The 109,211-nt window shown below is 31.9% G+C and overlaps 4 protein-coding genes across 4 annotated transcripts; 3 read left to right on the plus strand and 1 right to left on the minus strand.

Annotated features, from left to right (window-relative positions):
* Positions 1-14,326: 14,326 nt before the first annotated feature.
* Positions 14,327-22,117, plus strand: LOC149905220 (putative inactive allantoicase). Its single transcript, XM_090106509.1, has 8 exons — positions 14,327-14,422; positions 16,531-16,729; positions 16,958-17,038; positions 17,303-17,463; positions 17,809-17,965; positions 18,715-18,861; positions 19,074-19,255; positions 21,432-22,117. Exons 1-8 carry the CDS (start codon positions 14,366-14,368, stop codon positions 21,564-21,566), a joined length of 1,119 nt encoding a protein of 372 aa, XP_089962635.1. The 5' UTR covers positions 14,327-14,365; the 3' UTR covers positions 21,567-22,117.
* A 16,274-nt stretch (positions 22,118-38,391) lies between these two features.
* On the minus strand, positions 38,392-84,865 carry LOC149905221 (cyclic GMP-AMP phosphodiesterase SMPDL3A-like). The gene is made up of 10 exons (XM_090106297.1): positions 84,715-84,865; positions 62,757-62,840; positions 46,926-46,994; positions 46,611-46,770; positions 45,828-46,030; positions 45,258-45,415; positions 43,015-43,183; positions 42,218-42,330; positions 40,311-40,498; positions 38,392-40,061 (listed from the first exon to the last, which is right to left on the minus strand). The coding sequence occupies exons 2-10, from the start codon at positions 62,824-62,826 to the stop codon at positions 39,839-39,841; spliced, it is 1,353 nt and encodes a 450-aa protein (XP_089962423.1). The 5' UTR covers positions 62,827-62,840; positions 84,715-84,865; the 3' UTR covers positions 38,392-39,838.
* On the plus strand, positions 70,985-72,341 carry LOC149905222 (uncharacterized). Its single transcript, XM_090106545.1, has one exon. The coding sequence runs from the start codon at positions 71,103-71,105 to the stop codon at positions 72,339-72,341; it is 1,239 nt and encodes a 412-aa protein (XP_089962671.1). The 5' UTR covers positions 70,985-71,102.
* A 2,508-nt stretch (positions 84,866-87,373) lies between the features above and the next one.
* On the plus strand, positions 87,374-88,899 carry LOC149905223 (centrosomal protein 20). The gene is made up of 2 exons (XM_090106242.1): positions 87,374-87,469; positions 88,561-88,899. Exons 1-2 carry the CDS (start codon positions 87,374-87,376, stop codon positions 88,897-88,899), a joined length of 435 nt encoding a protein of 144 aa, XP_089962368.1.
* The last annotated feature ends 20,312 nt before the right edge of the window (positions 88,900-109,211 follow it).

Here is a 109,211-nt window from a genome sequence, read left to right on the forward strand (position 1 = left end):
TCAATAAGTCTTTGAAATACTCTTCAAATACCCAGTCATTTGTTTACTGTCCATTGAAACGGTGTCAATTAATGTCTAATAATGAACAGCAATGCTTTCCGATTTAGAAGTAGATATTTTTATGTGTAAGTTGGATACATCCATCGTCATTTGTGAATTTCCAAAATAAAAATTCAATAGAATGTAAGTCAGTTTTTCTTTATTTGTATTTCCTTCCATGTTAAGTAACGTATAGGATATTTTTCAAACCTTTCTTTTCCCAGCAATGAAGGTACGATACGGTCACATTGCGGGTGTAAGAACAATATTTGTTTTCCCTTGTTCGCTATAAAAAGTATTTGTGAAGTTACAAACTATCTTCGGCACGGAATCGACGCAGTTGTATTTTTTTCTCTTGTCAAGTTCGTCGATATATTAAAGTTTGGTTGTGGTCATCCATCCCTAGGGGACGATAATTCAGTTAGGAAACTATGCGAAGATGTGACTTTTATACAAGTAAAAACATACATATTTTTGGAATGACCACATCGATATATAATTATACTAGCTTGCCGACTGTGCCTTCGACACCTTATCTATACTAATATTATAAAGCTGAAGAGTTTGTTTGTTTGTTTGTTTGTTTGAACGCGCTAATCTCGGGAGCTACTGGTCTGATTTGAAAAATTCTTTCGGTGTTAGATGGCCCATTTATCGAGGAAGGTTATAGGCTATATATCATCACGCTACAACCAACAGGAGTGGAGCCACGGGGGTGAAACCGCGCGGAGCAGCTAGTAAATTATAAATACACAAATATATTTTCTTCGCATACCTATTGTATGTGCAAAATTTGACCATAAACGAATATAGTACTAGAATATAACAAATAGAATACGATAATTAATAATATGGAGAACACAACAAACGATGAGTATTGGATAAACACGTATTTTCTTCAAATAAATTGTTATGTATCTATGATTTATTCTCACAAGCTCTCGATAAATGGAAATCCTTTGTTTTTCAATAAAACTGAAGCAAAATACAATTTTAAGAGAAATATTTTGTTTATCTCTGTTCTTAAACAAATAATTATATTGTAGGTTTAGTTCATTATGTTGCTTAAGAGATGATAATAGGTATATAAAACTGCTACATAATGGTTATAAACTAGAATACAAATGATAATATTTAGTAGAAACTCAAGTGAAAGTGTAATTAGAGTAAATATTTTTATCTATTTTCATAAAATTGTGTTTTTAAACCACCATTGCACTATCAAAACAATTTATTAAACGAATAAAGTCATTCACAGTTAAATAAAGAGTTAAATCATAAAATTAAACACTAGTATTCAAACGATTGCGCACAATACAAATGACAAATCATCATTTTGATTCACTTATTAATTAGCAGAAATTAGTAATAACGTTTCATACCATAGTATAAAAAGAACAAGTAAGTTATTATCGAACAAAGGTACATCGCGCCGTTTGTATGTACGCGGAGCGCCTGGCCCCGCCCCCGTTCATGTACGTATGCAAGCTTGACACACGCACACAACGCCGCTCGGTATCTTCTCATGGATCGTTCTCGTGAGGGCCGCACTTGGGCCGCACCATTGCTGTGAGCGGTCGGCGTTTGTTTATACAATTATTTAAAAAATCAATGTGACAAGTGACAACCCTGCGCCTCACGAGTTTTGGTACCGTGCGCTCCTAAACGCCAAGCGTTGGCCTACTTGTTCTCTTTATACTATGTTTCATACGTACACGGGTGGATTTAATGAAGTCATTAGGTGTGTGTTTAATGATCATTGTAAAGCATATTATTTGCAAAACAACATAATTAAGTGCACGGAAATTGGTTTTCTAACTGCCGAGGCTTGGATTGCTTTATTTATGAATTGTTATAATTAATTAGTTCTATTTTGCGTAATTGAAAGATTCGACTCTCGTGTATTCTCGAATAAAAATAATATATTATTGTTTATCAGAGAATGTAGGTATGGGTAAACATCCTTATTCTAAAACATCGTTATTCTAAAACACACAGGTTATTTATGATGTATTCTATAAATATTGTTTATAATGTATTCTATTAATACTGTTGCAGTGCATAATCCATTTGGTATTTGATTTTTTATTTTTATAATGAAATGGTAAAACAGGCAATTTGCTATTTAATTTATTTATAATTTTCGATTGTTTAAAGCCCTAATATTATGAGTACTATATTATCTTTAACCTATGACATAAATGAATAATATCTTCAGGTACCTTTCTAATAAATTATTAATAAATGTAATGTAATTTATTACTAAACTATTCCTAACATCTACTTGGTGAATAATATGTACTGCTCGAGATTAAATAAATAAAAACTAAAAATAACATATATAATTCACATATCGTGCAAAAATAAAGAAATATTGTGGGAATAAGTATGCTGATAAATCTAATTCATTTTTATTCCTCAAGAATATTTTCTAGAATTTTTGTATTCAATAGATAAATAATGAGGTTTCCGCTTGTGTTAACTTTTATAAGTAGGTATTATCCAAATTCTTTTGCGAACATTTAATTTTGTGTTCCTCAATTAAGCAGTAAAATTTTCCTGCTTTGAATACTTATTGTGAAAATAAGTGAATATTGTTGTATAAAAATAAAAACATTTTGTTTTATTAAAGGTTAATGATAAACTCAAAAACATGGTTACTTTCTTGGTTGTACCGTTAATCAAGCAGTTAAACAATGAATTATGAAACACATTTTTTTTAATTGATTAATTAATAAGCTCCGCTCCTGTTGGTTTCAGCGTAGCGTAATATATAGCCTATAGCCTTCCTCTGTATCTAACACCGAAAGAATTTTTAAAATCGGACCAGTAGTTCCTGAAATTAGTGCGTTCAAACAAACAAACAAACTCTTCAGATTTATAATAATATTAGTATAGATTATGATCTAAAACTACTGCAATAAGAATAGCTAAGTATCTTGTTTAACTGCTTTTAATATTATGAAAAGCAACATATTTCATAGACTATTTTACCACGCTATTTCATTATTCGCTCAGCACAAACTACGAATGAGAGTTATCTTGTATTTCTCACCATTCAATTTATGACCGTAATAATTTAATTCCGTGAATAATCCTACTAACTAATATAGTAAATGCGAGAGTTTGGTACCTACATGTTTTTTGTTACTCTTTCTCAAAAAACCTCCTGAACGGGTTTGTATGAAACTTTACAGTCTGTAATATAGAGTGGTATAGATCAGAATAACACATGAGCTATAGAAATAGTTGATATTTTCCGCGGGTTCTTGCGTGTGAAACGGCGTAGCATAGCTACTTGTTATTATTGACTAGCTGTGCTCCGCGGTTTTACCCGCAGTGCTCCGCTCCTGTTGGTCTTAGCGAGATGATATATAGCATATAGCCTTCTTCGATAAATGGGCTATCTAACACCGAAATAATTTTTCAAATCGTACCAGTAGTTCCCGAGATTAGCGCGTACAAACAAACAAACAAACTCTTCAGCTTTATAATATTAGTGTAGATTGATTATATTTTGACATAAATATTTAATCCATACGCTTGTTACTAGCTCAAGCACCCCTAGTACCACAGACAATTTAATAGTAGTACTGCTATTACAATCGTAGAATGTTCTACGTTCGTGCAATAGTGTCGCTATACGCTAGCCTAAGAGAATAAATTGAATAAATTCCCTGGATAGAGCTTCGGCATTTAATAGCTACATTTTGTTACAGTAAGCCGTCGTCCCAGGGCCCCAGCGGTGGGCAGGCGCTTGATAGCTCGTCTGTACTGACGTACGTTTTTCAATAGCTGGGTCCACACCGGCCGATCCAGTGATCCCGCGATCCGCGATCCAGGATCGCGGAGCATGGATCGTGGATCATGTTAGGCCGATCCACTTTAAAAACTTGCGATCCAAAATATGCGCTCCAAGTGATCCTAAGGCGATCCGTGATTCAGCCAGTCTAACTCTTGGACGATATGGAGTCACACGTACAACGGCGGCGTCTTGCCGTTGCAGCAGTAACTTTTATTATACTGAAATGTTTGCGCAAAAAATAAAAAAAAAGAAATCGACGGTTTTGGGTGAAACAACTTTACAAAAATCGATTGGAATCTGGGACTCAGCTGTAGGCAAAGTTAGTTTCAGATGAAGTGGAACACAATTTTGCAAGAATGAATGCTATTCAATTTGAGATATTCGACTTTCTGAGATGTCCATGGTGAGGTGGATCGCGCGATCCAACACAACCGTCCACACCGCGCGCATCACGCAACTGAGGCACCTTTGAAGCGGGTACAAAAACCGCCCGCTAACGGATCGCACGAGGTAGGGATCGCGCGCGGCAAAACGCGTGCATGGATCGCGCGCGACACGTCCACACCGCCCGCATCTTTGGATCGCGCGCCTGCCGCGCGCGATCGGATCGCGGTGGATCGGCCGGTGTGGACCCAGCTATTTAAACAGATAATTGAACTTGTACATTGTTACAGTTGCAATTATTATTTAATATGTTTCAGCGGCTACTGCTAAATCATAATCGTACACTAGGGATGTTCTGTGATAGTCCAAGCGATGTAGTAAGCGATATGAATTTTAAAAAGCTCTATCAAATGTTTTTATGAAGTTATAAAACTTGGAATTAAAATTGTAATAAAAAGTTTAATATTGTACCTATATCCATTGCCATAGCTAATTCAAATCACTAAACGTAAGTAGTGTTATCAAAAAAATTGTAATTATAAATAATAATAAAATATTTATGGACCGTATTTTTGTAAGTACCTAGGTACTTACTTCAGAAATATAATTTAGATAAAAGAAAGGATATTTTAAAAAACCTACATCACTCTCAAATACATTATAAATATTATGTTATGTGTGCTAAAATAACATCAGTCCGTCGGTCGCTCCATTTCACTTCTTGGTACTATACTTATTTATAACGTTCACACAAATCTCTAAAATCAAATTTGAATTCATTTTTACAAACAAGTTATACATAATATTATAGATATCTATCGTATATTTCAAACAATCTATACAAAAAAAAACAGTCAAAATCTTATCTTAAACTTATCAAGTATTGATCATAACACAATAGAAACAAAGCATCTTATTTAACATCATCTCTCTTATAATGAGTAGAATAACCTCATTCCATACCCCTCATGAAGATAGCAAATTGAATGAACTGATTCGAAGAAATTAGGAGAGATTTCCACTCGAAGAGGGGTTTATTTACAAATCAAATTTTTACGAAACGATGGGATCCTTTGTAACATCGTTAGGGTCAATTTAACTAGCTCTTAAAAAATCTTCAATGCTGAGCTGTGTTAATATGAATCTTTTATCTTAAATTTGAATTCGAGGAGAAGGTATTTGTGAATCACATTGAAGAAAATGTTGTATAAATTATGGTGCAATTTCTATGTGGCTGTTACTTTTTTTATACCTTCTTAATAATTCTTAAACATACGTCGTTATTCTATATTATAAATATAGTTAAATCATTTTCTCTTCAGTAACCTACACAAAAAATGTGACATATATTATAGGGTTCCTAAAGAAGTAAAGCATTTTCAGGAAATTGAGAGATGCCAAAAATCACAGGTGCGGTGCGGTGTAAGCAGATTGACGCCCAACGATTTAACAAATTGACATTTCGTCCAAATTGGGAGAAAATCCTGTGAATCTGACAATATATTTATATAAGTTACTCTTATGAACAAGTCAGGCGTTAAATAAATTCTCTTATATTTTATTATGTACAAAAATATAAGGGAGTGCCCCAAAAACACTGGAAACATTAGCTTTTTATTACCGTGAAAGGTAGGTAACCTTTTGGCAGAGATATAAAAACATGATATTTATTAAAGTAAAAACAAAAATTATTCCGAGTATTTATTGTTATGTTGGTACAAAATAAAACAAAACTAATTACTTTATTATTCAGAAACGGTAATTAGCACATTTTGGTCCTATAACAATATACAATAATAAATAATAATGAATATAATATGTATTTGATAAGAATAGAAAGTAATTATTATTGTTTTGTTTGTAGCCTGTAGGTATTAGAGAAAGAGAAAACATTTTCCAAAATATGCCAATGAACTTAAATAGTATATCCTATCTGTTAATGTCATAAGTGTATTCTGCTATAATATACTCAATGAGTACTATTTGGACAAAAAATGCTTTTAGTATCCCAGTTTTTATTGCATTTTTCAATGTAAGGAATAATTATACTTTACAAATTTGAACGAACATTGTAACATTAGTCAGGTTGTGCTAATTGAAGTACTTTTTAAAACTTGGGAGGAAAATGGAAAATGTTTGCACGAAAATATCTCGGCTCCGTATTTCACGGCGCCAGTTGTAAAAATATGACTCTAGCACCTTATAAACTTTATGCATTTAAAAATTTTATACTATATAATTTTCATCATGTCGGCAAGTAGAAATTTTAATGAAATTCTTCATTTCCCCATACTGTTCTTGATATTAAACTCAAACCCGATCTGATCTGAAATTCTAAGTGAAACCCGATTCTCCGAACTTGATATAGGTAAATATCTAGAAATTGTTACGTTGAAAGTATGCAAATATAGAATAATATTTTATTCTCTAAAAAGCATCAAAAATAATCAAAGCACTATTAAATATAAATGTACGAAAAACTACACATCATGATTTATTCAAGCCAATTTTGTTGAAAGTTTTTTCTTCTATAATATTTCAGTCTTCAGCCTTAGTACGTTACTTAAGAGCCCAGAGAGAGTGCTCCCTTTACGATTATCGAGCTCAAAATATTCCACTCAAATACAAAGACATGTGTAGATAATATTATTGTTTGTATAGGGTAGGATTTTTTGGCAGCGCAAGCAAAGAGGTAGGTAGGCCACCTGATGTTAAGTGGTCACCACCGCCCATAAACACTTGTAACATGACTGGTGATCTTACAGGTGCTTTAACGACCTTTTAATGACAAACACTTCCTTGGAGACGAGACTTGAATGTCGTTATTATTCGAGAGTTTGTGAAGCAAAATCTTACAACAATTTTAGCTGCTTCTTATAGATTGCAAAGCGAAATACATTGTAATGTACAACATTTTGTGGCATCATTCTTTTTCAAGTTGTGACTATTAAATGATTCTAATAATTATTTGAGTAAATAGTACTTCCAGCATGTAAAACTGAAACTTAATTTTAGGTATACACAAACTTTATAGAATCTATACCACCAATTTATTGCCTTGCATATAATATATCGAGAAAAATCTTCGTAACACAGACATGAAAAGTTTATACTTATAAATAATATAAAAAAATTATTTTAGTTCGTATTCAAATACATTGAATTCAGTCAATTGGGTCACATTGTTAGCAAAGCACGAGGTAATTTAATTTATCGTCAGTTAAATACAATATTGAGTCGTCGTCTAGAAGTCAAAGTTGGTTACTGCAGAGCTTGACGTACAAGTCGCCTTTTGAAGTTGAAAGGAGTTCAAATCTGAGATAGAGATAACTAACTTTTAAATGCGAAATGTGATAGTTGGATCTTCTATATCTGGTAATGTGATTCAAGAGCATTCTGATATCTGTTTTTATGGAGACGTTGATTTGTTATAAGGGATAAGAAATTGCCGCCATCTTCTATTCTATAAAGTATTTGAAGAATAAATAAATAAACAAAATGATTTTCTATGTCGATATTATGTTAGATTTCAATATAGGTGGTATTTTTTAATAATTCCTCATTAAACAATCAACATACCTTTTTTTGAGAATTCTTATCAAGGTTTTTGTTTGTTTTAAGTTTAATATTATGTGCATATTAAAACTTTTCAGATTAAAAAAACAATAAGCCCATTTAAACAAAACAAATTGTGATAATGTTAAGTTTAATATGCACATAATATTAAATTTATAACAATACAAACTTTGATAAGAATTCCCAAAAAATGTTTTTTAAGGGCATTTATTGTGTTTGAATCTACAAATAATATTATTCTTTTTGTACCATAAATATTAATTTAAAATTAATCTAAGATTTTTACATATTCTTGTCATAAAGTGGATAAGAAAACGGATAGACAATTCTTATTTAATTTGACCAATGTTTAGGGTCTTTTTAAGGATCATGGTTATGGACTATACTCGTGTTTATTGTATTTTATTAATGTATTTAGGTATATTTTATTGTATTTGATTAGTCTTGACTTATATTTTTTCTCAAAATCATAAAAAAACCTATAAGGTAGAGCGAAAACGAAGCGAAGGCGGGTCACATACATCTAACTTTTATTGTGCAAAATTAAAGCGAAGTGACAGCGAACCGTTATTAAAAATTATAACCCAACTTGCATCTTTTCTTAGCAGCTGCACGTCAACTTTCCATGAGACATCGTACAATAATTTATATACAGCGGGTAATAATTTATCATCGGGAAGACAGCGCGTAATGGAACCGCTGCATCGTGTGGAGATCAAAGTATTGTTTTGGTGCATTTCAAGGAGTTAATGTATTTTTTGTAAATGCATAAAAAATTGTATGGTCTAATCAAGTAAATAAAGAAGTATAGGTAAAGTTGTGTTGCTTACTCCTTCTATTAAGCTTGTGTTTCTTTAAATCTAGATCTGACGTATCTTGATATTTCAGCGATTATCGCTGGAAATACTATATTCTAGATTTTTCCTTCGGTGTGTAGGTATTCTAGGAATTTAATCTCTTTTGTCCATCAATTCACAAACTTTTATACAGTTTGCTAGAAGTAAAAAATATGCGAATGGACGCTTTAAACCAAATACATTCAACATTTAATACATTAAACACCTGCAATATAGATATTATAAAAAATTAAACCATAGCGAGTGAACATATTATAAGAAACAAGGAATCACAGAAGCGGTAGATGCAGACAGCGTGATCTAGTTTATTATGACATGATTGTTTATTAATATTTTAGCATTGTTCTATCAGCGAAACATAATAATATGTCCGTCTGCCATTTATCTGCGTCAAGTCTATGTATTAAATACCTACACTTATAATAGAGGACGCACAAAAAACTTAACGTACATTTATTTTGTTTCAGAAACATAAGAATTATTAAAAATTATTTGCAAAGTTTGGAAATGTAGATCGATGTGTGATTGTTTGTTACTAAAAATATGTAAAAATGTCTGAGCGGATATGAATTAATTTTGGTCAACAAGTTATTAGAAAATATTGTATTACTAACAAGTATTTTTCTTTTACCTGGGTACTGCGCGCGTGAAGCATAGCATAACAAGAAAGGACATTTCGTTGAATAAAATACTATTTATGCTATAAAAAATATACATTCATCAAAATGCACATATCTGTAAAGTTCACAGTAAAGAATGATTGACCTACTATGATTGGAACTAATCAATTCTCGAACTGGCGTATAGATACGCTGAGAAAATTATTTATTAATATTATCTTTGAGTGTCGAAACTTATACAAATACATAAAATACACTTTTTATAAATAAGCTACATACACAAGTAAAAGCATTAGTGTATACATAATATTATACATCATTCATAAAGTCGTTGGAGGAAGCCTATGCCAAAAGCCACGTTTGACTGCTAGAAATTTTATGATTAAAAAAATTTTATTTACAGCATATAGAATGTTTGTGATACTTTCATAATAAAATAACTTTATTTTTCTTATATAATATATATCTACACATGCGCATGGTAGAGTTCTACTCATATGCATGCTTATATTCTTGAGAACACACATACACATACCCGTAAGTATACTAGTGTGTGTATGTGTCCATGCAGTCTAAGTATGATTGTATCATACTCACAACATTACAGCGTGATAAATGAATTCATATAACATTAACTAATTGTTATAATAACAATAATTATCTACTTTAAAGAAGAAGAAATAACGGTGAATTTATAAATCAACACAGGAATTCTTAGGTTATTTTTACGGTTAGTGTTGTTTAGCAGTGAATAAAATCTATCATCAAAATGAATTTTTTTCATTATGGGCGGTAGGTATACCTCGAAAACATTTGTATATTAGGCATTTTTTTGAAAATTGGTTATCATTATAGTATCATCATAAAGAGAAATATCAAACTTATAACATTCCGTTGTTCCAGTAATTAAAAATGCAATTTATTATAAAAAATAAATAACAATATTCCCAAATCGAAACTCCACGTACGTTCTCGTAACGTAACTCAGTAAGAATTTATAATGTAATCCCTTAGAGTTTCCAGGGAGATGTAAATTAACGAAAACGGGTCATAGAAATGTTACAGAATTAATTAATTCACTGTATTAACACCTTTTGTGTTATTTGTTAAAATCGATGTGTGCTTAGTGAGATTAATCTATGTTTAAGAAATTATGATAATAACAATATCAAAGAGAATGTTCAAGACAATCTCTTTGACTTATTGATATTTTATTTAACCACCGAATTTCCTGTAATCTAACTTATTTATCTTAGTTACATTTATAAATCTTATCAGACAAAAATATTGTTATCACCACGGAGTTTCAAACTCTTCTTGATTAGTTAACATTCTTGCTTTCTACCGAAACTTACAACCACCTATAGAATCACGGTAGTAAATTCCCTAAATATATACTTTTAGTGAAATATAGAGTAGGTAATATAAAGTGATATAGTCTGAAATGATAACGTCCTATCGACCATTTTTTAGTCACATTTATTAAACGCCTTCCTGGAAGTTTTTCATTTTTAGCTACGAATATCCTGAAAATTTTGTATTACAACTCATCAATGAAATTCCAACAATTGTTAGAAAAATAAGCATTCGTACTACAAAATATTAAAAATTCAACGAACTCCAAAACGTTTAGTTCATTATCTATTACAAACTACATGATTAATATTTATAACTGCGTTTCGAATGTGACAACAAAAAAATTGGACTAATATTGAAATTTTTGAAAATATCATACGACCTTACTTGTTAACAGAACTCAATTACCTTTCAAGTCTTTAAACAGTATGTTTCGTAAATGTCGGTTAATTACATAGACGTTCAGAGACTTTAATTACTCGTTTGAATTTGTTTTTTATTTGTTTTAACTGTAGAATCATAAATAAGTAACATTTTAATGATATACTTTGTAAAAATCTTCAAGTCAAAGTCAAACTTGACCAGAGAAATCCATACTAATATTACCTATAAATGCGAAAGTAACTCTGTCTGTCTGTCTGTTACTCAATCACGCCTAAACTACTGAACCAATTTTCATGGAATTTGGTATGGAGATATTTTGATACCCGAAAAAGGACATAGGCTACTTTTTATCCTGTGAAAATGACGCAATCCCGGAAATCCCAGGGGAACGGGAACTATGCGGGTTTTTTTTCGACTGCGCGGGCGAAGGCGCGGGCGAAAACCTAGTGATGAATTATTAGAATATCCTTTATTTATTTAGTACTCTATGGCAGAGATAATATATTAATCGCTTAAACAAGTCAAAATACTATAATGTTTTTAATAATTATTAAATATTTGTATAGCTCTTTAAAATACTATAACTGTACACCGATCATTCCGTTGTTGTTGTTGTTAAGTAAAAAAAATTGTAATAATTTTAGCTATTACATTGTTATTTATTACCCGTTTTTTTTTTCTTGAACCAATAAAGAGTAAACATTTTCCTCGTTTTTAGGTACACTTATTAATAAAAAAAAATACTGTATATTCTAAAACACATAATATTCTGCTTCACTGTTCATTTAACTTATCAAATATTTAAAATCAAACGCAGAATGTATAATTTAACTTGTGCCAGCTATCGCGGTAATTAACTATAACTCAAATATAAACAAAGGTTATTGCAAAACTTGATATATCTGGATCCCTTTGGATTTAACCTTTCACCTTCATAATTATCGTTATCAGCTTTCTTATGTGATGTTTGTAATATGTATTTCGACAGTAACCTCGTTATAGTTATGTTTGTTATTATATTTTGTCGAATATTGTAATCTTTTGACAAAAAATTAAAGTCAAAACAATGACACAATTAACATGTTCTTTATGGGATAGAAGGTACTGACGGTGACTTATCATTTTATATAACTACGTATCCATTAAAACAAGTTTGTTTTCGTTGGTTTGTTTGAAATACAAAACACAAAATGATTGCTATTGAATTAATTTTTTAACACTTTTATTTTTGTTTATAATATACGTTATTTTAATATAAAACATACTTCGAATTTTTTACGTCCATCTCGCTTTAATTTACTTATAATACGTAGACCGTAACAGTTAATATAATTTTAACAAAAAATTATAGCATTTAATAATAATAATTGATCGTTAAAACATCTCTATAAAGCAACACGAAGCCCAGAATGTAAACGAACGCACTATTTTAATAAAACCATATTGAAATCAAAGTAAAACTCATGATAAATAACAAAATGGACGGCAAAAAAAGCAATTTATTTAAAGCCCCACTAAAATGGCAGCTAGTGTTGTGATCCCGAATTATTGATTTACCGAAGCATGCGGAAATAATTTTCAATTCAATATAAGTAAGTGCACTTTACTCATATGCGTTATTCACAGCTTCCAAAGGATTTGTCGCGTGTGATTTTTATTATTATAGTTTAAACTACACGTACAATGTATAGCTATACCACAGATTATGATTATCATACTATAATATACTATAAAATCAAACTCAAATTCAAACATCTATTCGTTAAATTAGACTTCTTCTAGAAGCACTTTTGAATTGTCATAACATAGTTTTACCAATTATTAGTTAGACCTTTCAAGACTTCGTTTAGATGTAGGTGAATCAACATCTTTGTCAGCTAGTGCAATAAAGAATCTGTTAGAAATGGATTTTTTATTAATCGCAGTAGCATATTATGTCTGGTAGATATGCATAAAAATATCTTACCTGAAAAAAAAATACCCCGAAGACATACAAAAAGACAAAAAATATCAGCCACGATTACAGTATGTGGAACTGCTTACTGCTGTTTTGTCCCTTCTGTTAACATGCATTTGATTAAATAGTCTAAAACTGCTATTTCTTTATTTACACAAATTAGGAAACTCTTTAAAATAAAATCTATCTACGAGTAGGTACTATATTAAAGTTTTGTAAAAATTGATGAATCTGTCCTTATATTTGGTGTATTAAAACTCTGCAAAGCATGCTTTTTTTGTTTTCTATTTTTGTTTACAAACAGAGATACCATTCAAACAATTACGAAAACACAAATAGATATTATTATCAACGCATCATCGCACACAAGCCTTTCTATTACTTGTTTAATGAATTTTTTTCAAGAATCATTCTCATTCATTAATTTTTTTTGCCGTAATTCAGTTAGTACGAACCTCAAGGTTTTATATTGTTTACAGTAAAAAGTTGTTGTTAGGATTCATGAATTGTTACTCGTCTAAATGCATTTCAGTATTATTTTCTTGATTTTAGAAGAATTGGAACATTATAGTTAAGAATTTACGTCACACAATCAACAAATTAACATATAATAAACATTAAATACATAAATTTTTATATTATTCAACTCCTTTTTATCACTTCAATTTGCAACGTTTTTAATGAGGTTTATAATTAATTTGGACATACCTACTGGTACGTGAAAATTAATCTGAAATTTATTATAAGGTTTTTAAAAAGTTATTTTATGACATGGCCGGACTTGACTTTGGAGCTAAATTTTATGGAGATTTTCTAGTTTTTTGTTCATTTTTTCACTATTTTAGCAAATCTTTTAAAACTTATCTTACTATAGATATTTCCTTCCAAATATATTTTGGGATACGAATATTACAATGATAATCATCGTTTACAGTAAATTTATTTAACTGCGCTATTATTATTATCTTTTAAAAATTATTATTTAATGTTGTTTCCAATTAATACGTTATAATGCTAAGTACTGAAAAAGAAACGCGTTACGCGAATATTAAATTCATCAGTTTGCACAGAACCATAAATAATACTTTTAGTTCCATTCATATTAAAATTAATCGAACCTCATTAAAATTATTATATTTTTTACACAAAAAAGGGGCTAAAATTAAAAAAAAAATACCCCGTAAATGCTAACCCAAGTGCACCCAAAAGAAATAATTTTACATAGATAGCTTAAGGCTGAATCAATTTGTGTTTAGATAAGCGAACCTAATCGTATTAATTTTTTACCATCAGTTACAAATAGTATATAAATGGAGTGAGTTTGTCACATTTAGATCATTACGTTGACTCACTTTGTCTAGTGAAGTTCAAAGATAAAGTCGATACAATGATCGATTCGAAGCCGCCGGCGTTTACGAATCTCAACGACTACGCTAAGGAAGATGTAAGTAAACAATTTTTTAACACTTTTGTTGTGAATGTTGACTTCATTTTATTGGGTACTTTATTAATTTTTGTACATTAATCATGTCAAACTTTGAGCGACATTTTTTCATAATAATGTAGTTGAATATTATTTAAATAGTATATATTATGGTTTTTATATTTAATTTTAGTAATCCTTTCTAATATAATTACATTTTTTCCTTGAAATTTTAGATTATTTCGTCTCAAACTCTCGTCTTCGTCTATGTAGGATAGAAATAAGAAGGATATTCCTCATTAAATAATTATTGTTATCTTATCCAATATTTTAATTATGTACCATCATTTTAAGAACATATAAAGTGAAAACATATAAATCTATAAATTCGTATGTATTCATTTCAAATACTATCTTCCAATGATTGCTATTTTCATTTAAATACTTATCATATAGAAAACAATTGGCAGTTTCTTATTACTTTTTAAATTACTTCAAAAATAGATAATTACTGCTTAAATAATTATTTATATTGACATAGATACAATTGTAAAATATTAATTAAATATCGTTAGATAAGGTAATGATTATTTATTCTAACGTATTATTTTCATATCCAAATATAGATACATTAATGAATGTCAGATAAAAATAAACATTATTTACACTAGTAATAACTGTCATAATCTATTTATAACACACACTAAATTTCCGCGCGCGGCTTAGCCCGCGTTTTCAAAGAAAAACCCGCATAGTCCCCATTCCTGTGGGATTTCCGGGATAAAAAGTAGCCTTTGTCTTATTCTGGGTCTTCAGTTACCTACATACCAAATTTCAGTTTAATCAGTTCAGTAGTATTTGCGCAAAATAATAACAAACATCCATCCATCCTCACAAAATTTTGCATTTATAACAATATAAGTAAGATTTTTGCTACGATAAAGTCTGTTGTTGACCTAAATTGCGTCTAGAATCTGCACCTGAATTCCCGTGGGTTTAAACTTTCGGTATGAAAGTAATTAGAAGTCAGGACTTCTAATTACTTTCATATTTTTTTTTTACTTTCATATTTCCCATTCCCCAATACTAAGCAGATGCAGGCATCTGCTTAGTATTGGGGAATGGGAAATCACATTCATTATCATTACGTATATATTATGTATAATTAATAGGTATTATGAAACGGTTAGTTTTACTAATTGATTTTATAATTATCAAATCGGCGTCTAAAAAACCTAATCGTTTTTTGATATGGTTTCGGGATATTACCTTAAGTTATTTTTGGAGCGTTAACCTTCTCTATCATAAGTGCAAATGTTTCTTAGATAGGTCAAATTTATATTTTTTATCAGCTTGTTAATCGGTTGTTTTGAATTTAATGGCGTTCTATGCAAATAATATTATGACAAATGCAGCATTATTGTAATTTAATTTAATTGTAACATGGGAATTGAAAGTTTGTCTCCAGTAAACCATTATTCTACTTATTGTGGTCCTGTAATGTTGTATTGATTCAGGAAACGGTTTACGGTAAATTAAAGCGATTATTAACATTTTACATAGTAGGATTGATTAGTTCACAAAAACTTTCCACAATATGGGTCACTGAATCCTAAAACAAACAAATCATATAACCAGTATATTTACGGGAGTGACAGGCAACTTATAGTTATTTTTTTAATGTCAATAAAAAACAGAGGGTTTACCATGATGTCTTATAGCAGTATTATTTCCAGTATGGAAAAGTGATGGCGCTAGACGACCTATATTATTAGCTGTCATTTTTTCACACTGGAAATAATATTGCTTTGAACCGGCTGCACCTACCTGCTGCAGGGGAAATTTTGGAATTGCACCCTTAATTGGCTCCTTAATTGTCATGTGTATATGCAAGTTGGAGCGATGTAGAGAACAGAAAAAATGCTCCGACAGCCGTCCAATCGAGATTGTTCCAATATTGGCCCTGCGGCAGGTAGATACGTGAGAAGCCGGCTTTAGCCTTTTTGACTTCATGGGTTCAACGGTGCTAGCTACAAACTGAGAATACTTCCGTATTCAATATTTTTGTGACAGTCTGTTTGGAAACTTGATTTTCTTACAGCACTCAAAGATTATATTATTATTCACAGGTCGGAGCCAAAGTGCTATTCGCTACCGACGATTTCTTCGCAATATGTGATAATATGTTACTAAGAACTGAACCTGAGTTCATAGCTGATAAGTACACGGAATATGGAAAGTACATGGATGGATGGGAGACACGACGAAAAAGGGTTGAGGGGCATGACTGGTGTATTATAAGACTTGCTACTATTTGCACTATTAAAGGTAAGTGTATTCATTTAAAATTGATTTTTAGGTTAAAAATTTTTGTTGGCAACTTTCACTTTATTATTCTTACACAATAGTTTTAAATAATTATATCAAGAGTGTTAAAGAAACATATTCGGTGTGAGAAAATTTAATAAATTCATTAAAAGTACCATGATAGCGCCAATAATATGTAAAAAATTATGATAAAAACAAATAAACGATAATTTTTGCAATTTTTTTCAGGTTTATTGGTAGACACGGCGTTTTTTGTTGGTAATTACGCACCAAAATATTCCATTCAAGCTGCAGTATTAAGACCTGATGGTAAGAAAAGTATTAAAAAAGTTAGTAGAGCAGTTTCTCTTGATATATAGAAATTAAATCCTTGATATAAAAAGTATTAAGTAAAAGGAGGTTTAAAAATTTTAAGAAAGTCAAAAATTTTGATTAGAACATTTGTCTTTAAACAATTGTAAATTGTAGGCACAAAACTTTAAATTATGAATTTATTATGATAATTTCACCCGATCCGTTTTACTCTCTAGTCTATAATAACTATGTTATACAACAAACACATTAAAATTTCAGATGAAGCAATAATACCAAAAAGGAACGCAAGTATAGGTACTGGAGCGACAGAAGACGATTTCAAACAAATAAATAAGCTACGTTCAGATGGATGGGAAGAAATAGTTCCCTTAACCGTGTTGCAGCCGGGTAATGAAGAGACTCGCAGAAACTATCAAAAGGTGTGTGGTAATTATACAGTTTATGTTAATGAATACTCTGAAATATTTGCATAGAATTTGCTCTATCAAGAGAGTTGCGTATGTTGAATTCTGTTGAACATCAACAGAATTCAATTTCTCTGTGCTCACTTAAAATGATTTTAAAAATGATGTTTTGGTGGCACAATTTATTTGTTCAAATGCTCGTTTTTTTAAGATTATTTCATTTTAAATGATTAACTTTTTACGTGAAGTAAAAGAAATAGGTTAAAAAATTAAGCCTCTCATGACGAAATGCTAGACACTATCAAGAAATAACCTTTCCTACATTTTTTTAACATAATATCTTTATTGAAATTTTAACAGGTTCTCAGTGATGAAGCCTGGACACACATACGGATAAATATATTCCCCGACGGTGGAATAGCAAGGCTCAGTGTATTCGGTGATGCCATGCCCCCAGTGCCGCCCCCAGACCAGTTAATAGACTTAATATCTATGCTCAATGGAGGAAAACTACTTGGTAAGTTGCTTTTACTATAGAAAACTAATATTTTTTCGAAGGACGAAACCGCCTTTAAATATACAGAAATGGACAGAATGTTAATGGGACCAACCATAAAGCACTAGCTTTCACAAAAAAGTTATCAATCGTTTCACCCAGTCCAAAGAGGCAATAGGCAAAAAATACTATCCAATTGAGAATCACCTCCTTATTCGAAGGCGGTTGAAAATAAGGAAAGACCAAGTTTCAAAAATTGGCTTCTGATTTTATCCAGTCGTTACAATAGTTAATAGTTTTAGGCATTTTGAGAATACAACAAGCGACTTTGCAAAACTTGTTCTGAATTTCTCGGAGGTCTGCAAGATCTGCACAAACTGGTATCGCATTCACAAATTCCATTTCAGGATGAACCAAACGAATAGCTGTAATTTCCCAGGAAACGAGCTAAAGCGCTCCTTTGTTAAACCTTCGAGATCTTTCTAAGGACTTTGCCGTAATTAAATACGCTTGCATTTCTTTAACCGTAATTGATGAGGTCTAACGATATCTTATTCTTGCGATTGTTCAAAATTTGTAGATCTTTTTTGAACAACATACTCAATAATTGTACTCTCTTTTGTGTACTCTACTATGCTGTAATCTGTCTTAGTGTCAATATTCTTTAAAATTTGATTTTGTTATAACTATGTACTAATTCATTCATAATTCAATATATGCGATTATTATAAAAAACGTATACAATTAAGAATGTATACCTTTTATTCCAGGGTTTTCAAACGGACAATTCAGTTCTCCGAAGAACCTAATTAAACCAGAAAAAAGTCAATCTATGGCTGATGGTTGGGAGACAGCTCGTAGACTGGATAGGCCTAAGGTTATTACTGCTTATGACAATGGAACTATCACTTCACCAGGTAAGGCTTAAAATTCTTATATCTAAAATATAGATAATACAATAAAAAAATATTGAAAAGTATTGTTTTAAAATTTTGTTTCTAGTTGCATTAAAGAAAATTATGATATTATATAAAAAGTATTAACTTTATTACATTTTATCAATGATATTATTTTATTCTTGAAATAACATAATTAATAAGGCTAATTATTTCAATCATCTTTTTTATAGGAGAAGAATACGCAGTCTTCAAACTAGGCTTTACTGGCAGAGTTAAAAAAATCTGTGCCGATACTACCCAGTTCAAAGGAAATTATCCCGATACTATTAGATTTGAGGGAGTAAATCTTGGCAATAAGGAATGGGAAGATTCTCAAGACATTCCCTGGAAGACTATCCTTGGTCCTGTTAAGGTATGTGACAAACCTTAACTTAACACAATTAAGTCCAATGTAATTGGATAAGAGACTTTTTTCATCATAGTTTAATCGTATCATTTTTAGCAATTCAATAATACAACACTTGCAGGTGACCAATCACCATTTAAACCAATTGAAATAATAATAATTAGTCCTTTTAACAACAAAATTATGTAATTTTATGGTGTGATCTTCGAAGTGATTCTCTGTAAAAAGAATTCAAAAAGTCAGTACCTTAAACTTCACATTTATCTCGTAAATACACAAACTATTAGAAAAACAATTCTAATTTCATGTTTGAGACAGAACTTTATCAAGTGAAAAATCAAGATCAATGAATCCGAGACTAAAACTCAATTCGGAATTGGTCATGCGATTTATTTGGTTAATTGTAATTATTCACTAGTCAAATTGGAAGCGTTATTAATGTCAGTGAGTCTAATTTATTGCCCATTCAAATGTTATTTTTAAAAACGTTGTTATTTGGCTTTTACTCGCTATGAAGTTTAACTGACTTAATTAGGCTGGCAGTATCAGGCATTTTTTGTGCAGTAGTATGCAGTACCTTAAATAGGCATGGAATTGAGTAATGTTCCAAACGATAATATTATTTATTTGCTATCGATATTACAAGATATTTTTAGGAGTGAAAGCCCTTACGAAATTTATCCTTAGACGTAAAAAGAGCGTGATCATAGACTTCTTCTTTTATTCCTATTTTGTCATGTTATTATATTGTATTAAATCAAACATTTCGTACACAGAACGAGTAACATATCGCAACAGGCTTTTAACCCTAGAACACTAACCTTATTTTTCACCGTTTAATACTAACCTTCGTCGCTTCGACTACGCTTTTTATTGGAGGGGATTAAGGGGTTTAATTAAAACAATATATTTGTAGTTATGTTTTTATTTTAAGGACAATGTATTAATCTACATATAAAAATATTAAAATACTTATATTACCATATTTTTTATTCAAACAGTCATCAAAATGAGATCATAGTTTACATGCTTTATGAAAGTTCTTAAAATTTTTGAAAAATTCGTACACATAATATATACCACTAAATTGCTCGAAATAAACTTTTAATTGTAAAAATAATATCTGAAAAAATAATAAAAAATATAATTTTGATAATAGCTTAGGATCTAAAACATTTGTGACACACATCAAGTTTGTGTTCCGCACACAATGATTTTTTGCACTTAGTGCACCTATTTTTAGTCTACCTTTGCTTTACGGTGGGACATATAGCATATTTATGTTTCTTTTATTTTGCTGTGGAGGGACATAAGCATCATTACTTTGCTCAGTCTCATTTATAACATTCATATTACTTCTTTCTGGCATGTTTAAAATTTATGTGATTGAGTCCCGCAGAGTATCAGTAATGTCATCAGTAATTATACCTGAAAAACATGGAAGAGGATCTAAAATATCTTGAAAAAACCGTACAGGCCCTCGTGTTATGTTTCTATGTTCCTTGAAGGCCTTCTGCTTTGTGACCTTGACTATTGTGGTGACCATATGTGTTTATCTTTCCCAAGAAGAATGGTACGTGATGGTCTTATAATCAAATCACTTGGGTCAGCTGAAGTGCTACGTTTTTCGTCTTCAATGTCACGTGGGCAGATGTATTACTACATGCCTCATAATCTTGATCTGGAAATTTCTCTTTATTTACAATAGAAACTTCATCATCACCCACACCATTTCATGCCTCATCAGCCTCAAAATGGTCTTCAGGCTCTCTCGCAGATGAATTTTCCTCATCGCTTTCGACTTCTAATAATAACACATGAATCGTATCTAAAAAATAAAATAATAGGCACCATTATAAAAGATAAAATAACGTAATTTTAACTTAACTAAATAGTACGAAAAGTTACGTTAATACTAACCTTCGTCGATGTGACGAGCCATGGTTGCTGGTACAGCGCGTGTGGACCTTCCACACACAAAGCACTACCGTCCATCGCAAGAGCAATGGGTCGGCTGAGATTAGCTGAAGTTAGAAAACCATACGGTCGCGCGCGTAAAAGTTATAGCGATTTTTTTGGTGACGCGTCGTCGAATCGACGAAGGGTAGTAATCTAGGGTTAATATAATTTTTCCAGCTTTTAGCTTCTAAAATAACTATTAATAACTAATATTTATTTTCAGCTATCCGCAAACAGGGAACATTGGTTCGACAGCGACACTGACGCCATCAACCATGTACGAGTCATCATCGCACCTGATGGTGGTATGAGCAGGGTCAGGATGTATGGTTTCGTGGAATCCAACGAAATTATGTAACTTAACAAACTACACCAAATTGTATTATTGAGACGTATTCATTTCAATGCAAACTAGTGTATGAAAAATTGGGAGAAATTATTTGTCAATATTCATCATAATAACTTATTTATATTTTCACAATCAAACTTTCGAAAATTTTTGATGTGAAACTTCTTTAGGCGCGTTGAGAGTAAAATTACCAGGTCGCGTCAAGCTCTACATTACCGTCACGTCATCGAGTAAGGCGACGATTTTGGTATCTATGAATCTTGCCAAAGAAGTTTCACTTCTGACACGTTTGCTTGGCACACACGTTTTTTATTCCAATATATTGTTAATAAAACATAAATTATATGTATATTGTATACAATAGCAAAACACCAAAGGATAAGATAATGTATTTAGTATAATTTATTGTTATTAATTTAAATACAAATTGTTTTATTATTATTTAATAATAGTGGCACTATTGATTTTTGTGCACTTTTGTGAAGTTATTATTTAACATTATTATGCACAGGTCAATGAACTATCTGAAGTATTATTAGCAATAAATGTTTAAGCAAGTCTTGGTGAATTTTTATTTCATTAGATTAATACATTTACCTATAATACATACTAGAAAACTATGATAAACGAATCGTAAAGATAGGAATACGCAATATAATATTACAAAGAAATTGCTCTACTAAATAGAAATGGCTCTACCTTAACAGAAAATAATAAAAATTAAGTAGTCAGTAATTTCAGAACAATAGAGTAAGAAATTTATTTAAATCCATGCACAAAAAATACGTACTACTCGAAAAATAAAATACAAAAAAGTAGTCAAATATTACGACGCCATACTTTAAAAAAATTCTAATTGATAACAATACAAAGCACATACATTTGAATGAAATAGAACTCTATTACAATAATAGCAGGGTCCATTAACGAATGGAATGTAAACAGAATGGCTTTGATTCACTCAAATGATGCAGCTAATAATTGCTTGGTAACTAATAGAGCATATAACATTGTAAATCTAATAGATTTGACGTATAATATAATCTCTTCCATCATATCTCATGCATTTCCTATTAGGCTTTAATTATAATTAGGCAAAATTTGATGAGTATTCAACAACACATATATGCAGTTGATTATAATGCCTTCTAAGCAGTTACTATACAATATGATCTTTTGCCGTTGATGTACTATGCTCAATGGAACTTTTAATTTACTGATAACGTAAAAAAAGACGTGTGTCACTCGGAGACTGCCGCGGTAAAGCTATTGCATAGCTTAAAAAGTATCACCGCTTTGCCGGTCGGAGTGGGGGATGTTAGGTTATTTCGATACGGAATTTTTACATTCGGTCGCCGCGCTCAAGGCCCGCGATAGAAGCTATGCAATAGCTTAAAATAGTTAAAAACCTAAAAGACTTAAAATATTTTTTATTACATTTATTCTTAAACTCTATGTTTACATAGCTAGCATATAATTATATCGCTCTACATACACACACACACACACACACACACTATATAAATGTAATAAAAATGTATGATATAAATAATAGACTACAGGCCCATGTTAAAAAAGTTATGGGTCATTTGAACCACAAGGTGACCTATCTAGAACGATATAAAAGCATAAAATAATAAGATTCACCACTATGCCATCACTTGTAAGCTGTCCAACTGAGTGCAGATGAGAATTGGAAAGTACAGGTAAGAGTGAGTACATTTATAGATAGGTCACCTGGTGGTTCAAATGACCCATAATTTTTTCAACATGGGCCTGTAGTCTATAATATTGTCTGCTATCTGTCTATTAAAAATTGTCCGTGCAAATCTCAGGAATTTCCACTAACATTATCTTTATCAGAGAAGAGGTTATAATACAACATTTAAAATTAAATTAAAATATTCCATGAAGTTCAAGATAATATTAACACATATTATGCTTAATTTTGTAGTGTTTATTCGTAATTTTAAATAATTAATATGAAATGATTCAATTAAAAAATATTAACTTCAAAAAGAAGAAGGTTCTCTATTAAACATAATCTCACGAAGTAATATTTGTCATTTAAATACACAATTTTCATAATAAAACCAGCAAAAAGTTTTTCACAGAATATTATGCAGTAGATATCTTAGAATATTTGGTGCTAAATACGAAATAACGAGTAACAAATTGTACTATGTAGGTACTTAGCTTATTTTAAAAACATCAATTCATGACAGTATTCTTATAGGTATATCTATCATATCTACTGTATTTTTTCAAAGTAATATAAAAATAAGTTAAGGTTAATTTGCTCTACAAATCTTTAGTTGTTAGATTACTACGAAAACTTACTGACAATAGGAGCTTCTACTTACCAATTACCAAGTTTATATTATATCATCATCATTACTAACACAATTTACTAGTTATTCATAATTCGACTCCTTAATTAGGGCACAAAACGGAGACGGACTCTAAGAAAATGCAATCTCTCAAATAACCTTTGAACCGATACTCCACGTTTAACCTCTAACAAACATATGCATTAATTAAAATAAACCACTATCACCAGTTATAACTGCTTCTAACTGCGATAGTAACAAAGTTATCTTATCGAATGAACACGCGTCCTAAGCGTTTTCAATGATACTTCGATTGAACATGAATTGTGTCACAAAAATCAGTTTTGTGTTAGTGTGAGGGACTTTTAAAGTAGTCATAATAATATTGATTACATGAAGTGTACGTGTAGGCGAGGAATAAGATGATAAGAGATTTTGATGACCTATAAATATTAACTTATTGATTGTATATTTTTACGAAATACGGAACGCACGGACGCAAATGCGCTTAAAAACTTGGAAATTAAGAACAGGTATAAACTGCAGTTATTCTATTTGAGCCATTAAACATTTATTTGTGTTTATTATGATGGCCTAATATCCATTCTCAAATTGTTAACCCTTCGAGTTTTTATCAGTATACATTACATGTAGAGCGCAGTCAATGTTTTTTTTTTTTTCATTTCTGGAATCTACTATCAGGAAGATGATAACCCATTAGAATTTATACTTTTATCCATGAACCAATAAACTACCTCTTAGTTATGATAGAATGTAGATTGTCAGTCCTTAGTTTATTGGTCTATGTTTTAATTAAAAATTATAATACGTACAATATATACATAAACATAATAATATACGGCGGGATATTTAATTCATCAATAAATTACTATTTCAACCAACCATTCAGTCATGTATATTGTATCAAATATGGATCTCAATTTCCTGCCGAATAATTCAAACAAATGATTGTATTACATTCCTGAACAATAAGCCTGTACTTGGAACTGTAAAATATTGTATAACAACATGAAATCGTGTGGCATCGTGATGTAATGAAGATATTATTAAAATATAGTGTTTTGTATTTTAACTCACATGTACTTCGTATTTTTTTTTTTTGGTTGGGAATATAGATCTATTTTCAAGAGATTGAAAACAGAAGTATTTTTGTTATATTTTTTTACGTAACCATTCTCTGCCTGCACCTCTTTAGGCGGCATACATTTTTATTTGTGTCCAAGAAATGCTAAAGTTAAAAAATACTTCTATTCATGTTTTGCACAGGATCTAAATCTTTATTTACTAATTCTTCTCTCAAAAGCAACATTTTTATCGACGCTCCTATAATATGTGTTATAGTTTTGTAGCAAAGGATGTTGCCTTCTCGATAAATGGATCATCGAACAACAAAATAACAAAGCAGCAATTCTTCACAAACCCTCTCAAATAACCAATCAAAATTGCCCATAATTTTTATTATATATTAGTATAGATTAAAAAACGTTATATATTCACATAGCTTTAATCATTGGAAGCACTTCACATTTTATGGAGCTAAGGCTCCCATAAAGCAAGCGTAATACCTTTCGCTTTATTGCGTCGTGAAATTCAGTTATCATTTCGCACCATTCGAAATTGTAATTGTAAAAAAGTATGTAATTTATTTTATTACAAAATAAAAAGCATTGTTATAAAAGGAAATGTCCTTAATTTCGCGGGAGAAATTACAATTTGACACCGTCCCATTTCGTTTGAAACGTGAACCTTCGTTTAATAAAAAAGAACATTTGGAATCGCATTTGGAAATATGACTTGGGCGTTGATTGTATTCATACGGAGAAAAGTTACAAAAAATTACTTAGAAAAGCAACCTTATGGTTTTCAAGCGATGTAGGTATTGCATGCAAGTTTGTGTAGAAATGTTTTGATGTGTAATAAGAGAAAGAAGTATTTTTATGTTGTTCACATCTGATGTTAGAGACAATATTTTTTATAGTAGATTATCTCAAAGACTATCTTGTTATTGATGAGCCAGTAGTGTTGTAATCAGTGTAACACTAAAAAGTGTCGCAGTGGAAAAATACTAAATAATATGTAATATTATTATGGTAATGAGCTTACTTCAGCTATCGATTATTTGAAATGAATAAATTTATGATAAAGCTTTAATATTTTGTGTAATCATCAGTTATGTACTGCCCACCAGAGACTAAAGAGCAGTAACAGCCCTTTTGTGATTTTTCGTTTTATTAGTGATTCTGAAAGCGGGTTTCTTAAGCTTTCTATTGAATTAACTTACTTATTTCTAAGACTATAAGAATGGTTTTTATTTAACAGTTTTCACTTACTGCAAACGAAAAAAATTAACAATTTGGCGTGATTTCCCAACTAAAATACAGTATAAATTATACTGCAGATTAAATTTTAAGGTTTCATAACTAAAATGCAGTAAGCAATATAATTTTACAGTTCTTTAGATAGTTTTATATTTCTGGAAAAAAAATTAAAAAAAAAATTAATACGCAGTAAAATTTACCGCCATACAAGCTATTTTTACTGCAAATTAAGAAAATACAATTTATTGTCACGAACTCCCAACTAAAATGCAGTAAAATCAAAGCTTGTCGCATTTTAGTTGTGAATACTTAACATTCTTTTATCATTATAAACTGACTAACACGCAGTAAAATACAGCATTACTGCAGATTAGTTTGGATAGCATAATGACACAGATATGATTATTCCTAGCTAAAGTGCAGTTAATGTTTTAAATACTGCAACTGTGAACTAGCTATTTTTCTTACTGCACTAGTAAATTGAACACTTTTTTCTTAAAAAACTAACTAAAATGCAGTATTTTTTTGACCTTACTGCATGTTAGTTGGGTTTCTTGACAAAATAACTGATCCAAACGCAGTAATAGGGCTTTTTGCTGCATTTTACTAAGTTTAAAATGGTATTTTTTACAAAAAAGGCTATGCAGTAATAGGCACCAAAAAGAATAAATGGCCATAATAAATTCAGTTATTAAGATATATTTTTTTTTATTGCTTTAACGTGTGAACCTATGCCTTTACAACCTTTCTGCATTCAAATTTTTTTGCTTATCATACTGTTGATTTTTTAAAATCAATTCTTAACTTTAAATGCGTTTTACTCGAAATCGTGATTTTGCTGTTACTGCACTTTAGTGTATGGTGGGCAGTGTAAGTGTACAGTACCTACACTTTTGCTTTTAAAAAAAATAGTGTTCTTTGCCATACATTGAGATCCTTCTTTTTTTTCGCAACCAGAAACATACAGCATAAATATCATTAACAAAATGGTTTTCCTTTCCATTTTGTAACTCTTTTTAAGAGAAAATCTTACTCTATTATTCTATTTTTGACAAATATTATTCAGGTTACGCATTGTGTTGTCAATATTAGCCAATTAATAGTCAAAACCAATGCCTCTTATCGTAGAATGATTTTAAAGGATTAATTAATTTACCTCTTGATAGATCGAGGGGTGAAATCGAGTGTGTCATTAATTGGACTATGTGCGTATGAATGTATGAATTTAACCCATTATTTTTGGGGTTCCGTGGTGAAATAAGATTTTTTTTTTTTGTAAATTAGTTTTATATAGGTAGCAATGCAATCCATACTAATATTATAAATGCGAAAGTAACTCTGTCTGTCTGTCTGTTACTCAATCACGCCTAAACCACTGAACCAATTTGCATGAAATTTGGTATGGAGATATTTTGATACCCGAGAAAAGACATAGGCTACCTTTTATTGCGAAATATGTACTACCACGGGCGAAGCCGGGGCGGACCACTAGTAAAAAATAAATACAAAAATAGTCAAAGCAGATTGCCAACATCACTATAAATAACTATTATTAATTAAAATTAAAAAATATATATTTTTATTTAAATCGAATTTAATACCTATATCTATAAACCCATTGCCACAATACTTTGGTAGCTCAATCATTTCTTATTAATTTATACACTAATTTTCAAATTTTCAAATGATAACCTGAAGTTTATGAAACCATGGTATGAAACCATAACCGTTACAAAGGATGAGTCTGTAATACTGTCCTTATTGGCTTATAATTAAGCCAACTAGAAACTTTAGTTTGCTATTAAATTTCCTATATTAGTTCGAAGCCAGGTGAAACGATATAGAGGCCACATAATTGTGATTTGCCGATCCCGTGTCAAACCCTTATCAAAAGCTTCCTAGATCACATAAGCCTCCCGTTTTAATGTACTATAATAAAATCATGTTATATTATATTGTTAATTAAAATTCTTATAATGCAGGCTAAAGAAGCCTCCCAACGAATTTAACAAATAATGCGACTATGACAACTAATCTTACAAACGTGGATATAATACGCTTATCCCCAATTATTGGATATTATCGACATTTTTTTAAGAATGTCCAAAATATCCTTATAGTGTAAGATTGTGAGTAGTAGATAGTGTTATAATCTAATATTGTTACTGGCGCGATTTTGTGATATTATACAATGTCTTTACATAAATATTATAAAAAAAGATATTTTCAGGCATGAGTAAATTCATAGCCATAAACAGTCAACATACGTTTTTAACATTGATAAAGAACAACATGGATCATTATCGATTTGTATCGTTACATTTCGTATCTTTAACCTTTAATTGTAAGAGTAACTTGACCGATATAACGTTCCAAATAGTGAGATGGGACGGTATAAAGTCATTTAATTTTATTTTGCTTTAATATTCTCTTTTTGGCTTTAGCCCCACGCATAAAATTATATTATCATATATATTTGAAGCATTTTTCCAACGTGATACTAACATTATTCTATTTCTAACGCAATATGACTACAAAGACTTTCTTACTCTGAACTAGGTAAATCAGACATTAAATCTTCAAATCCAGTTTCACACCCAGGACAATATAGTTAAATACCAGACTAAGAATTAACCAGCCATAATAAAATATTCATACTTTTAAATCGTGAAACTACGTCGACATTTTGAAAATGGCTCTTTTCACTGGTCGTTTCATTTAGCGCGAGTATTATCAATATTACGGTAACTTCAGAACAAAGCTCCTAATGAATGAACAAAAAATGTGCGAACAATGCGGTCGTTGAAGCAGAATTAATGCAGATATGTGGATACAGGGTTGATGTGTAAAAGAGAAAATGTATAGGTATCGATGTAGATTTATTTTAAGAGCCGGGATATTATATGGTACTTCAGCAATTATTGCAAATGTTATTAGAGAAAAAGTTAAAAGTGATGCGTCAAACTATCGTATATTTTGCAAATTAAAGATGAAATTGTAATTAAAAATCGATATTTATTTGTAAAATCAAAGCACGGGCCCTGTCACGCGTGATAACTGGCTATAGAGATATGCCTTTAAATGTCACAGAAAAAAAAATTGGTTCCTCATATACATTTTATTCTCGTACCATTTCACTTTTCAGATTTCAAATGCCTATAATATATTAAATAGGCGGATATCCACACAGCGAGCAGCCTCGCGAAGCATATTTTACTGCGCTAATAAAAGCTCGGTCCGTTTGGACGTGGCTCGGCTGAGGAAAATCATGCTCTCATACCATAGAGTTACTTGCTATGAAGTATATGGGTACGTTATATTATTATTATACTCAAATTAAAATATTTTTTTATATCAATGCTTATTTCAGTACCTAGTCACCTACCACATAAAAACATTTAACTTTGAACTTTCGCATCGCATAGCAATAAATATATTGTTCGAAATATTTCGCCTAAAGTTGAAATATAAATAACGAAACGATGACAAACTTAAAAGAAACAATATATTCAAGGTATCGGACGGCAAAAATTCAAAGACAATATTTTAAAATATCGTTTTATTGTAACGAGGTCGGCAAATGTTATTTTCTTTTAAGGAAAACGTTGTCTCAAGGGTGTAGAGGATATTCGAAAACTGAAATGGGTAGCTTTATTCTATTAAGGCTGCTGTTTGAATATAATACTGCTGTATTTGTTGGCACCAGCAATTGTCATGGTGTTGTTCTTATTATAACAATTTATATATTATGTTCCTATTCGTGATTTTTTATAATTAATTCGCTGTGTATTCAACAATTCTCTTTAACAACATTTGAATATTATAAAACATTATGTACTTTGCTTTAGTTTTGTATCTAATATTAAATTTAGAATGATGGAAAATAAATTCATGAAAAGTCATTTTTAATAAATAAATATTTTTTACTAATAAATACGTTTATAAACCCAGCTTCGAGATTACGAACATTCGAACTTTATTCTCATAATGGATTTGTGAGCATTTGTAGTTCATAAACTAGCCCCCTAAATTCACGTCACCTTGGCGTAATATCAAGCGAAAGAAACCCTTCAATAAACAATACGAACAATTGCGTACGTAATGGGGGAACAAAGCAGCGAGTCGTAAAGCGCCAAATGCCATAGCATCTTGCTGGCCATCCGGACGCCATTGGGCTACCTGCCAACTCGGACACACGGCTCTCTGTTACACCGTTGCGTAACTTGGAAAAAATTCGGATAAATCCAAGCATAACAATATTATCACTATTGGCTAGATGTACAAATGTGTACATTCATTACTATCATATAAGGTACGATTATTGATATTTTTAGCTTTGAATAATCGATTTTTCAATGGTCCTAAATTATGGCATGTATCTGCCTATGGATACTAATCATTAGAATGTTATAGTGTTTAATATAATAAAGAGTTATTATTTCTTATTTTTTTCAAATAGTTGGAGTGATAAGGCAAAGCCAATCTCTTACTCAATACTTCTACAATTATACTTCAGCACTTCGCAGTACGAAAACAAGTACTGATAATTATTTTTCAAGCTCTAGAAAACGGTCTCCTCTACCATATTTTGTTAATTCTTAGAAATTCGTACATGCTCTACATAATTATAAAATGAAATATATTCGCTACGGTGTGACTGTTCCATCATTTATCTCTTTGTAAGCGGCGGGGGTGTGAGTATAATATACTTTATGATCTGAGATTTTCTAGAGAAACTATTCGCATTAAATAACTACCCTTACCTTAGCACGGACATCTTTAAAGCTCTTCAGAAGATTTACAAAAGCCTGTATTTGACCTGAGGTGAAATATAAGATTTAGTACCTGATAATAACTGCCCTACTTTCATTTTATACGAACAGTATAACGCAACTTATATTTAATTATGTTTTGTGTTCGAAATGGTTTACTCTATACAATTAATATTTATTTAAAATTGTGCTATAAGTATCTTTGTTAAATTAAGAATATTTGAATACAAAATTCATATGAATTGGATTGAAATTTTATTGCTTCATCGCGTTCCTTTGTGTATTGTTCGCTCTTCAATTTGATTATAAAAAGCTTAAAATGGCATAAATAAAATTGGCTGTTTTTTGGTTTATTTCCTTTGTTCATGAATGTGATGTATTGGAAATAATACACTTATTGAACATAGAAATAAGTCTAGTAGAAAGATAAAGTAGTCACAAAAAATACAAAAACACAAAATGAATAATGTGTTGGAATATCAATAATAATTTTTTTATACGCAAACGCTATTCGTTACCATCTAGAAAATCCGTATTACACATAATAATATTTTAATAATGTTCTGCCACTTACAGATTATCATCAGATTATAAACAAATAAGTAATTTAGTACAAGTTGGTATACAAGAAGTGACAAATAATTGAGCCAAGGTAAGAATAATGGTGTGGAATAACATTAGCGATTTATCTAAAATTATACCGAAAGTTAGACTACATTCATCATTTGTCAAATTTTTTTCTAATTACATTTGCTTTGAATGTGTTATAGTAAGTAACACGTCGTAATACAATTTAATGTTGTATGGTGTTGCCAGTTATCTGATAAATATTACCCTCTTTGCATTTGGAGCTTGAAAATTAAATATTTGGATGTATGATAATTATACATCTTATTTTCTATATAATGTCTTGGTGACAAAGTTTTCGCAAGGCTTTGGCTACCGACATAATTCATGCCTTTACTGCATAGTAATAAATAGTGTAGAGCCAAGATAAAGAATTATTTGATTTTATTTTCAAGAAAGTTATTACGAAATTCCATAATGATTTTAGTATTTACATGCATAGTCCAAATCACGCTTCACATTCGAAAGCCCATTCAGAAATTAGTATTTGCACCACAAATGATGCCAGTTATTTGTAAATTCGCTCTCTAGTAGTTCAAAGTGAGTTATAAAGAGAAATACGAATGTACAATATTGCTAGGTGAAATTCCGGACCAAATTCATTCCCACTGTCATGTATCCAATCTAATTACGTAAATGTCACTGTCAAATCTGTGCCCGAAGTTCCGCGTTGATATAGCTTTCTATTAGCTTTCACATTTGCATGGAAAAAACATCCATATATTAATATGCAAAAGGTGCTTTTCTCTAACGACTTTTTGTGTCCTCCCCATGTATAGAGAAACATTCATATTGTTTTTTGTATGACAATACAGATAATATGTTGAATGTGTGTTTCATCGCGACATGTACTGTGGAACACAAATATATTACTTCCTGAAATTATTAGAATATCTATATCCAATTTCAACCACTTTCTGATCTTGAGAACGAGAAACAATAATTCAGTAATTAATGTTATAATTGATTGACTTCTCCGATGTTTGTATGAACTTATTGGCTACGCGCTTGTCCATGTTCTGCTTTAAAGCTTGTTTCAATTTCTGTTGAGTAAATATTATTTACATTTTATATTATTGTCATAACATTCGTTTTCCTAATCTTTATGTTCCACATAAAATCATGTAACTATCACAATTGTGAAAGAATTAAGAAATGCTCACCTGAAACGGTGGATCGTTTTAGGTGAAACGATTTAAAATACAAATTAAATTTTGGAGAAATAAATGCTCTATGTTTTTAGACTGTACAAATAAATAAACATTATACATTGCTAGATATACAGATATACAAAGTTAGACTCAAACATTTAGCCCAGAAAATCGCTCAACCTAAGTAAACCGCGCTAATGCATGCTATTAGATTTAAACCCGCCCCATTAAGATAAGGGGAAAATATTTTGATACGAGCCTTTTCCAAGTTTAAAAGAATGCTCCTTGGGGTGTCTCTTTGATCAAGATTGATGGTTCTTTGTTAGGGAATGACTTGCTTAGTTCTTACAAATGGCTAAGTGGCCTGCTTCTGATAGTATAAAACCGTACGAAATGGTTTTTTTTTTTGACGTAATCACTTACTTTTTTGTTTTAGTATCAGTGTAATTGAAAAGTGATCAGACCTCCAATCGAATACTGATTGTGTTTTAAGTATCATAATATTTCATTATCAATATCACATTTCACGTAGAATTATTGAATTGAATTAATATATTAGATATTATATAGTTATTAGAGTGAAGTCATTTTATTTAATCTCCACCCTAGATCGGATCCAGAGTATTTTGGATATATCGTTTTAGTACGTACTTTTACCCTCATAAAAACAATGACTTACCTGTGTTGATAAATAACAATTGTAGAGACGTGACATGATAGTTTTTCTTTTCGAGTGAAGGTAAAACTAAATCCATGAAATTAAGGCTTAAAGCGCACTAGTAAAATAGATTAAGCTCTACCATATTACTGTGCGATAATCATTTTATTTTAGTACAAATTGATAATTACAGGATTTGCTCAGAAGCGTCGGCGGTCGAGAGAGTCACGTACGATTTTCTAGCGTCAATATTTGTACAAAATAACACTGCTTCAAGTAAATGTACTCACTTTGTAATTAAAAAAAAGTTACTTATAAAACCAAGCGTATTAAAATTATTGTAAAATATTACGTTGTTAAAAAAACATAGAAAAACACACTTCATTATAATATTGTCATCGATTCTAGATAAGTGTACAAAGTTTGTATGAACCTTTCAGTTTAAAGTGGGACAAAATCGAGTTAAAGGAGGATAGATGGTTACATACATACATCTCGGTGACAATCAAACATACAGGTGAAGCTAATAAAAGCTTGTCAATACCGCTAGCTAAATTTGAACAAATATTTCGTTGCTGGCATTAAACTGTATATTGCCTTACGGCCCTGCATATAATATATCAAAGGCTTTTGTTCCTAAACCTTGTTAAAGCTATTTTATATAGACACGCAAAAATATGGAGAAGCAAACTCCCGAACACAAAGCCCACTCTTTACGCTACATCGAATTTTACCGCGCTACGTAAAAACTCGATCCCAATATATTACCTCATAAGATTTACATACAGAGTCCCAAAGTAATCATAAAATCCTATCCAAATCACTACCTTTATTCAAAACTTACGCCTCCAGAACGTTAACTTCGACTAACTTTAAGAATACCGTACAGAAAGGAGTCAGTCTATAAAATAATGTATTTCTTGCATCTTTTGTTATTTTATCCCTTGGAGTAATGTTATCGAAACTAGAGGTGAAACTTTGAAATGAGAAAATATATGATATAGTTTATTGAATAATATAATATGTAGCTTCTCGTTTCTTTTACGTTAATAGGGAAAATTTTGCCCATCCAACACCTTAGTTTTGTTTTAATATTAACTAGCGACCCGCCCCGGCTTCGCACGGGTGCAATGCTGATACTAAATACACTACAGAAAAACTGTGAACGTTGCATTGTATATAAAATCATAGCGGCCCGCTCCGGCTTCGCACGGGTATAAAATAGATAGCCGGGCGGCCGGCCGGTGCCGCCGCAAACGCTACGTCCCGCAATTTTTAAATCTGTAATATCTTCGAAAATATTCACTTAAATCATACGGTGTAAAGGACCATATAGATCTATATTAAATGAACAGTGTATTCAAGGTATTTAATTGGTTAAGGATTAATGCTGTATTGGTTAAAATCGCATCGAAAATTAGCCATTATTTGTCGTAAAAAGTAAATGACAAAAAAAAGTTATTGTGGGTTATCCATAAGAGATAGACATATACCATCGCGGACTTTTCTGTAGACCTTTTCAATGTGTATAATACTTAGTACATTATTTTGATAAATCTCGTAGGGTTCAGCCTGCGTTTGCAATGTAAGCGGAAAAAATGTAATTTTTTACGACATTACATTAGAAACCTCAAAAATAACAGTACTTCTCCACTATTTAATGGATGTTATTATACATATAAACCTTCCTCTTGAATCACTCTATCTATTAAAAAAAACCGCATCAAAATCCGTTGCGTAGTTTCAAAGATTTAAGCGTACAAAGGGACATAAGGACATAGGGACAGGGAAAGCGACTTTGTTTTATACTATGTAGTGATATTCTACGACTTTCCGAAAATAACTAGGTACGAGAAACATTATTTTACTCACATTTGTTTTGCTCTGGTTTTTGAAAGGGTTGCAAAATAATATAAATCCAAAAAGAATATATAATGATCATATCTTGCATTCGGTACGGCTTAAAAAATCACCATTTTGCTCACAATTTATTACTAGAAACTCAATAATATACCATTACTATTTATTGCTCTAATTTATTCAGCCACTACTCAGTTAATGTCACATTTTCGTCAAAAAACATACCATTAGTAACCGACACAATCATTCGTCTACATTATAAGTCAACCGTATTGAATTTTGACATGGAATATAGGGCATTCACACCTAAAAGATTAGTCACCGATTTGTCCATACAACAATAAAAAGCCTAGCCAGCCCCCGTACCATGATGCCTTTAAGTAGTATTATTACCATTGTGGAAAAATGACAGCGCTATATCGGTCGTCTAGCGCCGTCACTTTCCCACACTGGAAATAATATTGCTATAAGACGTCATGGTAGCCCTCCAATTCACGGTTCTAAACTTGATTCAATAACTGATAGTATGACATTCTACGAACAATATTGTTCACATTTTCGAAGGCACGTGGCAATTGCAAAACTTTGAATACTTTTAATTAAATATTGCGACACGTTTTATAAACTTTTTACACTTTTTATACAAATTTCTGACAAGGGTAAAAAGCCAAAAAGCTTTGCGTTTTTAAGACTAAAATAATTATTTACGCTACGTGTGGCGGGAACAGCGAACTGAATTTATAAATTCATTAGTATTCAATTTTGAGCGGGAGTTTTATTTGTATTTTTTTCATTTCCCTACTAAAATGGGACTTGATACATGAAATTTTATTTCAGGAAATAACATAATATTAATTAATAATTAATATTTTATCAAGTTTTAGAAAAAGGGTTAACTCTTAATTTTTTGTGTAAGGAAAAACACAGAAATAGTTGATACTATCTTGTCATACTTACATAATCAATTACCTTATTAAATTCTAACAATCTATAAATGCTTTTAAATTTTCTCTCTCCTATAATACACTATTTATTCAGATTTTTACGACAAAGATAAATTGATAGCACATTATTGTTACAACCCACAACTGAGACTCTATGAATTCGAGTTTCGATATTTCAACGATTTATAGGGTCTTATTCTATTAAAGCATAGTAAAAAAGATTAGTTGGCTAGTGTAGCGAGGAATGTGTTTGGAAATAACCAATCATATCGCTTCATTTAGTTTAAAGTTTGAAGCTTTTAGCGTTTGAAGTATGAAGTGTCGGTTATTTACAAACATATTCCTCGCTACACATCCTTGCACATTATTGGTGGTATTAATCACTATGTAAAAGATGCGATGCATCCTTTTTCTCGTACAAGTTGTTCTCATTTTTTCATCCAGTCTACCGTCAGCATATTCAGTTCTTGAAAATTTCCGAATAACTTAATAATATGTTGACGCGAAGCATGTTCCATCAAGGGAACGCGGATCGACTTTTGTGTTTAACATAAATTTGCATGACAAGATGTTCTATAGTCGCTTACTATGCACAACATGATACAGCCCTCAGGACATTGTACGTTACCCTCTTTGGGTACTCTTACCGCGTTATATTTCTTCTAACCACCACCACTTTATATAGGTAGGTACTGTTGGAAAAATAGGATAGAAGGCACGCTTTTTCTATAGGGTTCTTTGGAACGAAATCGTCCAAAGGTAATGTCACGACGCTAAAATTATGAAAACGACGCAAAATGTGTAAATAAACGCAAAAGGGCATGCTTATTTTTTTAATTTCCATGTGATTTTAAATATAGATCGGTTTTAAATATAGGTGATTATGTTTAAAGTTTTTGAAGGTTTATAATATTCTGCTATCTAAATATTATTTTTTTAATATACTTCTTAAGTTTTATAGATTAAGTAATCTTTTATTTATAGTAAGAAGTTCAAAAATTTCCGTCAATTTATGGCACTGTATGAGTAAATTAACTTTTACACTTTTTACAGCGTAATATTATATACTTCAGTAATGTTAGTATTTTTAAAAGTGTATTTAACTATATAAGTATATAGCTATAAAAACTATCTACTATCTACTCAGAAAACATCCATTGTTTTCTTACCTTATGTGCCTTCATGATGTAAACAGCGTGAATTTGCGTGAAATCCCCGAAGATTTTGTTTGGTCACGTTTGAGTAAAATGTCATATTTATATAAGAAAAGTACATAACTCGTAGAAAATAACATTATTTTCTTCGTATAAATAGATTAAATTGTTCGTGTTTTTATTATCACGCTTGCTTATTGAACTATTTTTTTCATGCTCAGTAACATGTCATGTTAAATAAATCGGCCAAGGACGTGTCGGACCGCTCACAAACCATATTGTAGCATTGAATATTATATGAGTAAATAATAAATTAATAAAATATATTTTTTTCGCTTTGAAGATACCACCAAAAAATTTTAAAAACTCCAGTTCACAGAAATATCTGTTATTTTTAACGCATGTTAATATTGACCTAAATAAAAGTATTTAAAATGTTGTATTTCGAGCCAGCGCTGGAATAATTCATCTTAAAATTTATCGAATTTAAAGCATATTGTTTAAAGTTCAAATAACAATAGTTATCAATAAACTATATGTGCCCCACGGTTTTACCCGCATTGCTCCGCTCCTATTGGTCTAAACGTGATGATATACAGCCTTTATTAAGGCTTTCACATGTCACAATATTAGTTACCATACTCCTCTGAAACGGCTCTACCGATTTTCATTAAATTTTTTGTGCAATTTACTATTTACATGCTACGAATTTGCCCTCTGTAGCATGATGAAAAAAGCTCTTACACTAGTGGAAACAACAAAAGTTGTAGATTTACTTTGTGATGAAAGTAATGTCTTTGAGAGCAAAGAAACCATTAATTTCCTTATAAAAAAATTAACCAACAAAATAACTTTTTAATTTCCCATTTACAAAATTTAATATTTTTGAGTATTTGTAGAAACAAATAAATAAATGTTTGAGATAATATAAAATGATATTATATCTACGGTCCAAAAGGTTTTTCAAAATATCGTTGGAAAATGAAAAAAAAAACACAATTTGTAGAATACAATCGTTTATTAACTAAACACCAAATTTTGACAACGGGAACACTGTTCTACATAAAATAATTTCAATGTATAGCTTCAAAGGTGCGAAATTATAAACATCTCCTTATATTATGGAATATTTTTTAAATATTTTAAAGCAAATTACAATTCTTATGTCCTAGTTGTTCCTCGTTTACAAATTCCAAAGTATCGATAATAATATAAGCTATTTACAATTTACTTTTAATTTTTATTCGTACAAAAATTAAACAATCCTTGAAATGTTATAAAATAAGGGTATTCATAGAATTATGCAAATTTTTGTTACGATTAATTAAATTGGTTATGTTAAAATTTTAACCTCGAGAGAAATATCATATTTAATTAATTTCTTGCTGACGAAATGAACACTTTTTTTCTTTCTTCAAATTCTTTCCATGAAATTAACATATTTGAAGTGAAACTTGTTTAGGCGCGATGAGAATAAAATTTCAATGTCACGTTACGGCAATACAGTCACGTCATGGAGTAACATGACGATTTTGGTATCTTTGAATCTTGAAAAAGTTTCACTTCTGACACGTGCGCTCGGCATACGTGCCAGAAGTGAAACTTTTTCGACATTCTCTTTTTTTAATTTAACATCAGCTATTTCGTTTTAGAAAGAGAATAACAATTACGAATTATTTACACTTATATCATTATCCTTAATGACGTTTACGCCATTACATAATAAGTTTTTATTTTTAAGTTTATCCTACTTAAAACTACATACAAGTCTGAATTATGTAATTTGCCTATTTCAATTTATAAAAATTGTTTATTGTAGACATAAATAAATAGTACATAAAAAAAAGTTTTAGACCTAGTTAAATGTAATACGCCTGAAAAGTTATACAAGTCAAGAATCGTAACATCTAAGATTAATCATATAAAATTGAGTAGTTAAAATATCTATAGAACAGTACAAAATACATGAAGAAAATGAGCAAGAAGTCAATTACATTAAAACTACTATTTGATACACATCGTAATAAATCAATAGGCCTCATCAATAAATAAATATTGAAACGTAAACAAGCTACACAATTATGACATGCGCAGACGAGGGATTTTAGTCCGCAGACCGTACCGTATAACCGCGGGCATGCAGGGAGTGGACCGGATAAAAGTACGGGAGAGTCCCCGAAAATAATAGAACGAGCCGAAGAAACGCACACGGCCGACTTTAGTCCGCATTGTAAACTCTGAATATTCGCTTCCATAGCGTGCTTTTTTCCGCACACCGTGTGCGTTGAGTACGCGGTAAACCCGCAGCGGTGTTTTATTCGCGGAGTGTACGCCACGGTCAAAAATCCTTCGTCTGCGCAGGCCAGTTAATATCACAAACAGTCTAAGATGAACATCCAAAACTCTTTCACATTCACTTATCGCTATCAAGTCTTTCACTATTTATTTACATAACTATAAAACTGGCTATAAAGGCTAGAAAGATGGCCACAAGCGGAGCGACGAGCGTAGCGGATCCGCCGGAGGCAGCGAGCGCGCTTGCAGTGGCCTCTACGCACTGTTGGTAGGCCACGTGCTCCAGGCAAGTGATCGCGCAATAGTGTTGGTGAGCGCAGGCGCCATCGCAATTATCTGCGTACTCGTATTTCACGTTGTAAGCTCGGAGATACCTACGGAAATAAATCAAGATTAATAGAGACTTTGAATCAAGTGAATCAGACTTGCGTTGATTGAGTTACTGAGAAATGTAATAAGGATTATTTCATATAAACAATTAACACATCTATTAAGAAATTCCAAGATACACATTATTTATAATTATGAAAGGACTACGTAAGTTATTTTTTAATAACATATTATGCAAGTTTATTGTGAAGTAGGATGTAGTGTTAATTTTTTAATGCCATAAAAAGTCAAACCTGCTAAAGAAAGTAGCATCATGTGGCGTATTAGTTCGCAACTTCTCAGCCAAGCCGTGAAGCGATTCCGCGGACACATCTCGAAGGCCATAGTACTGTGTGAGGTTATATTCCGCTACCCATTCCGCTCCTGAATCCGCTCGGTTTGCGGCCACAAGGTCCAAATAGAACTGCGTGTAATCTAACACCTGTTGAGGAAAAACATGTTTAAAGACCTGTTATAGCAACGTGTTGAAAAGTTTTAAAGTTGCAGGGTATATAAATGTTTCAGTTAGATTATGTTACATTTTTATATTTTAAATTTTTAATACATCTAGGTACTAAAGAAATTAATGTTTTGACGTGAAGTAATATTTTATCGGTAACATTTAATTTATCTAATATATCTCTGCTTACGTAATTTATAAAGTTAATTATTTACAAAAGGTAATGTTCCCATTCGTCTATGTCATCTTCAAAGTACATAAATGTCATAAACTCTCAAGTTGGATATATGCACATTGCACATTGCACACAGCGTGAAAATGTAATTGAAATCAATTTAGTAGTTTAGAAGCTTTAAGGATTATATAGTGGACAAACAACGTGACACATAATTTATAGACGTAATGATGTTATAAAGTTTAATATCATATTTTATGAAACTCAAATCATTTAACAGAAGCAGTCTATATAAACGATCCATTGTCATTCTTATTTCTAGTAAAAACTATAATTATAAAAAAGAAAGAACCCAATGGTAAAATATATTGAACATTAAAAAGACTAAGCTCTTAAACCGGAGCTTAATTCCTCTTGCTGTGCACAGCAATTTATCAGGATACACTTAAAATCTTCTTTCTTACATTTATAAATTACTGTATAGAATTTCACACTATTTTTTAACAAAATGGATCACCAGGCTTTACATATTTAAGAGTGATTTATAATTTTTACTATATTGTTTGGTACAATGTATCGTTCTAATTATTTTGATCAACAAATGAAAATTTATAGTGATTTCAAAATTAGAATAAGTTCCACGTAACAAATGGAAAAAAAGACAAATAAATTTCATAACTATCAATAGTATGATTTCTTATTAATATTCCTTTACTATCAATTTAACAGCTGATTTGAGATCTTTTCTAAAACGATTTAATCAAGTAGCCGTTCGTAGAGTTTCATTGTAGTGGCACTTCTTAATCGGGCATAAAAGCCCCCGTTTCAAGAGCCCGCTTGACTAGAACGATTAGGTAACCTTGAGTTTGTCTTTGTGACTTAATTTCAGACTAGTGTGCATTATAATTATTCTCTTTATGTCTAGGTCACAATCTAGTACGGTTAGAAGTTCTTACGATTTAACATGCATGTGTTTTCTTCCATTTCTTTGATTACTGGCCGCATCACTGCAACCAATAGTGGTTCTATCGCTGGCTAATCAAAGCTATATTGCACTTATAGTGCAGTCATAATTAAGAATACACGTACAAGTCTTGCCAAGGATTAATAACAAGCCTATTGGTCTTGCCTATCATTTCTTAAGTAGGTCGTTCTTTGTATTGTTGGAAACCTACCAACTACTATATTTTACCTATTATAATCAGTATTAAGTTCTTCTGTTACAGAGCGGAAATGGGGTATAAAGATCTGAAGAGGTGTACACAATAAGTAAAAATTATATTATGCTAAATTTCAAATAGACGAGAAACTCTACGCTCCAATATAATAAATACTCTGCACCAATCGCTAAAGGCACGGAAGCAATGTATACAGCTAAGGGTTATAAACTTTGTTTTCGTGACGTTGAAAACCGTTCTTGGCATATTGCATAGAGATCTTAAATAAAAGGTAATAACTAGAATTTGCGGTAGGCCACCTGTTTGTTCCATAAGAAAAGCTATAAGAAAACTTATTATATTGTATACCTTTCCGCTGTCGGTGTCAAACTTGTAAAGTCGTAGACCAGGGTTCGTTGAACCCCCTTGTTCACGATGGGGGCTGATAGACGGCGCTAAGAAAGCCCAGGATACGGGTTGTTCTATAAAATAAATTATTTATATATTTCAAAGTAACACAATTTGATAAATTGTAAAAAAAGACACTGCTAACGAGAATATCAAGCTTTCCTTAATCCGTTTCTACCTATACAAGGTGTCCCACTGTTGGTATACTAAGCTCAAAGGAGGTTATAGTTTTGCATACGCTGAGTACGTAAAAAATACTTAAAAAAATCCAGACGCATTTTTTTTTTCAAATAGATGAATTCTTAAAACTCTATGTGTACACCCATAACAAGCAACCCGCCCATTTTTGCCACTAGCACGTGAGCTATCGTTTAAGATTATGTTTTCATAGACAAAATGCTCACATTAGAGAAGCGGTATATGACGGTTGCGCGAAGCTAGAGAAGAAAACATGGATTTTCAGGAAAAAATTATCAAAAAAAATTTAACGTAATTTTGTTGTTTATGTATTTTTTACGTGATCAGTGTATGCAAAACTACAAGTTCCTTCGCGCTTAGTATACCAATAGCGGGACACCCTGTATATACTATTTGACGTTAATGTTTTAAAATCAGAAACTGTTTTAAAAAATGTTGCACAATTGCAAATATATGCAATGTCGAAGATCTGTAAACAATTATGTGTCAAATTGTCCGTGTATCTCACGCATACGTAAAATTCATCACATCACCATTTTCTTAACCTTTCGATATCTTACCTTTATCATAAATAACTCGGAAAGTATCAGCATGCAAATGGCCAAAGAACTGGCCAGCAATAATTCGCGCGTATCGCCGTACAGTACGAAGGTATTTCTCGTTGGCCTCAGCAGATATACTGTTGTATCTAGAATCTGAACCAGGCGCTGCATGCCCTACTATGTAGACCTGAGAAAAAAAAATGATTAAGATCTAAGGTAAACGAAGTGTTTTTTATTTGCATACAATGCATTGTATTTTTTTGCTAAAGTAGAATTGAAATGGATACTAATTCAACGGGTTTTATTCTGGACTACTTCAGTTGTTTGTAATTTTTAGTTATTTGTTTAATTAAAGTTAAATAAAAGTTAAATAAACTGTTTATAGACGTTTTTCAACTAGAATGAATACGGCATTATCATTAGAATATTCTAATGAAAAATTATACAATTGAAATCTATCTGAACCGTTTATATGCATATTATATTTATACATTGTTTTTCATACTATGTCCGGTAAAAAATGTTAGTTGCTCATATAAATAGTAGGCAGAAAATGAACAATAAGGTATAACAAGAATATGAAGAACTTATTATATTTTGTAAAATTGCGCAATTATTTTTTCTCTACATGCAATAATCTGCAGATTGCATCAATTATAAAACCAGGGTAAAAATAAAGCGAAGCAGCAGTTTTGATCCCTTCATCCAATTTCAAAGGCTATTAAAATAACGAGTTTCTAATGTTTTAATTACGAAAAACGATTTACCTTCGATTTTATACGACCTTTTACTTTCACTGCACAAGTGAGCCTTATTGTATAGAAAACTAGCGGTCCGCCCCGGCTTCGCCCGTGGTACATGTTTACGTTTTCTCTACATAAGAACCATCCTCGTACTTCAAGGAATATAATAAAAAAAGAATTATCGAAATCGGTTCAGCCGTTCTCGAGTTATGCGCTTACCAACACATTTTGCGATTCATTTTTATATATAAGATTACATATGTTTCGAGTTTTATAAGCTGAGTGAAACTAAAATATTTTATTTTTAACGTAGGGATTTAAAATCGTATTATCACAAACTTTATTGCAATTTAAAAAACATATCTATTTAAATGCTTCTTGATTCGTTTATAATAGACAAAAAGTATCATAACTTCCATTCCACACCAAGCTTTTCTTTTAAATTGTTAAAATTGATTACGATTATCGTTACAGTATCAATACAGAAGTCGACTCGAACTTCCAACTCGAAATTGATTCGCATAACTATGTTTATTGATACGTTGGAAAGGATTGATATTTCACCGTATAATTTATCCATTACGCTGGCCGGTATGAACCGTTTATGAATTTTAAAAGTATCAGAGATAAATCCGTCATATGCTGGATAATAAAGTCATTTATATGTATTTATAACGTTCAATGATACCAGATGATTGTTTAACGCTTAATCATTATGTTTTAAATTGCTTCCATTATAGTGTGAAATAAGGGCTTTGTTCCATGTGTATTGATGTTATGATACAGGTAATTTAAAATCGTTATCGCATCTACTTATGTCTCTCATCGATTGCTATTGCCATAGTTAGTAATATTAAACATAGTTATGTGAATCAATTTTGAATTGGAAGTTCTAGTTGACTTCTGTATTGATACTGTAACAATATAGAGGTAAGTATGTCATTATATATTTTATTTAAATTTGTTATTGAATTAATAATATTGGTACTGTGACTTTAGAACCATAAAATAACTTTCAACGCATCAACTTAGAAGTCTATCCAGTACACACAATACAATATGATATATTATAACATTTTCACAGTCGCGATACAAGAGAGCGATATTCATACAAAATCCATTCAAATCGTAACACGTCCGTCCGTTCGTTAGTTAACAGACAACCCTGACATTATTGTCACCCGATGAGCCGGCGTATAAAGCCTCTTTATGAATACGGTGTGTGTCATGAAGTCAACTTATGTATGGGACTGATGCAATTCACAGCTTTTTCACTGATGGACTTTCTTTACGATCAGCTGAACAGCCTTAGTATCTTGACAGATGTTCTATTGTCCTACTAATATTATAATTACGATAGTTGTCATGTTTGTTATTTTTCACGAAAAAGTTTCTCTGCGGATTTGTGTATTAATATACACAAATCGTGGAATGCTAGCAGGTTATACATCAAACCATCACATGAGCTATAGAAATAATTGATTTTGACTACATGCTATATAAATCAGAATTCCTTACCATTTCTTTGTTAGCGATAGATTTCTCAAGAACAGAATCCAGCCATTCCCACTGTCGGCGCGCGTGGACAGTATTCTGCTCACGGACCGTAAACAAATTTGTGTTTAGTGCCACAATCCGTAGCTTGCTTTGTGTCTGCTCTATTGTATAATAGCCCCCTGATAAAATAATCATTTAAACATTATTTTTAAATAAACCACAATCATAAATTATTATAAATGCTAATGAATGATGATTAACGATGAAATAAAGCTGTGCATTCCGTATTGTGTATAGTTACACGCAAATGTTTAATAATCGGTACAATTGTACAATTTTATGTCCGTTTAATTTGCTATTGTTTAAGTACGATTTTAAATTGTAATCCATATCTGGTTTAAATATGTTAAATGAAACGATGAATTTTGCTTCATGTACATTTCTTCAAAAAATGCAAACGCAATTTGAATAATGGAATTTAATAACAACATTCTACCAATTATTTTATCAGCTAATTTCTGGATAAATTACGGAATTTCTTTGTTTGTGACCTCCTAAAGCATGTATAATTTGAACCCTTAAAACTCATACCATTTTTTAATGTTTGCAAGGCTTCCAGAGGTAACCAATGGCTCCATAAATTAGTTAACGTTTCCGACGGCGCCGGGTCTGTATAGCCCAGTACTGGGAACACGAAGTGAGAGCTAAACGTCATTCGAAGTAACTCTGTCATGTTTCTGATTGCCTGGTACCTATCGACGTCTTTCCCACTATATCTGGAAGCTATTATGCCACTGTGAACAAACAAATTAAATGAGAAAAAACATCTAAACCACATTTATAGTTAATACATTTTATTCTTAATCTGTTCAGACACAAAAACCCTCACATGAACAAGTTAATTTCGCATTACAAAGAACCAGCTAAGCCAGATTCTCGTTAAGACTTAAGTCGAATTTAATTTAAACATTCTTCGTTGAAATGAGATAAATTTAATATTTTATTTTTTGCAGAAGGACGTTTTTAATATGCCTAAAAGCCTGAGAGTTTGTCAATAATTTCGGCTATAGATAACAGCTTATCTCAGTAGGAGAATAGAGGTATAATAATCATCATAAGTGTTCTTGGCTTGGTACAGTCAACAGTTGGCAAACGACCTGTGGGCTAAACATTCTAAGACGCGGTCAGTTTAATGGGTGTCTACTTACTGCTTCAGCTTAGCACTGTATTTTGCATGTAAAACATGCAGCTGGAGAACTGTCTTGTTGGCGTTTATTGTAGGTTAAACGTACACCGTCTTCAGTGAAATGCCTGAAGCCCACCTCCTTGTGGGCTTTGAAAGTAAGTTAAGAGAAGAAGAATAATATCACTTACCCAGTCCATAAAACAAACTCGACATTTTCAGAATGCCTCGTGCGCATATACCGGAGAGCAGATACGATCAGCTCCAAGGGGCTGTCGCAGGCATAGTCCCCAAAACGTCCCAGGGAACGGTGATGCCCTGAACTACCACGGTCATCCGTTCTGTGACAATCTGTACGAATAATAGGAGTTTTTAATATTGTAATTATAACCCAAATACAGCAAAGTCATTTTCTTTAATAGATTTTGTGAAGAATACCAATTATGAGAATTATCTTGAAGAAAAAATTGTAACTTTTCAAAATGTAAAGTTTTAAAATAACTTACGTTTTCTCGTGTCTCCTTGCGGTGAGTATAACGGATCGTAGTGGAAGTCTGTTATATGCCAGAAGTAACCTAGAACAATGAATTTAGTTTAATTATCAAGCAACTATGTGTTTATGTACTAATAACCTAAAGACGGCTGAACTCAAGGATTTTTGGTATGTTGGATTTGTCTACACCTAGATGAGGATATAAAAGGTAAAAATTTATTTCCTGAAAATAGAACATTATAAAAAAAGAGCTACTTACACTTAATTTTTAAGGCGCTCAATGCACTTAATATACAACATTCATTATTATAAAATATGTATAAGGTTAAGGCGGTAAGATAATTAGGTAATATTATCACATGTATTACGATGAGTGAGCCGCAGGCAGTTCTAGCCCATGAAATCCCTTAATCAACAATCCTAATGGGATTTGAGAGGTTGACGACTCGTAAGATGTGTTATCTGTTTGTTGTGTGAGAATTCAACCGCAATTTACGGCGCATTTTATTTTACTATTTTATATCTTTATTAGAATTATAAATGAAAAAGAAATGCAAAAATGTTTTGACTTGCAATTAGGCCAGTCCACATAAAGAGTGAACGTGGCTCTGAAAAAGAAATCGAGTAGAGCGCCATTTTCTGACCGAGGTGATTCGCGCGGAAAATCGCGCGGGGCAGTTGCATTATGCATTTGTTACAATGATCATGACAGTTAGTTGATCAGCGCTCTGTATTCTGACACTGAATTTTTTTTGTCTCTGCCGGGAATCGAATCCAGAACCAATCGGTTAAATTACGTTCACGCGTCAACTGTACCAGGGAGGTGGTCAGCGTGCACGCTTGCTTTTAGTTAAAGAACATGAATAAGAACCAAAAATTCTATATTATTTTCACAAGTACGATATAATTGCGTACTCTTAAAGGTCGGTCGTTATATTCCAACATTTCCCTCTCACAGTGGGCTAAAAAACGATTGATTAATGACATACCCACGGACTAATGAGCGTGAACGTTCAAAATATCTTTTGGGAATCGTTAAGCACACGCGGCTCGTACTTTTTGCTTCAAACATATTTTTTTTCCTTTGAATATATTTATGTTGAGATAGTAGTAGTAATTATACGTTTATTTTATGCAATAGCTAGAGAGAATCCCTATCTATATAATTAACAGAAATTCATTACAATACTTATGTTTAAAAAAAATCTGGATAGTTGATAGTACTCTCAAATCGCTTTCTTCTTTATCAGGACACTATACCATTTCAATACCATTTTGCTTATTAAATAAGAAAAAAAATCTGTGATAAACTTCACAAAATACATAGTACCTAGTCTATGAAATCAGTAGATACAGAATTTAATGATAGACACAAATAATTTGGAAAATCCAAAAGTGCACGCCTCATAATTTTTTTTAAATAATTATTTATTAATTATTATTTTTGTTTATTTAATAACAATTAAACCACATCGAATCAGACCCTGAAAAATGAAAGGGTTCTATTCCTGATCATACTCAAGCGTAAGAGAAAAAAAAAGACTCGATTAGTAAATTATTTCGGTCGCTATCGTGTTAACAAGAAAATCCTCCGCACATACAGACACACGGACGTCCAAGACAGAACTTTTTTAAACTGTTTTTTAACTAGTTTAAATAACAAAAATGACATCAAAAATATCATGAATGTTAAAAATAGTGTTTTTTCTTAATATGTGTGTGTATGTATTATCTTACAAGTGCAATGTATGATACATAAAGACATTTTAAGTTTGAAAAATCAGATGTTTTGCGCGAAGTGACAGTAGTACCCACCTCAACGCTTCGCTTATGAGGCGTGCAATAGATTTCTAACATTATTATACGCCAATAGTGGCTTTTACAAATCCGTCGGTGGTTTTGGTATAATAATTATTTACAATTAATTCCTATTATCCTAACAGTTTTAATTAATCCCGTCCCCTATGCCACAAACAGATTGACATCTCCCGCAGTAATTACTCTGTCTTTAACGCACTGAAATTTATGTTAGCCATTCAAATAATTTTCTATGTAATACTTTAATGTCATTTTAATGCAGGTTTACTTTAAATTTTAATAAGAATCAGAAACAAGGTTTTATGCAAATGCAAATGCTAAACTCCTGAAAGAACGTAAAAAGTTGTGAAAAACGAATAAGCTTTAGTAGAAAGAGTAATTTTGTAAAAATTATTGTCTTAACAATGATTTGATTCTTCAAACTTTCAATTCATTAAAATGTTATATTCATGTTGTACTCGCATTTTAATTTTTCAATCAAAGATGTAAGTAAATATACATTATTTCAATTCTTGAATCTAAAAATTTTAACTAAAAATAATTAATAATTCCTTTAAAATGCAATCTCAACTGAAAATGTTTTCCATCCTTGAGAAATTTAAACAGAGTCATTTTCTTATTAATAATTGCCTATGTTTTTATACTTACTTAAAACATAAAGCTGAAGAGTTCGTTTTTTGAAGGTGTTAATGTCAGGTTTGATATGAAAATAATTATTTCAGGGTAAGATAGCCCATTTCTCGAGGAAGGTTTATAGGCTTTAACGCTGTACCTATTTTTTTATGTCAATAAAGTTTTATTTTATTTTAACGCTAAAACCACTAACTAGAGCAGAGCAGCAATGAAGAATGCGGTCTAAGCCGCGGGAATAGCTAATGTACCAAAATATACCGTTACGCCCGTGTTCATATTACAACAATATAATGTACTCGCTATTCCCAAGTTCCATGTAAAAGGAGAGGAACCCATTGCCACGATAAGCTTAAATAATAAAGGCCAAGATTGATTTAACCATTACCATTTCTAAGAACAATCGTCAAGCCTTTACTTCGGAAATGCCCTTAGGCGCTTGGTTACGGTGGTGACCTTGAAACAAACAGGGTAACCAAACCACGCCCTTAAATGTTGAAAGTGATATAGACAATATTTCTACAAACCCGGAAGATACAATATAAAAGAAAGACCGATGCCCTTTTTCAATGAGCATTAAGCAGTGAATACAAGCTTTTATAATTAATTAATTTTGTGTTATTCGATAATCTCGGAATTCCCGCTTATATAACATATGTTGCGCAAAAACGTAAAGGGGTTATACGCAATCCTACCAGGGCCTCATAATCCTTAAGGCCTCTCGGATATTAATGAAACGGCAACTCACGATTGCACCTACCTACATGTACAGGGTTACCATCCATGATGTTTTATAACAGTTTTATAGAGATGGCGCTAGTCGCCCAATATAGCGCTGTCTTTTTTTTTCAAACTGGAAATAATACTGCTTTAACACACCACGGTACGGAGGCAGATGTTGCGGATATCGGGCAGTTTAATACAATACCTATATATAGTTTAATACACGAGTTTACCAGAGTGGCTCCCTGTGGCTTTAACCGTTTTTAGAAAATTGCTGTGCTTTATGTTTATTTATCGGGAATTCCGTAGATTTTGTTTTGATAAGATAATATATAAAAATATTGTTCAATCAATTTTCCGCATGTTTATACGTACGAATACATATTGGCACTTACCTACATTAGTAATACTATTTATTATTTGAAATATTAATGCATGAAAACTGTGTTGATATAAATTTGATGAATAATGTGCATTTATAATAAATTTTCTTCAATCGATGCGACGACATGTAAAATCGCGAGCCACAGCCAGTAACTACATCACAGTCTAGCCCTTTTTAATAAAAGCACATATCCATTTGGAATAACAAGGTGAATAAAAGATAGTACGATTTAAATAAACACACACAATAATGATGATTTATGGCACAAAAGTTCGCGCGCCAACAGGAAAAACTCAGCATCTAAAATGAATAATATTCACATCTCTCTTCCATGTGATTACGTGTCACAGAGCCACATTTAAATTTTGTTACGTGCTCGTAGTTTTAAGCTCATTTTCCCTTGTATAATATATTATGTTGAATACCATCAAGATGCTGTGCATTTTATGCATTACATGCCGTACGAAATTTTACCATAGTTGCTTTGTACCTCGATGGTTAAAAGCGATTAATGTATGTAGTTTTAATACCATTAAATTTGCTCTCACACATATTTAATTTGATTCTTACCAACAAATAACGGATATACCTACAGTTCAATATTAAGACCGAAGGTTTACCACTTCATATAACATGGTGAAATAATTTTGCATAAGAGCCATTATTCTGTAATGATATTTTTAAAGAAATCGTGAAAGAAAATATCATTAAAGAAAGACGTTTATGAAATAAATTTTCAATTTTTTAAACCATAAATTGCTTTTATGAAGAAATAGATTATTTATTTTTGTTCACGATCACCAACTCATCTTGCATCCAAAGTTATTTGAAATTTTGCTATTGCGTAAGACTGCTTACTCGGAAAGATTTAATATCCAAAACGGGAAGCATCCCTGAATAACTTTCTTTGGGGAGTTTCATGCAACAAATTAGAATGCAAATATATAATAATAATAATAATAAGGGCGTAGGGATGTGACGACCCCATCGCCCACGGTTGGAATATCTATTGTCTACGTGACAATAGATATTCCACCCGTGCAATCAGTCAACCCGCAGGACACCTTGTGGCGGGGTGTCGGGGAGTAGCGACCCCGCGGGAACCGAGTGCTCCCGGGGGAGGCCCCTGTCTTCATCTCCGGCTCGCCTTCACCGGCCGGTCGGAGTGAAGCCTGACGAGGACAGGACCCCCACCTCTGGCTTGCCTTAACCGGCCGGCCAGAGTGGAGTCGCGAGAGCTTTTAGCTCGAAGGGTGGATGCGAAGCGTAAGTGGCGAGTGGGCACGTGATGCTGGACCCTCAGGGAGCGCGTGATCGTAGTTTAAAGTCCAGGGACGCCTCTCCACCCTAGCTGCTCACAATATGTTGCCCCCTTGTCGCACTATTGCAGCGACTTATTTCGGGGGCCCATACAGTGAGAGGGCGAGTCACCACCTGCCAACATATTTTTACTTTCTTTTAGTAGAAAGGCAGGTGCCATAGTTTCCCATAGTCCTCAGTACCAGTCCATTTAGCATCCCAATCCATAGCCCAATCATTAAATTTCCATACCCTGCAATAGTCCTACATCGGCCGCGGACTGCCCAGGGCTGTATCTCTATAGTGCAGTCATGGGCAGGCTGCGGCTGGTGTCCCACAACACATTAAAATTCTCGAAAGGGCCTCTGCGTGTTGGATCCGTGTCCCCACGTAAGCCTTCCAAAGATCCGGGTACTGTCCTTCTGGTGGTACCCGAGTATTATGGAAATAATAATAATAATAAAACACTTTATTGTACAATGCACAGATATTAAATACAATTTCATACAGAAGGAATCTTCACCGTACAAATTGGCGGCCTTATCGCTTTGAAGCGATTTCTTCCAGGCAACCTTGGGATATAGGAAAATGAAAAGATTGAAAAGGTAGATAGTGCATTACAAGAAGTGAATACACATAAATATAATAGATATAGGTAAAGGTATAAAATTATAATACATATATATAATATAATTACATAATTATATAACAAAAGAAAGATTATATAACATAAGAGAAAAACGTGCAGAAGAGGATATATAAAATTTCAAGTAGAGAAAAAGGTAAAACAGAACAAATACAGAATGACTAAGAGGACAGATAATATTTTTTAATTACAGCTTTAAAACTATTCAGAGTTTGCGCTTGCTTTATTGCGGTTGGTAGGGAGTTCCACAATCTTACGGCTTGCACGGTAAAAGATGAATCATAAAATTTGGAAATGTGAGCAGGCATACAAAGCGTAAGATTGTTAGAGGAGCGCAAATTACACTCATGAGATGAGCCCATAAATACAAATCTCTTTTTTAAGTAGGAAGGAGTTCTGGGATCGAAGAGGATTGAGTATAGGAGGGACAGGAGATGCGTATTCCGGCGAAGGCGGATAGGAAGCCATCTGAGTTGTGAGCGGAAGTCTGAGATATGGTCGAACTTGCGAAGACCAAAAATAAATCTTATCGCAAAATTTTGAAGGCGTTCTAATTTGTTTAATTGCTCCTCAGTAAGGTCTAAGTAGCTTGCATCAGCATAGTCGAGGATAGGAAGAAGCAAAGATTGTGCAAGCAAAATTTTCGTGGATATGGGCAAAAAATTGCGCAAACGCCTTAGCATTGCAGCAACACCAAAAATCTTACGACTAACAAGTTTAATATGCTCTGTCCAGGACAGGGTTTGGTCGAGAGTAATACCAAGATTCTTGACAGTAGGACTGTAAGGTACTTGAACCCCCTCAATCAAAATCTTAGGTAAATCTGCAACAGACACCCTTGCGATGAAATACGGGCTGCCGATTATTATTGCTTGGGTTTTGCTAGGATTTATTTTCAGTCCATATTTATGAGTCCAGCTTACAATGCTACTAAGGTCTTCATTAATACATCTTATTTCTTGTTCTAGACTCTCAATATTAGAGTGCCTGTAAATCTGAAGATCGTCTGCATATAGATGGTAGAGAGAAGATATATTAGAAGTTATGGAATTTATGAATATACTGAAAAGGAGAGGTGACAACACGCCGCCTTGAGGAACGCCAGCAGTAACATCACACCAAGAAGAATACGTATTATCAACACGGATACACTGCCGACGTCCCTGCAAGTAGCTACGAAACCAATCCAACACTGCAGGAGATATATTAAGAGAACCAAGCACAGCTAACAAGATGTCAAAATCAACAGTGTTGAAAGCATTAGAGAAATCTAGAAGAGTGAGAATTGTTAGCTGTTTATTATCCATTGCAAGGCGAATATCATCTGTGACCTTGACAAGAGCAGTGACCGTGCTATGTCCAGCTCTGAAGCCAGATTGGAGAGGATCGAGGAGGGAGTTTCTCGTTAGAAAAGAGCACAGCTGCTGCTGCACCAATTTCTCGAGAATTTTAGAAAGGAAGGGGAGAATGGATATCGGGCGATAGTCGGAAAAGCAGGAAGGATTGTTCTTTTTAGGGAGAGGGATAATATGAGAATCCTTCCATACTTGAGGGAATCTAGCGGATGATATAGAGAAATTAAGGATATGTGAAATGATAGGAGTGACTATGTCAAGGATAGGTAAAATCATAGCTCGGCCAATACTGTCACAGCCCATCGCATTCGAAGCAATGGATAATATGTTCTTCTTAATATCACTGTCAGTGAAAGGTGCGAAATTGAACGGTGGAATATTGGGAGTCGGTAAAGAGGAAAGAAAGTTAATAGTATTAAGTTTGGTATTACTATCTAAAGGAGCAACGGAAGAAGTGAAATGTTTATTTAGTAAGTTAATATTAGTACTAAGCGGAACAGTATCATTAGATGACTTACCGACCCCAAGAGATTTAAGAAATTTCCAAGTATTTGCTGTGTTGCCGTTCTCAACAGATTTATGAATGTGGCGTCGTTGTGCATCTCTACACATCATATTGCAGCGATTGCGGAGGGTTTTATACTTCTCCCTATTGACGTCCGAGTTGTTAATTTTGAACCTGGCTTTGGCTAGGTTTTTCCTGTGAACTATAGATTTTAGTTCATTATCATATATCCCGAATACTCCGCCACGGAATACTTTAAAATACAGCGACTTATATTGAATTTATTTCTGCTTTGATAAAAAGTGTATCATAATCAATATAAATGTATTTCCCTTATTTTAACAACCTGCGAAATATGCTAATTTATGTACAAAGTAGGTACTTATATTAAATATAATTAATTAATAATAACAGTGTATTCATTTTGAATCGTTGAAAAATGTATATTTTAAAGCAAATATTCTTCGCCATATATTTTAAAAATGTCTAACCTGAAATGCCCAGTTATAAATTTGTAGAGGAAAAGCGAATCCAATTATTTCTCGCAGTGGCCACAAGACTGCGGGATGTTATGAATGTTCTATTAATCTAGTATTATGAGTCCTAGTTTTATTTGTATAGCATTTGCTCTGAAATCTTTAGCGCTTTTGAAATGCTCCGTGTCAAGGTATTATATTGAAATTCCACGAATCTCGCGTATAGATATTGTGGTTGTGGACTGCTTTGAAATAATTTTACTTAGCAATTTTGTTATTTGTTTTATTGAATATGTGAATAAAAAATTTCCCGTATAATAAGCAATACTAGGAACCTCATTACTTCAGGATTCATGAAATAGTAAAGGCAATACTGTTTTTCTAAGTCTAGACGTTTTTTTGTTCAGAGTTAAATAAAAACGGCTAATTAGATATTATAACAGGCAAGCAACTAAATCTAAATCATCAAGATCCTATTTACATTAGAAGAGTTTAGTTATTATTCTAATGTACAAATGCTTATCCACTGCTGTCCCAGCCAAAAATAATGAACCATAATCTCCAACATACCTTCTAAACTTCGAAAATTTTGAAATGTTCCAGGAAAAATTGTAATCTCTGCACAGATTGTAACAGATCTCGTTCTAATAAATTCAAATGTAATACGGAGCCATCTTAAATAACTGTAAGTGGTTTGAATATCTCGGGGATATAAATCAGAGCGAATATTAATGGTTCTTACCTTTGCGGAATAAAAGAATGGAACATAAGATTGATGTACCGGAATTTTGTTTTAGTAAATATTTTTGCGGTACCTAAAAGTTGTAATCATAATGGATTAGTTTTAACATTAAACTGAAATGTCTTCATATAAAACTCTAATTTATAATTTTATTTCATTTTAAGAAAAATAATTTACTTATTGTATCGCAAGAGCCGATTTCTATGCTGTCATTAAAACTATAATATTTTATATAGTTCTCTATAATCGCTAAAAGAATAGCTAGACTATCCCATTTTTTAACCGACTTCAAAAAAAAGGAGGAGGTTATCAAATCGGCCGGTATGTTCTTTTTTTTATGTATGTACACCGATTACTCCGAGGTTTCTGAACCGATTTACGTGATTCTTTTTTGTTCGATGCGGGATGGTGTCGAATTGGTCCCATAAAAATTTTATTCGGATAGGCCCAGTAGTTTTTATTTTATGAGCATTTTTGTCTGTATTTGTAAATGTTGCAAGTGCAAGTTTGAAGTCGGTTGTTTTTAACGCAGTTATCACGTCTTGTTCAACAGTGTAATGTGACTGCCTTCTTAGATATCGCCTTACGTTAGTCTAACATAACGAACGAATGTTATACTAACATGGCATAGTTGAGAATAGTATATTTTTTCACATAAAATATTATTGAAATACTTTAGAAATACCTTTTCCCTAGCAGAAATGCCTTATTAAACCCAGGGTAAGCGTGACTAACTTCACTTTAATGAATTGACCAATCGGCGATTATTCAAGGTAAGTTTCAAACATAATAATTATCACGATTCAAGCGGCGAAATTGCGTCATAAAATGTTACTCAAAGCATACTGTAAAGGTATTCATTAACTGGAAACGCTCATATGTGCTCGTTAATCAACTCGTTATTATGTGGTTAGCTTAAGTAAATGTGCGCGAAACACGACTCCGTTTCACATTTCTGACACCATTCACTCGATATTCAGTATCAGAATAGACCCGAATAATGTCTAGATTACCATTTGTTTTCGTACCTGACGTGATGTAATATATAACTTTCTATACATAAAGAACATGTACTGATTGATTGACTTACTTATCAACGCCGAATGGAAACCACTGAACTAATTGCACGAAATTGGATCGTAGGTTTATTTATGCCGTAATCGTCTAATAAGGATGGGCAAACCCTTCAGAGGGTTTAATGGGAGATTAAAATTGGTATCGTAATTTTTCAAGGGTCCTTATTAATTTGCTTGAGTTCTCTCTTTTGAAATGTTACGGGAAATGTTGTCTTAGATATTATATTATGAAAGGGAATGTAAATTTATGTATATGTTACCGGAAATGTATGAAATCAAGGAATTGCATACAAATCCTAGGAAATGTGTACAATTCCGATACCATTTAGGAAATGTATAAAATATTGTTTATTAAACTATTTAATGCATCTATCCTGATATATATCATGATATCCTAGGAAATGTATAATCTTCCTCGAAATTGTATATAATTCCAATATCGTATTAGGAAATGTATAAAGTAAATTATTTCTGTAATAAAACACGTTATTTTTTTATAATAGCACTTATTGAGACAATCGGGTAACAGTCTTACCGTCAAATAATAATATTATTATGTTCATATTATCTTACTAATTAACATTTCTTAAATCAACTTATATTCAATCAAATCAAATTTTCATTTGGTACGTAATCAGTCCCCTCGTCCCGCTGTCCCCGTGTATATGTCGCAGTCGGATTGTATAATCCGCCGTATTACAAACGGCCGGCATTTTGTAATATGCCGGTATTCGTCTTTTTCCAAAATTCTACAAAAAGACGGTCGCGAGCCGACGGAGCCCCAGGAACGTGGAGCTCCTATTTCTGTGTAGTTTTAAAAAACACGAACCTAACCTAACCCATCCCCATAACCAAACCAAAAATTTCTGATGACGAATTTTCGGCATATTACAAAATGCCGGCCGTTTGTAATACGGCGGATTATCCAATCCGACTGCGATATACATACCCCTCGTCCCGCGTACCTTCTAATATCTTAGATGTTTTACATTTCCAATTGCTATTTAGGAAATGTATAGATTAGGAAATCTAAAATCGCACGGAAATGTGTGAAATAAATTATTTTATACACATTTCCTAGGATGTGTGAAATAAATTATTTTATACACATTTCCTAGGATGTGTGAAATAAATTATTTTATACACATTTCCTAGGAAGGAAATGTGTATAAAATAATTTATTTCACACATTTCCGTGCGATTTTAGGAATTAAATACATTTCCTAGGAATTTTATACAATGACGGATTACATACATTTCCGTTAACATATACAACTGTTAACATTTTCTGCGTGACTTTAAGACTTTTAGATCACATTGTTTATTATAATATCATCCATATAAGTAAGTACTTACAAGGATTCATCCATTTTAACATACAAACGTTTTAACAGAAATATTTAAAACCGATCTTATCGTCAGTCGTCTAATTTCCATAGCTCTAGCATTGCCTTTAAAGTAAGTACTTAAAATAATTGAATGAATATAATATACTTAGTGAGTGCAATTTATCTACATTGATGAATTCCTTGTACCTTCGTGTTCACTCAGTGTTAGAAGAGGATCGATACCGTGATATCGCGCCTATTCGCTGAGGCAATTCGTTACAAATCAAATCATTTATTCAGTGCACGATACATGCCACAGGTGTATTGGTCTCACGTTATTTGCGAGATTGTTGCATGTTTCGTGTCCATTGACGATTGATAAGGGAAGCCTGTGGGATTGTTGCAAATAATTGATCAGTGGTATTGAAACAGTGATAATACTACGGACAGTAATTACTTGTTATTTAAAGTGGCATTATTATTTATTCAAAATGTTTTTTAGGGTAGATAACATGTAGATAACGTTTTAAGTAACTGAGCACATGTTATATTATTAGGTAAACATCAAAAATAGTTTTATTTTTATTTTTATAATATGTCTCGTGATCACTAGATGTTAGTAACAAATATGTGGAATCCGAAGCGCTTTTTCACTAATTATTTATAAATTAATTCTAACTGTATTTTACAACTTATATGTAAAACATAGACTACACCTAATAAAACAATACTTGTTTTACTGTTATCTAGAATATTACAATATTATTTTTAGTTTTTATTGATTACTAGCTGTGTTCCGCTCCTGGTGGTCTATATAATATAGCGTATACTAACTAACTATATACTAAACATGTCCCACATAGAAACCGGCAATTACCTTATGTACAAGACACATAAGAAAAGTCAAAGTCAGAATAGACGAAGTATCATCAATCAAGCCGAACCCTTCAACAAAAGGAGTAAGCTTGTGATTAGGGAATCTAAATTATCTACTGACGTATGGGCCAAGAATAAGCAATGAATCTTCGTGTAAGATATCGGAAATTGCCGTTTAGTTTTACGATTATTACGTTCACTATTTTATAGTTTGTACAGTTCTGTAGACATTTTAACTATATTTTATAAGTAGGTACCATATTAATTGTAAAGTTGATCAAACAGAATTAATTATCTTAAATCTTATAATATGCGTTTGAATTTTCAAAAGTAGTATTTGCTAGCGTAGTAATTGCTACGTCGTAGCCGCCGTAGTATTAATTAGCCGTAGGCTAGAAAAGCACAAATATAATATTTGCAACTAAAAATAAATATTATTGTTTATCAACTTTCATGTTCAAATGGGATACCCTACACTTAAAACGAATCCCTGTATCCATTTTCCGATTTCTTATATCATAATATCTAGTTCATATTTGTTTCATTCTCATAAAAATAAAATAAGCTCACTTATCTGGCTCCTCTTGTATATATTTAATTTTGAAAACAATTACCTAAGTCCATTAAAATTACGACGGGCAACTGTGTTTAAATTAGGATTTCATGCTTATTACTTTGCCTAAAACAACGAGGTAACAAGGTAATATATTTACTCCAGTTTATTTAATTGCACTTCAGTCCAACCTATGAGGCTATGAACATATTTCGGGCTCATTAAAAACTTTTAGTCTGACAAAAACAGCGCTTAGCCGTTTGCCAAAATACTGAAAACTTTACGTATAAACACTAAACTAACCCTCTTAAAGTTTATCCGGCTAACCCTATAAATTCAATTTCACAAATTCAAATATATTATAATTTTCAGACACAATTCGGTTTCAAACTCTTAGAAGCGTAGTGTTGAATTATTAAGACTAGCTAATGCATTAATTTGGTAGGAATGTTGCAATACTAAATGCAATGTCATTATCAATTCTATCTCGAAAAGGAAATTCATTCTGCAATAAGATCTTCATCTAATTCGGGAAAATGAAGAGCAAGTTTTTACTTTTTTTTAATACACAGTATATATTTTTATTCACGTCAAATATAATACCTATCTCTTACTTATGATTTTCTATTAATTTGGCATTTTCCTTGTACTATGTACGTTTAATAACATAAACTGCAAACATGTACAAGTTTAGAAAATAAAGATTTTTAACGGATTTTAAACACGATTTAATCATTATATTATTTTCGCGACGTTTCGAACACTTTACAGCGAGCGTGGTCACGGGCACACAGTCTGCAAAATCCGTTAAAAATCTTTTATTTCTACTGTACTCGCGTAAAATCTAACACTAGAAAATACCATGAACAAGTTGCTATCTGTACATTATAAACATTTTAAATATATTTATTTTAACATCATTCATAGCCAGCGTCTTTACGACTTTAATTATAGAAGCAATTTCATGATCAGTTAATTAGATTCAATCCAAACTGTTCCAAAAATAGATCATGTTATTATTATTACAACGAAGTCAATAATTCTGTTTCCTTAGTTCCAAGTCAATTGGAATACTCGCTAGAATATTAGAGCAGATTGATTAAAAATACATTACACCCAATCCATTCGAAGGTACCGCTCTTTAATAATTTTCATAGAAACTTGTTCTAGAAGGTGTAAGAGAATTCTTTTCACAGCTTGGTCAAGACGGTTGCCATGGAAACAGACTATTAATAGATAAGTGAGGCACTGTAAATAAGGGCAAAAGACGAAAGGTACAGCTTTTGTTGTGACCCGATTAAGCATTGGGGAATGACCTATTTTATTACCCTATTGCAACTAGTAGTAACCAAACATTATATTTTAATATTGCAAATATTAGTAAAAATATTATCTAGATCTCTTGTAAAAATTGTGTGCTCATTATAATGTGCCTATTAAAGTTTTATTACCAAGTAAGTAATAAATGATTTGACCTTGAAATAAAGGAAGCAAAATATTATTTAAATACAATTTCGTAACGCAATAGAACGAAGTCAAGAATACCATTTCCATAATGCCATATCTATATTTTGGAATATGAGTGTCTTTAGTGTGCTATTATTTTCATATTCCTTAAGAAAGTAGAACAATTATTATACCGTATACAGTTAGTATTATTGCACAAATCTCCAACAAAACACGAGATCCTTCAAGTCATATTTACATTGCAAATATTCAAACACTTATTGAGGAGGATTGAAGAGGTTTTGAAAGAACATTCGAGAGAAACTTCAAAATTAAAGACTGAAGAAAACTTAAGTACTTGTAGTATTTTCATCGAAGTTCTCGGTTTGATTGTGTGAAATAGCATTGCATTTTGTCAATTTGTTTTATTAGTAAGTATTGTTGCAATGTATAAAAATGGTTACACAATTTTCTCTAAAAGCTCTATATAAAACAATCTTCACGTAACGAAAAAAACGTAGACTAATGTTCTTCAGGTAAAAAGTGACATTCCTTCTAATATTATAAATGCGAAATTTCATACATTAATATTGCTTTTCTATGAATAAAAGTGAAACCCCTGTTGTATTAAAAAAACATATTATGTTATAAAAAAGTTATCATTTTTAGAATGTTGGAAGGTTGATGGCCGAAGGATCTTCTATTAGTCGTCTTGACTTTTTATGTCAAGCACTCTAAAAGTTATTATAATGTAAATTATTTATAGATTATAAGTAACATCAGTACAAAAATAAAGTTATTATTATATTAAAGTCTAACAATAATTTGAAACTTACCTACTCTTTAAATAGCTTTCAATCATAATAACATTGAATGTCGTTGATATAACACACTTACATTATTATTATCCTTTGCTATGTAGTGATACGAAATACATTTTAATATTAAATAATAATATTATTTTAATGAATACATTGGTCCATACTTGACAATTTTATAGAAAAAAAAAATAATATCATGCGGTATAAAATGAAGTACAAGTATTTACAATGATTTTAACAAAAGGAAAAACAATTACAACCTTGCTCAAGAGACGTTTGATCTAACACGTGTGGTGATGCTCCGGGCTATACATATTATGTACTTCTTATGTTTATTCTCCCTTCCTAATCTTTCGGAATGTTCCATTTTATTTATTGATGTCTATGTTCAGAACAAAGTGTTAAAAGTGTAGTTTGTGAAGGACCATTTATAACAAACTAGTGGTCCGCCCCGGCTTCGCCCGTGGTACATATTTCGCAATAAAAGGTAGCCTATGTCCTTTCTCGGGTATCAAAATATCTCAATATCAAATTTCATGCAAATTGGTTCAGTAGTTTAGGCGTGATTGAGTAACAGACAGACAGACAGAGTTACTTTCGCATTTATAATATTAGTATGGATAATAACGTACCTATTTATACACATAATAATAATTATTAGACCTTATTCATTCAGGAATAGGAACTGATAGCGGCAGTATTAAAAATAATATTTCTACCAATTCCTAATAATATTATATTCCCTATGAAATTCTTTTCATCCACCATTTATATTAAAACGTTTTCAATACAAAAGTGTACATATTATAGAGAATACAAAACCATGACATTATAGTTTTGTATTCTTTGTAATATGTATAGTATAGCTTATACTTTCGAGTAGACGCTTTGTTTCTAACAGACTTAATTACCGTCATTATTGTCTTTTGAAAGCTTTTAGATTGTATTGATTTTTTGTTTATTTATGAATATAGAAGCTGTTTGCCCTGGCTCTATCTGCGTAGACTGTTTTTAAACATTTTCAGTATTGTATCAGTTATTTTTAGATTTATGGAATTTAATGCAGTCTTTTGGAAGTATTGTAGCAAATACTTTGGTGACACCACATACACACTTATATTTATATTGATATATAACTGAGATAATAGAATACTAATAAACTTACCAATTTTAGCGTGAGTGCAAGTCAATAAGAGAACACATATGGACATCAATACGAGGCTGGCTGTCGACATTTTGAGGGTCGTATCTGAAAATAAAGAAAATGATTAAAAAATATGAACTTAATTCACATAGTGAGTTACATTGATGTGTGTAGGACAACCGAGGGTATATATTTTTCTTTAAGGCAGAAAAATATATTTAAACTTTTGACATTGTATAAAATATACCATTTTAATTTGTGATCTCCAATAAATAATACTTTCACTACATTATATCATTAGTTTTAAGATAACATTGTACTTAATTTTTTTCCACGTTAGTAAATAATCCGGAAATATTTATTTAGATATATAAATTTAAATATTTATTTGCATTAATCTAAATACCTGTTTTATTTGACGAATCATACAAAATAAATGCTATCCTTGAAAACATTTTATTTTGCGAGATAAAATAAACAAATTAAGACCATGTTGGCCGAGATGGAACAAATTATATTAATGTCTTGTAATAAATTTTCACGAAAGACACACCCTTTATACAAGATAAACCCAATTGTTTGTGTTGTTACAATAAATACAACAGAGCACCTAAGAAACGAATAATTCGTAATTCTAATATAATAAGTGCGAAAGCTCTGTTTGTGTGTCTCTTCTTCACGCCTCAACCACTGAACCGAATTGGATGAAATTTAATACATAAATAGCTTGAGGCCCGAGAGAGGACATATGATGGGTTTAATCTCGGAAATCCTACGGCAACGCGAACCAAGTGGGTTTTTCTGCGGGCGAAGCCGCTGGCGGAAAGCTAGTATGAAATAACATTTTCATTCACATTTCGATATTACTCTACTAGTAGGTACCGTTCCGGGAAGTATATTTATGTAATCCGCACATTTTCCCCGTAAAGAAATCCCACCGTTACAAAAAAACCCACAGTTACAAAAAACTATAGTTACGTAGCGTTTAACCACTGCGGAACAGCCCTTTTGTTCCAGACTTTCAGCCATTTAATATTTTTCAGCAAACAAAGCCTTTCATGGCTTGGCAGCGATTTAAGCCGCCAAATGGCCGTTTGTACCTTCATATTGTTTTGCCGATGCTTAACAAAATACGCTCTTGCTATTTTACTTGTTCAGTATGGTCTTATTGAGATTCCCTTATTTCTACAATATGTTTGCTATGCATGTAACAAGCATAGTTGGTACACTATGAAGAAACAAGAAATCCTATATCTCTACTTATTAAACCTTTAATTCGTATTATAATGATCATTTAAATCATCCATTTTAATACATTATCCTATTTAGGAAAGAAACAAAAAATATGTTTTTAGCAATATTCTAGATCCTAAAAGTCTCAACAAGGCCTCAACCCATTTAAGCTACCAACGAAAAATACATAAGTATTTTTCATAAATATACTCGAAATTCACAACCCTCCTTCTGGCGCAGTCGAGTAAACACTCGAAAAATGAGCCCACTTTTTGACACAAACATAGTGTACACAACAAACATACGAAAATATCTTTTATTCAATTTTTCCTTCCGTTTTTGACACCTCAATTGCGAATCTGTTGTATTCCCACTGCTGAATGCTGTGCAAGCCACATTTCAGGATTTTTTTCATATTGTTTTAAAAACATATAAGATTTTTCTTATTTTAAGCCCCATGTGATAGAGGGTGATACACAAAGATAATTCGATTCGTTTGTGTATCTTATTCAGAGCTTTATCTTTATGGAAATATCTTAACTAAATTTATTTCTAATAATACATATCTACACTACCCATCATTGGCATCGGCAAAAGCTTTTTTTCCATACATATGAAACGTAGTATCCACAAAGTTAATACGATTTGGGTCACGTCTTTGTTCTACGTAAGTGCACGTTAACAAAGTTCGTTACAAAGCAATTTAATTTTATCCAAAAATTTCGAACTCTATCTGAGCTTTATCGGCTTAATTCAAAAACCGCAAAGCTTCTATCAGAATGGCATAGATTCGCTACATTGTGTATGTTTGTGGCTTCTTTGTGTAAATATTTTGTTACGTTTACCAACTTCGAACGGGTTGTATGGGAAAAGTATCAGTTATCTAGCTTATAAAGTATTTTTGCAAATTCCACGTGCGCGTTTTTGGCAATCATTGTAATAGCAATTCAAGAATAAAACCAATAACTAACATTTTTATACATTTGTTAATTAATTATTAGGTACAATGAAGAGTGCTATTAACTAAATAAAGATTACCAACATCAAATTAATTCAACTAACTACCAAATCAATAATTTAAAACACTGCAAAAACACACTGAAAATTATCTATGAAATTCCCGTAAAAACGGCATCATAAAAAAGTAGAATGAGGTCTTTGAAAATATTATACTAATAGAAGCCTTAGTGTAAAATATGTGGTCGTGTCAAAGGTGTTACTTGTGAAGCCTTATTGAGGTAAACCACTACTTATAATATTTACACTGACACCATAAATATATGAACAATTGCACATTACTATTGTCCTACTAATATTATAAATGAGAAAGTTTGTGAGGACGGATACATGTAAGTTTGTAACTCTTTCACAAATCCTTAGAAGGATTTGGATGAAACTTTACAGCAACTAGAACAAGTACCTACGTATGCTGGTCATGTATTAAATAGATGCCTTACGATTCTGAAGAAAAATCAAAACACCTTTTAAAAATGTAGGTAAATATTTGTAGTTAGAAAAAAATAACTTAAAACACGCTTAAACTCATGAAATTATAAATTGTATTGTCACCGATTCTTAAACTGGATCAAAATCGTCTAAAGGTAGTAAATCGAGTACAAACATGTCCGTTACATAAAGGTACAGAAGAATCTAATAAAAGCGTGTTAAAAACAATTACTTAAGCGTTTTGCAAAAATCTCCAACAACAAGTAAATCAGTAAGCTATCGAGTTAATAGCCTTGAGTCGGCTTCAATTAGTTCCTACGAGACTCAATAAGACGAGTGTTCGTTATCGGGATCTAAATTCTAGGCTACCAGTTAAGTGTATTAGATGTGCTCCACATAGCTTTACATAACGGTAATTATTAGAATTGGCTTATATTACATGGTAATTTAATTTGGGATTCACTTTCTAGTGCATTGTTTCTTTAGACATATTTCTTGCTGAATTAAAGCTACGAAGTATTGCCATGATATAACATTTGACGCCGTATATTTGTGAATCGTGACATGATCGTGACTCATGCTAATGCAATGGAGTCAAAAAAATACAAAAATAGCTAGTGATATATTTTTTTATGAACCAAGCATACTTTCACTTATCTTTTGAGTAAATAAATATTTGATTTTCAGATAAAGCGTAATTTTATATTTTAATAGCTGCTCCAGCAAACGTTGCTCTCTCTTCAATAACTTTTAAAAATAGCTGAATTGGTGGAGCCGTTCTCGAGTTTTACGCTTAGCAACACATCGATATATTTTAATTCATATAGAAGATAGAAGTTTAATTATTAGTTTATATAATTTGTCGTTTTAAATACGAACATCTCGATAACAATGTACATTATCTTTATGTCTTAATATGGCTATTGCAAAGCTGCAAAATATATTAAAGCCTTGATGTGAAGTTCGCGTGCAGACACAGCTAAGGAAATTGCAAAACGTTTTGTACTTTTTAGAGTTAGGGGAGTCTACAATAACGCATTAGTGTAATTTGATTTAAACTAAATGTATACAGAGTTCTGAAAATATATTCATAGATTAAGCTATTTTCCTTTGTGCGTGAAAATTATCATTAATTTAGCTAACGTATTGTATCTTCTGTGAAGCACGAAACAAAATTAAATTAATTTGTAATTATAAGGTTATCCAATATTAAATCTAATGATTATTTAATGCCCATTAAAGTAGAGAATCCAAAGAAACATTTCATACATAAATATTTAATTTATTTAATGACGATTTCTTATACACGGAAATAATATCAAAATTAATAATCATTAACCTTTGATATTATTTTTATAAGCAGACACATACAGGTATGTTTTTTTAATTTCAGTTCTTTATTAATTTTCAGTCTAATCTAATTATTAATTTGGATTGCTATATTTTTAACTCTTTAAATAAAAATATAACCTAAAGCCTAGGGGTATATAATACGTCGCGGAAGAATTCTAACAAATACCCGCGGCCCCATCATTAAAGCGGCTCGACGGAACACAGTGGGGTTTTAGTATCCGACATAACCCACGGCTCCTTCCCCGGGGGCCGTGGGTATCATTGGAAGTTTTCTCCACTATAAAAAAAGGGGTATATAATACAGTTACGTAGCTCATCGACGAGCTATAACAATGTGTCCCGGCTTCGATAACAATCCATTATCATCAAGCAAATATTATTGGTTCAGTCGAAATGAGAATTTTCAAAATATGTCCCTTTTATATTGTTTGTGTAATTAAATAAGGTAGGGAAACACATCGGATTCATTTGTACATAATATCAAGTCACAGTTGAGCAATTTTTTTCATTAATATCAATCCTTTAAGTCCACACAAAAAATCTGTAATATGTATATCTGATAGGATATAATCTAGCGTGTAATCCAAGCAGATAAAAATCAAAGATTTTTCGATAGCTAACAACGGAAAAAAACGCTACTATACCTAAAACATCGTATTACAGGAAATGTTACATCAAAATGATGTAAAATTTACTTTATCCAATTTTCGGAAAAAGATTTCTTGGTAATGTTATGGTAATGTTATGCCTGGATTTTGTATACATGAATGATTTATTGTCGGTGTAGGTTATCTTATTTCTCTTCTATATTTGGGATTAAGCCTCTTATTATTATTACGAATCAGTCTCAAATTAAGCTCACATTTTAAAACGATGTTGTTAGCATGAAGAGATAATAAGTAGTGCTTAATCATATTATGTTCGACACTTCTTAACTTTATATTCCTAATGAGTATTGGTTCGATAAAATAAATTAAAAACATTCCATATATAATATGAACTGCTACCAAAAATAATCCACCACTTTTCAAGGCCTGCATATTTTGTTTAACATGCAGTAACAATAATCCGCCCAATGATGAAAGTAGTCAAGCCTGTGCTATATTTTCACCTGTTAAAGACATCTTGACCCAGCCGAGTGTCACGATGACACTCAGCCTGTGAAACACTCAAACAGCTGTGTGAATAAAATAATATTTTTGTACAGAAACCGTTAAAATTCAGTGGATATGAATATCGTATTGGATTTGGAAAAATTAACTCTATTACCATATTCATACAATGGTTATTTGAATACATAAATATTTGAAAATACAGTATTAATCATTTTATATATCTTTGTTTTATAAGTATATTTTATGTTCAATATAATATAAGAAATAACAACGTTCTATTTTAGGTATTTTTTTGGAAAAATTTTATTTTTTATCTAGTCGGTGGACACAACATTATAATTTTATCACTTTTTTTCTAAAACATTTGGCGGACATGGCTACAAAGCATATTTACATCGATAAAAAAGTAAGTAGGTAACTTTTAATTACTTTTTATTTTTTTCTTACTAAACAAAGACTTTTATAATATGTATTAAAACGGATGAAAAATGTCCAAACCTTAGTCCAAACAAATCATATTAGATTCAAAGCTTTTAGTCATAATCCCGATACTAAGTACAAACCGTTTGAAATATAATTTAATTAAAATTGCAAATTAAGTAATTATCCACATTTACGAACAATGTTTCAAGTTAATTACGAATTGGCTGCGAATAATTATAACTTAATTATTGTAGGAACAAAACATTAATGTAACACATTTTACTGATTGAATTTTAAGCGCTTCATTGCTTCGCAAAAGACAAACAAACTATAGTATAGCTAAAAAGTCTTATTTGGTTCCTAATAAGCTGCATATAAATATGTGGTCTAGTTTTATTTCTTACAATCTTAGATAAATTGAAAAAATACTCATACACGTTTCAGATAATATAAAAAGTATCAAAGCATCTTTTTAATACCAAATAAAAAGATGCGACCTATTTAAAGTTTTTATAAAAGCAGATTAACATAATTAGTGAGAGGAAATTATAGCAACTTTGCTTATGGTACTATAAAATTCTTTGAAACAGAAGTTGAAAGGCCGCAATGATAATAAAAGCTAATTTGAGTAAATGAAACCAAAATAGATCGTAAACAAAGAACATTAAAAAGCGACAAACCTTACAAAAAGTTGAAAGGTTAAATGGTCTTCCTTTTACGAGCTTTCAAATGCATTTTGTGAGGAAAGCTATTTTCGATAAACTTTTTAGTCGACCTATTATTGCATGGTGCACATTTAAAACTAATTTGTGTATTGTATTCTACCTTTACATTTGATTGGTAGATACTTTAGTATATATATTATGTGTATAATGTATTCTTCTTGTCTGTCATGTCTTATAAATCTGCAGAATTTGTTTAAATGTTATAACCTCAAGAACTACTTACTGGACGGTGGACCGATTTCCTAACTTTTGCCGTTGGATTGGTATGTGAACCTTGAATGATAAAGACTATAATATACGCACCACGGGTGAAGCCGGAAGAACCAATAGTACTAAACTAAAACCACACATAATATTATATACTATACTAGTGTAAGTAATAGTACTATGTCTAGTAGCTATAGTGGTATTTAAAGATACACACAAAGCAGTTGTAAATATCATATTATAGGCGTCTATATGGGATTGAGGGAAAAAACGGTTGAATAGCACTTCTTCAAGTCCCTCTTATGCGGTTCACTTAATCCTATATTTATTCTTGAACATTTAGGGTACACAAATAAGCCCGAGGCACCCGGCCTGCGGAAAACAAAGTCAGTGGCCCTTCTTGAATTCGTCGTATCATTTTTCTCTATAGAAAAAATACTATTATATTTTGTATCTATCTATCTCTACTGTATTCTATAGTATATCTTATATTATTTAGTTCTTTAAACGATATATTTTCTACTTATGAAGAAATATCTTCTTCTACTACTTACTAATTATCAAAATAGTAACGTCTATCATAAGTTATATTTTAAAAAATATCTTGTTCCATTCATTTTATAATAATTATTGAAATTATTAATTTAAAATTACGCAATGTGATTTGATTTTTAATGAAAAATATTTTGTGATTAATCTTAATTAAAGTAGATGCCAAAACTGGAAATATTTTTTCAATTAGTTTCGTTAATATTACGTAGACTCAAAAATCATAGTAATTTATGATTAAAATCATTATAATATTTAAAAGAGATAATATTTTTACTAGGTCACGAAGGTCATTATAATCACTAGGTAGTTACGCATCCACCCCAACCCTCTGTGTTAGGTTGAGCAATAGCTTTCCGCTGGCCTCAGCAAGACCACCGGAGAGTTCTTGCAATTTAACATAAGCATAGCAGTTATTGAAAAACATTTGTTTCGTAATAAGGTATCGATTGTATCATTGCATGTAATTCTGGCATTAACATTTGTGACTCCAAATCGTCCACTTGTTATAGTTAAGTAATAATTAAATAAGTTTAATTTTAATTTTATTTTATTTTTTTAAAAAAAGTCAAATCGCTCCCGCAAAGTTTAACTGGCGCAGCCGGTAGGATAGCCATATAAGGTCTGCATGTCTAGAGGTCTTCAAAATTAGCCCTAGAACATTGCTATAAAGGCCGTGCTATCCTAAAAGAACCGAAATATAAATTTGTTAAACGACCACGACGAGGACATGGGATCGACGATCGGTTGGTGAGTAAAACTTTTTGCCATCCTTTCTGATATATTCCTATATCCTTTTCACGAGAGTGTAATTTTGACTTTTAACTATTTTTAACTGTTATTTTGGGATTGAACGTCTCGCATTATAACGGATCTGGTTTTAATATGAAATTCTATTAAATCAGTAATTAGTTAGTTATACGTAAGAAATATCGTACTTAATTCTAAGAAATTGTCTTGCATAAAACTCTGCACAGACTAATTAACTATAGAGTGTAACTTAATTAAAAGTTTTAAATTAGAAAATTAAATGATTTTTGCATAAAGGAATATTAATATTAATTGATTTAATTGATCTCAAAATCGATCGTAATTCAATTAATAATTTTTATATTTTATATGTGATTTTATAATTACTTATTTCAAGTTTTAATTTTTATAGTGATTGATAACATATATTTTTTTTTGTGCTATATTTTAAGACTTTTTATTATATCGTGTTTTTAATTGATTTTTGTGTGTGTGATTTTTATAATTCGAAATTATTGTAATTGGTTAAAGACTTCAGAACTTTAATTACTCTGTACTTATTTAACATGGAAAGCGTAAACGTAATAACAATTCCGAGTGATATGTTAAAGCTTATTCCTCTTTTTGGTGGAGACAAAAGAATTTTGAATTTATTCTTTCGAAAATGTGAATATATAATTAATAAATTTAGAGGGCATGAAGAGCAGAATATTTACGTTTTACATGCCATAACTAGTAGATTAATAGGCGATGCCGCCGCGTTATTATCCGAGCGCGAAGATATTAATACTTGGCCGGCGCTAAAAGAATTACTGGAACAACATTTTGGCGATCCGCGCACTGAGGATTGCATAAAAATCTCTCTTGAGTCCTGTAAAATAAAATCCGGGGAAAGTTATCTTGAATTTTGCAATAGGATACAGAATATTAGATCGTTACTAATATCGAAGGTTAATTTATCGGTAGATACGGAAATTAAACGCGCGAAAATTGCGATTTATAATCATACAGCCCTGAACGTTTTCTTGTATAATTTGCCCGAAAACATGGTGCGAATTGTTAGACTAAAATCGCCTAATACATTAGAACAGGCTCTAGAAGTTGTGTTAGAAGAAGTTAATTTTCACGAACAATATCAGTCGCGCAATCGTACCCATAATAATACAACGGTGCCCCAATTTTTACAAAATCCTCAACAAAGATTTAATTTTGGGACACCAAATGTACCTCAAAAATTTGGTTTTAAATTCACACCCCAACAACCGTTTAATAAAAATCCACAATTTGGTTATAAGCCACCGTTTAATAAAAACCCACAGTTCGGGTATAGGCCTTCATTCCATCAAAATCCACAATTTGGTTATAAGCCAACATTAAATCAAAATCCACAATTTGGTTATAGACCAACATTAAATCAAAATCCACAATTTGGTTATAGGCCTACATTTAATCAAAACCCACAACTTGGTTATAGGCCCCCTCAAACTTTTGGTATGAAGCCACAGCATTTCGGTCAAGGACCTCCTCAAAATAACCGCTTTGAGTCTACTGACGTTTCCATGAGGACGGCACCCCCTCGACCGCAAATAACTCAGCAAGGTTTTAGACTGAATGAAACCGACATACATAATGACAATTTACTATATGACAATTATTACTATGACTATAATCCTTACGACTATACAAATTACGAATACGATGAGAATGATATTTATATACCCACTGACGATACTGAAGACATTAATGTGCCTCCGTCAGATGAAGAAAATTTTCAAACGGAAGCCTCTACAAAGGAGAAATCATAGAATTAAATTGCGATCCAAATCTGAAATTGCCACACATTTATATTCCTGAAATTAATTCCAAATTTATGATTGATACTGGGAGCACGCGATCATTCATCAGCCCCCGAATTGCGTATCAATATTTTCCGAATTTTATAAAATATGAACCCTTTAAAGTTATAAGCACCCATGCATCCAGTCAACATGACGAAGTTATAGAAATTCCGCTTTTTCCAACGTTAAATACCCCTGACGACCACAAATTTCATTTGTATGACGTAGACGAACGCTATGACGGACTTATTGGTAATGACCTACTAAAAAAAATAGACGCAATAATTGACCTGAAACATTTGCTACTGAGAACCAGGAACACAGACATCCCCATCATTAATAATAACTTAGATTATATTATCCACTTGCCACCCCGATGTGAACAGAAGGTAAAAATTCCTACCGACCTTCACTCAGGTGTTGCAGTAATCGACTTTAAAGAATTTAAACCCGGAGTAAGAATGCCCTCAGCACTAGTTAACTGTAATAATGGCTATGCGACAACAATAATCCAGAATAGCGTAGAATCACCCATGACTCTGAAAATTAACGAACCTCTTCAAACATCAGACCCTTCCGATTGTAACTTTGTACATAACGACAAACACAACGACAACGAAGATGACGAATTACTCAAAAATAATTTATCAAAGCTGAGACTTGACCACACTAGCGAAATAGAGCGTAATAAGATATTCGCCCTATGTCACGAATATAGGGACATATTTTATTGCGAACAAATCCCATTAAGTTTTACAAACGAAGTTAAACATAAAATTAATACCAAAAACGAAGACCCGATTTTTGTTAGACCGTATAGACAGGCTCCTGCGCAAGCAGATGAAATTAATAGACAAGTCGAAAAATTACTTCAAGACAATGTAATACGAGAATCACATTCCCCGTGGAATGCTCCAGTTCATTTAGTTCCGAAGAAGCGCGATGCTTCCGGATTAGTTAAATGGCGTATGGTAGTTGATTATCGAAGGCTTAATGACGTGACTGTTGACGACCGTTATCCACTTCCTAATATTACTGACTTACTGGACAAACTTGGTAAGAGCCTCTACTTCACTACACTTGATTTAGCAAGTGGTTATCATCAGATTGAGGTAGACGAGCGAGACATTAAGAAAACAGCCTTCAGCACTCAGTATGGACACTATGAATTCCTTAGAATGCCATTTGGCCTAAAAACAGCTCCTGCTACATTCCAGAGAGCAATGGACAATATATTAAGAGGGCTACAGGGAATACATTGCATGGTCTACTTGGATGACGTAATTGTATTCTCCTCTAGCTTAGATGAACATATATTAAAATTAAGAACCATTTTTGACCGACTCAGACAGACAAACTTAAAGGTACAACTAGACAAATCTGAATTTTTACGAAAAGAAGTAATTTACCTCGGACATACTATTACTAAAGACGGACTGAAACCTAATGACGATAAAATTACTGCGGTACTTAATTACCCGATACCCAAAACAACTACTGAGATCAAATCCTTCCTTGGTCTTATAGGATACTATAGACGGTTTATTAAAGATTTTGCACATGTAACGAAGCCCTTAACATCTTGCCTGAAAAAACGGAATAAAATCATTTTAGATAAAAATTACATAGACGCATTCAATAGATGTAAGGAACTCTTAACGAATGCACCACTTTTGCAATACCCAGACTTTGAAAAACCTTTTATCTTAACGACTGATGCGTCTAATGTTGCGTTAGGGGCAGTATTATCACAGGGCCCCATTGGAGGCGATAAACCCGTTGCATATGCAAGCCGCACCTTAAGTGACACCGAATCACGCTATAGCACCATAGAACGCGAGTGTCTAGCCATTGTTTGGGCTATTAAACATTTTAGGCCTTATCTTTATGGTAAGAAATTTATGATATATACAGATCACAAACCTTTATCATGGCTTAACTCTCAAAAGGATACAAGTAGTAAACTGACTCGTTGGCGACTTCGACTCCAAGACTATGATTATGAAATAGTTTATAAGAAAGGGAAGCAAAATCTAAACGCGGATGCTTTGTCTAGAATTAGGGTTAACGCTACGCATTCCGATAACGAAAACGAATCTATGGTTGTTAATATAGACGATAGAGACAATAGGCCAAGAACGCGTAACGACTCTAGTACAATTACTATATCAGAACGCGATTCTAGTGAAACGATATCTATTCCCGACTCTGAAACTCTATCGGTGATGAGTTCTCCTAGAACATGTGACTACCCAGTCAGGTCACCATCTGTAACGTCGAAATCGGATACAGTTCATTCAGCTAATATTGTAGAATCGTCCGGTATACCTATATTACATGAAGCAATAGACACAAAACCAAATCAAATTTTAGTATATACGTGGTTTAAGAACGAAATGCAAGTTCACGACCTTTCACGTGAAAAGCAAAAGGTTTTAGAAGTTTTCTTGCCTACTAATAACCAGGATCTAGTAAAACAATTTTTAAAAGAGTATATTAAACCAAAGGTTAAGTATTTCATTTATTTCGAAGATGATGAACATCGCAAACAGTTCACTAGCATTGTCATAGAATTATTTAGAAAGGATACAGTATTGTTATTTGAATGTACGGAGCGTGTAGTTTTTATAGAAGATGAGAAGGAACAAAAGGCTATTATAATAAAGCACCATCAAGGCAAAACGTGTCACCGCGGTATTAAAGAGACTCTAGCAAGTATACGTAGAAATTATTTTTGGCACAATATGCAGGAAACTATTTCAGCCCTTATTAATGCCTGTGAAACGTGTTGTAAAATGAAGTATGATCGTAATCCCTTTAAACCTATTTTACAATTAACTCAAACACAAGACGCGCCGTTCCAAGAAATATTTATTGATATTTTTCAGATAGAAGGAAATTATTACTTAACTATTATCGACGCATTTAGTAAGTTAGGTCAAGCCATTCCAATAGACAATAGATCAACGGCAGAGGTAGTGCGTGCACTCATGAAGTATTTTTCATTTTACGGCACTCCTAGAAAGATTAGTTCAGATCCCGGTAGTGAATTTAACAACGAGCTAATGAAAGAATTTTTGAATTTACATAAAATTGAGCTTCATATCGGCTCACCTAATAATCCTAATTCAATGGGATTAATTGAGCGTTTACATTCGACCATTAGTGAAATTTATAGATGTGCGAAATATGAAGAGAAATGCACGGATGCAGCATCAGTAATGATGTATTCAATTATTGCCTATAATAGTTCAATTCATTCAGTTACGGGCTTAACCCCTTTTGAAGTCGTATTTGGTCACACGGATTCAGGTAGCTTATTTAACGCTGATTTCGAGCAGCATTATATACAGCAATTGGTTAAGGACCATGCAAAACGTTTAAAGATTCTATATAAACATTTAGCAGAGAAAATGATCGAAACTAAGCAAAAGGTAAAGGATAGGAGAGGTGGTGAAGACCAAATCAGTCTCCCATCAGGAAAAATTATATTTGCGAAAGACGTTAATAAGCGAAAAAGCAAGGATAAGCCGCGATTCCATAAAGCTAAGGTTATAGGACAAGGTTCAAGGAACGTTATACCGATAGAGATTGGTAAACGGAAGACTAAGGTCCCTATTAAAAATGTAAAACGCCCTCCGCAGGTGGTGTTGGCTGATAGTGATGAGGTCCGCGCTGGCCCTTCAACTACAACTTCTTCAACATAACCCGGGAATTTATCCTGTGAAAGAAGGGCAAGCATATCTCCAAACAGACTATTGGACTATAATTAAGGTTTTAAATTTAGATAAGATAAATGATGACTTAAATTTTATTATTAGCAAATACAGTGAATTCGATAGTTTAATTAATAAGAATATTTCATACTTACACGATTTTCAAGTGGCAAAATATCACGCTGAATATATTCGCGACATAACGGTTCAGAAATACGAACAGTTAGTTCCACACAAACGCGTCAAAAGAGGTATCCTCAACCCTCTGGGTTCCTTAATTAAAATTATAACGGGAAATTTAGACTATAGTGACGCAATTAGATACGATAAACTTACAGCTAAACTTGAAAACGATCAGACTATCATTAGAAATAAAATTACCTTAATATCTAAAATGCTCGATAGTTTTATCAATTCTACTGAAGTCTTAAATCAAAATTCTAATATATTAGATAAGCGTTTAAAAATTGTAGAATCTATGATTAAGGAATTTGCATCTAAGGATAATCATTGGGTTTATACTACTTATGTTGTAAGCCTTTTAAATTTATTTGTTAGTAATTTTCGTTCTATTTTTATAAAATTAGGAGAAATAGAGACTGCTCTAGCATTTAGTAAAGTATCCATATTACATCAAAGTATTATTAATTCTACTGAACTGTTGCAACATTTAATTCTTATATCTCAAACTGAAAATTTAGTGTTTAAAGCGAGTGAGGCAAATTTAGTAAAACTAGAAGAAACTATTAATGTTAAATCGTATATTAAACAAAACCAGATTACGTTCATAATGGAGGTTCCAATTACAGATAATTATACTTATAACTATTACAAATTATACTCTATACCTATGTACCGTGAATCCGATAGTAAAACCTTTTCTATTTTTCCTAAATATCCTTACCTGTTGGCAAAGGGGATGAAATACTTACCGATTGTAAAACCGTGCCGATCGCTCGCTGCTGGAGAACAATTTCTATGCGATGAACAAAATCAAACGCCATATCCTGAAACTACTTGCATAGAACAACTGCTTAAATTTGAAGGAAATCCAATGCACTGCGAACAACAGCTAATCAATATAGAGAATGTAAGAATTCAAAGAATCACACCTATAAGTTGGATACTTTTCTCAAAATACAGAAATACTCTGACTCAAATTTGCAATGGTGATGTCAGCAAATATCCTGTCGTGGGCACATACATAATGACCATCGACGAACCATGTAGCATCGAGATCCAGAATATAACGATTCGCCCTCACCAAGTAATCACTGAGAATGATCCTGTAGAACCAACAAAAATTATAGTTTTGCCGCAATTACCTGTGAATAGAACTCCAATATTATCCAGTACACGTGTACTCAATATGCGAGGCATCAACTTGGACGAAGTTAAATATATGTCAACGATATTAAAGCAATCAGTGTTCAGTGATAGTGAAATGGTTAACAGTGAAAGAAATTTTAGATTCAGTGCTACTTTAGGCTATACGTCTCTATTTTTAATCTTTGTACTTGTAATTCTATTTTTACTTTACTTACTTCGTTATAAGATATTAAATGTAACATGTCTGCGAAATCATCGGATAGTTATTAAAAATGAACAAACCGATAATTTCGCACTTAAGGAGGGAGGAGTTACGCATCCACCCCAACCCTCTGTGTTAGGTTGAGCAATAGCTTTCCGCTGGCCTCAGCAAGACCACCGGAGAGTTCTTGCAATTTAACATAAGCATAGCAGTTATTGAAAAACATTTGTTTCGTAATAAGGTATCGATTGTATCATTGCATGTAATTCTGGCATTAACATTTGTGACTCCAAATCGTCCACTTGTTATAGTTAAGTAATAATTAAATAAGTTTAATTTTAATTTTATTTTATTTTTTTAAAAAAAGTCAAATCGCTCCCGCAAAGTTTAACTAGGTCAGGTATAGTGCAGTGTATTTTGTATACGACTGAAACAAAAAAAACTGAGATATTTACGCAGTGAACATTAAATATTATTCATTATTTTGGTGTAATAATAAATTTTAAATATTGTATCGTTCATTTAATTAATTTTAGAATAAAGAGCGACTACGAATAATACAGAAACATGAAATTTTTTCATGTATTGTGAGAAAAAAAATCTTAGGTATAAGGTTTATTATCAACCAATATAACTGTTCATGTAAACATATTATACATATTTGTATGTTTAATTCAAGTTAATATTTTGCTATCGAAAACATAATTCATATAATATTACCTCTTAACTAAGGGTTCAAGAAATACGGTCTGGGTATTGTATTAGATAATAAAATTCAAATTTGCTCGTAAATGAGTCAAAATCGTATTATTCCATATACACGATTTATACTAACAAAACTGTATGAAAATAGATACGCTTTTGCGCTGACACTATTGTTGTATTATAAATTATGTTAATTAAGTAGGTTCGTAATATTGTTAATTATTATAAGTCTATTAATTAACAGAACACAACGTATTTTATATTCGAAGGTAAAATTAAATATTCGTTACATGTTAATTATTTCTAACTATAATTAAATTGAATTTATCAATACCGATTGTTATCAGACCTATAACCATGCGCCGCTCCTCTTAGGTGATTATACCTATATGCTGAGTTTCCAAGAACGTAATTTTTACTTTAAGTTTTTTCATGACGATGAAGTCCGTCTCTACAATTACTAAAATCTACAATTACGAAACTCGGTTATTACAGTGACCCAAAGCTGGTACTGGACTGGGGACTTGAAGACATTGACATTATACTACCCATTCATTTTTTTATTTTTAAGCTATTGCATAGCTTCTATCGCGGGCCTTGAGCGCGGGGACCAAATCCAGAAATTTAGTAACGAAAAACCTCACGCTCCCCACTCCGACGGGCGCGGAGGTGTGGCTTGAAAGCATAGTATGCAATAGCTTTACCGCGGCAGTCCCCGAGTGCCACACGTCTTTTTTTTATTTACAGAAAAACAGGTGGTTACCCGTTAACGTTTTCAGAGTTTTGAAATCGAAATAATGGTTAGGGAGCCAGGTGCAAATTTGGTTAACTATTTCCTCTCAAGAGATAATTCGTCAGACGCATGAGAGTATAGTATTATAAAGCCTCGTGAACGTCAGCTGGCGCTCGGTTGGGGGGGTGAGCGGTTGTAGCCTCCCACGCACATAGGAAAAAAAATACATTCATTCATTCATTTCCTCTCAGCTAAAAATTTGTCAAATTGTAGCTAACCCAATATCTCAACAAAAAAAAATAGTCAGCTGGTTACAACATGGTGTATTATACGTCAGCTGGTGTCTCGAATATGAAAGTTAAATTTAAAGAAAAATTTATTTTCCGTTATTTCCTCTCAAACAAAAATTTACCTGATGATAGCTTATATGTAACTGTGGATAAATATATATGTCAGCTGGCTGTATCTTGGTGGAAAAACCGTCAGCTGATACGGGAGGCTACAACCGCTCTTCCCCCCAACCGAGCTCCAGCTGACGTTCACGAGGCATCATAATACTATACTTTGATGCATTTTACTAATTACCGCTTGAGAGGAACTTGGTCATAAAATCTGCTGCTGGCTCCCGGACCATAACTATTATTTTCTGTCCATTACAAACTATAAATAAATGTCAGTTGGTAATGAGCACTTTTCGATAATGATGACAAATGAGTCGAACGAGTGAATGGAACTTATCAATTCCGATCAATTATTTTTAACTATGAGTGATAAAGTCAGTTAAATTGTTTTTAACTGTCGAAAATCGTATTAAGTAGATAATGTTCGTTAAATAATGTTAAAATTAAATAGAATAAAGGATTCTGTTGTACGGTTTTTATGTGCTTATAAAGTATAGGTACCTACTTCCTAAATAATAGCTCTTAATTGAATTAAATCTCTATAAGTATGTTATTTTTCATTTTGCAGTTCAAAAACATAATATTTGAATATAATGTGGAATTTGTTTTAAATTTTAGTAGTTTTAAATCACTATTTATATTTTATTTATATTAGGTATTAATATTTTTTTTATTTTTTATATTAAATTCAATCTCCTTTTTGTTTCAAAATATTTAATAAAAAAGTTAATTTCCTGAAGGAATTGGCTTAGTATTCATAGGGCATGTATTTGTAAAAATGTAAGTCAATTTATCTTCCTATGTGCAGTATGACGTGTACAATTTATATCAACTACATTTATTCAATCAGAACACTTCAAAAGTTCTAGCTACACGCAACTGGAATATATTATAGAAACCACATCTGCGTAAGCACATTTCTTTACTGCACGTATTGTTATAAGAATTCTATTAAAAGTTCCGATATAATCGTTATCGGGAAAAGGACCGCAAAACTAGTAATGTTTGTTTGAACTTCACATAATGGTTCAAGTTCGACGTAATAGTATTAGCAATATTTTCGGCGAATCGTTTCTTATATGGAGCAATAATTCTTTATTTACGCGTTCAGAAGTTGTAATATAATAGTACTATAATAAGGCGTTCGTAAAATTATAAGGCAATTAAACGATAACTTTGTTGGATACACTACGCTTTACTTATTAAATATGTTAATAGAAGTTTGAAGCCATTTTTGTTTTTGATATTTTAGTTCTTTAGACGTGATAATATAATGTTATCTTTACATGAAAGCTAACGTATCAATGAAAGTAAACTATTAGGTCCATCTGAAACTTATTACAAAAAACTATACTATTATTCTCTCAATCGTCGTATAAACAGACTTACGTAATATTCTTTCCGCGGATTGAGATCAGTGAAGCGATAATCGAGGTTAAAGATGAATACTACTTATTTATAGCACGAATGTCTTTTTAAATCCGTAAAAAAATGCAGGTATTGGCAACTGAATATTTATTGCCCTCTAGTCTCAATCTTAATTTTTATTATTAACGTCATTCAATTTGGTGATTCAATTATAATATTTTAACCCGACTAAACAACAATCATCAGCCCATATACGTTCCCATTGCTGGGACACAAGCCTCCTATGAAGATACCCGCAGGCAACAATAAGTTTATAGCATTTCTTCTCAGCATTCAAACACCCATTTATTTGCTTACGCACACGAATTAATCTTAAAATATTTTATGTAACTTCCAACTACTTAAACGGACAGCCAACAAATGTATGAATACATTATTCGCGCCATGTTGCGTCGACGTTACAAATGCCTCTTCTCTGTTCATACGGAACACCGTTTAATCTTATTATTTTGATATTTATATCATAAACGTTATTTATTCGTGAATTATTTGAATTGCTTTTGTTTCATATAAATAACTTTCGTGTTAAGCGATAGAGCTACCGATAACTCAACTAAATATGTAAGTAAATAATACATAACAAAATAATTATAAACGTATAATAATAATACATAATATATACGTTTTACAAAAACAAAACATGTTTAATTTGTTTCAGATAATACATACAATAATCAAGAAATCATTAAATACAATTATGACATGGTTATGACCACTTCACAAAGAACATTGTTAGAAAAATATAATATAATAATCAATGTGTAGAAGAGTTCATTATTAATATTCTGAATAGAAATACGATCCACTCTAAACTCAAAGATACGCAAAGCATTTTCTCCTATAGCCAAAAAAGTAAAAAACACAAATTATATTTCAAACATCAACCTAATAAGGCATAGAAATAAGATTTTCGCAAAGAGCTAACACGTATTTACAGAAGTAAGGATCAAAGCAATGTTTTACGGTGTTTGAATTTAAAATTGCTTGTACTGTAAAGTTTAATTCAAAAAGTACTTTAAGTTTTTTCTTTTCGAGTAAAAGCAAAGTTGCTCCGTCAGCTGAAAGTTGAGACTTTAAAAAATCGCTACAGATGCTAGGAATTGTGTTGAATTACTGAGACTGTACATTCTTACAGTCATGAAACTATTATTTACGTGGTAATATTGGTGAGCAGTGAAATTTATTGAATACAAGCTTTGCCTTGCGATTTATATAAATGGTTCATCTATTTCAATATTTTAGCGGATTAAAAATAGCATATTTTTCAAATGTGTGCTGTGGTTTAAACATTAATACGCAACGAACAGATAGAGACTTTAGTATCTACGATGGAGAGAGTTTATTAGTATAGAATCATTATTACTTTATACTTTACCAAATTATTCCATTTTATCAAGTACTTAGTATTAATACAAAAATGAACATATCAAAATTCTGTCCGAATCTGAAGACACAAATAATTTAATAAGAACATTTTGATTTAACAGTAAGGAGATTATACCAAACAGAGATATTATTTAATCATTCACGTTCCCTCAGCAGAATGTTGAAAACGCAAGTCAATTTATCAAATACAGTCATATTATAATCAAATTCATCACTTATTAAAAATTGTGGAGTATCCAGTCCCTTCAATTTCGTTCAACCTCCATCAAATTAACTTCATATTCTGACGTCCACTTTTAGAAAACGCCCCAACGCATTTAGAATGAATTTCCAAAATTACGTCGAAAAGGATAAAATATTTTCAGGCCATTTTGGTATTCATTTGAAATAACGAAAATTTTATAATTTTATATCGTGGGTGATAATTGATAATGTATTGAATTTATAACCAAATTATTATATTAATATCAACAGATGCCATTTTCATTTACTTTTTTATTTTCATTTACGTAATTACACTATACATAATAAAGTGTCGTATATTTCATATTTAATCAGATAACAATATGATATTGTAGTCATAGATCACTGATTTGTGTTTCAATTATTTTAAAATTTAATTGAATGTATGAATATTATTATTTTTGATACCTAAACAAATGAAATTTAACCTAGTTAAGAACTAATGTACATAAAATAGCTTAATCGTAAAAAGTGTAAAGGTGAGCCAATGTGCAAGATATACATTCTATTGTCTTCTACATTATAATATACCTTTTAAATGTAAGAATGGAATAAAAGCTCATTTCGTACAGACTAATAAAAAGCAGAGTAACCTTGGTATTACACCTTTCATAAAAATATTCAACAATGAAAACAGAGTTCCGTAATGTTTCTCCGTAGACGAGATAAGAGGTTGTAGCACTGCTACGCCGTAGGTGCAAGTTACGTAGCTATTTAGATAATGTACGTAGCATATACTGCTTAAACATTTATGCACCTACACAGGCTTTAATAATTTTATGGGTACGAAAATATCATCATATCTATGTATTTAGTATATAACTACTCAGTGCTTTATAGAAATTGCAAATATAAATCTTAATAAACGACTAAGCTCTTTGTTATCAATAAGTTCGTTTTAGAATTTCCGTTCAATTCTAAATTAATTAGACTGGGTTGAAAATAAAAACGGCAAAATAAGTGCTCAAGCTAAATAAACTTCAAAAAACGCCCTCCTGAATTACAAGATTAAAAAAGAAAAAATACAAGATTAAAAAATATACCAACATTTAACGTACAGGGTAATATTAAGCAAATAGTAAAACTACGTAAAGCGAAAAATTTTTAGACGATTTTAATTAAGGAACAGTAATAACACAAAAATGTAATAAAAGCAGAACAAAATGTAGAACACAGCGTCTCGAAGGGAATATTATATTGTAGGCTTTTTATCTAAAAGCAATGAGAGATTACTTCGGTTGGATTAGTTATAAAATGTAAACTATAAATTATTATACAAATTCACTCTTATAGTTCTAAATACAATAATAATTACTTAGCTTGTTGATATTTCTTACAATATTATGTTATCTAATTGTATCCAATAATTTTTTGTTTGTTTCTTTTAATAAATATAATTCATAGAACTTAGCTACCAAAAATCGTTATTATTCCGCTGACATTCAAATATGTACCTTAATACTTGTGCTGTTTGAAAATGTATTGAAATCTGTGTTCAGAATCGAAACATTTTTGTTTAAAGAGTAAATAAAAGTCAAATCTACGCTAGTCATAGCTTACTACTATTTTGTCAACTGAAAAACGAAACATCTTGGTTATGAGTGTAAAAGTAAAATCTACGCTAAATTAAGCTATTATTTTGTTATAATAAAAGAATCTCACAAACAAACCAAGGACAACACTGCGGTTTACAACAAATACCGTTCAAAACCACGTTCGCGTGTAGAGTAAACACGAAAATTTTATCTTCATAGTAAATCGATAAAAGCTTTCATTTCCCCTTAAATTAAGTCCACGCTTTAGCAATTAACTTCCTTTGTTTTTGTGAATCTTATCTCAATAATAATATAATCTACGGATAAAATTTGATGGATGCAAACAAATTTTAATTACGTAACTCTAACGTTAAAACCTTGGGTTGTTATTATACGGTTTAGTTGTTACTAAGATAATTCCATATACAATAAATTAATTTGATGATCATTATTTTGCCAAGGCTTATAAAGCTATAACATAAAAACGACATTAACTTGACAATAAACAAGATATCAATATAAATTTATAATTTATAACAAATAATACAATAACATGTTATAAACAAATATTGAAAACAATGATAATTTTCAAACTAATAAAAACTATAATGCATATATTAAAACATTACGTAAGGAAAACAAAACAAACAAACAATACTTACTCCAACGCGCTACAAGTCACTTTTCAGTTCTAATTTAAATTGTTGCCACTTCCATAAATCACTTTACATCCATTCAAAGTTTATCACCGAACCCATAATTTCACTAGCACACGATCTCCTAAATGCAAAACATAGGGACATGTTTCCCCGACAACGGCCAGCGTAGAACTGAGCTACGATTGTGCTTTCCCAACATTATAACTTTCAAATCGGATACTTTCGGTTCAGCTCGGAACTGCAACATTTTCTGACTTTTCAGATCTAGTGAACTATGGACTTTTGTTTGTGGCCTTTCTGATTAATTGGGAATCGCTAAGGGCAAAGAATGCAATAGTGGTCAGTGTTCTGTACCTTTGCATTTCCTGGCTACATACTTATGAGTTTATTTATTTAAATTTTGTTTTATTGTATGGCGGCATGACAAAAGACGTGGGTTTGAAACCCGCCTTGAACTTGAACTTTTCGGTACGAATTTGAAGTTCGAGGAAGGTTCTTATGGCGAGCAAACGTAAACATGTACCACGCAAAGCCGGGGCGGACCGCTAGTTTCATTATAAAAATCTCCCAAAATTCACTATCTCCTTATAGTAAATGTACATGAAAAAATAATTTTCAACTCCACAAAACTAAGTAGTAAGTACGTCGTGCAACATAATGGCAGTCGTAGTCGACAGTGTACGGTCATTGAAAACAAATGCAAGACTACAACAGATCTTTAAGAGCGGTCAAGACCCGTGCACCGTAATTTGTTGGATGTCTGGGCGCTTCTTTACAATACACGATAACGTGAAAATAGATCAAATCCAACAATGAGTATAGAGTTATTTCTGTGAAAATAATAAAGCCGACTTTTTAGTTTTCTTCGTGGAATTTATTATGGCTAGTTTACTTGAGGAATGCGTTACCAGTAATGATAGCAAATCAACTTACAAATATTTTTATTTATTTATGTTTATGTCTAAATAAGGATAAAAATTAAAATAACAATATTAAGTGTATAATTTGATTCGAATGACATAATATCAATCGTTTAGTATTAAAATTTTACTATTCGATCAAAACATTTAAACCCGAGGACGGCAAGACCTTTATTGAACTTTATTTTCCGTATACACGTTATTATTTCCTGGTTCAGTCGTTACAGTCGCACCCACGACCAAATATCGTATCGTATACCGTAAATGTCTTTAGTAAGCTCAAACTGTCTTACATTAATACCCTAGCATTTGTTACAGTGTGCGACCATAATGCCCCCACAAATAAAATGTGCAACATAAATTCAATTTCCTCTTTTGATCTGTTCCAAAGCTTCGTAGCTTTGGTTAAGTGATATTGATGTTGGTTGATGATTCTATACGTGATGTACATTTTAGAGTTAGTTTTAAATGAGAAAATATGTGCGCTTCAAGTGGTTTAGAGAACTGCTATTTTTAAGGGTGCACTCACACACATCAGTCACCGTCAAGTCACCGATGACTGATCGGTGACGGTTTGTGTACGTATCCACAAACACCAGTCACCGTCATGTTGTCCGTCAGTCACGTCGCCGGTTTGACTGAATCATTGAACACATACATCAGGTTAGTCAGTGATTAGACGTGTGTCACGCTAGAGAACATGTAGCAATTATTGACGGTAGCACGACGCTGACTGAACTGAGACGTGACGGCACCGGGTGAGTGGGGATAAAAGTATGATACATGTATGGAAAGATTATTTGACGTGCCTGACCGGTGACGTCACTGATAGATTTCGTGCCGGCGACTGTCGTGTGGGAACAGAGTCATACTAGAACTATTGATACATATTTTTTTTTAATCCTGTCCGGTGACGTGCTGTGACGGTGACTGATGTGTGTGAGTGCACCCTAAATTGGAAAGGTGAACGTAACATGTCAATGGACATGTTACGTTCGCACAGGCGCTCAGGCTGAAATTATAAGATATTTATAAGAGTAATTAACGTAAGTTTTCATTTTCGTAGAAGGCAGAAGCAACAGTATACCTAATTATTATAGGCAATATTTAATTGGCTCATAAAATATTCTAGATGATTTTTAAATAACATTTCAGTTTTACTAATACATAGTTGCTATAACAGATTAATACGATTAAATAAAAGAAGAAAAACGCTTCAGATGCACAACTTTATTACTTGGTTCTTTTTTCTAACTTACAAACATGTGCCATACATGCATAATCTAAATAAAATATAATGAAGTGAATGAAATGCAGGTATTATTATTGTCTCATGAACTGTATGCATAATATGTATGCTAAGTTTCTAAAACATAAAATAAAATAGTTGCATTTTAATTAATTCAATAACTTTGGATCCTATTGAGCAACTATCGAGCAATGTTCGATGTTGAAACTATTTTCTAAATTCAGTTTCTTCTTTTAGAAGCAATAATCAAATATTTATTGATTATTCGTGGATTATTCCCACCACTCCCATTATTCCATTCTCTAATGAGTATGTATTTTAATAATCGTACTATTGAAAATGAGTAATATTTGTCAAAAATAAAAAATTATAAAAATCGATCAAGACTGTCACATAAACTGTCATATAAAATGAATTAAATTTGGATCGACGAAAATACATTAAAGAAAAATCAGTTTATATTGAATCGTTTTCGTGACTAATTGAATTCTAAATGAGTGAAAATAAAGCGATATCTGAAAAAGAGCTTTTAAACTCGATAAAAAATCTTTTGAGAAAAAGTGGTCACTTGAATAAATTTCAAGCGGAGGTAATATATAAATTCTTCAGTAAACATACGTAGTTATTATATGTTATATTTAGATTACCGCGGTATATCAGGGGCCTTAGACAAAGTAACAATTACAAAACGATAACGAAGTTAGAAATCGCAAAAATGTATGGGATTGACATTAGATAGACCACGTGATCTAAGGCACCCGTTACACGCTCAATCCAGATCACGATCCAAGTCAGGTGACGGATTGACGAATCTTTATGTGGATCGTCGCGACATTAGATGGTCAATCCAGATCATATCAGTCCACTGTTCGACATTGTCAAATGCACACGCATTCACAACCACTAAATAGATCTGAATAAGAACAAAGCTTGTGCAGCAATAATTATTGCCTGTTATTTGAAAAAACGCGTGAAGAGGAAACGCTGGCTAAGCCGTGGCTGCTAAAAAGGAACATCTATACACATTCGAACTTGTTAGATGAAATTTATAGTACGGAAGAGGAAGAGGATTACGCAAATTACTACAGGATGAAGGAGGCATGTTTTGATCATCTGTTAAAAATGGTTACACCTGTGTGTTGTCGTCCCATACCATCGCGCTCCGAACGCAGACTGACGTAATTTGACAGCATGTTACATTACACGATCAATCTGGGTCTCGATCAAAGGATCGAGATCGTTGATTTCTAAAAATCTAGATATTTTCTGATCAGATTTTACGATCCGTCAATCAAATACATTACACAGTCAATCTGGATTGAGATCAATGATCATGATCAAGGATCACATTCTAGATTGAGCGTGTAACGGGTGCCTAACGCGGCGTATGTCAATCCCATACATTTTTGCGATTTCTAACTTCGTTATCGTTTTGTAGTTGTTACTTTGTCTACAGGCCCAGATTAGAAAGTAATCCTTAATTCATTATTTGTAAAACTAAACATGACAATTAGTTGAACAAAAAGAGTATAATATAAACAATAACAATTCAAAGCTGATTTTAAATGTTCGTAACAAGGAAAGGAAACGTACTAAATATTGGGCATGCCAAATGTTAAAACAGATCACTTCATAATATTATAATAACCAGAATTAATCTTGATAAAATTTTTATTCCAGATGAGAGCGAAAGTGACAGAAATTCTTCAAGACAGGCAAGTATCCCTTAACCCGAATTACAAAAACACTGGAGCCCCAAAGCCCAATAGTGAGGTACTACTAATCAACGAGCTTGTAAGAGAATACTTGGAGTGGAACGGATATCTATACACAGCATCTGTTATGTCTTCTGAAGCTGGTATGGCAAAGACTAAGAAATCCCGGGGAGAACTTTGCGCTGAAGTAGGGGTAAAAGATGACGAGAAGTCTGCTACCTTACCACTGCTATCGAATATTATAGCAGCTTATTCGGATCGAATTAAACGCAAGATTAATAAAGTGAGGAAAGATGTACAGTAGTGTTGTGTACTGCTTAAATTGTGGTAAACTTAATGCTTTGTAATAAATTTATGGTTTTATTGTAATACCGTTTGATGTGCTAATTAAAAATTTTATTGATTAAAACGTAGCTTTTTGTCACATCTTATTTAATTTCTTGTATTCCATTATAAGTACTATAAACCTCATAAGAAAGGATGTGTATTATGTAGTGATTACAATGCAGTTTATATAAAAAAAAATATTTTCAAATTTTCCAATATTACACAAACAACTTTAGGATATTCTGTTACGTTTAGAAAGACGAATATTTTCTTACAAACTTTTACATTATAACAAGGCAATAATTAATGCTTGTAATATATTCACTTATTCATGTATTCGTTGGCCATTAGTCGTGCAATATATTCGTAAGTGAATACGTATCGGTAAATAATTATTCAAACGTTGTTTGCCTTCTTCGTAATCAGTCATTCGGAGTGAAGTAAGCAGTTGGCTTAGGGCGCTTGTGCACTACAATGAATTTTACTGTCCGGCATTCCGATTTTTTACGGTCCGGTGTGGCATGAAAAAACCGATGAATTGCTTGTGCACCTGTCCGTCTTTACTCGGATCAGTGCGGTACAGTTCAAGGAAGTTTGGCGGTATAATGCTATCATAAATGATTGTTTTTGCATTTTACAAGAAACGAGTAAAAAATATAGAAGGTGAAATATTATATTACTTCGTTATAATAAAAAGTAAAGTTCCGTAAGAAAATGCGTGTTTCACTTATTTATTTTAATCGGTGACGAGGAGCTAAAGCTATTCCCACTTGAACTTTAACTTACCAACACTTACTTAGATAATAATTATAGGTCAATGCTTGGTCAATGTATATAAAATAACAATACCGACTTCTCAAATCTCATTGCCAACTAAAAGAAAGTAAAACAAGAGCTTGCTTTTAATTGGCATATGCAGTAAAAACAGTAAAATCCAAGCAAGTGGGCATTCGAAAACAATTATACCTACAGCGACTCGTAGACACAAAAAACCATCCGGAATAGGGAAAAGTAAAATGTCGGACGGTAAAATTACGTATAGTGCACAAGCTAGTATATAGATTAATGGCGTGCCATACCGGACCGTAAAAAATCGGAATGCCGGACCGTAAAATTCCTTGTAGTGGACAAACGCCCTTAGGGCGCTTGTGCACTACAAGGAATTTTACTGTCCGGCATTCCGATTTTTTACGGTCCGGTGTGGCATGAAAAAACCGATGAATTGCTTGTGCACCTGTCCGTCTTTACTCGGATCAGTGCGGTAAAGTTCAAGGAAGTATGGCGGTATAATGCTATCATAAATGATTGTTTTCGCATTTTACAAGAAACGAGTAAAAATATAGAAGGTGAAATAGTATTATATTACTTCGTTATAATAAAAAGTAAAGTTCCGTAAGAGATTTAAAATGCGTGTTTCACTTATTTATTTTAATCGGTGACGAGGAGCTAAATCTATTCCCACTTGAACTTTAACTTACCAACACTTACTTAGATAATAATTATAGGTCAATGCTTGGTCAATGTATATAAAATAACAATACCGACTTCTCAAATCTCATTGCCAGCTAAAAGAAAGTAAAACAAGAGCTTGCTTTCAATTGGCATATGCAATAAAAAGAGTAAAATCCAAGCAAGTGGGCACTCGAAAACAATTATACCTACAGCGACTCGTAAACTCAAAAAACCATCCGGAATAGGGAAAAGTAAAATGTCGGACAGTAAAATTACGTATAGTGCACAAGCTAGTATTTAGATTAATTGCGTGCCATACCGGACCGTAAAAAATCGGAATGCCGGACCGTAAAATTCCTTGTAGTGGACAAACGCCCTTATACTCATGATATTCTTACGTGTATAAAGCCTATATCATAATATGAACATAACCTATTTTTATGTTTTTTGTTTATGTACTAAAATAATTAACTGGTACTGGAAAGTTTCGATTCTTCGAACTGGTATTTGCAAGATTCGATTGTTAACTCATAGTAAGGCTGCGTTTCCACCAGAGATGTGCGAGCATGCGTAGTCGAGGGATGTGTTTGTAAATAACCAATAGTCATAGTATAGCGTCAAACTCCAAAGTCCAAACTAAATCAAGCGATATGATTGATTGTTTACAAATTACATTCTTCGCACGTATTATTGGTCAAAAAGCACGCATGCACGATAGCTTCCCTCGCTACGCCTTCTCGCACATCTCTGGTGGAAACGAAGCCTAAGTGTACCGGAGTGACCGTAAACACTACACTATAGTTAATAGTATATACGTTTGTCTGTGTAGCAAGGCCTTAATCTGTCACTGGGGGTGAAATACGTGGCTTCCTTAAAGAATCACGTGAACCGTGTTCGCATTTAGCTCGAGTGTTTTTCCTTATACTGTTATTTAATTAGTTTTGTAGCGGGTGAGTGAGTGGGATAATTATTACAGAGGAGTTATTTCATTTGCGGGCGTGTTTGTTATTTACAGTTCATTTTTAGACAAAAAAATATTTAATTGGATTGAAATAGAGTCCGTATTATGATGTATTATATAATTTTGAATATAGTAAACTTAACCAAAAAACTGAAAAAAATATTATCCTGTAGCTTTTTTGTGCATCGATATGCAGATTATAATAGATTGTTATATTTATCTACGATCTTTTTAAGATTGTCTATTCTTAAGTCTTAACAATCCAAAGAATTTTTACACTTTGAAATACTGTGAGCTTTCATAAGATGCACAAAATTTATTTTAAATATGACATTTTTCATTCATTAATCATGATATAACGTTAACATTGTAATAAGTAATGAATTTGTAATAAACATTACAAATGATTCGTACCTCAAATGCAATCAGTACTAATAGCCTGTGATCCTCTCACTTTAACTTGCTAATCCAAGCTTGATGCTAAGGGTACGTACGTAGGTATATTGGATGTCAATGCTCTTGTGATAGCATGTATTGGTCCTTCAGTATATTATATTGAATATTGTAGTATATAATATATGATGCAAGCTTTTAAGGAAATATTATGTACTTCGTGCGATGTGACGCCAGTAATGATAAATTTCCTTTGAATATTTATTTTTGCGACAAAAAAAACCATCAAGTAGCCATCTGTAGGTATAATTTCAAGGTTCTATTAAGTCATGGTGCAAACTTTAAATTATCACTCTAATGAAAATAATATAAAACTTAAGTAATTACTTCGCATCATTTAAATAATTTTGTTCTTCAATATACATCATTTATGTACATAATATCGTACTATAAAATACAAGATTGTAACAAGATTTTTTTCTATTATTTTTAAAACAAATAAAGAAATGCTTATGTGCAATATGCGTAGTTTGCCACTAGATAACAAAGCACTTACGCTCTCATACTACACTATACTGCAAACCATAATGGTCTCAATTTTCAGAGCACTTAAGCTGTATTAGTCTAGTCTTTGACCTTGACTTTGTGTTGAACTTTTAAGACAGAGAGAATCTAAAAACCTTCTAGAAAACGCTTGAGAAATCTCGATACAGCTTTTTTTTAGTTGCTACGCGTCTTGCATTTTTATTATCTTAGGATTCTATCGAAACAGCGTGCTTATAATGTTATGTCGATTAGTGATGGCATGTGAAGCTATCTGTTTGTTCGTCTATCTATATGTATCGTCTACCGACATTTTCGCATGTTAGTTACCGTAATAATAGAAAACAGCGTCATCAAAAACGATGTAAAGAGATGAAAATTATTACAAGTGTTTATAAGGTGACATAGTAACATTTCATATTCGTTATTACGATGCAGGATAGTAAAAACCTTAGATAAAAACAGTAGAGATATTTTTACCAAAAAAGAAAGAAAAATAAATGTCTGTCAAATAAATCATTCTATGTTTATAAGGTATGGAATTGATAGGTCCGATTGTATGGGATTATAAATGGTTTTGCCATTAAGGCTGTAATGGATAAATCACGGCTTACCGTGTATGGAAGTTACGTTGTATACGAGTTAATTAATGATAAGTAGGCCAATAACAAAGAATGACTTATCGTTAAAGTCACAATAAGTAATCGTACACAATAATCTTTCTGTGAATGTTCGAAGAAATAACAAATAACGCTGGTTCGTATTTCTTTGATTTACTGTAATTATATACATATATCAAACGTTAAATTTAACCAGATGGATAGCAAAAGAAATAAACGATAAATGCAGACGGACAGCTAACGATATAGTTATAAGTGATAAAGAGTCAGGCTGATTTGTTCATCATTTGATTTAAAAAGCAAATGTTGTTTAAATAAAACTATGAAACTGATTGAAATTGTTGTAATCGTATTAAAATAAGTGTTGCTCTTTTCATAGGGAATCTGATAGTATATAAAACTTAAAAAACTGGATATCATTATATTTACTTATATTCAAATAACCAAACTATTTACAACACGAAGTAGATATTAAAGGTATACAGAGGTAAACAGGCCTACGCGTTAAAAGTGTTACTATAAAGTTAATAGTAAGGTCGCATACCATAAATCTTAATTTCATACTACAAATAAGAGAGAAAACTCATAGCTGTCTCTTTCAGCCCTTTCGTTTTTATAGTATGCAAATAACCCATGAGTAATAATTTATATGATGTTTATGGATAGCCTGTTACTTTTCGTACCTACTGTGTTATTTTCTGTCTTTTTTATGTTCTTTATGATACTTTTTCCATTTGTTATTCTGTTCTATACATTGTAATCTCACCCGGATATACCTACATAAAAAAATATATACCGGCCGAATTGATAACCTCCCCCTTTTTTTGAAGTCGGTTAATAAAATGTAGAAGTTTCTAAACTCTTTTATATTTTTATAATAGAGTTTAGAAACTTCTACAAACGGGAATACAGTATAAATAAAATTCTGTGATGTTAATCTGAATAAAAAATCTATTTAATACTTTAAAGGAAAAATTGTATGGATGAAATTTAATCAAGAGTTTAAGCAATTTTCTTACATTTCGATTCCGTTAAGCATTATTTAACGACCACAAAGCTAACCTTTCGGATTTAAGCTGTGAAATCGAATGTGAATTTAACTATTTTACTATCATAATTATTTTTAAAAGGAGGATCAAGTATTTTCCATTTGCAAATCGAAAACCACAGTAATATGAAGATTATATAATAATGCGTTAGATTTTAATAAAATAATTTGAAATATTAATTGTTCTTTTAACTATCTAGGATTTAATATATCTAAGACCAAAAATTATATTAACTTTTTTGTTTCGATTCAATACTTAGCATCTAACAATATTGATCTAAAAATGTTTTTACTTAGATATTAGTTGATATTACCATATATTAGTAGAATAATAAAATCAATAAACAACAACTTTTCTAAAATAATTGTCAATGTGTTTATTATCCGGGCTATAAAAATATTGATAGGACATTCACTAATTAACAGCAATTGGTAAGATAAAACATAGGTGCCCTTTTATTATAGCTTATATCTAACGTTGAAGTTGCGGTCATTGGCAAGTGTAAAATAAATGAGAGCCTTAAATATCTGAACTAAATCCCAGGAAGAACACAATGGGTCTCATTCTGCACTAGACTTTCTATTACCTGTAATAATCTGGACGGTCCATAAAAGCCTTTTGATCCGAATGAACTGAATTTGAAGATAGATTGAGTTGAACAATGATTACTTTATCTAGGATTATAAAGAAAATCTGGATAAGAGAGTCATATGTTTTTAACAAGTGATGTATCTAGGTATAGGTATAGGTAATAGGTATACAAAATTCAAAAAGGATTTACTTAGTTATTAAAGGTATGATAAAAATAAACACAGATTAAATACATTTTCCAATTTCATCATTTAATGTGTAATTATAAATTATTTAATCAAATAAATTTTTGAACGCTTAAAATGTGGTCTCGAATCGTTAATTGATCTATGTAACTTTTACCACTAATACTACTGCTTACTGCATTTTACTTATTAATTTTATTTTATTCTAACAGAAAAGCAGTAGAGTCAACGCGCCACATTTTGCTACGCGACACTCATCAAAAATGTGGGATTACTTTGAACGCTTACGCCCTTATCTCACCATAAAATCAAATAAGTTTTTAACAGTGAAATCCTTATGAGGTTTAGCAATTTTCCTGGTAAAACATGTCTCAATATATTTTTAGTTTGTATAAACATTGTGCCAGCTGCGTGTATGTTGCATGTATACTACATAGAAAATTATATTCAACTTCTAATCCTATGCGTTGTTTGCAAGTTCACAAGTAGTGTATTAGATGTGTAGCTTTACTGCCTTAAACTTACCTCTTTTAGTATTTTATAAAATCACTGCTAGTAGAACGCGTTATATTATTAGTGATTTGCATGTAGTATGTCTATAAGGTATTTTACACTATAAAATCTTAATTATTTATCTAATCCCTACTCCCTACTAATATTATAAAAGTGAAAGTAACTCTGTCTGTCTGTCTGTTACGCTTTTCCACTTAAACCTCTTCACCGATTTTGATGAAATTTGGCACAGACAATCTTTAGACCCTGAGAAAGAAAAAAGGTTACATTTTATCAAAACACCACGCTGGCGAAGCCGCGGGCGGAAGCTAGTAGCTCATTAAACTGATCACCATAGGGAATAAATAATTCTACTACATTTTACTTTATTCACTTTTGACCGGGTCGTATAAGAAAATGGGTGAAGAATTTGCATTTGAATATTGTACAATGTTGTACAGATATCGATTTATAAGTCCAGTGTAAGTTACGTTGTGATATGGGAGATTGTATTTGAAATCGATAAAATATTCATCAACGAATATTTCAACAATAGTTTCACGATTCAACAAATATTGTAACCTGAATCTTGAATTTAACTAACCTACTGCTATTCGATGAAATAATTTGTCTATGACTTGTTATATGTACCTACCTAACATCTTTGTAAATCTACATTCTGCAAATAAAGAAATTTGAATTACGACGGAATAAACTAGCTGTTTATTCCGTCGTTGACTCCACCTACACATTTAGATAATATATGAATAAAAAAGATAGAACCGCTTCGAACGACGATTTACGAATTTAGTCTATAGTAAAAATGGACGGAATGGATCTTATTTTCATATTTTTTTTTATATATTATATAAGAGGAGGCAACAGAGCAGATGCGACACCGGATGGAAAGTGTACTGCGTCGCTCATACGCACCGGCAATGCCGGGGACATTGTCAGTGCGTTGCCGTTCCCGGCCTTTAAGGTAGGAGTACGCTCATTTCTTAAAGGTCCCTAAGTCGTAACCGTTTAGAAACATGAGGAAGTTCGTTCCATAAGTTCGTTGTGCGCGGAAAGAAGCTCATGTTTCTTTATATCGCGATCACGATATTTATAATGTCTTGTGTGAACTTATAAGTGAAACCGTAATATACATATACAACTTTATTGTCATATTTTATTCACAAAATACAAAAAGAGCTCATAAACTTAAACAGCAATTAAAAGGGTACTAAATTCAAGTCCTTTTCAAATCTGTTCTGGTTAGAATATGGTTAGGACCACTAATAAATAGCCTTCCCACAGCAAAATCAAAACTCATAATTCACGCACTATCGGAGGCTGTCTACTCGGGAATAATGGAAGCATATATTATATCTAGACTAAAATACTCACTGAAACGAACTAACTGTGAAAATATTTTCATTCTGTTACCATAATTTAAGATGTAACATGCAAAAAATGATAAGATATACTCCGTAAAACCACAGCAAGACAGTAGATAGTTAAATACTTATGTAATAAGCTTTTTTCATAATTCACGCTACATAGAGTTTACAAATTGTTTATCTGTGGTGACTTCAAACGACGATAAAGACGAAACCTAAAAAACAGTTAATAATAAAATAATAAAAAATAGCTAGTATACCACTAGATTATATGACGTAATATAATATTTTTACCACCAACTTATCAAAATGTTTTTAAAACTTTAATTGTTTAAAGTTTTAGCAAAAATTTAACAATTTAATATGTTTATGTGTTGATATTTTCACAATATCCAGTTTTATCCTATAATAGACATATTGTAAAGCATAAATCGTGTATGATTAACGTTTCTCCGGGATTCGATAACCGACTCCTTGGAAGGCTTCCAGCTTATATTATAGAGCCTCCAAATCTATTTAGAGCATTTATTCGAATAGACCATTTTGTTCAGCAGAAGTATTTTGAGACACGTTAAATAGGTCTTTTTTAAAGTTCTTGTATCGGTTCATAAAATCGCTGTTAATAATTAGATCTTAGAATAATTACACAATTAGATATTATTTTACTAAAAGCTCATGAAAGTTTGTCTCTTTCATGAGCTTTTGCAAGTGCAAATGCATGACTTACATGATTTGCACTGATAACAAAGTGAGGAATAGATACCTCTATATCTATAATTAGCGGTCCGCCTGGCTTCGGCCGTGGTACATAATAATATAATTATAGCACTCGATGATCAGGATTGTATGGCTCAATATTTTTTGCAATCGATCCAGTAGTTCCTAAGATAAACGCATTCAAACAAACAAAGAACCTCTTCAGCTTTATATAACTAGTACTTATAGTTAGATTAAAAATAATGGATCTTTTATTAAACACCCATAACCCCCAACGTCACCCAAATGGCCACTAGGGACGTGTAGTAATTAATGGTACATCAGACCCACGTGGGGGCCAATTTTCTTATTTATCGGTTCCAATTCTCGGCCATTAACTCGCTGGAAGCTATTAGCGCTTGCGGCAAATTGATACTGCTTAATATAGTTCCATTGTGGCTGATAGGAAGCTTATTAGATTGTGAGATCAAATAATATTATTTGATTGGATAGCGATAGTTATTATTGTATAGTAAAAATTCTAACCGCCTTCAAATTGTTAGAACTAGACAAAAATAAAATGGTAATGGTAAAGGTAAAGGTTTAAAAAAAGAATCGACAAAATCTGTTCAAGGCGAAAGTTCACGGGTAAGCCAAAAAAAATGTGTGCGTGTACTAGTGTACACACGTAAGTGAAACATTTTTATGACCTTATTTTTCAAAAAATAATTTACTATATGCAACTTTACAGAAATACGTCGAATCACGCGTGGTAGGGATAAGAAAAAATGTCACGCGTAACGAAAAAATGTTACACTAAATTTTTTTCCAACCCCTATAAAGAAGTTTCACTTCAAAAATACAGTTCAGTTGAGACTTGAGAACCTCCTCCTATTTTACTGATCCATTTCTATTGGGATTTTTGATATATTATAACGGTGTTGAATACCTAGTTCCATATTAAACATATTTCTATTGAATAGGTATGTATTGTGTACGTATTCGTATAGATAGTCTAAAACTGTTTAGATAATAAATTAATATTATGAAGAATTCCACTGATGTTTTAGTACGACTATACTATGATACGATCAATACACTTTATATACAGTAGTATATATATAATACTCACACCTTTTATAGGATAATGGAACATGGATTTTCACTCTAAATTTTTTACAACTGTCAATATGCATGTAAAGCATTGATAGATGTTAATAAAATATATAATGTTATACATATTGTAAATTTGGCAATAGAAAATAGAAAGGGATTTTTATACAAAAACCCATTCATCACAATATGATTGATGTGTTTAATCTTATAGTGTTTTGTAAATAAGGCCCAAGTTTTATTATAATGATATATTAATATTTGTAACTAAAAACACCAAGAAAAAAACTTAATTCGAATTTGGATAAACATAGCTGAGAGCTGAGACATTATTGTTTATATAAAAAATTCTGTACAACTTGCGGTTTTTAACCTTATGTTAATATAAAATATAAAATTTATGTACTTTAAATTGTATGGTTTCTTTGGTTTAGTGATTATCATCATTATATCACTGCTTACCACAAACAATAGTTACGAGCTTCAGAAGCGATTTATTGAAGAAAATCTTTGTCTAACAGCTAACTGATCCTGAATAAAATATATAATTTGTGAAAATGACACAAAATATTTCACTAAACTTTATGACAAATCTATGTTAATACTAGCTTAATTACTATAGATAAACAATATATTTAGAGCCAGCTCAATTAACTTGCACATGTGTTTATTTGTTGCCAAATTTTAATTATGCATCGTTTGTAACTTTGTAATTAAAATAATGTTAATAGTCTCATAATACTATGAATATTCAAACACCAATGAATACTAAAATATTGTGTACATAATATTATGTTACTAGCTTTCCACCCGCAGCTTCGCCCGCGCAGGCAAAGAAAAACCCGCATAGTTCCCGTTCCCGTGGGATTTCCGGGATAAAACCTATCCTATTTCCCGGGATAAAAAGTAGCCTATGTCCTTTCTCGGGTATCAAAATATCTCTATACCAAATTTCATGCAAATTGGTTCAGTAGTTAAGGCGTGATTGAGTAACAGACAGACAGACAGAGTTACTTTCGCCTTTATAATATTAGTATGGATTCTATATATAGAACATTCTAATAGGAAGTGGAATTATGCCATTAACTCGTGTTTTTACGAGGAATAAAATATGTAATATTAAAACTGAACTAAACCACTTAAAAATTCAACAAAATGTGTCTAATAATTTAATTACATAACCGTACTGACAGGCCGCTATTTATAGAGTGCAAAAAGGAAGTTTCTTTAGAATTAAAATGTATGTTGTTTAAAATTATGAACCCCGATCCATATTAAATAACCTAAACTGGAAACAAAGATTAATGTAACCCTTTTGTGGTAAACCACTGGCCACTCAGTACATGCAATTAATAATATATTCACTTTATACGCTTACAAAATGAACTATAGAACCCTTTCGGGGTATTAAAATGCTGTACCTATTTCTCTTTCAATTGGGTTCATATTAACATTTTTAAGGAAGTCTAGTTGAATAGATATTTGGCTTTTATTGTTTAAACCTATATGAATGCTGGGTCTTGGCTGAGACTTTTTAATATTAAATATATATTAAATATCGATGGGCTCATTGGTATTTTTTCAGATGCAAGACCATCCCTTATCGCAAGATCACCGAGACAGGTCAGTCATGCGTATCATTGTGGATATTTCTTTGCATTGTTTTTTTTGAAATCTACGGTTATGTTTATTTTCGTATGTGTCTTGTCTTTGTCACGATTTATTTGCCATTAGATAAGTTTCGTAGCAACTTCATATCAAATTTTCATCAAATATTTCCAGCCCGACGGACCTGAATGATTAGAGAATTGAATTTTGGAAATTTTATTTCAATTTTACCTAAGAGGCATACAAAGTGAACTTTCATCGATTAGTAGGTTTTTTTCTCATCGGCTTATATTTGACTGATTTATAGTTATTTTTTTTAAGGATTTGTTGGTTCGGTTATACTTTTGTTGACCAGCATAATCACATTATATTATGTGAAAATGATTTATAACGAAAATATTTTATAATTTGGCACCAGGTTTCTTGTTAAGTCTGCTCTTCCTAAGTTTTCACCTAAAATTATAAACAAGGACATGCATAAGTTTCCTAGTTTCAGTATAAAACCACCCCATATTGTTTAGATAGCTACTTGCAACGAGATTGCATAGTACCCAGACCTCTCATATGAAGGGGCTTTTGTCCTGCGGACGAGAATGGGAGTTTGTTAGCTCTGCTTTTTTATGATGTCCTGGTACTTTTATTTTTAAATTGTACTGCATTACCGCGTTAGACTTATTTAAACATCATGTTAAATACCATTAAAATCATAATAATTAATCGTCTATAACATTAATGCATTAATGGCTGTTAGTAGTCGCATGATTAAAAGTGTGTTAATGTCTATTTTACAGGTATTACAAATGAATAAACTAAATGTGAGTCATTAACAATAATTTGGATTATAATGGCTTAGTATGTTATTCCAACAAAAAGACGTATACGCCAAATAATAAAGAGAGCGAATGAAGACTCCAGTTCTATACAAATGTAGATATCCAATATCCATATATTATTTGGAAGCAATCGATGGAACAAAAGTGTACAATCAATATGAGTTAACTACGGATGCTTGATCAAGTACGGAGGGAGTGTTAGATAATTAATGAGAGAGTTCGGACGCTGGATAGGAACACATTCGCTGGCAGTGACCACAAATTGGCTAATTTATTGCACGAGTTGTTGACCGTTTGCTCAAACTATGAAAGGGATTTTGCGGTAAACGAATCACTGGTACAGCTCAAATGAATTGCATGATATACTTAGCTCTTTAATGTGTGATAATATTTCGAACGCTACGAATATTCTTTGCTGTGTAGTGTTGAAGTGAGTATACCAACTTATATTATAGGAAATGTGAATAATTATTATATGTAGAAGAGAATAGATAAGAGCTATAAGAGAAGATCTCATAGTGTCAAAACATATTTAAATAATATTAAACACACATAACTAATTTACACAAATCCGGAATCAATAAATAATTAATTATAGGGGGAAAAACATCATTTAGTAAGTAAAAACATGCACATATTTACATGCTAAAAACTATTTACAGTGTAAGCTGAGTCAGACCAGCCTTGATCGAACGGAAGTCAATCTTGTTATTGAGTTACTTACGAGAGTCCTTCCATCACACCGTGATGCTCTGTAGATTAGGAAATGGATGCCTTAAGATTGGCTTTAGGATTTCTGTTGAGTGAAATTTCATTTACAGACTGCATTTTTAATAGGTATTGGATTTATTATTTAGATAATTATAATTCGACTTCGAGTGTCTTTATTCACACGTGACAAGATACAGCTTGAGGCTGTGCTGTATATTGGCTGTACAGAATAATTGTTTTCTCTTGTTGTTCTGATGATATCCACAATCATAAAAATAATGCTAAAACACTACTAAATTTCAACACAAATCGATACTTAGATAAAAAAATGCTTTCCATCTAACGTGACAAATAAATTTTAGTAGGTACACACTTGTCAATAAAAATAAAAAAGTAATGGTGTAACCGATGCCAAGTTATATGATAACTGATCTCTGAAATAGGATGTGAGCACTTAAACGTGTTTACTTTCCACTAGATAAGGCCAGACTTCACTTGTTTGGCAAGGGATTAGCAGAAGACCTGCAAGTTGGTTAACCCTTAAAGCTTTTCTGTCACTTTTTTAGTACATGTACTTATTGCCGTGTAAATCTTGAACGTTCCAAAAAATCTAGAAAATTGACTACGTTGGAGAAAGTACGATAACAATCCTTTATTTTTCTCCTACTTGCCAATTATAGAGAACATTTGATTCGTGTGCTAGGTGACTGTTGAATTTAGGGATGCCCGGAATTAGTGATGGTTTGTGTTTCTGGTCAATAATAGCTTTAATGAAATAGTTTCCATGTTTGATTGCTATTGATTTAACTTTCAGGTGAGATAAACTGTTGTTTTTGCTCTAAAGATGATGAAATATTCAAATAATTCTATGACAAAATATTCGAAATATAGCTGGTCCGTTTTTTGGGACAGTGCCGTAGATACAGGTAACTAAGAACCCATTGGCATGTCCCAAGAAACGGACGTTGCCATGATTCGTACTTTAATAAAATATCACTTTTATGGGATTTTCTTGCTTTAGAGTCTTTAATTATATGTAGAATTATTTTTAATTAAGTTCAAAATGACGAATATAATCTAAGACCAGTTAAATCTGTTGGGTCTACAATAGAACCGGGAGTTCCTCGACCTCCACATGCATTTCGTCTAAATGTCCTAATCATCGGCCAAATATCACTTTACATTTTAGAAAAACCATTATTATTTGTATTAAATGAAACCAAAGGCTGCTCAACACGAAATAATTAATGTTATTTAACATTCCACACAACTAAATCGTGTGATTGAGCTCGAGAGGGCTCAATTATCATTTGTTAGGTATTTAGTTAAAATTGAAGAATTTTTTGTTATAATAGATAGTGAAAATACTGAGATACAATAAAACAATAAAATGCTACTTGAAATTGTTTTCAATTGTGTTATATTAAGTGAATTTTATTTTTTTTTCATACTTATTTTATAAGCTGTATGACAGCGTTGTCCGTTTTTTGAGACAGCAATGAAGACGGGGTTCTTGGCAAAGGCCGTTTTAACGGACATCCTGAAAAACCTACTTACAGAAAATTTGTTTTATTTTTTTCTCTACTATAGTATTTTTTAATCAATAACTATCACTAAAACCAATTCAGGTCATATCTGGGTACATTATATCAGGGCTTGCCGTGTTAAGGGTTAAATCCGTGATAAAAAAAAGTTCACAGTTTCATAATATAGAACGTGGAAATGTAAATGGTAAAAAATAAATTAGAATTATTTGTTAAAAACTGAAAGAGTAGAAGAAATTAGATTGCTGAAATGGAATAGCCACGATTAGCTAGGGTTTGGCGAAAGACGCGGGTTAGATACTTGCCTCGTGATCTATTTTTTCGATTCTTTAAAAATTTATAGTATCTAGCATTTTAATTCTATAAAACTAAAAATCAACGTATTTTCCGAAACATGAAATATTTGTTTTATAAATAAACTAAAAAATATTAATGGTCCTCTATTTAAAAAAAATCATAAGAGAAAACAATAAATTAATTATATTTACAACAGAAAACATAAAAAACGTAATCAAGGAAAAATACACTGTGTTTATTGCAAATTAATTCATTTATACAATTAGTTAAGTGGGTCTGGAGAGCTTTGATTTTTCCTTGTACGAATAAACTTTAGTTCGATTGAAGATTTGTGTCGCCACACAATCATTTACTAACACAATCTAGTGGATTATTTATCAGGGTTTTTCTTATTTCGGATAATCGCGTTGTTGCCTTCTATCGTATTGGATCACTACTCAGAAGCACTTTAGACACGACGACTCTTGTATAAAACGACACGATAGCGATAAATTCTGTTGTATTGTACGTTGTTGTGTTGTGATGTAGTTTACGAGTGTGATATAATGCTTCATTGTGATTCATGAATTGTACAGATTTTTAAACAAATATTTTTAAAAATATAGAACTATGAAAGGTCGTCAAATCAACAACTGATTGAATAACTAAAATAAAAAGCTTTAACATAATATTTTGTGGTTGACAAAATGTCGTTGCGTTTAAAAGACTTCAATACAGGATGTGTGAAAAACCCATCGCAGACAGAGTAAGAAGATTATTATCAACACCATTATTTGAGGATTTCACAATCCTGTGCAAATCCATAAGTGTACTGTACTTACTATTTTTTTAGGCGTGAGCCAATAAGGAAATGATCTTAGGTTCTTGTTTTAGAAGAATCATTTATTGAAGAAAAGTCACGCGCTATAATTTTGCACGCCTCATAAGCGAAGCGTTGAGGTGGGTACTACTGTCACTTCGCGCAAAACATCTGATTTTTCAAACTTAAAATGTCTTTATGTATCATACATTGCACTTGTAAGATAATACATACACACACATATTAAGAAAAAACACTATTTTTAACATTCATGATATTTTTGATGTCATTTTTGTTATTTAAACTAGTTAAAAAACAGTTTAAAAAAGTTCTGTCTTGGACGTCCGTGTGTCTGTATGTGCGGAGGATTTTCTTGTTAACACGATACCGACCGAAATACTTTACTAATCGAGTCTTTTTTTTTCTCTTACGCTTGAGTATGCTCAGGAATAGAACCCTATCATTTTTCAGGGTCTAATTCGATGTGGTTTAATTGTTATTAAATAAACAAAAATAATAATTAATCAATAATTATTAAAAAAAAATTATGAGGCGTGCACTTTTGGATTTTCCAATTTCTGTATCATTCTAGTCTAATAAAAGAAAACAAACGTAGGGACAAAGGTCAGATGCGATCAACGCTTTACGCTACAAAATTCCTGAAACGTATTAAAAAGTAAAATGAAAATTCATTCTATAAATTCCCTTTTCTTTTTCGTCTTTATTTTATTCTCTAATTCCATCCCCTCGACACCTATCTTAGCTTACCTTATTAAGCTTGTTTTCAACTGCGAAATTTAATTTGGAACACCAATTGTAAGATTGTCGTGAATAATATATTTTACTCGCGTTGCTTCTTCAGCGTGTTTCTATTGTTTCGTGTCTATAATTTGAGAATTAATTTATTTTAATAGTAACAATACTTATGTATCTAATAAAAATATTAATATTTTACAAATACAATTACGAAAGGATAAGAAATATAGGAAATCTATTCCTAGGTTACGCTTTAATTTTATGTTAAAAAATAGTAATACTAATTTTGAATATTTACAACATCATGCTAATATCAATTGGTAGGTGCATTTAAAAATGAACAGGAATATTTATTAAAATTACCTAAGTATAAAGGAAAAGCCTTTAATTGAAACTACTTCAATACCCGACCTCAATAAAACATTAAATTTCTTGAATAAAAATAGCAAAATTTCAATTGAATTTTATGATAGCTTCAGCTGTAGGTCCCACCTGTCGCTCATTTAATTAAAGACTGTTTTCGTTTCCAATGTCAGAGACAATATCGCTTCGATATTGCGATCTAGCAAACTACAAGAAGAAATTTAATTAGTACTTTAATTGGTTCATAGTTCCAAAAAGTAGAAACCCTGTAAAATAATTTCGGCAGCCAATTTGTACAAGGCTTCTGTAAGCCTCTTGTTCTTTCATACTAACCTCTGTAGCTTAATATTGTGCTCTTGTATAAATGTTTACCTGATTTCACTCTACGATAGAGTGTACAAAATTGTATTGTACATAGTATTACCTACCTAATAGTACTACCTATAGTACTACCTAATAGAAAACGTAAAACAAAACGTTAGTAGAAACAATATTTTCATCGACAAAAAAACATCCGTACAAAACTGCAATCCCAACAACTACTCTCCCTGTAACATCCATACTTAATATTATAATTAATGCGAAAGTAACTCTGTCTGTCTGTTACTCAATCACGCCTAAACTACTGAACCAATTTGCATGAAATTTGGTATGGAGATATTTTGATACCCGAGAAAGGACATAGGCTACTTTTTAATGCGAAATATGTACCGCGAGCGAAGCCGGGGCGGACCACTAGTGATCTATCAACGCACAGCCTAAACCACTGGACGTATCGGGCTGAAATTTGGCATGCAGGTAGATGTTAGGACGTAGGCATCCGCTAAGAAAGGATTTCCCGAAATTCTTGCGGGAACGGGGATGCACGTACAAAGTCGTGGGCGGAAGCTAGTTTTAATATAAAACATGAGAAAAAGGCACATATGTACTTTGATCCAGCCTAAAATTATCTCGACGTCCGTTACCTGTTTATAGAATACAAGATGGTCTCGTACATTCCCAACTTTTCTAATAAGCGTCAAGTAAATATTTACTCCGTTCATCGTCACTAGAGCATCGAGATTTGTATCTTTGCCAACGAATGATTTCCTAAGTTCATAGCCGCTTTTGGCATCCTGGAATCTTGCCAGCCAGTACTGATTGCTTCTATTGACTCAAATATAGGTAACTTCATATCGACGGGTATTAAATTTGCTTCGTGATTAATTGATTTTGCGTAACAAAGCACATGAAAGTTACAGTTACAAGAATATGTAACAATAATAATGTATTGTACTCTAGCTGTACCGTGCGGTTCTACCCATAATCCGCGGGCACATTCATGTATTTATATAACTCTTGTGGTACCTATTTTAATTGAGTAGTTTTTTTCGTGAAGGAGTAACGAACATCCTCACAAACTTAGCAATTATAATAATAAGGATATTTTATTCAAATTAGGCAGATAAAAGTCGGCTAGATGTATCGATAATGTTTAAATTTAACCATAAAAACATAAAAAGTGGAATATCACAATTTTACGAATGATTAATATTTCATTATATTGCTTAAATAAATACTTTATTAATTCCTCAATGAATTCCGTCAATTATTATTGATACGCATATGTAATGAACGCTTTTAACTGTCGTGAATTGGAGCATGCATATTGTAAGTCCGCTCGATTCAGAAATAAAATAATTTGCAGTGTCCATCATAGCTTCCATCAATTTTTGCGTATAATCTTGTTTCGTTCGGGAGCGGACAAAATGCCTATAAAAGCCTTTACTTTCAATCTATATGAACTTTGTTTTAATTATAAAAGCTGATATTGTATACACAGAATAGGTATTTTAAATTCAGATTGAGAGACCAAAATATATAAGTGTCTAGTATTAGATAATTAGTATTAAGAAAAAAAATACAATACGTCATTATAATCTATTTAAAAATTACAGCTGTAAGTATGTGGAATTATCTACGTTAGTTCTTAGTTTTTAAATAATTTTTTACTAACCTAACTACCGAATACAGGCCTATTAGATACATAAAAATATAATGTAAAAAGGATTTGTATCCCAAGATAAGGCCCTCATAAAGTACGCTATCAATCCCAACTAGAAGCCTCTTAATAACAAATTTTCCTGTTTTATATTATGTTAGTTATGTACCAATTTTCACGACTAAATCGGGAAAGTTCCAACACTTTACAGGTACCGCGTTTTTATGATTAAGTGGGCTCACTAGTTGCTTAATCAACCTTAATCATGGACAGATACGTAAATAATTTAGAATATTACTAGCGGCCCGCCCCGGCTTCGCCCGTGGTACATATGAAAAGTAGATGTTGGCCGATTCTCAGACTTACCCGATATGCACAGAAAATTTCATGAGAATCGGTCCACCCGTTTCGGAGGAGTATGCAGACTAACATTGTGACACGAGAATTTTATATATAAGAAAGACTTAGACGGGGACACATAAAACATGACGATTTATTTCGTAGGTATCTATGTTTTATATAGATTTTTTTATACACGCACGGTAGCACGATAGATAGGTATCTAAAATTAAATTTCCTGCCTTTAAGAAACAATGAATAAATATTATTGAATTCAAAACAAAACCGTCGAATACCTACTTCGAAATATATCATCTGCTGCTCTACATTTACCAATAAATGCTTACATTCGTTTTGTATAAAGAACGAACTACCTACTACTAAAATAATATTTCTATATCTATATTAACAGCTACCTACCATGTAAAACCTTGCATTATGTAAATATATACGGAAGCTTAAATAATTCACCATACAAGATTAGTAAGATGTAATGAAAGTACAATTACTTGAAGCAAAACTTGTACATCGTCCATCACAAGGGTACGCTTAGTCATAATACAAACATAAATCAAAACTTCCCTCTACTAACTTAAGTGTTACACTATTACTTTGCAATTTAATAATGTATCCGAGAAACAATGTACTATCTTTGTTTACTGCAAGAGTAGAAATATATTTGGAACAAGGATTATACGTTAATTATTATTGTTGGGGTAAAAGTATTTAATAGGTACGAGTACTTAAATAATCAACCACCCAAATTATATTAGAAACAAATTAAACATTTATTATATTAGAAACTTAGAACCAAAAGTGAACAATAATAAAGATATAAGCAACTACTTAGATAAGAGATTTATTTGACGTATTTCCATGCTTCTGAAGGATATACTTACTTTATTAGAAAGGATAAAAAAGGTAGTCTGCCTTTTGTACCATGTACTTTCTTAATAAATTAGGTACAGTTTAAAACCTAAAAACTTATCAATTGCTCGCTAACAACTGGACCGTCCATGTTATAGGAAAGCAGTAGTCGGATAATAAATCGTCGATGTTTCAACTTGTAGGAATACCAATGTATGACCGATGCTAAATGTTAACAATGAGCAGGAATATAATATACCTAGCTACATGTGTGTTGTGTTGTACAGGTATTTTGTTAGGTATGTTACCATGTTGTGTTACCTTGTATCTCTATCATCGTATAGTCAAATGCACTCTGAATTCAATGGTGGTCGAAAACAAATATCTGTAACCTAGAGCATATAGAACTGCCATTCCTGTTTCATCCTTCACCCATGTCGAGCATTCATCGGTTTTGAACTCGAATAAATAAGTCAATTTGTTTACAATTTTGCATTAAACAATAGGATAGAATTAAGTAATTTAACATTTAAAACTTTTCATGTGGTTAAGTAATATAGTAAATTATCTTTCTATTCTTACTCGTACGGTGTGAATGATGATGAAATATATGAAATTATATTATAAAAAGGTTGTACCTAAATCCGAATTTGTCGAAAATTAGTTTCGTGCAAAGAAAATTGTGAAAATGCTCTATCGAATTGTGGCTAC

This window comes from Colias eurytheme, chromosome 10, assembly GCF_061535395.1.
Source record: "Colias eurytheme isolate Ceu_HAF_F1 chromosome 10, ilColEury1 Martin Lab GWU primary, whole genome shotgun sequence".
NCBI lineage: Eukaryota > Metazoa > Arthropoda > Insecta > Lepidoptera > Pieridae > Colias > Colias eurytheme.

What these genes read in the sequence shown, in the direction of transcription:
- LOC149905222 (XM_090106545.1), top strand. Translation starts at nt 71,103, where the DNA reads ATGGAAAGCGTAAACGTAATAACAATTCCGAGTGATATGTTAAAGCTT.
- LOC149905223 (XM_090106242.1), top strand. Translation starts at nt 87,374, where the DNA reads ATGAGTGAAAATAAAGCGATATCTGAAAAAGAGCTTTTAAACTCGATA. An exon ending in TGAATAAATTTCAAGCGGAG is followed by an intron (nt 87,470 to 88,560) that starts GTAATATATAAA and finishes TTTTTATTCCAG; the next exon opens with ATGAGAGCGAAAGTGACAGA.
- LOC149905221 (XM_090106297.1), bottom strand. Translation starts at nt 62,826, where the DNA reads ATGTCGACAGCCAGCCTCGTATTGATGTCCATATGTGTTCTCTTATTG. An exon ending in TTGCACTCACGCTAAAATTG is followed by an intron (nt 46,995 to 62,756) that starts GTAAGTTTATTA and finishes TCATTGTTCTAG; the next exon opens with GTTACTTCTGGCATATAACA. An exon ending in CTATCGCTAACAAAGAAATG is followed by an intron (nt 43,184 to 45,257) that starts GTAAGGAATTCT and finishes TTTTTTTCTCAG; the next exon opens with GTCTACATAGTAGGGCATGC.
- LOC149905220 (XM_090106509.1), top strand. Translation starts at nt 14,366, where the DNA reads ATGATCGATTCGAAGCCGCCGGCGTTTACGAATCTCAACGACTACGCT. An exon ending in CTCGCAGAAACTATCAAAAG is followed by an intron (nt 17,464 to 17,808) that starts GTGTGTGGTAAT and finishes AAATTTTAACAG; the next exon opens with GTTCTCAGTGATGAAGCCTG. An exon ending in TGGAACTATCACTTCACCAG is followed by an intron (nt 18,862 to 19,073) that starts GTAAGGCTTAAA and finishes TCTTTTTTATAG; the next exon opens with GAGAAGAATACGCAGTCTTC.